General features: G+C 47.9%; 1 protein-coding gene across 1 annotated transcript; it reads right to left on the minus strand.

Moving 5' to 3' along the window:
• Positions 1-29,066: 29,066 nt before the first annotated feature.
• On the minus strand, positions 29,067-107,136 carry LOC119463490 (sodium-coupled monocarboxylate transporter 1-like). The gene is made up of 9 exons (XM_037724332.2): positions 107,018-107,136; positions 86,655-86,743; positions 73,506-73,615; positions 70,193-70,260; positions 60,570-60,656; positions 58,110-58,282; positions 51,153-51,256; positions 48,088-48,185; positions 29,067-29,158 (listed from the first exon to the last, which is right to left on the minus strand). Exons 4-9 carry the CDS (start codon positions 70,238-70,240, stop codon positions 29,120-29,122), a joined length of 549 nt encoding a protein of 182 aa, XP_037580260.2. The 5' UTR covers positions 70,241-70,260; positions 73,506-73,615; positions 86,655-86,743; positions 107,018-107,136; the 3' UTR covers positions 29,067-29,119.
• Between the last annotated feature and the right edge of the window lie 37,043 nt (positions 107,137-144,179).

Below are 144,179 nucleotides of genomic sequence, written 5' to 3' on the forward strand. Positions count from 1 at the left end.
GTGCCTGTGTGGTCAATAGGTAACCCGAGAACGCGCACTGGTTTTTCCGATCGCTGCAGTGTTTCGCCTCCGAGAGTGAGCGTGAGGGCAGCTTCATCTTGCGCTGAGCCTCGGATCACCACGTAAGTTGTCTTCTCTGGAGATGGCCGCATACCAGTTTGTGGAAGGTAGTGGTCGATAACGTCAAGTGCCGCCTTGCTGATTGTGAATCGGTCGTGACGCAGTCCATAACGTGATGTCATATGCGTAAATGGTGAAGCCCAGTTCAGAAATAGCCTCTAGTCGCTGAGCCAGGCCTATCATAGTCAAATTAAAGAGCAGGGGTGACAGTATGGAGCCTTGCGGGACTCCCACCATGTTTGGGTAAACCTTCCCGACGTCTCCGCCTACCCGTACGGAAAAAGTGCGATCTTGAAGAAAAGAGCGTACAAAGTTGAGTGGGCGGCCTGTGATTCCGTGCCTCTCTGCTGCTTCGATGATGGCCTCATGCGTCACAGTGTCAAAAGCTTTCCGGAGGTCCACCGCCACGAGGATGCTCGGATGACGATTTCCTCGACCGACCGTCTTTCGACGCAGTACACCTTCCTTCACAAACAGGAGGCTGTCATGGGTGCCAAGGTTTGGTCGAAACCCTGTCTGTGCTGGATGGAAGCGACCCTCTGTTTCTAGAAAGTGAGATATGCGCGTCAGGGCCATTCGCTCCGCCAGCTTACACGTCGTAAGTGTGAGCGATACTGGGCGCATGTTAGACAGTACATCTGGCTGTTTGGTTTCGCTATGGGTGTGACGATCGAATGCTTCCATTCTGCTGGGATTTCACCGTTGACCCACACTGCATTAATCTCATCGAGAAGTTGCTTCTTTGCGTATTCTTCAAGATTCCGCAGAGCCGCCCACGTCACACCATCATGGCCTGGTGCGCTACGCGCGTTTATAGAAGAAAGTGCCTGTTCGAGCTCGAAGAGCGAGAATGGGGCTGGAGGCCCTCGTCGGTCACTAGCTGCGTTTTCCGGTAAATGTCGGCGTTCGGGGACCTCGACGGTTGGGGAAAGAACGTCTTCGCGGCATCATCTTGGAGCTGGATGACTGACTGGCCAGTTTTGAGCAAGACGTTTGAAATAGCACTGCGTGTTTTGCGCTGACCTGTCATAGCCTTGAACGTGTACCACACCTTATGGAGGCCAGTTCTTTCACTGAATGATGAGCAGTGCTGGCTCCAACATTCCCGATACAGGCGCTTGGCGTATCTTCTAGCGACGGCAGTGCGACGTCGAAGACGCACACGGTCGCGATGTCGTCGGCCATTCTCTACGTACGTCAACTGTGCTCGCTTGCGCGCATCCCAAAGGTTTAGCATGTGTATGTCCGGCGCCGGTGCATCAGCTCTTACCTCTGTCTCAATAGTGGCCATTCGCAGGGCGTGCGACGCCCGCTCTCGTACGGATGCAGTCTTGGGTTGCTGCGCAAATGCTCTTCTGTATGCATCCCACCTGATCGTACGCACAGTGCGGCCGGCCGCACATTTTCGTCCCATGTTCAAAGTAACCCACAGTGGATAGTGGTCGCTGCCCCAAGCGTCTGGGTCGCATCGCCAGTCTTTCACGTAGTCTGGTGTGGACAACGTCAGGTCCGGGGTCGTGTTACGCTGTCCACTATGCAGCGCGGCTCGGGTGGGGTAGTCGGTGTCATTTGCGAGCACTAAGTCAGTTGTCTCCGTGGCATCTACGAGTGCCGTTCCCCGGGGCGTGTGATAATCATAGCTCCATTGCGGATGCTTGGCGTTGAAATCGCCACCTATCAGGAAGTCGTCGTTTGGGTAACATCTGCGCAAAGCGCGAATCCATGTGAACGAACCACGTGTGCGGGAGCTAACTTCCGGGCGCATGTATACCGATACTAGTACTACATTGCGCTTTGCGATCTTGCAACGGACAGCTACCACTTCCTGCACGGCAGTCGAATACTTAGACGTGTCAATCTGTGTTTGCGGAATGTCTGTGCGCACAAATACCGCCGCTTGTCCCCGTATCACAAATTCGTCGGCTGCACCGGCGATACCATTGGGCTGCTGGGTTCGATGTCGTTTCCTGTTTCGATGCTCTATTGACGGTTGGTAATAACCATTGAACTTTCGTAGTGTCTGATCTGTGCCATTGGTCTCTTGAAGTAGAAGCGCAAGAGGGCGGCCGACACAGTCAAACAAGAGGTTCAGTTCCACCGCACAGGTTCCCAGCCCCCGACAGTTCCACTGTAGCACGTGCGGAGTGGGACCGTCGAGAGCTGTACGCGAAGCTGGGTGGCTACTGGCGCGAGGCGAAGAGCTGCTGAAGCAAGCCATATTGTCGCTGGAAGTGCTGCTCCTGCGCTTGGAGGAGAGGATGCAAAATTTGTTGTACCAGCAGAGCCAGATCCGTCTGCTGTGTTATGGTAGTAGAGGCTGGTTTTTGCGTTTTGGTGGGTTCCTGCGGATTACATGGCTGCTGCTGCCGCTTGGAGCGAAGCCGTTCGAGTAGAGCTGCATGCCTTTTTTCATTCTCTTCTAACTTCCGCCGCAGTTCGGCGTTCTGTCGTGCGAGTTCTGCGACCTCAGCTTCAGCACTATCTTTCGATGGGTCGACCAGCTGCGATGGTGAAGGTGGCATCGGGGTGGTATAATGCGAAACGTTCGCCGGCTTGGAAGCACTTGGTCGAGTTTGCTTGAGTGTTGCTGCATAGCTAAGGTTGGAGCCGCTTCCTCTCGCAGTTGGTTGCGCGCAGTTCTTTGAAACAATCTCGTTCACTGCTTCCTTTAAGGTAAGTGGCTGCGTTGAGACGTTCTCGTCCTCAAGTCGGTGCTGCGTCGATTTAACGTCATGGGGCTGGACAGTTGTGCGGAGGCTTCTCGATCGGTGCACGCCATGCCTTTTACGACGAGAGCGGGGCCGTGAGCGGATTTTCTTAGCGAGGTTTGCGTCAGACTTCAGTTTCGCTGGACACTTCGGGTCTGTAGCCGTGTGACCTTCTTCTTCACAGTTGCGGCATTTGGGCGTTGTCTGTTTGCATTCATCGCCAGCACTGCTTCCTTCGTGTGTCTTGCCGCATGTAGGGCATACCGCTTCGTTCGGACAGACATCCTTTTTATCACCAACGCGATGACATCGTTTACACACAATGCTTTTAGGTTCGTAAATTGAAACCCGGGTGATGCGGCCGTAGTAAACGACGGTGTTAGGGGGGTGGCGTCCTTCAAATGTCAGCAAACATGTCCCACGCTTTCCCATTGGGCGCGCGTCAAGGATACGTCGGTGCTCACAGGTCAGTGCTGCCCGGAGTTCAGTCTTCGTTGCATTGCAGTCGACGTTGTATATCACGCCTCGGCACATGTCTCGACCGGGTGCCTGATAGACTTGTACTGGTATCTGCCCGCGGTTCACGTCAAGTTGCGAAAGCTTGAGAAGCCCGTCAGCTTGCCTCTTGTCGTAAACGAGCAATCTTATGGTGTTAGATGCTGGTTGTAACGCGTGCGTCAAAGGTCTGGTGTTGACGGCAGCGGATGTGGCCGTCACGAAGTTGCGGTGGAGGTCCTTGCTTGATACAGTCGTGAGCGCCACATTTACTCGTGGTTTCACGACTAGCACAAAAGCTTCTGGTAGTGTTTCCTTTTCGGGCCGTGTTTGGTTGTGCTTACGCTGTTGCACTTTCCACGCTCCTCCGTCGCCATAATCGTCGAACGCGTCCTGGGAGAAGCCTCCGGCGTCTCTACTGGCCTCCAGCTTCTCAGATGATGATGCGTAAGAAAACAGTTCTTGAGACGCGGGCGGTGCAGTCTCTTTTTGTCGTGGCGTTCTCACATCAGATTGTTGGCTTGAAGACGTCGGTAGTGTTTGCGTTTGCATGTTGTCTTCGTCGCTGGAAAGGGCGGACGCATCTTCGTAGGCCGATGACGTGAAAGAGTCGCGCCGCGTTCGTTTCGATACCGTACTGGCCGTCGTTGACAGGCTTGCAGAGCGGTCTCTCTCACGACGGTGGCGGCTGCGGCTGCGTTCGTTGAGTTCCCGATTGTTCTTTCGTTCCTGGCGTTCGCGTCTATGTTGTTGGTCAGCGGTAGCATGCTCACATCGTTCTTCATGGGCCTCAGCAGAGCGTCCGATGGTAGACGCTCCTGGAACGCCTTCGGGACGCTGCGTAGTCGCTTCGTTGCTCAAATCTTGGGCTGACGCCGTCAAAGGTGATGGTCCCGGTTGTTGTTGTTCATGGTCAACAGATGGTGGTAGCTTCGATGACCCGGTCTCGGCCATCAATGCCGCCGTGGCCATGCATTAGGCTTAGCAAGACCACCCGCCGGTGCGAGAAAGCGGCCGTAAAACGGCCAACAAGCAACACACCTTTCCGAGGCTTGTCTCGACGCGTGGCCGATGCAACAGCGAAGAAGAGGATGTGCGACAGCAGGAGGTGAAAACGCGAACAGCTCGCGTAACAGTCGAAGAGAGTCGGAGCGCCAGGAGCATACGTGCGCTCGCGTCCGAACCGGAAGTTGATCTCTCCCTATAGATAAAATCTTCGCCGCGCGCCGTATGCCCGAGCGGAAGCGTGCGGGGACGCGCGCTATCACGGAGAGCGAACGCACTCAATCTCCCACTCCCACGCGCAAGCAAAGAAGCGGGAAGCCAGCATAAAGGTCAGAGCCGTGTGGAGACAAGCGACGGTGCGAGCGAGCGACGAGCGCGGTTGTTAGCAGAGTAGAAGTGCGCCCCCCCCCCCTCCCTCCGGCGCTGGCTTCCCGCTCCCTCCGGCGCTGGCTTGATGATAAGTGGTTCTTGAGGGAAAGGGAAAGGTTGGCGCAGGAGATAGCGCCAACCTTTCCCTTTCCCTCAAGAACCACTTATCATCAAGCCAGCGCCGCAGGGAGCGGGAAGCCAGCGCCGGAGGGAGGGGGGGGCGCACTTCTACTCTGCTAACAACCGCGCTCGTCGCTCGCTCGCACCGTCGCTTATCTCCACACGGCTCTGACCTTTATGCGCCGTGCATTCGCCGATCAGTTTCCGTTGAAGCGATAGACCACACGTACCTTCGCCCGCTGCGGCGTATGCGCTTGCTGCCAGTGTTTTGATGGTCGTTGTCTGCAGTCATTCAGTGTGATCTATTCATGTTTGTTTGTGCGCTCTCACGCCACGCTTGTTCAATCAGTTAGTAATAGTCGGGCCACATTTTCCAACGCACGCTACACATGCAATGCTGCCCGGGTCGGCAGTGCAGCGCTACAGGTGTGTCCCTTCGCACGCGCTGCCCATGGGAAGCGCTTTTCATCAACACCACCGTTTCACACGCGCCTTCTCGTGGTCATCGAGTCTCTCTTCATGTCGGTCTACTTACGCCGCAGCACACCTCCTTACTGAATCAGCTAATGTTTACTACAATTCATATTGCTACCAAAGCCGCTCACCTTACCTCGTATGACATTGCTGTGTTGCTATCGCATTCATTGCTTCGCCCTTAGGGCGAAACTGTGACATTTTTTATGTTTGTCTTACATCGCTCACAAGCTATGCCAAAATTCAGATTGCAAGTGAAGCGGTTGCACAGTCCGTGACGAATGCGCAGCGATGTCACGATGGCGAAGGCGATGCATGATGCTTGCCAAGGAAAGAATGGTGATGAAAGGTGTATGTGCAGAAAAGTACGGCACCTATCAAGCAACATCTACAAATCATGTACGTCTTGCATCACAGTGCCCAGTGAATAACGGAGCATATTGTAATATGTGTTAATTTCACTATGGCCAAATGCAATATCGTATTTTCTTTCAGTTCCACGTGCGATTACATACAGTTGATAATGTGAAGTGTCCGAAAGCTATTCGGTTTGGGAATAGTTCGCAAATATTCAAAACCATTGAATAATGAATGAAATATTGTGCTACTGCATTCGAGGGCCGCATCAAATAAGCCACTATTCTATAATATTTGATTCTTTAGAATACTGGCAATCTTTTTCCTTTCGTTGCCTCTTCGGCCTACCTTGTAGTTGCAGGCTGTATTGGTTAAACACACGCCCACCACCCACTGCCATACTAAGCACTAAGCGACTTCCCAATTTCCAACTATTTCTACCTCTATGTAACGCTAGCGTCACATAGTTTCGACCTTGATAATGTCACTGCCGTGGGTTCCTTGTTGCGTGCTGCTGGTGCCGTGCTTTCGCGTCGGGAAGCGAGGCATTTGTTCCCATAACGCGAAACGCGCAGCACAGCAGCGTCGATACGCAGTGAAGGATGTCCGCGAAAGCGAGTGCATACTTGCTCGTAAAAGCTATGTGGGACTGCACCGATATGCAGTGATTAGAGAGCAGTGGACTAGAACCTTGTCGTTCACACGTGCAAATAATTACTTCGAGAAGCAATTCGCACAGGACCAGTTGGGTTTGTCGTGCAGTGTGTGAGATAGACGCTGGTTTCGGAGAGCCAGTGCCACCGGATTAGACTGAGTGAGGCATTTCCCGGTAAACATTAGTCCAACATTGTCATGTTCCTCATACGGAGAATGTCAGCTTAGTACAGTGGGCGGCCAGACAAACAAAATGAAAACAGAGAAGTGGGAGCTGCTATGAAATCTATTCACAGGCCACCCACCGATATAAGTGTTATTTGGTATGCACATCGTCACATCATTGCACCACTGGCAGAAATGAGCTACATAAAAACCGTGCATGTCAAACAGCTGTAAAGTTTGTCAAAGCTAAGCTACCATAGTCAGAATGTGAGACCAACTAGCCGACCAGAAATGGTCTTGTATTCCTCTTACACACGAACTTGAAACTCTCTTCGCAGTGCGTGAGATCCACACAATTTCATTTTCAGTTTTTCTTTTCTTTTTTTGCTAGGAGACAAAGCTCATAGTATAGTAGGTAGGTAGCGTTTTGTGCCTTAAACTCGGTTTCACGGTTAAATACAAGATGTCAGACTTCACGGCTAACGAACGAGCTACACGGTATTAAGTGCGCGTCCTCACCTCGACGATAAGAATATATTTTGTGTATCCGATACACCATCTTTCTGACTACAGCTGCAAGCAATTTATGAAACCTTCCTAGCCGCTTTCAAAAATTCTACCGTATCTCATGTCCCCATCTACAACGATTCAACACATACCATCCGGTAACTGAGTTTAACAGGTGAACATTTCCTTCGAAATCACTCAGCAGATGGACGCAGTGCACGACAACTTTCTGGATACAGTCCCAATAGACTGGATTCAGGGTCGCGGCTGAACAAACGTTAACGTATAGTTGAGCATGAGGTTACTATGTAGACAAACCAATCTTAGAACTCGCAAAGTCATGTTCTATCCATGGAAACCTTTACAACGCTCCTGGCCGTGAAGACTACGATGCTGGCAAGCACGGAGCCTTGATACCAGCGGGTACCGTTCGCTTTGTGCCATATTTTTTCCCGGCTGCATCTAGTGCTGATAAGGCGCATACGGGGTCTGAGTGCGCTGTCACTCCGGCAATACTCGTATCCTGGGAACAGGACGGCAACAGAATCGCCCAAGCATGCCCGCATTGCTCGACCACGGCGGACCAGGTGGATGTTAGCCAGCTTATCTATACCTGTGTGTAAATGCTGGAAGATAGTGAGCGTTGTCTTTTCTAGGCGTGGAAGCGGGCAGATCACCTAGAAGCCTACCATACATGGAGGAGGTCGAGCGTTTATGACCGAAGCCTCTTGCATTTCATACATACCGCAGGCTTAAGCGTCTATTTCACATTTTGAGGCTTCTAGGCACATCCTCTTAGGCCTAAAGGACAACAATAACAGAGACAACGAGTATGACAATGACAACCTCATGAACAAGGTGGAGAGAACGCCAGTATATATTTCACAACAAGCCTAGCCGTCATGTACTGGTCGGCCTTGGCCGCACTGAAATGAAAGGTTTATTGCTTATTTCTTCGAAAACAGTACACTTATGTCAATTGCAGAAATTCAAACAAATGTTTCATTTGTGCATGCAGTTTGCGTGCTCCGTTCCATTATAATGGTGATGTGAGTTCTTCTCGAATTGTTGGCAGCAGTCTGGAAAACATGTAATCAAGCAATCATTTTATTGACGTACCCAGGAACAACCTTGTTCTTTTATTACTAGCGAACGTGAAAAATGGCATAACATACAATCACTATATATATATATATATATATATATATATATATATATTTTATTTATTCAATACTGTAAACCTTGTACAGGTCCAAGCAGGGTGAGTAAAAAGGTAAACAAGGCAAATACAACAGAGTTAATAACGTTTCAAAAACATCAAATTGAGGCGAAAGGCAATAAAGAATCATTCCAATCAGTTACAGTGCGAGGAAAAAATGAAAACTTGAATAAATCTGTTCGGGCAAAATAGGGTGTCAGCGAAGTAGCATGATGGTGGCGAGTATGCCTTGATGTAGAAGATGATAGATAGGGTGATGGATTGATTGCTAGGTGCTGATTCCACAGCAAGAAAAGAAATTGTAAACGTAACGCTTTCCTTTTTGTTCGAGACATTGAATTACATTAGCCTGCATTATTTCAGAGGGTGAGTCATACGGGGAAAATTTCGAGTAAATACGCCTTCCTCTGTACCTTTTCGAGGCGGGAAATATTGTTTAGTAAACGGGTCCCAAACAACGCATGCATATTCAAGTTTAGGTCTAATTATTGAATTGTACGCAAGTAATCTTACACTCGTGGGTGAGTTTTTAAGCTTATGTCCTAAAAAATATAATTTACGGAACGCAGAAGAGCAAATGTTATCTATATGTAAATTCCAAGATAAAGTATTAGTAAGCGTAACGCCTAAGTACTTATATTTAGTCTCTTCCCGCAACGGTGCCGTGCCTAGCGTGTACGCAAAAGAGAGCGGAGCTTTTTGCCGAGAGAAGCGAAGAAAGACGGTTTTATCAGTATTAAGTTTCATATCCCATGTTTCACACCATAGATATATACAAACACTATATAAATATAGCTCGCTGTCGTTCTCTCTCTCTCTCTATACATATATATATATATATATATATATAAACGAAAGAAGCGGCGGCATCGGGCTAAAGAGGATGTTCTAAATTCCACCCACCATGGTTCTGAGTGGCGCTGGCTAACGCACCTAGGGCTAAATCTAGTAAACCTAAACACCCAAGTTAGTGGACGAATTGATGGCCGTCGCCGTGGCATAATTGGTAGTGCAACGCACGCGTAATGCGGAGGTTGCGGGTTCGGCTCCGGCTCCCGCATGCAACAAGTTATCTTTTCGTCCACTTTCATTTCCCTTTTGTTCATTATTTTCTACATTCCAATTTAAACTACACTTAATTTCCCCAAATCTTTCCTTGGCTTCATTGCCTGTTGGCTTTATGTGGTTATGATTAACAAAATCGAGCCCCTCGGTTCTCCTTCTGTCGTTTATTCATTGCGAGGGTGTCGAATCTCACAGCCTTGATGAGATTAGGTAGCATACGAGGGTTTATTAGCCACGTTCCTACTCTCCTAAGATCACGTGTTACGTGACGCCATCGGGCTAAACGGGACGTTCCACATTCGCCCACCATGGTTCTGAGTGGCGCTGCCTAACACACGTAGGGCTGGATCTCGTAAACATAAATACCCAAGTTAGTAAACGAATTTATGGCCGTCGCTTTAGCACAATTGGTAGTACAACGCAGGCGTAATGCTGAGGTTGCGGGTACGGCCCCCACTGACGACACGTTACCTTTCCGTCCACTTTAATTTCCCCGATGTTTTCCTTGGGCTTCATTGTCTGTTGGCTTTATGTGGTTACACACACACACACACACACACACACACACACACACACACACACACACACATATATATATATATATATATATATATATATATATATATATATGAACGCAAAGAAAGGGAACCGAGGGGCCCGATTTTTATTAATCATATCATAAGAAGCCAACAAACATTGACACCAAGGACAACATAGGGGAATCACTTGTGCTTACTAATTCAATTAAAGAAAATGATAAATTAACAGAACTGTAAAGTGGATGAAAAAACAACTGTCCGCAGGTGGGGAACGAATCCACGTCTTCGCATTACGCGTGCGATGCTCTCACCACTGAGCTACTGCGGAGCCATTTTCCCATCCACTTTCTGGGGTATTTGTTTTACAAATGAACTCACGCTGGGAGTGTTAGCCAGTGCCACCACTCACAAACCTAGGGGCGGATGTGGAAAACCCTTACTGCCGCAGGCGTCACAAGCACGTGATCTTTTTTGGGTGACGGCAACTGGTCAATTAACCCACATATGCTACCTGAAGGCATCAATGTTGCCGGATTCGAGCCCTCGTTATGTAATGAACACGAAGAAAGGGAACCGAGGGGCCCGAATAAAAAAAAAAGATAAATTAACAGCAATTGAATTACTAAGTACAAGTGATTTCCCCTACGGTGTCCTTGGTGTCAATGTTTGTTGGCTTCTTATGATATTGTTACGCGCGAAGGAGACCGTTTATCACCCTTACGGATGAAGGGGCCGTTTATTGTAGGTCGCGAAGGTGAGCGCAAGAGCGGTCAGCTGGTTGATCAACTCAACGTCGTCCTCTTCTCTTTCAACCCGGGACCGCAAGCACGTTCACCGGTCATCGTTCTTCTCACTCACGCGTGCGTGCAACATTCCTCTCGTCGCAGACGAAGCCCGCCGGGCGAGTCAATCCAGTTGCCTTGACGTGAACAATTTTCTAATCGGTAAAGAAAGCCTAAGTTCCGTGTCCGACGTCATTCGGCATTGCAGAACCTTTGAAACGCTGAAGATGCGTCGGATTACGCCAAAGTTTGGTCGGTTGGCAAACGTTACGACGGTTGCCAGTGTGGACACGAGCCCTTGCCTCGACCTTCCTTCGACCATCCGACAGATTGTCCGCGAGGAACTTTCCCGCCGCGAAGAGATGTCGCGTCCAACAGCTAACCACCATGACATGTACACGTCGCGTGAGGCTATGACTGCGCCACATTCGGCCCCTTGGCAACCAATGGTTAGCGCAGCGGCCGTAGAGTACAGCGCGGCCCCACAGTCTCGGATGACAACACGCTCTCCGACTCCGCGCTATGACCGACGCGCTCAGCACACGCCTTCTCGACGCCCGATGTATCGTCATGACACACGCCATGAACCAGCCCACTCCCACGTATTGATGACGCAATCGACTGCCTTCATTCTGCCTCTTACTTTTCCTCAGTAGACTTACGATCCGGCTATTGGCAAATTCCGATGCACCCTGAAGACAAGGAAAAGACTGCCTTTGTAACCTCTGACGGGCTCTTTGAATTTAATGTGATGCCATTTGGACTGTGCAACGCTCCGGCAAATTTCGAGAGATTTATGGACACTATTCTGCGCGGGTTGAAGTGGAACATCTGCATGTGCTACCTCGACGACGTCGTCATCTTTGGCCGCACCTTCAGCGAACACAACTCGCGTCTGGATATCGTCCTGAACTGCATCAGAAACGCTGGCCTAGTTTTAAACTCAAAGAAATGCCACTTTGGAGACCGCCAAACCCTTGTGCTTGGGCACCTCGTCGATAAGGATGGCATCCGCCCTGATCCCCAGAAGACAGCCGCCGTTGAAGCGTTTAGTGCACCACGCTCTGTCAAGGAGCTCCGCAGTTTTCTGGGGCTTTGTTCCTACTTCCGCCGCTTTATCCCTAAGTTTGCCGACGTCGCGTATCCGCTGACATGTCTACTACGAAAGGACATCCCCTTTGAGTGGACTCCGGAGTGCGATTCTTCTTTTCGTCAGTTGAAGTTTCTGCTGACGTCACGACCTGTTCTTCAACACTTCAGTCCTTCAGCTCCGACGGAACTCCATACGGATGCCAGTGGCATAGGTATTGGCGCCGTCCTAGTTCAACGCCACGGTGACTGCGAAAACGTGATCGCATATGCAAGTCGCTCATTAAGTAGGCCCGAGCGGAATTACACTGTTACAGAACAAGAATGCCTCGCGGTGATATTTGCGGTTCAACGGTTTCGTTCTTACCTGTATGGACGCCCCTTCACAGTTGTCACCGACCACCACTCATTGTGTTGGCTTGTAAATCTTCGTGACCCTTGCGGCCGCCTTGCACGCTGGGCGCTCCGACTACAAGAATATAGCTTCAGCGTCTCTTATAAGAGTGGTCGACGACACGCTGACGCGGACTGCCTCTCGCGTATGCCACTTAGCACTACGGACTGTGACGCCGACGACTTCGATCACCTTGTGGCTTCTGTATCGCCGAGTTTTCCAGACCTCGACTGTTTCAAAGCCGAACAACGAAAAGACGCTAAATTAACACCTCTCTTCACCGCTACGACCGCCTCTACTACAGCAAACAATTTCTGTTTACGTGATGGACTCCTATATAAGAAGAACTTTTCCAGCACTGGCGCAGGTTTTCTTCTAGTGGTGCCGGAGAGTCTTCGCATGGCGATTCTGAGTGCTATGCACGATAACCCTACGTCTGGCCATTTAGGCTCGGCGAGGACGCTCTACCAAATTCAGGAACGTTTTTATTGGCCTGGGATGCGACAGTCTGTTGAGACATATGTGGCCAGCTGCATGCAGTGTCAGCGCCACAAACGTCCATCTAATGCTCCAGCTGGTCTCCTGCAGCCGATCCCACCTCCAAGCACGCCTTTCCAACAAGTGGGCATTGACTTTGTGGGACCTTTTCCGAAATCAGCCAAGGGAAATCGGTGGATAATTGTTTGCGTCGACTACCTCACACGCTACTGCGAGACGGCGGCCGTGCCCTCAGCAACTGCCACTGACGTTGCAACGTTCCTGCTGCAGTATGTCATCCTGCGACATGGTCCGCCTCGCGTAATCATCAGCGACCGTGGACGACAATTCACAGCAGATGTCGTGGAGGAGCTGCTTCGTTTGTGTGAATGCCACTTGCGTCACTCGACACCATACCATCCACAAACGAATGGCCTTACGGAGCGCACCAACCGAACAATTATAAACATGCTCTCTATGTATGTTTCATCCGACCACAAGAACTGGGATGACGTACTGCCTTTTATCACGTACGCGTTCAACACCGCCAAGCACGAGACTACCGGCTATAGCCCTTTCTTCCTGCTGTACGCACGGCCATCCCGGTACACGATCGACACTATTTTCCCTTTCTGTACTCACGAAAATCCCACTGTCGCCGAGACCCTCTGCCTTGCCGAAGAGGCGCACCGTATTGCTCGTTTACGCACTTTGGCATCGCAGGACAGATCAAAAGCACGTTCACCGGTCATCGTTCTTCTCACTCACGCGTGCGTGCAACAATATGATTAATAAAAATCGGGCCCCTCGGTTCCCTTTCTTTGCGTTCATTACATAACGAGGGCTCTAATCCGACAACATTGATGCTTTCAGGTAGCATATGTTGGTGTATTGACCAGTTGCCATCACCCAAAAAAGATCACGTGCTCGTGACGCCTGCGGCAGTAAGGATGTTCCACATCCGCCCCTAGGTTTGTGAGTGGTATCGCTGGCTAACACTCCCAGGGTGAGTTCGAGTTGTAAAACATAAATACCCCAGAAAGTGAATGGGAAAACGGCTGCGCAGTAGCTCAATGGTGACAGAATCGCACGCGTAATGCGTAGACGTGGGTTCGTTCCCCACCACCGGACAGTTGTTTTTTCATCCACTTTAATTTCTGTTGATTTATGATTTTCTTTAATGGAATTAGTAAGCACAAGGGATTTCCCCTATGTTGTCCTTGGTGTCAATGTTGTTGGCTTCTTATAATATATATATATATATATATATATATATATATATATATATTGACGCAAGACAGAAACCACCTTTAAGTAACGCGCGCAGGCGCGTGCGCCCTCCAAGAGGACAACGGCGTATTGGTGCGAACAACACAGACGAAGACATAATGGCACGTGCATTCGCCGCACGCACTCGCCTCATACGTGGCCATTGTCGGGGAACAATAGAAGACGAGGAAGTGAAGCGCCGCTCCAGGAAAAAGAAAAGGCTTCTTGATTGCTAAGCGGCTTCAGCTCTTTCCCTGCGGTCTGTTCTCGAATACGTGGCCAGCAACTAACTCCCATTGGAATTAATCCCAAGACCGGAGGGCAGCTTCATGGTTTTCAAACCACGTTCGTGCAGAGCCTTGCAATGCGAAGAAAACGTTGCGGCGCTTCCGGTCTTCATGCCGTCCATTGTAGTCAGCGACGCGCTCAAAACATTCTAACTGGTCCTCGACGTCTTCAAACGTGTCGCCGTGGAAAGGCTCAGGCGTCATCGGCTGATCAATGATGATGCGGGTTGAGGCGGTCTGGGATGTCATTTCGGTATTGGCTGCTGCTGCTACTCTAGTTGGCTCCGGCCAAATAGGAAACTCGGGTCGCTCACCACGCTGGTGGACAGGCGTGAGCTCGTTGGGTCCTAGTTGGCGTGGCTCCGGGCTGCTTTCTTCAACTCGAATGGGGCTTGAAATCATACCCCGCACCTCCACGGTTCAAGGAATTCCGAGATAACTATTTATTGTGGGCTAACTTGTGCCCGGTGTTATGATCGGCTTGGAACTGCACCTGTGAAATGTGGGAATCAAGCTCGAGCGCCTTTCCCGTGACGAGATAATCCTCTCTCATCCCCGAGAGAGCGTTTGACCTCTACGGAGCAGACGAAAACAGCGAGCTACCAAGAAGGAAGACCCGAGGGAGAGGAGGTCGCCAACTTGACCGCCCGACAGAGGTCTGACACTTCCACAAGTTCCCCGAAGGAGTCATATCGGCAGGTTATGCATGGAATCTGTATCTCTCCAATGTGGGAAGCAAGCCCCAGCGCTTTTCCCGTGACGAGATAATCCCCTTCAGCCCCGAGAGAGCTCTCACCTCTACGGAGCAGACGAAAACTGCGAGCTACCAAGAAGGAGGACCCGAGGGCGAGGAGGTCGGTCAACTTGACCACCGGAGAGAGGACTTCCCCGAAGGAAACGCCGGCCACCACGAGGGGATTTAAGGCCGTCCTGGCCCCCGTGTTAATCAGAACCACTCGAGACTCGGATAGTCAAAACCATGTACCAATGAAGTGAATACAATCTTTTCTGTTTTTCATCATCACGATGCCCGCCTTCATCGTCGTCTCCTGATTCCTGCGGTGACGACCCACCTCACCCGGTCGAGATTATATCAGCTGGTTGGCAGCAATGGGATACTCCACCCTTCGTCCTGGCTTCAGCAAAATGGTGGTTGGCCACCAGCTCCTTCTGCCTTTCGTCGTCCCAGAGCGTAGCTGGGCCGCTCTCTTCGGCTACGTGTCTCTTCTCCCATTGGCCACATAGCTGCGCGTGCACTTTTGCGCTTCTTCTACTTTCATATTGCATTCCTTTTATTTAGCCGCTCTTATTTTCTAACTTCTTTTTTCTTTATTTCTGCCACCAACTCCTCGAATCTTCTTGTTCTCTTCTTATCTTCTGCTTTTTCTTCTTTCTTTCTTCATTTTGTGGCTCATGTCACGACTTTCGGTGGACGACACGGTGGACTTTCGGTGGAAGACAGACAGGGACAAGCCGTACGTTTAAGACGAACATTTATGATCGTAAAAACAAACGGCAAAGACAACAGCACAAAACAAACCATTTACAACACGAGTTAAATCTAGAAAATCCCCAAAGTCATCAGATAATATAATTCCTAAGTCCAAAATATTTACATTAAGTCCATCGAAGAGGCCACGTCACCTCGTCGTCGCGGCTTCCGGCGACACGTCGTTGGGCCCGTCGATGCGTCGTAGACTCGAAGTCGCTGTGTCCGACGTTCGGTCCACGGTTGGCCTGGTTCGGGGGTCAGGACGGTGGGGTGACCGAGGCGCCTGGATCGCCCGATCGACTCCGCTAGCCTGCGGATCGTAGCCGCAGGGAATCCGGGAAGCGGTGCCGTCAGCCTGTAGCTGCGGCTTCCAGTGGGACGTCCACTCAGCTCGCGGGTCGTGGCCGCGGCAGCTGAAGAACAGCTTCCATTGGGTTGCCGCCGTCTCCGTGATCCACCCGTCCTGTCCGGCCACCAGCTCCTTCTGCCTCTCGTCGTCCCAGAGCGTAGCTGGGCCGCTCTCTTCGGCTACGTGTCTCTTCTCCCATTGGCCACGTAGCTGCGCGTGCACTTTTGCGCTTCTTCTACTTTCATATTGCATTCCTTTTATTTAGCCGCTCTTATTTTCTAACTTCTTTTTTCTTTATTTCTGCCACCAACTCCTCGAGTCTTCTTGTTCTCTTCTTATCTTCTGCTTTTTCTTCTTTCTTTCTTCATTTTGTGGCTCATGACATATGCCCACCTTCAAGAGTTTTTCCATATGAAAAACTGCTTTTCATCTTCCTCCTTATATTGATGTTTCTGCCGTCTTCATATCTCGGTCCACCACTAACAGGCCATGTCTTTCACCATTTTCGTCGTTTTCACCAATCTGTACACTCACCGCACCTCACTTCACGTATTCATTTCACTACACACACCAGAGTTCACTATTTAACACGAAACAGTCATTGTCGAACACTACTATATCAAAGCACTATTACACCACTTGTGTATGTAGCACACAGTGGTCCACTGCTTCACACCATCACTTAAAGCGCTTAAACAAACAACTCTTCCACAACACTGAGCAAAGTTTACGAGCAGCCGTCACACGACTCTGCTCAACCACACCTCCCCCAACTGCATAATCTGCACTACTGAACTCTACAAATGGCAAAATACTGTCTGTGGTTTTCGCCCCACAAGTACTTTACAACATGTGCGTTTTCACACATCATTACCTTAAATATATTCTTAGGATATTACCTACCGCACTGATGGCAACATATGAGCACATTTAGGAACACTGTTCTATTACTGATATTTATACATGCCATGGCAACAATTTTCATAACTTTTGTGGAACCATTTCTTAAATTCTTCTGAACAAATATCCTGCTAACAAACATCCGCCCTTAAATGCAAGGTACGCTCTGACTCTTTCCGCATAAACTATTTTACGTCCTAAACGGCAGTGGTATTCCCAATCAGCTTAACTATTCGAACCGCAAAAGAATCCGTATCCTCTCCCTATTGGAATTCCATTTGATACCCTCAATGTTGTCGTAGTGCCTTTCTCTTGCGTCGCTGTCGAGACCGCCTAGGGTGCCTACTTCTCTTCTTAGTTCTTCTCTTTCCTGTGCCTGCACGGTTCCTTCCTGGCTTTGAAAGTCGCCCGTGTAGTTCAAGTTTCGCTTCCTTTTTAATTGATGGACAATGTTTCCTGAACTTATGTTTGTTCATGCGCCATCTCGCTCTCAGCAGTCTCCTCATCTTCCGTCTGTACTTTCGGGATGTCTGCCTTCTTGAGCGATTAGTGGAGCTGCTGGTTTGGTCCTTGAACTTGAAAAAGTCACTTTTGAAAACCTTTTTCTTCTTTTGGGGACATGCTTGGGATCTGCAGTTAAATACACGTCGCTCTTGCTCTGAAACTTTGCAACGTTCTTCGAAGTCATCATCTTCAGATGCTCTGCTACTTCTCACCCCAAATTTAAATCCCCCTCTCATGGTTGCGTTGCAATGAGCAATGCCATAAAGAGTCGCCCATTGGTGCTTTCTTCGTGTCTTCTTCTTGGGTGGTGATTTCGTCTTTTTCTTTTCCTCGAAGCAATTTTTCGATCTGCTCTTTCTCTTATGCTTCTTTCTTTTCTCTTTCTCTGTTTTCTCTACTATCTCTATCTCTCTGTCTGCTGTCATCGCTTCCTCAATGCGCTCTTCTTTCTCGCCACTCTTAAAACTTGTGCACCTGTGGTCGTCTGGGTCAGCAACATCTTGCTTGCAGGTCACTAGCTTGTGTTCACAGGGGTTTCTGCAGTCGAAAGTCTCCATCTCTTCAAAAGCCTTGCCGCAGTCAAGCACTCTCCCTTCCTGCGCGACATCTCCAATTGCTCTGCACTGAACACACACCGTATGCAGAGATGCGCTACTCCCTCTCTCGTCAGTGTCCTTTTGAATCTTCGTCTCTGGGGACCGTTCGCCCTCATGAGCACGACCTTCTGGCACGTACCCTGCACTACCGAAAGCACACTCATCATTCGGGTGTTGTACCCCTTGTAGTCCAGTAGAATAGGACTCGGCCACGCGGTCATCGATAACCTTATCGTGGTAACTATTCTGTCGCAACAGTTCACTTGTGCGAGACTTCTCTTCAGGTATGCTATGACTGCTATGTATTATGTTGACTGCTTCTGGCATCTCTGTATTTTTCTCTTCGAACTGTTTTTTCTTCTCACATGCTTGCCGAAGTGTCTCAAGTTCTAAAGATCGAGCGGCATGGACACGGTTCATTACATCCTCAATTAGTTTAAGGCCCTGCTCCTTGCTGAGCTTCTTCTCGCGAACAGTTGCTAATATGCTGTCCCAATCCATCTCTAGACCACCAAAAATCTGTGACAGGGCCGGAGATGGTGGAATATCCTGGCAAGCTCGCCAAATTGTCACGACTTTCGGTGGACTAAAGACAGACAGGGACAAGCCGTACGTTTAAGACGAACATTTATGATCGTAAAAACAAACGGCAAAGACAACAGCACAAAACAAACCATTTACAAGACGAGTTAAATCTAGAAAATCCCCAAAGTCATCAGATAATATAATTCCTAAGTCCAAAATATTTACATTAAGTCCATCGAAGAGGCCACGTCACCTCGTCGTCGCGGCTTCCGGCGACACGTCGTTGGGCCCGTCGATGCGTCGTAGACTCGAAGTCGCTGTGTCCGACGTTCGGTCCACGGTTGGCCTGGTTCGGGGGTCAGGACGGTGGGGTGACCGAGGCGCCTGGATCGCCCGATCGACTCCGCTAGCCTGCGGATCGAAGCCGCAGGGAATCCGGGAAGCGGTGCCGTCAGCCTGTAGCTGCGGCTTCCAGTGGGACGTCCACTCAGCTCGCGGGTCGTGGCCGCGGCAGCTGAAGAACAGCTTCCATTGGGTTGCCGCCGTATCCGTGATCCACCCGTCCTGTCCGGCCACCAGCTCCTTCTGCCTCTCGTCGTCCCAGAGCGTAGCTGGGCCGCTCTCTTCGGCTACGTGTCTCTTCTCCCATTGGCCACGTAGCTGCGGGTGCACTTTTGCGCTTCTTCTACTTTCATATTGCATTCCTTTTATTTAGCCGCTCTTATTTTCTAACTTCTTTTTTCTTTATTTCTGCCACCAACTCCTCGAGTCTTCTTGTTCTCTTCTTATCTTCTGCTTTTTCTTCTTTCTTTCTTCATTTTGTGGCTCATGACAGAGGAGGTCGGTCAACTTGACCACCGGAGAGAGGACTTCCCCGAAGGAAACGCCGGCCACCACGAGGGGATTTAAGGCCGTCCTGGCCCCCGTGTTAATCAGAACCACTCGAGACTCGGATAGTCAAAACCATGTACCAATGAAGTGAATACAATCTTTTCTGTTTTTCATCATCACGATGCCCGCCTTCATCGTCGTCTCCTGATTCCTGCGGTGACGACCCACCTCACCCGGTCGAGATTATATCAGCTGGTTGGCAGCAATGGGATACTCCACCCTTCGTCCTGGCTTCAGCAAAATGGTGAGCGCTTGACTTTCTTTGAGAATTTGCCAGGTTTTAGCTTGTGTGTTTTCTAAAACGGCGAATTAGTTTCTGTACGTGCAGGCTCCTGTTGAAAGCTTCCTCACGTCACAGCAGAGTAAGAAAGTCCTCGTTCGGGATTGACCATGGATTTGGGCAAACGGAAAAAGCCAGAGTTGTTATTACTTTGTGAAGAGCTGGGAATTGAGGTCGGGAAGAGTAAGAGAAAGCCACAGCTTATTGAGGCGATTGAGAAGTGCGGGGCTCTTGAGGACGAAATTTCAGAAGCATGGGAAGAGATAGAGAAACGAGCTGAGAAAGCTGAGCAAAACGCTGCAGAAGAGAAGGAAAGGCAAAGAGCTGAGAAAGCTGAACAAAACGCTGCAGAGGAGAGGGAAAGGCAAAGAGCTGAGAAAGCTGAACAAAACGCTGCAGAGGAGAGGGAAAGGCAAAGAGCTGAGAAAGCTGAACAAAACGCTGCAGAAGAAAGAGAAAGGCAGAGAGCTGATCAAAAGGAAGCTGCAGAAAGAAAGGAACGCGAGGAACAGAGAGCTCACGAACTAAAGCTAAAAGAACTAGACGTGCAGCGGGATCTGGCCAGGCAATCAGCAAATAACCTCTCAATTGATGAAAGAGGTTCAGGTGAAGTAGGAGTGAAGATAAGGGATCTCATGCCATCGTACAAGGTGAACGATGACATGGGATTGTTTCTCGTTATTTTTGAACGAACCTGCGAGAGAAACGGGTTGGCACTAGAGAGTTGGCCGCAACAGATTCTGACCGTTCTTCCTGGCGAAGCAACCGAAATAATTGCAAGGCTAACGAAGGACGAGTCAGAAGATTATCAGAAAGTAAAAGCTGCGTTGCTAAGGAAATATCGGCTCTCAGCGGAGGCTTTCCGCCGCCGTTTTCGGGAGGCAGCTAGGACACCGGGCGAGTCTTATCAAGATTTCACTTACAAACTGAAAGCCAATTTAATTGAGTGGTTAAAAGGGGAAGATGCGTTCGGTTGTCACGACAAGGTTGTTGAGCTAATCTGCATGGAGCAGTTCTATGGGTCCTATGGGTAAAGATCGAGGGGCCGTTCGGACTATTGATGACTGAAGCCGCGGTATCGCAGAATCTGTCCAAACAATACCCCTACTTATTTTCAAATCGCTCGGAAATGCTGCTTAAGAAAAAGGGTCTGAGTTTTGGCGACTATACGGCCAAAGCTCTCCCGCGTCCCCAGGCTCATGAGATCGCGGCGGAGATAAGGCAAGGCAATGAAGAAAGAAAAAGGCCTTATGACATAGGCACTCAGGAAGCGCAGCACATAGCTAATGAAAGCGGGGAAAAAGGTGCTAGAGAGGAGGCATTCGGCTCAGTGGGCATACCGCAGCAGAGGCTGGTAGAGGAATTAGAAACTAATTTGGAGCCGTCACATTCGGAGGGCTATTTAGACCATTTGAAGGTTGTTAAAGAAGGAATCGCGGCAGAAGAGAGCAATTACGTCGCGAAGGTAGAAGCAGTGGCTATTCCGGAGCACGTTCCTTGCGGAGACAAGGCTTGTTTTAGCAGCCCTAAAAACGTCAAGGAGGCGCTGAAAAACTCCCTTGTACCTCCGCATTTGAGCGGGGTTCCGGAATCGTCCAAAGGAGAGGAGACTGATATGGCGGCCAAACAGAGCAGGACCCGGACGATCGAGGATTGCAGAGGCACATTCGGTGACCACCTGGCGAGGCAAAAATTTTTCAGACAGCGCAAACGAGCGAAGTATTTAGCGCAGCGCAAATTCGAGACAGACACACCGCAGCCCGTAAGCCAAGGGAACAGGCCACCATGCAGAACTTCTAAGGGCTCGTTATGGTGGTTGAGAAAACGGAGACGTCGCCAAAGGCGGCTGACAACAGAACAGGGCGCGTCTCCGCGAGTAGAAATGCGGCTGAAAGGGGCAACCTGGATGAGGTACGCGCGCAAGCACAGGGCCAGTCAAACAGTCAATGAGGGGGAATGCGCCGCGATAGGGAGAGCAAAGGAAGAATGGCGATTCTCCTCGCGTTTATGGCCTCCCTCTCTGATACGTAAAAGAAAGCTGCGGCCACACGAATTGACAGGTGACGGGAGGGGGCAATGTATGTCTGGCACCCTTTATTGCCCATGGCGAGGCCCAATGATTTTCAGATTGCGACCTAGTCGAGTGCGCATTAGGAGGTAGTAATTGTCGAATTGGGCGCCTCCATAAGGTTCCCGTTTGTAAATTTGTAAATAGAGCACGTTGCTTTTTTTTTTCATTTGTTAGTTATTAAGACCTTGTTTCCTTTAATTTCAAAGGTTCCGCGTTAATCTCGGTGATTCGTTGTGATGATTGTTATGCGCCCCAGTTACGCGAATAAAACTGCGAAGCAGGTTTTGCGACGCTGGTGGCTCGTGAACGCGCTATTTTTGTAGATAGGCATTGACATTGGAGGTTCGTAGAAACAAACCATTTTTGGTAATTCAATGCTTACAGGGTAGGTGCGTTTATCGGCTACCATTGCAGATAGAGTATGGCTTTTGGTTTTCTGGCTTTAAATGCCCCTTTATGAATCAGCTTAATTAGGAGTTCAAGCAGTCATCAGAGCGCAGTACATTTTGCCTTAGAAGCGCTGGTACTGGCAGATACTATTGACCCAACGAGTAACTAACTCACTGCGCAGCATTTATCCGTCTGATCATTTTCAATGCACTCTCAGTCTCAATAAATGTGGCTTTCCCGGGCAGGAGAAACAAAAACGTTAGGTATTAGGTTAATTGAAATATGCACTTAAGTCTGGTTTTTCCTTTTGTTAATTTTCGGGAAGCTCGAACGAGGGCTGCAGGTTTAATTCTGATAAGGTTTTGTGTGAAGAATGTGCGAACCTGGCAGTTCTCATGGTTAGTTGGGTGCTCTCGGTTTGTTGTGCCTTGGGCTTGGCGTGGTCTATTTCCAGAGGGTGTCACCTGGCCTGCCTTGGAACGAACGGCGAAACAAAGCAGAGGCACGGGGTCTACGGTCTCTTCGAGGTGCTTGGATGCTGCAACCCCTTCGAGACCTCCTGTGGCGGTGGACGGGCTGTTATGATCGGCTTGGAACTGCACCTGTGAAATGTGGGAATCAAGCTCGAGCGCCTTTCCCGTGACGAGATAATCCTCTTTCATCCCCGAGAGAGCGTTTGACCTCTACGGAGCAGACGAAAACAGCGAGCTACCAAGAAGGAAGACCCGAGGGAGAGGAGGTCGCCAACTTGACCGCCCGACAGAGGTCTGACACTTCCACAAGTTCCCCGAAGGAGTCATATCGGCAGGTTATGCATGGAATCTGTATCTCTCCAATGTGGGAAGCAAGCTCCAGCGCTTTTCCCGTGACGAGATAATCCCCTTCAGCCCCGAGAGAGCTCTCACCTCTACGGAGCAGACGAAAACTGCGAGCTACCAAGAAGGAGGACCCGAGGGCGAGGAGGTCGGTCAACTTGACCACCGGAGAGAGGACTTCCCCGAAGGAAACGCCGGCCACCACGAGGGGATTTAAGGCCGTCCTGGCCCCCGTGTTAATCAGAACCGCTCGAGACTCGGATAGAGTCAAAACCATGTACCAATGAAGTGAATACAATCTTTTCTGTTTTTCATCATCACGATGCCCGCCTTCATCGTCGTCTCCTGATTCCTGCGGTGACGACCCACCTCACCCGGTCGAGATTATATCACCGGCAAGTAAATAAGTAACTGCAGCGTTCCAAGCAAGGGATCAAGAAGCCTTTTCTTTTTCCTCGAACGGTGCTTCACTCTATTGTTCCCCGACAACGGCCACATATGATGTGAGTGTGTGCGGCGAATGCACGAGCCATTACGTCTTCGTTGTTCTCACCAATACGCCATTGTCCTCGTGGATGGCACACGAGCCTGCGCGCGTTATTTAAAGATGGTTCAATATATATATATATATATATATATATATATATATATATATATATATATATAGAACAGGAATAAAAAGTGCACATTTTATGCAAATGCAGTGTACAATATGTATAGGGTGTTCCAAGTAGCTTGAGCCAAATTTTAAAACTATATGCATATGCCGTGTCGCTGGGCAGAACCAAGGTAATTTTTTTTGTCGTCGCATGGCGATATTAAGAATATTTTTTTTTGCATTCCACCTAATTGCATAATTAGATTTAATAATTCAAGTTCTCTAATATTATAATTAGATGAAAAGTTTCAATGAGAAAATTGTAGAGCAACATGAACAGCTCTCGATACGGCTTCCTGTTCCTAAATACGTGCTACATGGTTGTTTTTCGAAGCATGGATGAAAACCGCGAATAAATAAAAAACTGCCGCGCGACTGGTCACTCGAGGCACTTTGCCTGTATTCGCGGGCTTCTCTCATGCTTGAAAAAAAAAAGTCGCTGTTTCGCCCGAAAGGTGGAGCATCGACTGCGATAGCAAATTCGTGGGCAGCTATACAGCTATACAATATGAACAAAGAGAGACGGTAGTGGGTTCAGCGCTATTGGATCAAAACGCTTGTGGGTCGAGCGCTCTTGATCGGCAACGGGTCTCGTGCTTGGAAGCTGTTACTGCGCTGACCATTGACGTTGCGCTGTTCCAAGCTCTGCCGTATAAACACCTTTAGAAAAGTAGTTTTATCGGCAGTATGAACTTGTAAACATAGGCGCACTAACTAAATTAACAAGCATGGTGTCACGCGCGCACACGCAATACATGCATGAACGCATCTCACTCGATGCCCGCGGAAACTCGCTCTCACAACGCTGCAGGGAGTGAGCGTGGCAGCCGCTGCAGCGAGCGTATTGAGCTTCGTGCCGGCGCTCGCATCAACGCGATCTTAGCCGCGAAAACACAGGGAGAGCGGGCTCTGCCCTCGCCGCAGAAGGCTTTCAAGATACAGCCGCGCGAGCACTCGCCCGCGCGGCTGTATCTTTAACAGCACGCAGCCCCTTCCCTACTTTCCCTACGGAGCGTTGTGCGCGGTTGGAAGACTGCATGCTTCCTTCCCGCTTCCCGCCCTTGCGTGCGCGAGCCGCGATAAGGCGTTTCACATGGCGGGATTGGCACGAAAAAAATCGTTCTGTCGCACACGGCGCAGAGCGATTTTCGCTTACAGCTTTCACATGCGTCTGCGACAGTGCCATTTCCGTCGCAGCGACGCCGATGGTTTCCCCCTGTCCACTAAGCATCCAACCCTGCATCGCTAAATAAAACAACGTGGAAACTAGAGAAATATATAATTTTCGTATTATTATTTGAAAATTGAATAAGTAAAGCGTTTTTAACGTTTAAAGCGCTCAGACTTTACGATCGCTTAGTCTGCAACCGTGGTGAGTGAAACACTGCACAACACCGTAAGTATGAGCGTGGGGCTAGGGCGGCGTCGGTGGGGTGGTTTCCTTTAGTACACTTTAGTTTCGTTGTTGCGGTAATATATAGAAACCACAACTCGTCTCCTGGAGGAGTGTTTGCTTCGGCAGAAGAAGCTACCACTGAGTGTACAAGCACCTTGCACAAGTTGTAGCAATGAAGAAGTTCACGACGGTGAGGATCAAGTACCGTATGTTGAAGGCGGCGTCTGCTCCCACCTGGATAGCGTTCAGCGTCACCTTTCATCAAGCTCCTGATCCACAGGCGCTGGTGGGTACGCCCTGTTTTAAAACATAATTGAAACTGGCGTGCGATATCGCTCCGCTCAGCTTCGAACACGCGGTAAAACAGGAAAGAGCCTATTTCGACGGCGCCTGCTGTTACGTCACACGTTGCTCCGCCCACATCGCCCCGATCGCTGCGACTCAGCGACGGCGCGACCAGCATGTTGGAATCCCGTCGCGGAGAGCCCGCGACGAGTGAAAATCGCGCCATGTGAAAGAGCCTATTGCCGGCTCACCGTCGCATGCTTTCACTCGCACATACAGCGCACGGCACGCGGCGACGATTTTATCGCGCGTGGAGTTCATACAGAACCTCATGGCGACGACGACGGCGACGCCGACGGCAGGAATCCGCTTGGAGTGTATATAATTGCTATCGCAATAAAACACTTTTATGTAGCACGTATTTAACAACAGAAAGCTGTATCCGGAGTTTTTCATGTTACTCTACAATGTTTTCATTGCCACTTAATCTAATTACAATATTTGAGGAGCTGATTAATTAATTAGGAATACTTATATAATTAGGCGGAATGCAGAACATAATCTGAGTATCTCCATGCGACGGCAAACAGCAATACCTATGGTTCTGTCCGGTTACGTGGCATTGGCATATTTTAAAAGTTTGGCTCAAGTTACGTGGGACACGTGGTATAACATGCATAATATAAGACAACATATAATAACATAGCATTACATAATGTAACATTAGAAAGTGCAACACATATAACCAAAAAATAAACAACATTGATTGAGATTTCTGGAAGTCTGGACACTAAGCACATAGTAACCGTCACATACAGCAAGGTGGACAACCTACATACAAACAGGAATAAATAGTATAAATGTCATACACCAACGGCGCACCACATACCCAACCCAAAGAATATTCACATTTCTCTAACTAAATTATGAAATGGACTCTAGTGCTACTTGTAAAGGAGGCCAATGTCTGTGGAGCATGTCACTTTTCGTGTGAGTGCTCGTTGCATTTAATTTTGGCAGAAGATGCATACGTCTGCTGCGTCACTGATACGTCACTCTCCTTTAATAATAATAATAATAATAATAATAATAATAATAATAATAATAATAATAATAATAATAATAATAATAATAATAATAATAACGAGAAAATGATAATAATAAACATGCATAACAGAACCGAGATATAGGGATAGCCGGATGTGATGGTTTCCTACTTTCCTATGTTTCTACGTCTAAATAAAAAAGAATAATTATGATGACGACGGTAACTGTACTTTCGCTCCAAGCAATAACATTCTAAAGACACGGAAGAAGCTTGAAATGGCTTTAGCAGTACACGACCTTTTTTATTGCTCTCTTCATTTAATCAGTAAACTAAACAGATTTACCAACAACACGGCTTTTTAGCACTCTCCTGCCCGGGGAAAAATAGCTAAATGTACTAATTTTGTATTTTGCAGACACAGCAAGCGCACTTCATGCTTAAAACTAAAGATAAAGAGGGCGGACTAATTCACATTGGATAAAGACAGTATTACAAAACACAAACTAAAACAATCCATCAGCAAAGCCGTCACAGTGCCAGTATAAAGCAATGTCACAGTTGCATAGTTGTTAGCCCAATCTGCACAGAAATGCTACATAACAGACACTACATACGTAAATATTGCATTGCACTTGTCACCAAACTAAAAGACGATGCGGATCCCAGGTACTGTGGGCATCGGTGTAGGCGAAGCTTACCACGCTGTTTGCTTGGATTGAGGATAGTTAGCGGGGGTGTCGAGGGCAAATGTTTAATTTGTTCAGCGTTTGCTGCAAAATGAGAGTGGTGATTTGATGTTAAACGTTGCCTAGCGTGCACCACTGCTCTTTGTCTGCGTATTACACAGAACACACAGATAGATGTGCTTGCTTGAGACGTTGTTCTGACTAAGCTCCCAAAAAGGTTAGCATTGTCATTGCCTCACGAGGCAACTTCGCATCGTGGCAGAAGTGTTCAACCTTAATTGAATTGTGGGGCTGTACGTGCGAAAAGCACAATCGGGTATAAGACACGCCATGGTGAAGATATGCGTATTAATTTTGACCCCCTGGGGCTCTTTAACGTGCACCTAAGTCTAAGTACACGAGTGTTCTTGTATTTCGCGCCCGTCGAAATGCCGCGGTCGCGACCGAACCCGTGACCTCGAGCAACGCCTAGCCGCATAGCTACCGCGGCGGGCACAGAAGTGTTGATTTGACGTTCGGTCGTTTCTCTACACTCGTATAGATACTACTGTGCTTAAATGCGGCTTTCCGTCTGCACGCCCTGCGTCAATTGTCTGCTTGGCAAATTTGCACAGCGGCTTGCTACTCACGAATAGCAGAAACGTACTGTACCGTACCTTGAAACTGATGTCGCGTCTAGTCGAAACAGTTTCTTGCCTTCTTACGTTGCCTTTTTTCTCTCCCGCCCGCCCCAATATATGCGACCTACGAGCGAAGAGTGGCCATTCGCTCGTTTTGCGAGTGTCGGTTCTACTAAGGTTCTACCCATTCTTTCTGTCCTCTCGATCCCTCCCTTCTCTCTACCATTCTCTGGGCTATTGCACCTTAGTACAACGGTAAGCGCTGCAGTTTCTGGAATGCATTTGAGGGGGGGCATGGATAATTACAGTAGTCAATGCGATATTGTGGCGACCGATGCCCCATGGAGCGCCAGAGGGCATTGTAGCAACGCGATGGAAAGGTCCAAACGAACTTCACGGGTCTCTTTTCCTCTCTGCTACGCCCCTGCCATATATATGCGCGCTCTGAACCACCGATCTTGCCGTGCAAGAGAGCAGCAGCAGAAAAGTCCAACGAAGAGGCAAATCAAGTTTCGCTTTAAACTTAGGGATACGGAGGAAACAAGGTAATTATTTTGAGATGTACAGTTGTGCAATCTTTTTTGCATATCGCTACCGGGTTCACATAACATTCACTTTCATGTCGTAGTCGTCTTATTCAGGGTGCACGTCACCGTAATGATTTGTCAAACTCAAGCGTCCACATATTCTATTATACAAACTCCGTCATTGAGGCGTGACCGTCGCCCGCACATGGCCTTAAATAGAACGTGAATTGAAAATAGTACCTTGGGAAAAATAGAGTAGTCGGCGAGTTGGAACACATTCATGATTTACACTGCAAAAAGACGGACAGAAAAACAGTAGGGACGGCACTAGCGCTGTGTTACAGCTGAAAGTTAGCACACGCAGTATTGGGTGAGCAAGGGTCGATCGCTTTAAATAAGCCGTCTTTTGCTTTTCTACTTAACACTTACCATGCACCTCGCCAATGGGATTGCTGGTTTTGTCACGCCACTTTCGAGGCTCGTCTTTTGTTTTTGTGAAATTATAATTTAACTGGCCTTATTCAGTAAGCCTTCGGCTGATAGAAAGCAATCATGTCGTCTCTACTATTTGCCCAACATTTGGTGCTATAAATCCCAATGTAGTACCTTGGTTACCACCAAGAGGTTTACGTACTGCAACCAGCTACATATCGTTCTTTTTAGTGTTTCTAATGAAATATCTTTGTGATAAACCTTATAATTTTAGTTGGCGGCGGCGCCCTGCTGAAGCAGAGCGATAATAATTCCTAAAAATTTGCGGTGAACTGGAAACATTTTGGCACAAATTACATCTGATCTCGTCCACGAGATTAGCTGGTGTGGAAGCTACACAATACTCAGTGGTTGTGCTATAAAGTATATTTTAGCTTCCGGAAATGTTCGTGCCACAGCGGATTCATTTGGCTGCACATAAATAAAATAACTGTACTTGCGTTTTTTGCAGGAGGCATTAGCCTCAAAACTCGCCAGAGCGGGAATAAGACGTCGGATGTCAAGTTGTGCCTTCCAGCATTGGGATAGTGGGTTCCAGCTGCAAGAGTGATGAGCGGACAGTTTTGAGTGGAGGACGACATTACAAATCTGTGATTCAAAATATAGACGTCGCGGCCAAGGAACGTGTGAGCAGAGCAATAACAGTCTAATTTAACCCGTTGCACTCCAAGAGCGAGGCTTTCCGGCAGACATGCGCTTGAACGCTACTGAGGCCAACGCCAAAGAAGCAGGAAGTAGCACATTGTCGGAGAAAAGATTGACTTCCGTGAATACTCAATCGCTAAGTGAAAGCCCTAGTACTAGAATAGGCTGCTCAGCAAATGTTGTTGAATAAGCATATTTTTATATGAGAAGCGCCAGCATGAATAAGTAAGAAAAGAAGGTCCACACTGGCCAGCACAATCTCTGTCTCATTCTTGTAGCCCTTAGGCACTTTATAAACCGTAATCTTCAACCAACGTGCCCAAGTTCTAATGCTCTTCAGGTTGATTGATGGGAAATAACTGATGGTAAATAAAAGACAATTTGGAAGATCATACATCGTTGTACGGGAGTCAAGCAGTATCCAGGCCCAAAATAGAGTGTACTAGAATGGGGGAGTGGGTCCAGCGGACACCTTAGCAAGCGCCGAGGGTGACGCAAAAAAACGCGGAAAATGTGGCGGCGCTGCCGTCGCCTTATCTCAGGTGAATAAACGTTGGCTCCGGCTGTTTCGGCAGCTTTCATTGGCTGAGGCGAGCTCGCGGGCTGAGTAGATGTCTTCTCGATGCACCGTCGTTGTTGCGTCGCTTGGGTTCTTTCCGCCGCTCTTTTTCCATTTTATTTACAATAGATCTCAGTGTTACCGCCACCGAGTATCCGCCTGTCAAAGCGCCATGTAGCTGCGGTAGGATCTCCGACGCGACTAGCGTCCGGCCGGCGAGCGGGGCCACTCATTCGAGAGAAAGTGACGGTGGCGCCATCTGGATTTTGAATAAGAAATGCCTCAGCGCAGAGCCCTCGTTCGACCCATCCCCCCATTCTGGTACACTCTACCCAAAGTCAGCTACAAGAAAAAAAATTACAACGCTCGCATAACGGCGTGCTTCGTGCACCGAAGAATGGCGATGACAGGTGCATGCACAGAAAGGTAAGAAACGTATCAAAAAATGTTTAGAGATTAGGTTCACCTTGTGTCACAGTGGTCCCTGAACTACGCATGGTGGTCTAATATGTGTTAATTCCACTATGGCTGAAATAAGGATTGCCGTACTTTTACTTCAGTTTCAATCAATCAATCAATCAATCAATTTTATTTGGCACTCATTACAGCATCTGCACATAACGAATGCGAGGACAAGAACAAACGCTGCTAAGTAGCAGCTTGACATGGTTCTTGTCTTGTCAGTTTCATGTCTGATTGCGTGCAGTTGATTACGTTGAGTATCCGTAAGCTATTCAATTGTCAAATAGCTCGCGAAAATTCAAAATTATTGATAAAGAAAAAAAGTTTGGTGTGGTTTAGCTTTGGTTAACCCTGGTTCATAGCGAAATCTTCACTGCCCTGGCTAGGCCAATTGTCGAGCTGTGGCCGAGGTGTGGTTTCACAATGATATACAGACATTTTTGGAATGAATACAGTGTTTATTCATCTTTTTATGCCTGTGAAGACACTGCCGTGATCAGTAAAGTAGTGAGACTTGGTTGTAACTCGCCGCCGGGCCCAACTCGATTCGGCAACGGCGGCAATGTCTCCTATCAGGGCTCCGTAAAGGCCTAAATATAGTCCGATGTAGCGTGAACACGCGTACACGTTATGTCTCGTTGGCGAGAACAACAGCGGCTATAGTTTGACCGATGGTTCGCCTACTGGCGCCGCCAACGTAACCGGACGCGCGGCCAATGCGCTCCGACGTCCCCGGCGTCTTATGGCGCTCGCCCGTACGCACGCACAAGCGCACACGCACGCACACGCACGCACGAACACACAGAAACACAGACACACCGATCACGTCGGACTATAAACGCGCCTTAATGCCCTCTTGTGGTTTGACCTCTAGCTCTCAAGGTGAAAACTGTTGAGTCGCCGACGGCTTCCCGAGGTAGCGTAATGAAGCTTTCGCTTCAATGCTTTGTATGCGATTCGAGGACCTAATCGATTAGGTCAGTATTCTATTCATATTTGAAGGTTTAAAATATTCTTACACCACTGCCCATTTCCTCCATTTGTGTCTGCCGCCTACCTCATTGGTACTGGTGGGACTGCATCAATAAGCATAAGCGCACGAACCGCTACCGCACTACGCACCAAGCCACCTCCAACAACGTAATAGTCCTGCCTCGATGTGACGCTAGTGCCCCATTGATGCGCGAAGACGCTGCCGCGGCTTCCGCTTTGTTGCGACGTGCTGTCCGCGTCATGCACCGCCTTGGGGAGCCATGAGCGCTGCGCGGTGAACATTTCGTCCGACAACGCAATACGGAGCAGTGTCGATAGGGAGTGACAGATGTCTTCGAAAGCAATGTTTTCTTTGGAAAACGTCTTGCTCGTAGTGGGACAGCACAGATAAGCATGCTGTCAAGAGAAAGCAGCAGTCTAGGACCATCTCATTACGCACATTCATACAATTACGTCGAGAAACAATTCGCAAAGAACGAGTTCGGTTCGTTGCGCAGTGTGTGTGATAGATTGGTTTTGAAGGGTCGTGTCTGCACCGTTGGAAGGCCGCAGACTTACGTTGGACGAGGCATTTCCTGGTAACAATTTGTTCATCTTCGTCGTGTTCCTCTTGCTATGTTAGCTTAGAGCAATGTGGCGAACAGACATCGAAACATTAAAACAGACAAGGGTGGCCACTACTATCAACTACTATTCACAGGCCACCCAACAATATATGTATTATTTGGTTCGCATACGCACCATCACGTCATCGCACCGCTGGGTGAAATCTGCGACATAAAATTCGCTCATGTCCAAGAACGGAAAAGTGTGTGAAAGCTAAGGTACCACAGTCAAAATGCCAGACGAACTAGCCCAACCGTCAATCATCCTGTGTTCCTCATACACACGAACAGAAGATTTACTTGAACCGATTTGCGCTGTGCGTCGGATCCGCACAATTTCTTTCTTTTTGTTACAAGATAAGTCTCACAGAATCACAGGAAGATCGGCATTTCGTTTTTATTGCGATAGCAATTATATGGACACTTCAACCGGATTTCTGCCGTAGTCGCCGCCGCCGTGAGGTTCCGTATAAAGTCCAAGGGCGATAAAATCGTCGCTGCGCGCCGTATTCCCCCGCGCGCTATCACGGAGAGCGAACGCACGGCGGAAAGCAAACGCGACCGTCGCGCGAAAGGCCGTGGGAGTATGGGAGGGGGGGAGGCGGGGCGACGCTTTGCTGCTGCACGAAATGCGTATCTTGCAATCGGGTGCAAGGGCAACTGGCCACTCAATATCCCACGCGAAAGCAAGAAAGCGGGAAGGCAGCGCGGGAGGGAGGGGAGGGGGCAGCTACTACTCTGCCAACTGCATTTGTACTTTGCCCGACTGTGGCGGTCGCCCGCACCGTCTCTTATCTCCACACGGCTCTGACCTTTGTATGCGCTGTGCGTTCGCAGCTCAGTTTCCGTTGAAGCGATAGACCGCACGAATCTTCGCCCGCTGCGGCAGCTACGCTTGCTGCCAGCGTTTTGACAGTCGTTCTCTGCGGTCATTCAGTGCTTTCTATTCATGTTTGCTTGTGCGCGCTGACACCACGCTTATTAATTCAGTTAGTAAGCGAATGTGTCCAAGTTTATGCAGCCGATAAAACTACTATCCCTACACCGAATAGCTCTCTACTAATTTGCTATCGCAATTGATGCTTTGCCTTTCGGGTGAAACTGCGACATTTTTTAAAGCTAGTTTCAGCGTTAAATAGGCGATTTCAAACCGTACGCCTAAACGGAGGAGCTATAGCACTTGAAGTCTTGCGCGTAATCACTTCAACGACAAGAACAGATTTCGTGCATGAGATACGTCACCTCTGTTGTCATAGCTGCAAGTAAGTTATGAACCGTATCTCACGCTACCATTGAACACACGTCATCTGGCAACTTAGTTAACTTAGGTTAAAGGTGCCATCACAATCCTACAGCAAATTCTATCACTGCTAAATCAGTTCTCGGATACAGTCATAATCGACTGGACTCAGCGTGATGACTAGAGACCGGATTTTAGGCAAATGCCTTTTTTTTTGTTCCTTGCGCTCCTACCGCCCCACTTTGATATATTAGCATGAATTAGAGGTTAAGAAGGGCTTTTATAGTGTTTTTATAATGCCTATAAATGCCTATTTTGGCGTTTGTGCCTAAATGCCTATAAATGCCTATAAATTCCCATTTTCAATATCGGCGCCTATATGAACACTATTTACCCTCGAGTGTCGCTTTCGAGTGCCGTTAGAGACCGTTATTCATGCTACCGGGCAACATTGAGTGTCCGGAACTCTATGGGGTTTCACCTAGTCCTCTAGTTCAACGAACTCCTGGAAAACAACCACTAGCAGCAGTGAAATTGGAGGCGCCGGCCAGCATATACGCCGCCGCGCTGACATGGCGTGAGCGGTTGGCGAATGCGAAACCGCGGAGAGCCGCCAGGGGAAAGGAGTGAAGAGCAAAATAAGGAAGAAAAATGTGATGAGCATGCGGCTTTTGTTTTGTTTGTAATTTGCTTTTTCAGGTGTTCACCGCCATTGAGCGTTCCTTCTCAGCGTACAAGATCATTCTCAGTGACAAGCGGCATAATTTTGAATCCAAAAATCTGGAGATGGTGGTAATTTGCTATTCTTTCCACAATCTTCACAGTGATTCTTAGACTACGTTCCGCGTGCTCTCTAAACAGATTTCTTCAAACATGTGCACTTCAAATGGGCGGAAGTGTATTTGGCAGTGTTGAGACGTTTTGCCTGTGCAATTCGGATAACGTCATTGTGTATGAGAAAATTGCCAGAGTTGTACCTAACAGTCCTCAAGTAAGAACATGTTATTTCTTAATAAATCGTAGTCTCTCTTGCATTTAATATTTATCTGTTCTGTTGTGTCTTAATTTAATTGCGTCAGGTAGACATAAAGTACCACATTTTTAATCAGTATTCTCAGTATTATTTTTAATGCCTGTTTCACTATATGCAACGCTCGAGTACAGTGGCCGTTGAACATGAATATGAGCAGTGTGCTTCTTGAATTAGGCCAATTGATCGTCAATAGTCCAGCTGTATTATGGGGCAATTGCACGGCTATGTTCAACTGTTGGCGCATTTGTGCAATCATACACAATAACATTTCTAGTGATTTTTTTGTCGTAGGTACAGGTCGCGCACGTCTTCGTTTGAAAGAATTTGCATTTATGTAAAGATTTATTGCGCCTATATTTACGACGTTGGAAGCCTAAAACGTTGTATTGCCTGCCTATTTTTGGCGCCTATAACTCGTTTTTTTAATGCCTAAAGATCCGGCCTCTAGTGATGACTCTGCACAGCATAACACGCGGTAATCTATAAGGTTACTATGCAGGCAAACCAATTTGAGAACTCACAAAGTATTGTTCTTCCCAAGGAAACCCTTACAACAGTCCTGGCCGTGAAGGCTAGGATGTCGGCAAGCACGCGGATTTTGATACCATCGTGTACCATTCAGTTTGCCCCCTAATTTTTCCAGGCCACAGCTAGTGCTGGTGTGGCACATATGGTTTCTGAGTGTGCTGTGACTGCGGAAATCCTCATATCCATCATAGGGGACCCCAACAGAATCTCTCAAGCATGCCCACATTGCTCGACCACAACGGACTAGGTGGATGTTAGGCAGCGCATCTAGACCTGTCTGTAAATGCTGGAATACATTTAAGGGGAAACTGAGACGTCCACCCAAATGTAGCAAATTGAACTATAACATCAAACACTTGCCTTTGCTTCGAGTTGTCGACAAATTCGACTTCGCCCTGCCATCTGCTGGCCGCCTGGTTAGCTCAGATGGTAGAGCGGCTGCCCCGGAAAGGCGGTGGTCCCGGGTTCGAGTCCCGGACCAGGACGAATTTTTCTTCAACTGCGAGGCTTTCTTTCAAGGAACCCGGTTGGGTTTCCTTTGTAGCAAATTGCTACATTTGGGTGGATGTCTCAGTTTCCCTTTAATTACTTATCTCCACCTAGCGGATTTCCGCTGAACTATAACATCAAACACGTGCCTTTGCTTCGAGTTGTCGACAAATTCGACTTCGCCCTGCCATCTGCTAGCCGCCTGGTTAGCTCAGATGGTAGAGCGGCTGCCCCGGAAAGGCGGTGGTCCCGGGTTCGAGTCCCAGACCAGGATGAATTTTTCTTCAACTGCGAGGCTTTCTTTTGAGGAACCCGGTAGGGTTTCCATTGTAGCAAATTGCTACATTTGGGTGGATGTCTCAGTTTCCCTTTAATTACTTATCTCCACCTAGCGGATTTCCACTGAACTATAACATCAAATGCTGGAATACAGCGAGCGTTGTCTTTCCCAGGCGGGGTTGTGGGCAGTAGACCCAGAAGCCTACCGGACATGGGCGAGGTCCACCGCCTGTTCCCGAAGTTTATTGTACTTTATACATTCCACTGGCTTGCCTGCCTCTTCGAGACCCTTCCTACTATAAATAATGGACAACAACGACAACAGAGATGACGACGACAAGCACAACAACCTCAACAGAGAAACACATGATGTCTTTCGTCACAACCCTAGTACTCATGTGGTGGTAGGCCTAGGCAGTAGTGGACAGAATGATCTATCATTGATTTAGTTGATCACACTACGACAGTGTCCATTGAAGAAATCAAAGAAATGTTTCACTTTTCACAGGAACTTGCGCGCTGAGGTCCCTTATATCCATGATGTGATTTCTTTCGGAGTTTTTGGAGGATGCTTGGAAAACATCCGCATAATAATAATAATAATAATAATAATAATAATAATAATAATAATAATAATAATAATAATAATAATAATCAATTATTCAACCAATCGTTCCTTTAACGTACCCAGTTCGGGCATGGCCAGTCCTTTGAGGTTAATATTATTATTAAGAATAATGACGAAGACGACAACATTATATTCTATCAAGGCAATGACATTTGAAAGACAACAAAACGGTCGAAACGGCTTTACCGAGACGTCACTTTTTCTATTTTTCCCTCGTTTAACATATACTGTAGAATGAAACAAATTTGAAAACATGTAGTCTAACCCCCGTATTCACAAACGCACCTCGACTCGACCCTCCGCTCGAAATGCTCCTTGAGGGCGGCTTTTCGTTTCACAAATCGCCCTCCACTCGAAACGCGCCCTGAGTGAAGGAAAGCTCGAGCGTTTTACTCGAGAATCTCAAGGTAGCCTCGCAGCTACCTTAAATCGCTCCTTGAGTGCAGTTAGTGCGCAAACATGGCTGCGTTGTGATCTGTCGCTCGCCTAGTCGGCTTTTTCAGATGAACGCCAGTTGCCTCCGCAGCTTTTCTTTCGTTAACGATGCTGCGCATCTTCAAGAGCATCGTTTTACGGACCGGTGCATTCCTCTGGAGCGCTTCGTCAACGGAGTAATTCTACTGTGGCACCGAGACAGACCGGCCGTCCTGTCAAGAAGACTGCCAGCTAGAGCAGTGACGTGTCGTCTTAATCCGTGCACGAGCCAGTTGATGACCTGCATACGTGTATTCTTCGTACGAGTGCTCCGAAACTACTATCGGCGCCAGCGCATTGACGTGTTTCTCGTGGGTGATCGCACAAAGCAGCATCATTTGAAGCGCAGCACGATACATAACTGCGGCGGACTTCGAACTTATGAAAAGAAACAACTGCGAAGATTCCTGCCATTTAGCGGGTGTGTTGACAGTGTGCTTGATTGCTGGATGCGGGTCTGGCTGCGCGAGCGCCGGAATTCTCCCCGCCTGAGCGGTTTGTACTCGGGTGCATCAGTTACTACGCTATTCCAAAGACGGCGAAGCCCACTACAGCAAGGCGAGCAGCTCTATAAACGACCAGGTGTGTTCACTTTTCTATTTCGTTATAATTTCATGCAGTAAATTGCTCTAAGAAAAACAAAAAGTATGCTGTAATTTTGCGTAGGACGTGTGCCGTAGCTGCTATTTAAAGTCGTTAGCAATAATTACGCGAGCCTTGCTTCAAAATATTCAGTTTAATTAGCTTATCATGCTTATGAACATCCAAGCCCAACGAAGAAGTGAGCAACCATGAAATGGTTTTCATAATTATGCCTGCATGTATACGGAGGGAATGTAATGTTTTATTTCAATACAAAACATTGAATAACAATACAAGAGATGATAGTTTTTGTAGATCACATTATCTTTATTGTGATAAAGAACAAGCTGTAGCAGTTGACCAAGCTCCTAATACAGAAAATGCTAGCAAGTGGTAGCATATATATGCCACATATATTTGTTGCGCACATTCAGCTATTAGTGAGTGCATTATGTAAGTGTTAGATTGCTGTATGGGTCTGGCTGTGCAAACGCCAGACCAGCTTAAAACTATCTTTGCAAACATAAATGAAAACAGCCTGAGCTCATCAATGTAAAAAAAATCGGTTTCCTGAACACAATGAAAATTCTTAACTAATGTATTTACTATGAAAATGAAACTAGTTAGTTAAAAGCTAGTTTTTATGTGCGTTAACATCATTGTATGTTTATGACCAACCCCTTCTCTTATGCAGGAACCAGGCTGCCAACGCAACCACGCAGAGCAACTGCCTTTTCAAGGGCGCTGCGCTTGCGTTGGTGTGCCAGCGTAGAAGAGTGGAGCTCCAGTTAATGTGTCCTGCTGCACTGTAGTTGTCGCACTATTTTGGCTAAAACCTCAATCTCCTTTCTGACATCCTAACAGCTCAAACATCACCACTAAAGGCATTTTGCATACATCTGCCTTCATAGGCACCTTGCTGCCTAAGTCTGTATTTTTCACCCAGGTTTCTTTTCTTAACCCATATTTAATAAAGCAGTCTGTATCACTGAAAAGACGAGGATAATTTTAATTTATTGTTTCAGAGATTGACACTTGGATTTCTGGTCAATCCAAGTGTCAATCTCTGAAACAATAAATTAAAATTATCCTCGTCTTTTTGTGTTCTGATAGGATCGCAAAAAGAGCGTGGACTGTGATCCTACAAACACAAGCAGTAGTACTACTGACAAAGCTATTCTAGAATAAAACACCATCCGTGTTCTGGACAGTAGACTAGCAGTGTTCTAGACAGTAGCATACCGTCGGGTGTGGCCACCGGACGGTATACAGGGGTAAATCCTTACAGAATATACGCTGTTTCAGCTCCGGTTCTAACTTCAGCTTAAGATGAATTATGAAGACCGGAACCATGAATTTGTTACATTCGATGCGGATAAGAGTTGGCTTCCATGGGGCTTGCAGAAGTTCAGTAATTGACCCAGGAAACAAAGCGAGTCTTGTGGGATCCAACAGGCCAAATGGAGATGCAGATAGTCACAATGGCGTTGCTGAAAAATACAATATAGAGCGCATTACTACCATGAGTTCAACAAAGCTGAGATCAACCATTACAATTATGGTATATTTCTTGATGTACACTTGCTCATGCAAACGTAGCTTCAACATTCCACTAAATACTAAAGTGCTGCATTACAAATTGTGGGCAGTAACAAAGCTCACGTCTCAACCGTAACACATTACGAGCAACTCATGACTTCGCACATCATAATAATAACTATGCTCTTCAAAACAATAATACATGACTGTTGAAGAGGAATGAAATATGAGTTTGATTTCATTATGGGATAGCTGTTTCATGTTTGCGGTTTTAAATAACACGGCGTGCATTTCACCATTTTATCAATGTGGTCTGACAAAACATCAATATTATTAGTGATAAGTATGAAAAATAACCACAGACTAACTACCGGGCAGATCAGTCAAGTACTTCCGCAGCACCTAGGTTCTTTAGGGGAAGCGAGATGGTGCATTTCCAACAGGCAGACACCGTATCTATCGATGCTTTAACGTCAGTCACATTCCTTACCGTGCAACACAGACGTTGATTTTTTTCCCATCAGCTGGTCTTTCCAAGGCCCACATCCTGCAGCAGAATGTCAAAAATGATATGTATATAGGGTGTTCGCACGCTAAGTTCAGTGCAGCTAAGCAACTGAAATGAAGAGACATAGCTCAACTAAAAAAAAAAAAAAAAAAACTTAGCATTTGCGTGAATTTGCAAGCACTGTTTATGGAACGTGCAGGAGATGCTACGACATGGCACCTTGAAAAAAGGTAAGACGAAAAAAAAAAACACTAATGCTGGCAATGAACTACTGACAAGTGAATTTTCGGACGAATAAATGATTGCGTACCGTATATTTGAAGTGAAGCAGCACTAGGAAATACAGGCACCAGTGCTGGTTCATTGACGATATGTGCTACAATTTGAACAAACCGACTAACCACCACTGCTTCTAAAATAAAGTACAGGACTGAAAAACATTTGTTTCCTTAAAACTGCCGGAGCTACGCACTCAACCATATGCATTCTGCCACATGTATACTACAACTGCTTCTTGTCTACTGAAAGATTTCTTACGCGATAGTGGAATGATTATCGGACACAGTCGTGGAGCGGTGCCTTCTGCATTTATGTTTAAACAGCTGAACCGATAACAGATTGTCGCGCCGAATATCCCACAAGCTCCAAAGCAAAAAAGAAAAAAAGGAACGTCTCGCGCAATTTTATGCTGCCTCGAATAGTATGCTTCGGGTGCTAATGCCCGCAGCATGAGCAACTGGAGCCAGTCATGCTTGGATACATTGGACACGTTTTATTGATAGCGCGGCGGCAACTTCGCCAAACCCGCAACAGCGTAATGTGGTTCCGTGCATAAACTGCTCACTCACCCTTATTTTTGTCCCTGTTGCTGCTTTCAGAAAGCTTTCAGCAGCACTTGGTCTTGAAGGTAAACAAAGCTGCCCATCGGCCGTTCCATGCGTTGCCTCCTTCGAAGTCAATCCGGCTCGGTCACAGTAAACAATATCATCCATACTAACCACGATTAACAACTGCAACGTGAACCCCAAATTAAGCACAAGGAAAGAATGAGCTGCAGACAAATGCGGCCGCAAATTTTCTTGTTTCTCAGCCATGCGCTCTGCTCAGCTGCTGGGGGTGCGATCGTTGCCAGACCTCAAATACACCTCTCGCTTGATCTATCAGTCTAACGCTAAGAGTGGCAGGCGCTGCCGAGCTAAATTTGTGCATTGCGCCGTGTTGTCATTTGATAACGAAGCCAAATTAAGGAAACACATATGCTGTCTTAAATAATTGGGCGTTTGCTAAGCGCATTTAAGAATAGCCTCGATATCAGGCACTTTTCTCGGTCGGTGCACTTCACTCGAGTCAAGGGCGCATTTTCAAGGCGTTCCTTGGCGGAGGAAATGTGAAGTAGCGTTCATGAAACGCAACGGCGCCTTGAGTGTAGAACGCTCGTCGCCTCGACTTGGCTGAGTCGAGGAGAAGCGTTGAGTGAAGGTGTGTTTAAGAATACGGGGGTTAGACTTGAAACACTGAAACAAGAAAACCTATGCGAAAAAACATTAATAAATGTTTTATTAGAATGCTGCCATATAAAGTAATGGTTCCGTTTCAAAATCATTACTTTAGGACAAACAAAATAATTCTTTTTTTCTATTTCAAAACGTGTTAGTTGAGTATTTGTGACCCCGACCTACTAGTGCTTCTTGTGTAAAAGATAGTCGGCCTGTGCGAGCCTCTGCAGAGGCGTTGCATCGTGCTGAGTGGCGTTGCTCACATGAGCAAGGTCGTTTCTTCAGATGTATTTTTATTTCGTTGCTTGTGTGTTCACGGCACGGCGTGCTCTTCACTTCAAATTTCGCCTGTTCGAGCACATAGCATTTAATGGCAAAATGTGTGAGTGCAGAATATTTGTTATCGTGCATGTTCATGCTACTTCATCCGAAGGTCTGTGTCCGGCTATGACGATGAATGTGGAGCGCTACGCGAAGAAACGTCGTGCAATGTTCATTCTCCTGTAACGCAGACGCGGGGCACCCGGCAGGCAGTTGGGCGCTTGAAAGGCTTGAAATGCCTTTTAAGGGCAAATTTGGTGAATGCTGTCTGGTCTGATAACAGTTGAATGTGAAACATGGCACCACTCAATATTGTTGAGTGCTTCAAGGATTCTAGTCAAAAGTTTCGCAAATATTGTTTTATTGTGTCGATGTGTTCGGGATACTACTTTTCATGTATTGAAACACATTTTTGTTAGGGCATGTATATTATATTGTCACGTAGTAGTGACACTGAAGTAAACAGTAGTAAAACTGTGTATGACGAAACTGGTTGTTTATTGGGCGAACCTGTGCCCACAAAAGCAAGCTACACTCGAAGCACAACGAAAGCGGCGAACACAGTCGGCGGTCGTCGAAATCTGATCAGCGGCGAGACGCGTCAGCTTTTATACCTGAGTCATCGAAGGTTCCAGATTAATCCCTGATGCCCGCGTGTCTTCCAGAAAGTTCTAGACAATTCGCGTCGGTCATACAATCAGATAACATAAGCGTCAGGTGAAAACAGGCAACGAAAAGAAGCATCGATAACGTTTAACATTTGTTAGCCGGTGGAAAGCGGCCACCAGTGAAAGATAAACATGTATACGTGTCAATACCCTCCCCTTAAAAAGCATCGTCCCGATGCTACAAACACGAAAGCGAAAACAAAACCACGCGTACAGAAAGGGACAATAATAACAAAGCAACAAAGGACCTAAGTTCGTCAGCGGGCGTAGAAAGGCTTAAGACGCACCACGTCGATGACTTCAGGTCGTGCGCGGCGCTGCTGTGATTGCGAAATACCGTCTGGCACGACCTCATAGTCCAGTGCGCCAACACGTCGGATGATCTTATATGGTCCGAAATAGCGACGTAAGAGTTTCTCGCTAAGTCCTCGTCGGCGTATCGGAGTCCAGACCCAAACACGGTCTCCGGGCTGGTACTCGACGTAGCGTCGTCGAAGATTGTAGTGTCGGCTGTCGGTTCTCTGCTGGTTCTTGACGCGCAGGCGGGCGAGCTGTCCACCTTCTTCGGCACGCTGCAAATAGGTGGCAACGTCGAGATTTTCTTCGTCGGAGACATCCGGTAGCATGGCGTCAAGCGTCGTTGCCGGTTTCCTTCCGTAGACCAGGTTTAACGGCGCCATGTGCGTCGTTTCTTGCATGGCCGTGTTGTATGTGAAGGTCACGTACGGAAGGATGGCATCCAACGTCTTGTGTTCGACGTCGACGTACATTGCCAGCATGTCGGCGATGGTCTTATTTAGGCGCTCGGTGAGGCCATACGTCTGCGAGTGGTAGGCAGTGGTCCGGCGATGGCTTGTCTGGCTGTAGCACAGGATGGCTTGAGTTAGTTCAGCCGTGAAGGCCGTACCTCTGTCGGTGATGAGGACTTCTGGGGCACCGTGACGCAGGAGGATGTTCTCAACGAAGAATTGGGCTACCTCGGCGGCACTGCCTTTGGGCAAGGCTTTTGTTTCGGCGTAGCGGGTGAGGTAGTCCGTAGCTACGACGATCAATTTATTCCCGGACGTCGTAGTCGGAAAAGGCCCCAGTAAGTCCATCCCGATCTGCTGGAACGGTCGGCGAGGTGGCTCGATCAGCTGTAGAAGTCCGGCTGGCCTTGTCGGCGGTGTTTTGAGTCGCTGACAGTCTCGGCATGTCCTTACGTAATGGGCGACGTCGGCCTAGAGGCGAGGCCAGTAGTATTTTTCTTGTATCCGCGCGAGCGTGCGGGGAAAACCAAGGTGTCCAGCCGTTGGGTCGTCATGAAGAGCTTGCAGAACCTCTGGACGCAATGCTGAGGGTACCACGAGGAGGTAGTTGGCTCGGAGAGGCGAGAAGTTCTTCTTTAGGAGAATGTCGACCGTTTTGCAAGAAAAACGACGTCAATCCTCGCCTGAACACCTTCGGCACTATGACGGTCTTGCCTTCCAGGTAGTCTACAAGGCTCCTTAGTTCGGGGTCGGCTCGCTGTTGTTCGGCGAATTCGTCGGCACTGATGGGTCCCAAGAAAGTGTCGTCATCCTGGTCGTCTTGTGGCGGCGGTTCGACGGGCGCGCGAGACAAGCAGTCGGCGTCAGATTGCTTTCGCCCGGACTTGTAAACGACGGTGATGTCGAATGCTTGAAGTCTAAGACTCCATCGTGCGAGGCGACTTGAAGGATCCTTCAAGTTAGCTAGCCAACACAAGGCGTGGTGGTCGCTCACAACTTTAAAGGGCCTGCCATAGAGGTAGGGACGAAACTTTGATGTAGCCCAGATGATGGCGAGGCACTCCTTTTCTGTTGTGGAATAATTTGCTTCCGCCTTCGATAGCGACCGGCTAGCGTAACTTACAACCCTTTCTAGTCCGTCAGTCCGCTGCACAAGAACGGCGCCGAGTCCTACGCTGCTTGCGTCGGTGTGGACTTCGGTATCGGCGTTTTCGTCGAAATGCGCAAGTATTGGCGGCGATTGCCCCAGGCGTCGCTTCATTTCTTCAAATGCTTCGACTTGCGGCGTCTCCCACTTGAACTCGACGTCGGCCTTCGTGAGGTACGTCAGTGGCTCGGCGATCCGTGAAAAGTCCTTAACGAAGCGCCTGTAATAGGCGCACAGTCCAAGAAATCTACGCACTGCTTTCTTGTCGGCCGGCGGAGGAAAGTTGGAGATGGCTGCAGTTTTCTGAGGGTCGGGGCGCACTCCAGACTTGTTGACGACGTGGCCCAAGAACAAGAGCTCCTCATATGCGAAGCGGCACTTTTCTGGCTTTAACGTGAGTCCGGAGGTTTTGATTGCTTGAAGAACTGTTTCAAGGCGCCGCAGGTGTTCTTCGAAGCTTGAGGCAAACACAACGACGTCGTCCAAATAGACGAGGCAAGTGTGCCACTTAAAGCCTGCCAGTACTGTATCCATGACGCGTTGGAAAGTCGCAGGTGCCGAGCAAAGACCAAACGGCATGACCTTGAACTCGAACAGTCCGTCTGGTGTTATAAAGGCAGTCTTCTCCCGGTCCCTCTCGTCGACTTCGATTTGCTAGTAGCCGGTTTTGAGGTCCATCGACGAAAAATACTTTGCGTTGTAGAGTCGATCCAAGGCGTCGTCAATCCGTGGGAGGGGGTATACGTCCTTCTTCGTGATCTTGTTGAGGCGACGATAATCGACGCAGAAACGTAGGGTTCCATCCTTCTTATTCACTAACACCACGGGGTCGCCCACGGACTCTTGGACGGCTGGATGATGTCGTCGCGTAGCATTTCGTCGACTTGTTGCCTTATGGCTTCGTGTTCGCGCGCCGAAACTCGGTACGGGCTCTGACGGAGTGGGCGGACATTTTCGTCGGTTATGATGCGGTGCTTGGCGACAGGGGTTTGTCGAACTTTTGATGACGACGAGAAGCAGTCCTTGTATTGCAGGAGCAGAGCTTTTAGTTGTTTTTTCGTATGCCTGGGAAGGTTCTGATTGACTTCGAAAGTTGGTTCAGGTATTATAGTCGTCGTTGCAGGTGCACTGGAATCCGTGAAGGCGAAAGCACTGCTGGCTTGTACTATTTCGTCGATGTAGGCAACCGTGGTGCCTTTGTTAATGTGCTTGTATTCGGGGCTGAAGTTCGTGAGCATCACCCTTGTTTTCCCTGCACGTAGCTCAGTTATGCCTCTAGCGACGCCAATTTCAGGGTCGAGCAGTAAGTGATGATCGCCCTCGATGATGCCCTCCATGTCTGCAGGCACTTCGGTACCGACGGAAATCATTATGCTGGAGCGAGGCGGAACGGTGACTTGTTCTTCAAGCACATTCAAGGCATGGTAACTTATGCTTGTATCCGGTGGTATCGCGTTGTACGTTGAAAGCGTTATCGACTTGGACCCTAAGTCGATGACTGCACCGTGTTGGTTTAGAAAGTCCATGCCTAGGATGACATCCCTGGAGCAGTGCTGCAGGATTACGAAGCTCGCCGGGTAAGTGCGGTTGTGTACCGTGACTCGCGCTGTGCAGATTCCAGCCGGCGTTATTAGGTGGCCTCCCTGGGTTGTTGCATCACGATTGCAGATGTTGGCGCAGGGGCTGTCATGGTAGCTGCTGCCGAGGTCGTGACTTTTGTCCTCTTGGTCGCTGTGGTCTTCTCGGGAAGAAGTCCGTACTCCGGCAGAAGTCCTTGCTGCCTACGGCTAGATCGCTGGTCCTTGGCGACGTTGGCGCTGTCCTCCGGTTTCGGGCTTGGATCACGGCTTTGCGGGGGCGTTCGCTGCATGAACGCACTAGCACCTCCACCAGATGTCACGTAGTAGTGACACTGAAGTAAACAGTAGTAAAACTGTGTATGACGAAACTGGTTGTTTATTGGGCGAACCTCTGCCCACAAACGCAAGCTACACTCAAAGCACAACGATAGCGGCGAACACAGCGGCGGTCGTCGAAATCTGATCAGCGGCGATGACGCGTCAGCTTTTATACCTGAGTCATCAAAGTTCCAGATTAATCCCTGATGCCCGCGTGTCTTCCAGAAAGTTCTAGACAATTCGCGTCGGTCACACAATCAGATAACATAAGCGTCGGTGAAAACAGGCAACGAAAAGAAGCATCGATAACGTTTAACACTTGTTAGCCGGTGGAAAGCGGCCACCGGTGAAAGATAAACATGTATACGTGTCAATATGCACAGTTCTAGGTGAATAAAAGTTGAAGTGGCTTTTGAAACCTCTCTGGCACTGTCATTCATTCCCACCATATTCCCTCACACTCCTAAAGAACGCAGAAAATCAAGTGCCGTCAATAACGGCGTAATTAAGCTGAAGCTTAAACCGAAGGCGACTCCTATAGTTTGATGACACGCTTTCGCTTCAGCTGAGGCTAATTGCAAGCTCTGAAAAGAAAAATAACTGCTTGTGTAGATCTCAAAATACCGGTTCCTAAAAAATCTTAAGCTTTTCGCCAAGCAGCATAAGATCTCGACGTCATTTTCGGGTGTTACGTCATATATTAACTATTTTTTACAGAAGTTGCCCCACTACCCAACTAAGCACCGTTGGCGACATTTGCCACACGCTGCCGCTTTATAGATATGTAGCCTTTTAGGAGGCTTCGCTGCCTGGTTTGCGGTATGTATGTATGTATGTATGTATGTATGTATGTATGTATGTATGTATGTATGTATGTATGTATGTATGTATGTATGTATGTATGTATGTATGTATGTATGTATGTATGTATGTATGTATGTATTTCGGCGTCTACTATGGAACTTAGTATGAGCTACAATGCGCGAGCGCTTGGCAGAGCCCTCACCTGAATTGGATAGTTGCGTTGATGAGCGCTGTCCTCGCGAGTTAGAGGAAGATGGTCCTGCTTCGAACATTGCCCCCTTATGCCTTGTTTCGCCCTCTCCTCAACCTTTTGCGCAATATTTTGGTCCCAAGAAAACGATAAGGACAGATGATGGCCACCTTCAGTACCAGCTATGCGTAAACCATTGTTCTAGGCACTTCAGCTGGTGAAATATTGTAGATAAGAGACAGCAGGTTCGCAGATACAATAACATTTCGATTGCACGCAGACACAAAGAAAGGGAAAGCGCAGGCGTTGAGCGCTATTGTAGAAAACAGTGTTACGACGCACCGGGGTGCGTTAAATTAAGCATACAATTCCGAGGGGAGGGCAGATTTCATTTCCAGAAGTATCAATGCCACTCACATGCGCAACAGGTGGCCACAGCTTTGGTCAAGTTCTTTTCGAGAAACTGACATTTCTGCTTTAAGCTTGGGCGAGAGCGTGAAAGCAGGAATATAGGGGTGACGTCCGAAAAAATAACAGCGGAACCCTCTCCCTTCAACACAGAAACACTGCGCCAGTCGGCGCCGCTATCCAATTTGAGAAAGCGCTTGGCCACGTTCTCGCGCGTTGCCGGTCATACTGAGCGCGATAGTATGTATGCATGTATGTATGTATGTATCTGCCCTTCCCAGGTATGTATGTATGTGTGTATGTATATATGTATGTAGGTATGTATGTATGCAGGTACGCACGCACGCACGTACGTATGCATGTATGTCCGCGCCTAAACTCTTTCACGCCAAAGTGGGTCACATCAGTATGCGTCGATTTTCAATCAACCTCTGACGCCAACTTGTCTTCTTCTTTCTTGGGTTTTACGTGCCAAAACCAGTTCTGATTATGAGGCACGCCGTAGTGGAGGGCTCCGGGTTAATTTTGACCACCTGGGGTTCTTTAACGTGCACTACAACGCAAGCACACGGGCGTATTTGCATTTCGCCTCCATCGAAATGCGGCCGCCGCGGCCGGGATTCGATCCCGCGACCTCGTGCTCAGCAGCGCAACGCCTTAGCTGACTGAGCCACCCCGGCGGGTGACGCCAACTTGTACCACAGGGCATGTGTCACTTGGTACATGCCGCTTATCATGATAATCATCATACACAACAAATAATCAATTACGCCCATCATACGAAAGATTTCTAACCGCATTGAAGTCGTCAATCATCTCAAAAGAATGGGTGTACCTCCAACTTTTTCTTTGTTTCCGCTTTCTTGCGCTGTAATTCATAAAATAATACCTTTGTCATCAGAAAGAGCTCTACATAAGACAACCGGCTACATACCGTGGTGTTTAAGTATTCTAATGTGTACAGGTGTGGCAAATGGTATACTATTTAGCTGGCTGCAGCCCCAGGCTGAAGCAAAAACGATTATATTTCTTAAAATTCGCATAGAACTAACAATGTCTTGCCTCGTATTATATTTCACCGTGTTCTAGAAACGGTTTGTGATGGAGACTACACACTATGCGCTGGGCTTGCTTTGAGGTATACCGTACGTGTTGGTCGCCGCACTCGCTCGCATTACTGGGTAATTATTGGGCTGTGCATTAATGAAGTGATCATGCTTACTTTTTCTGCAGGAGGCATCAGCCTAAAAAGACGCCACAGTGGGAATAGGAGATTGGACGTCAATTTGCGCATTTCAACGTCGGACAAATTGGTGCCACCTGCAGAAGCGAGGAAGGGTCAGTTTTCAGTAGGTGATATACAAGGCCTGTCGGAAAAGTGGATGACCTTATTTAATTAGGTGAAAGAAATTATGCAGATCTAACATACTTTTTGGAATTTATGTAAAGCGAAGTTTTCGTGAAGCGTTTGCCGCTTTGATCATGGCACATATAGATACCTCCAAAATATGCTTATTTTCTACCTAAATGTGCAAAACACATAGAGAACAATCATAAGCAACTAAAAGAAAAATATATTTTGCATAACCTTCTTCTTGGGGAATAGTACTTCAGAGCTTCTTCAAGCTCCCTACTCCTCAGACATAAGTCTGCGCGATGTTTGACTGTTTACAAAATCGAAAGTCGCCGGGAGAAAAGCGTATTTTCACACCGGAGTCAACATAAGTGCAACGCAATGGCTGCCCGAGCATCACTACCGCAGGGTACATTCTAGGTCTATTTCTAGAAGTGGAAAGACCGTTCCACTCAGTATGAGGAAGCGGGAGGGTGCAACTTTGAAGGAGGTTAGCGCGTCAAAAACACCAGTCGACGATTCTATTTTTGTGAGCGCACGGTCGAGAACTCCTCCGACAGGCCTTTTAAAACATAGATTGGATATAAAATATCCACATCCGTTGCCAAACACAATATATTCAATACATGAACAGAGAAATTATATTTTTACACGAGCTCTTTTTAAACAAGTTAAATAAGTTCTTGTGTTTACGTGGAAATAAAGAAACAAAAATCAAATAAATTCTGGGGTTTTACGTGCCGACACCATTATGAGACACGCCGTAGTGCGAGTCTCCGGATTAACTTCGACCACGTGCAGTTCTTTATAACGTGCACCCAATGCACGCAAGGCAGGCGTTTTTGAATTTCACCACCATCGAAATGCGGCCACCGCGGCTGGGATTTGATCCCTCGGCTTCGTGCTTAGCAGCTAGATATTGGTTTCAACAGTATTGGAGCGGACACCTAAGAAGAACTAAGTGACGTATTCTCGGAAAAAAATGACTTCAATGAATGCAAAGGGGTTCACTGTAAGCCCTGCAGCAAGAATAGACTGCTGGCTAACGTGCGGAGAATTAGGGGTATTCTGATATAAAAGAACGCCAACATGAGCGAAAACGGAAATAATGTACCTACTGGCTAGCACAGTTTCGGCCTTATTTGTCTTGAATTTGTTCTGTGTGGCGCAGTTTATATAAGTTAATCTTCGCCCACAATTCCCAAGTTCTAAGGCTTTTAACGCTGATTGATATGAAATGAGTAGAGGGTTTTCAAAGCAAAAAGAAAGTTGGCGAACCAATCGCCCTTCTAGAAAAGTAAAGGGGTGTCCAGGAGCATATTCCGCTTCGAAAAAATGCGAGTTATATGAAGCAACATTATTTTGAGGATACTTTAACATTTTTTTAATGTCCAGTACAGAGCAACGTGCCCTAAAAATGCATCAAGGCGCAACAAACAACATATTGACAAAATCTCAGTGTCTCCATGCCAGGTCGACAGTTTGCAGATAATTTATTTTATTTTGAAAACATGTCGACTCATGATTCCTGATGATCTTTTCTTCCTGCTTTCTGAGGCACCTCGAAATGCAACAGGTAAGAAATAACGTGGAACGAATTCGAAATTCTACTGTATCATTTTTGAAGGTAGTTTTAACTGTGTTTGGAGATACTAAGTCGACCAGTGGAAGCCATGTCCAGAAATTTTGGACGTTGCCCCTTCGGTAATCAGTAAAGTTTCACCGCAGTACACCAACAGGACTCAATGGGCAGCATTTTTCAAGACTTATGTTTCGAAATATCATCCGAGTTTGAAGAAGTTCCAAGTAGCAATACCAAGAGGATACTTTGTTCGATTAATGTACGCCTTTACGGCACTAAGCCGGTATTATTGCTGCGTTATAGCAGTGTTTTGGTCCTGACCAAAAGCCACGCTCTAATTAGGACTAGACTATGAGGACCAAAAAAGTCCACGGCGGCTGTTGCAGAATGATAAACAGACGTTCGCTTTGAGTGACTGTTTTGCCGCTTCCTCTCTTGACCACCTGGTGGCGGCATTGGATATGCCAACGTCCTATGGCCGACGGACTGAAGCCAGAAGTTAACGTAAATTTCTTCAGGAATGGCACAAATCCATCGAAGCAGCCGCCGCCTCCAAATCATTTCACCGCAGTAAGGTCCAGTGGCAAACTCCGCGCGAGAAATGTTAGGAACAACGGCAAGACAAAGCGAGCAGATTCCCACTGCTTCTGTGCAGTGGATTCTGAACGCGCCTCGCACGCCTAAACCATTCAACTGCGGCGCTTTCAAAGATGTAGAAGATTAGCTAGACACTTCGATCGGCTCGCTACTTCCAAAGACTGGGATAACTGCCGTAAGCTCAGGAATGTTTATTTCCTCCTTGAACATCCGGCATGAATGCGGTACAAAAAACTACAAACTTCTTCGTCCTAGTCCTCTAGCCCCAAATAGAGCGTGACTATATAACATACCCGACATGTCCGTTGCCGTCATGCCGAGGAAGCATTCACTTCGTCATGCTGCTAAATGTAGTAGTTTTTGGTGAATGCTCTTATCCTTTGAGGTACAGTAAAAAATAAAGGTATTGAATACTGAATATGAAAGCGAAAATCAACAACGAGGTCTTAAGCATAGCGCCAAAGAAAACACATCATAGTTACAGGTGTGCTGTAACTACGATGTGTTTTCTGCGCCGATATGTTACACTACATCGATATGTTACGATGTGTTAGGATACCATAGCCTAGTTACAGCACACCTGTAGTGTATACGTATGAACGCGGCGACCAGAACAAAGCTACTAAATTGGCTTCTTCAAAGCAATATGAAAGAACCCGCGTGATGAGGGCAAGCACGCTGGCGGTAATTTTCACAATCTTGCGCAGATTTATTATATCCAGAAAAAATGTATAACAAGAAATAGCATATTTACCAAAACAAACACTTATGGCAAGTCCTCCGACGTATGTTGCAACTGTGCTGAACAGGCTACTCCAATAAGTAGAAAGACGGAAAAGTGGAAACGTGCTCACGGATCTGTGAAAGGAAAGCAAAAATGGAAGGTTCACATTGCGTGACACATAATGTTCCCTAAAGCTGTGTATAGATGTTAGCAATTTATCGGCTTCTAACGCACCTTACTTATGGTGCTGGGCAGTGACAGAAATCGGTTTACCCTATTTATGGAGCTATCTTCCATCCTATAAAAATGAATTTAACCGTATTTCTGTATTTCTGTACTGATCTAAAGATATCTAAAGTCTGTTAATCAGAGAAAAACATTGGAGACAATACATATAATGCTACTGGATTTGACATTTGTGCTTAACACAATGACAGGGACATATTGCGTGGATGACACTGCGTGAAGTGCAGTGCACAAGGGGGGGGGGGGGGTTTGTCCTGAGAGACCACCCCAGTTTTACTCGTAATATTGGAGCGCGCGCGCGCGCGCACGCACGCACGCACGCGCACGCACACACACACACACACACACACACACACACACACACACACACACACACACACACACACACACACACACACACACACACACACACACACACACACACGCACAGCACGCACGCACACACGCACAGCACGCACGCACGCACGCACGCACGCACGCACACACACACACACACACACACACACACACACACACACACACACACACACACACACGCTTTCTTTATCATGATTCATTGCGAAAAAAGCCCGGGAAAGCAACCGAAAGTTGCTCAACAGCCTCGTGACGGCTTTCCTGCGCCTTGACTTGGCATTTATTACCATTCCCTCAGTTTATATCATGCTAATTTACATAACGTTTCACAGTATACAACAGTCACAGGTACATAGTTATCTGTAAACGTATACGCATACAAAACATTTCCTTGCTTCTCTCTCATCCTTTCTAAACGTACAAACATTTCGCTCATGTATAACAACAAGTTCATAAAGGCTATTTCATTTTCCAATAATAGATATATTCAAACTTCCACTTTACATGGACTGCAAGAATGCAGAAAATGCTGCAGTTTTTATAAGCAAAACTATATTATAACATATTGTTAAATTTAGTAAACATGAGGACGTGGGGCTTTGTTTTCGTATTACATAAGCACTCTAGTGCTTAAAGACTTCGCCTTTCAGCCTTAATAATATGCAACCAAACAGTTCTCATACACCAATCCACTTTGACTCTCTAAATATCTGATGCCAAATACCAAACTGCTGTGAACTGAATATTTAAATAAAACGCATTGACTGCCTATGAAAAAGCGACAAATTTACCCTCGTAGGAATTATTTCTCCACCCCCTTTGCAGTCAGACCAAACACCGGCACAGGCCGATAATTTCTCCTCTCCTATGAATCGCCAGGTCTGAATAATGCAGTTTATTTGTATTTTTTTCAGGAACTACACAAGTTTATGACGACAAAGTGCCGTTATATAGGTTTTTCTCGTGCAAGGCCGAGGAATGGCGAACGAGAACCATGGCTAATTATTGAATTAACTTTGACCACCAGGACATCTGTAACGTGCCCTTAATGCACGGAACGCAGGCGTTTTTCATTTCGCCCCCATCCAAATGCGGAACACTACAGCCGCTGGTCGATACTTTAGCCGTTGTGTATGTTTTTGGTGGAGAACTGTGCCACAAGTTAAAAAAAAAAAGCTAATGATTCCGCTTTCCGACGTCTCCCTGCGTACCGCAACCGCGCACCACATTCAACCTTCAGTGGCATGCCCAGCTCGCCTTGTCATTTAGGACATTTTGTACGGAGTCGAATTTGTCGTTTTTTCCCCATGTTCGCACGACGTTATTTTGGGCTGGGACTTTCTTGCTACTAACCATGCCGTTGTTGACTGTACGCGCGCCGAACTTGAGTTGTCGCCGACGTGTGACGCTGCATCTGACAAGCCACCTTGTGCTACTAGCGTGCGACTACTTGCGTGCTACTACTAGCGTGCTATTAGCGTGCTACTACTATTACCACTACATCTTGTGCTACAAGCCACATTGTGCTACTAGCGGACAATAAAAAAGGTTTACAGATACTTACGAATATCTGTGGAAATGCAGCGACAAATCTAGGTCTTAAGTTTAGCGCAGAGAAATCAGGAATTATGATCTTTAATGAACACACGAGTAACTTCGTGGTGTCAATTCAACAGCAAGTAATACCCATAGTGAAGCAATATAGGTACCTCGGCGTACACATAAACGAAGGAAACAATTACTCAAGCAACCACCAAGATAATCTGAAAATAAAAGGGAAGCGTAATGCAGCAATAATGAAACACAGAGCACCGTGGGGCCACAATAAGTATGAGGTGGTGCGTGGAATCTGGAAAGGAGTAATGGTGCCAGCGCTAACATTCGCAAATGCCATTATATGCTTAAAATCGGATATATTGGCGGGTTTGGAAGTTAACCAAATATCAGTAGGCCGGTTGGCTTTGGGAGCCCACAGTAATACCACAAATGAGGCAGTGCAGAGTGACATGGGTTGGGCCTCTTTTGAAGTCAGAGAAGCAGACAGCAAAATTAGTTTTGAAGAAACGCTCAGGAACATCGATGAAAATGAATGGGCGGCTAAAGTACACAAGTATCTCTACATGAAAAGCGTGGACACAGAATGGAGGAAGAGGTCAAGGAAGTTGACAACCAAGTACAGGATAATCGAAACGGTAAATAGACAACCAGGAGTTATCAGAAAAGAGTGAGAGAAATAGAGACCGTGAATTGGATGCAAAGAATGGAAACAAAAAGGGCAATGGAGATTTACAAGAATGAGAAGAAACAAATTAGAAGGGAAACTCTGTACGATAACACAAAGGGCAGTGCCTTGCTATTTGAGGCTCGAGCCGGTTGCCTCAGGACGAAAACATATCGCAACAAATATTCGGAACTAGATGAGACATGTGTATGCTGCAGTAAAGATCCAGAAACCACTCAGCACATCCTGATGGAATGCGACGGGATCCACCCAGCGAGAACCGTAGGTAACGTGCAACTCCCTGAAGCGCTTGGGTTTAAAGTGGAAGGAAACATAAGCAGATCAGCCGTAGAGATCAGCAAGAGACGATTAGACTACTGGTGGAAAAAAAAAAACAGGGAAAAGATGGATACGACCTGATCTCTTAAAATCATAGGCAGCGGTACAAGGTAAATTTTTGAAAAACAAAAATAATGAGAGGTATACAAAAATGCTAGATAAAGAACATGTATAGTATCCGGATTAAATCGAGCAGGCTAGGTGACTATTTGTCGCCGCCCCGTTTCAAAGGGGATACCAATAAATCATCATCATCATCACCTTCTTCTCGAGTGGTCATCACCGCGGACTCTGAAATCCCTTGTTTGTCTTCTGTTTTTCTGCCACTTTCTTGCTGCTATGCTCCCTCTTCCACCACCCTGTTCGCACCTTCCGAAGCCTTCACCTCTCGCAAAAACTTCCTTCTCCCTTTTGCAGTTCTCACAGTCGAAAACTCTTGCAGCGCCACATATGTCACGAATCGGTTCTCTTCCACAGCCACCTTATTTCGTGGTGAATGTATGGTCTGCTTGAGGATATTGATTCCGCACGCTCTACGATACGATATGTCTTCTTGTCGGCAGCATTACTCCTGCTACAACCACCTGATTCGTCCTCCTTAGAGGCATTCCTTCCGTCAATTGATTCCAAACTCCCGCCTGGCCAGCGTACCCAGTTCTTGGAGCGGCTCGCCCGCTTTCGGATGTCGTTCGATCATAAGCAGTCTTCCTTGGGTCGCACATCCGCCGTCGTTCACCACATTGACACCGGCACCCATGCGCCCCGGCGCCAGCGTCCATACCGAGTTTCTCACGCTGAACGCCGTGTCATTGGCGAACAAGTTAACGACATGCTTCATCGTGGCGTCATACAGCCTACACACAGCCCTTGGGCCTCCCTAGTAGTGCTGGTGAAGAAAAATGACGGTAGCATTAGATTTTGCGTTGATTATAGGCGCCTTAACAAGATCACATGAAAAAATGTTTATCCGCTGCCCAGAATCGACGACGCTCTCGACTGCTTGCAAGGAGCAGAGTTCTTCTCCTCTTTGGACCTTCGATCTGAGTACTGGCAGGTCCCTATGAATGAAACTGACCGTCCAAAGACTGCGTTTGTAACCCCAGACAGTTTATTTGAGTTTAACGTGATGCCGTTTGGCCTTTGTAATGCGCCATACCACCTTCGAACGCCTCATGGACAACGTTCTTAGAGACCTAAAATGGCACACGTGTCTTTGCTACCTGGACGACGTCGTAGTCTTTTCGAAGAACTTTGCCTCCCATCTGAACCGCCTCGCGAGCGTCCTGAATTGCCTTTGAGGCGCTGGACTGCAGCTTAATTTGAAGAAGTGCCACTGTGCCGCCCGCCGACTTACCATCTTAGGCCATGTTGTCAGCAAGGACGGTATCCTTCCCGACTCTGCAAACATTCGCGCCGTCGCCGAGTTCGCCAAGCCGGCTACGCTGAAAGAACTCCGTAGCTTAAATGGCCTGTGCTAGTACTTCCGCCGATTCGTGCGTAATCTTGCGTCCTTAATCGCCCCCTTAACGCAGCTGCTTGCCAACGGCCAAGGCGTGGTCTACAGCTTGCGAGGACGCGTTCGTCACATTACACCATCTTTTGATATCCCCACCTATTTTACGCCACTTTGACCCGGCCGCTCCAACAGCAATCCCCACGGACGCTAGTGGAATACGCCTCAAGGCTACGCTAGTGTAAGTCTGACCTTGATGAGTACGTCGTCTCATACGACTGCCGCACTCTCACGAAAGCGGAAACGAACTATTCGGTCACTGAAAAAAAAATGTCTTGCAATCGTTTAGGCAATCACCAAATTTGGACCTTACGTATATGGCCGTCCATTTTACGTCGTGACTGATCGCCATGCCCTGTGCTGGTTGTCGTCCTTAAAGGACCCCTCTGGTCACCTAGCTCGTTTGGCACTTCGTCTACAGGACTATGACATCCATGTTGTCTACCGGTGAGGCCGTAAGCATTCGGATGCCGAAGCTCTTTCGCACTCGTCACTGCCCGATGAGTATGGCGCTGCGTCTGTCTCCAGCTACGATTCTTCGTCTATTACATACGCCGACATGCCAACTGAGCAACGCCGGGATCCTTGGCTTGCCTCTCTTCTGGAGTATTTATCTCAGCCGTCACCCCGCACCACTGACCACTCGCTTAGGCGCACTGCTCGTCACTTTGGCATTCGCGATGGGCTTCTGTACCGCCGCAAGTCCCTATCTGATGGTCGTAAATGGTGCGCGTGATTCCTCGCCATCGACGTTCAGACATGTGGGCCTCTATTCATGCGGATCCGCAATGCGCCCATGCCGGTGTACTAAAGACGTATGCATGCCTACGGCTTCGATACTACTGGCGCGAAATGTACCGCTTCGTTCGGCAGTGCGTCCATTCGTGCTCCAAGTGCCAACGCCACAAGTACCCACCTCACAAGATTACAGGTCCGCTCCAACCATTGCCACGTCCCTCCCGGCCTTTCCACCGTATCGGCATTGATTTGTACGGCCCTCTACCGTACACCCCAGATGGCAAGCGCTGGGTTATCGTCGCCGTGGACCACCTCACGCGATAAGCCAAAATTTCAGCGCTTCCGGCGGCCACAGAGCGTGAAGTCGGCTTGTTCATCCTTCGCAACCTTGTTCTTCGACACGGTGCGCCTCGCGAGCTACTGAGTGACCGTGGTCGTTAATTCCTCTCCGAAGCTGTAGAAACCCTCCTCCACGAATGCAACATTGCCCATAGAACTACAAGCGCATATCATCCGCAAACCAATTGTATGACTCAACGATTTAATCGCACGCTCGGCGACATGCTCACCATGTACGGTTCCGCTGACCACGCTAACTGGGACAAAATCTTTCCCTTTGTTAAGTATGCTTACAATAGCGCCGCTAAGTATACCACGAGATTCTCTCCTTTCTTTCTTCTTTATGGTCGCGAACCTTCCTCGTTTATGGTCACGATTCTTTCGTATCGCCCTGACGCTTCAGAATCTACTACTCTATCCGAAGCCGCCACTTATGCCGAAGAATGTCGTCAGATCGCCCGCTCACTTACCGCGCAAGATCAGGCCAGCCAGAAACATAGTCGTGACGCAATCGTCTCTTTGTATTCATATTCACCTGGAACGCTGGTATGGCTCCACGTTCCCTCCTCTACTCCCGGCCTTTCCACAAAGTTCAGCTCAAAGTATGACGGTCCTTACCGGGTTCTACGACAGACGTCCCCGGTCAACTACGTCACTGAGCCTATTCACCCATTTACAGACCAACGGCGGCGCGGACGCGAAACTGTTCATGTCGACCGACTGAAGCCGCACTACCACCCACCAGTGCTGCCTGTTCCATAGGTGGCCAGGATGGCTCCTTTTTCGCCGGGGAGTGATTGTAGTGACAAATACGGGCGCCAGCAGAAGACGAAGAAGACGTTTGTTGTTGTTGGTGCTAGCGCTCGCTGCGTTAGGCCGTTGCCTGTTTCTATGCATTCATATAAACGTCGAGCACATCTACCTTTAAACACGTACTATCAATACATACATACATACATACATACATACATACATACATACATACATACATACATACATACATACATACATACATACATACATACATGCATACATGCATACATGCATACATGCATACATGCATACATACATACATACATACATACATACATACATACATACATACATACATACATACATACATACATACATACATACATACATACATAGAGAAACACGAACTCGTCATCTGCGTGCGCAGTACTTGTAAATGCACGTTCTTCAGGCTGCTAGCGACAATGAAGTTGTTGTCACTTACGTTACCGAATATGTTGTTAAAGTAAAGTTCAGGCTTCCCGATGTGGTCGTGACGTTGTCTCCGCAGAACTCCAAGCTTACTGGCATCCGCTGTTCCCGAGCGCCAGAATTTATCCGCAGAGACATGTGAACCAATTGGTAGACGACCATGAGCAGAGTAGTGGCACCAGCACCCTACGCAAGATGTGAAAGATGCCTTTAGGCAGTGAAACGGTGAGTCTTGACGTCACCGTGTGGCTTTAAACTTGCAAAGTCCTTGCGGCAGCTAAAGTGGAATTGCCCGATACAGAGCGTTCATCGGAGGCCGAGTTTATCGGTGAGATTTTTTTCGTTCCTGGCCACATGGACAGTGACAGAAGCCGCAATCATTGGGGATCCGGAATAATTAAACATGCAACTAAAGCAGCATACACGAATACCACATTTGCATTTTGTCGCTACACTACTACGGCCGTTTAGTGGTCGGGGTGTTTAGGCACAAACACCTATATCTAATATAGGTGTCGCGGTGTCGCGACCGCGGCGGCCGCGTTTCAATAGGAGGGAAATGCAAATACGCGTGTGTACTTCGGTTTAGATGGACAGTAAGAAGCCCGAGGTGGTCAAAATTACTCCGGAAAACACAACTACAGTGCTCCTCATAATCAATGATCATGATTTTGACAGTTAAAGCCCCAGCATTCATTTAAATAGTTCGATTAAGCCCCACCGGAATGCAGCCATCACCGACCGGCTGCGAATAAAACCCGTACTATGTGTTCAATGGCGCAGTGCCGCTGGGCCGAATCGCAAGGGGGTAATGTGAAGTCCTTACGATCTTTAGCGCCAAGACAGCTTGCTAATAAAAGTATGCTTGTAATCAGTACCTTCGTACCCCCTTTCATCAAGAACTTCCATTTTTCCATGTTGGGAATTATGATTGCACGTGTTTCAGTGAATTTTAACTTACTGTTCGCTTTAAGAAAATGTCTGTTAAGATACGTTACTCACCTAGGCACGAGTGATATTGGGCTGCAATTATTACTAAGGATAACCAGAGCTGCAGCAATGCCGGCCACCAGTAGCGCCGTAGCATGCAGTCTAGCAAGCATAGTTTCTGATCAATAGCAAATGGTACGATTTCGCGTTAGCAAGGTCAGCGTTTATTTTGAGGCACGTGTGTCCTGCCTCTCACGTGATCGCGTACTACCGTGCTAGAACGTCAGAGCGTATAGCCTCCTCGCAGCGCACATGACCGTCAGTTGCCTGGACGCATCGGGCTAGACGAAATAGTATCACAGGTGCTAGTTTCTTGTCGTTCAAGATTCTCTCGCCAAGAAAGTGGCTCCCTGCGGGATGGTATCAGCATATTTTATTTGCACGCGATGATGATGTTAATTGGTGTCTGCTTTCAAACGAGGCAGCAACATATAGTCACCTAGCCTGCCTGATTAATTAGGATTGACTGCATCTGTTGCTATCAAGGCTTTTGTCTATGCGATCTCAGCGTTAAACTTCGTATTTAAAACCTCTATAAATCTTTGTAACACTACCTGCGCTTGCAATGACTCCGATTCTATCAATCTCTTCTCTGCTTTATTTCCACCTGTGCTCTAATCGACTTACTTATCTCGAATGATCCACCTTCTTTGAATCCAAATGCTTCTGAAGGTGTACACTCTTTATTGGTCTCGCTGGGTGAATATCTACGATCTGCCGATTCGCTTCCAGGCTGCTTTTTCCGTCCCTCACATGCCTCATCCTATGGTGCTTATTTACTCCAGCATGTTTTTTGTACTCAGGCAGCCAGCTCAGACCTAAAACGGCAATGCACGACCAATTAATTGCGTTATCAACGTTAAAACTCTCAAACTCACGCTCAACCGATGTAGCGCCTCCTGGCGAGGGGCTTGTTCCTTAGTGCATGTACTGATTTAATTTTTTAATTTTTGTCAGCTTCGGCAAACGCGCACGCAGCAAGGATCAGTGCCGATAAATGCGTAACCTTATATCTTTGAGGGTGAAAACAGTAATTTTGCTAGCACCAGCTAGGTTAGAAAGATTGCCTAGCACGATTTTTTTTAACGGGAAATATTGTTGAATGGCTAGCTTTAACGAAAACTTCAGTAATAGAACTGGTCATTTTCATAGCTCTTTGATGGGAATATTGCAAATAAGTCGTGTTTTATTGCTTATGTAAAGCAAACAGGACATGTGTTGGTCTTCCGCAATGCCACGTTAAGATCGAAAATTCCCTGCGATATTCTAACAAAACCGCAAGTCCCGAGTATGACCGGTAATCATTGATTTATAGGGACTCATTTGCGTACTTTTCTAAAGATAGTGTATTTTTGCTGCCGAAAATTTTCAATCTGTCGTGAACAAGCAGCCATACAGATTTAGGGTAAGAAAACATGCCCCCTTTTAGGCTCCACGCAAAGCAATGATGTTCGCCCAAATCACGTTCCCGAGGACAGCGTACCTTGCTGTTTGCGAAGGGCGCAGTTAGCCCGAGTACGACAAGGCCTACGAAGGGGCCAGTGATTGCTGAGTTCACCGCCATGAACATCTGCAAGAGAACGAAAAGGCAGGCCGCTCATTTGCAATTTTCCGTCTTTAAGCAATGAAAAAGAACGTTTACTGCTGATGAACTAGATAAATTAAAAAGGTTGGAAGGCGATTCAACTTCTAGTCGACAGCCGCTCATTTTCTGTTTTCACAATGACAAATACACCAAAAGGAACGCTTACTGGTGATAGACTAAATCAATTAAAAAGTTAGAAGGCGACTCAACTTCTAGTCGACACTAATGAAAGACAACGATTTCATGGGTGAGTTCTGGGTGAGAATGGGGAGTATGAACCATAAAATTTATTCTGAGGCCCACGGCCTTTTAAACGGCAACGTCTGAGCACTCGACAAATGTGCTGGGTACCAACGATAGCGTCTCAAAACGCTAGCTGTCACGAGGGAAGAATGCAAGAAGGCTCTACGTACCACCGGTACCACTGGTACTGATATCAGCGATACGACGCGGTTGTACGGCAGGGTTACCACCGGTACCACCGTGCCGGTAGCAGGTCTATAATCTGGATCTACCCACATTTTTAGACTGCACAATCTTCCGGATAGGCGCATGAATCACATTAGAAGAAACTAATGTGATACTAAATATCGGGGGAACTCGCTAAGCAATTAAAATTTGTCGTCTGTAAAAAGCGTCCCTATCGAAAAATGAAATGTTATCCAGACCACGAAGTGCTCCTAGAATGAAGCACCAACTTTTAACTTATAGCAGCCACGTGCGTTTCCGACTAATGACAACATCTGACCATTGGGACTGGAAAAAACAAAACTAGAACATGTTTAATTTAAGCATAGGCCTTTCTGATGCCACAGACGTTAACTTTGCAGACCAGGCTACTTTTGTATGAAAAAAAAGAACGGCGTTCCATAATGCATTGTACAGGTAACATAGTTCAGTAAGCTACAGTCTCCCGCATAATCTCGGGTAGAAAGCACGGAAAGCCATCACCTTGCACTCAATTTGCTCTCAGTTTAAATCTGCAAGTTCAAGCAGTGTATTACAAAGAAATCCTGGAGAAAAGTTCTTGCTTGAACACATCTTTTGAAAACCCGAGAGTGACAGCTATGATTGCTCAATTATTCCTTAGTGAACTGGTCACTAATGCAGTAAAAGCAAAGTTGATTGTAGCATTTGGCGATATCATTTAAATATTGAGCTGAATAGGGACACGCCACTGCATCCGTGATCATTGCAAACATACCTCATTCAGCCTTCATGCAAATGCATTAAAACGAAACCTGGCGATGACGGGATATTCTTCGGACGGAGGCCAAGTTTCGAAGATAAGCGAGATGCCAGCAACAAACGGACAAAGAGGAAAAGGTGCCACGTTCGGTACAGCATGAAAGATATAGCGCAGTTACCTGAATACTGTAGACGTTGGTTCTGTTTTCGCCTACTCATAATTATCGGACATGTTTCATACAAGTATGTCAAATACATGTAGTAAAATTACACTATTACTGCGTTAGCGTACTTAGGGTAGTTCACGTACTTTCCGGGCTATGTGTGTGTGTATGTATGTATGTATTTATGTATGCATGTATGTAACCGCTTCCCCGCCTACCTGGGTCAATAGGTAGTCAATGGTGGAATAGGTAGCGCATCTGGCTATTGTGCTGACGGAAGAGCGTACGCAACCAACCATCGCAGAAACTAGAGTCGCTGTGTATGTGCCGATTTTCAACGAACCGTTTTGACGCCGACATGGCTCACTGTAGACGCGCGACTGGATAGGCAGCGCTGTTTAGTGAAACTCTTTGACTTCGACTGGGAGCACTGAGTATGTGCCACATGGCCTCTGCCAGTCTGCAATGAACATATTCGACGCCAAATCAGGTCACTCGGTAGGTGCCATTAGCTGTGTACCGCTCTTGAATGAACGTGTTTGATGCCAACTTGGTTAACTAAGCAAGTGCCACTGGAAATGTGCCACTCTAGAATGACAAAAAAGATCCTTTAATGTTACTCGATGCTGGACGGAATCTAACCCACATCCCACGGATTCCTCGCGGACAGCAATCCAAAGCTACATTTAGCAGGCTGCGCCACAAATGCACTGGGTAACTGCTGCTATTCAATGAATGTCTTTATCACCAACGCTTTGGCGAGCTCCGCCAAGAATGCCCTTAGTATGCGCGGCTCTTCAATGAACCTCTCACCAACTTGGGTACTTGAGTAGGTGCCACTGGGTGAGCGGAAATCGAGGGAACAATTCTCAGCGTTCGCACTCACCGGTGAGCCACGCTTCTCGTCTCGGAAGCCACGCGCAGACATCTCGGCAGCACCACTAGATATCGAAACGTGCCCGGAAAGAACGCGAGAGAGCAGCCCGGCTGCGGCGTGAGGCGTTTCTCAGCGTTCGCATGCACGGGCGTGCCATGCATTACAGAGGCCAGGCCCAGGCTTCCCGGCTGCGCCGCTAGATTGCACCGAGTGTTCTTGGGGAAGCCCGAAAGTGGAGTCCTACTGCAGTTACACACCTCATACTTCACTCGTTTGGATGGTGGTAATACGTTGAGTCGCTATGTTTAATCGATGCTAAACGCATTGCCCTCGACAGTCATCGTGAGATGGGTTCTGCCGTCGGGCGCGTCTGAAGCGGGCGCGTCTACGCTTCTACTGCGGTCGTGGCTGCACATGGCGCGGCTGAGCGCGGCCGCGCTCAGCCGCGCTCAGCCGCGCTCAGCTGGTAATCTTGGAGGCAATCTGCGGTTTGTTTGAAAGCCAGCCGACCGGAGATAGCTGATTGCTTCGTGTGCGCTGTATTCTCGCTAGCCTAAATTGCGCTAAAGCGAGAGTCAGCACGAAGGTGAATTCTCTTTCTGCTGCTGTTACTCTTCATCATACCAGCGTTCTGACAGCGAGTGTCAGAATTCATTGAGTGAGATGTGTTTCTCCGTATCACGCACGGACGTGCGTGCGTGATACGGAGTTTGTTTATTTAGTTAATAAGCGATTGTTTGCATCAGTTTATACAGCTGATAAAACTGCTAACCATATGGTGTATCGCTTTCTAATTGCTCTCGCAATCGATGCTGCGCCTTTCGGACATAACTGCGACTTTTTAATATCACCCGAGGCACATAAATCCAAGACTGATACTTTAAGTTAGGCAGCTCGAGTGGTTGCTTGTTTATACAACTAAATAAATGAGCACCGTAATTCGCTCCTGAATGCTAAAAAGTGTGTTACGTATTTCATATTGTCGTAATCATATTATTACGATAGCATCGAAAGATGTTGAAGAGACGAGCCGCCGCGCAAAAGACGATGAAGTGTATCTGTGCTTTGGTGCGAGCGAGTGTGGGCCTGGCTGTCTGGCTTCAGTGTAAATAGCCTGTAAATAGCCTCTTTCGTCTGTGTCCTTCCACACGTAACATTCTGGTGGAGGTTAGCGATCCCCGTCCTCACCACGGAACTCCGAAGTGGTCGGTACATCGAGCTTGTCACCATGCCCCCCGGTGACGAGACCGCCTCTGCAACGGCTTCGGCTCGCCCGACTACGCCTATCGTCACGGTTGCCCAACATCGCGACCCTGGTGTGTTCTCTGGCCTGGAGGGACAGGATGTTGACGAGTGGATCAAGCTCTATGAACACGCCAGTGCTAATAACAGGTGGGACCCAACGATTATGCTCGCCAATGTCATCTTTTATCTCGGCGGCACCCCACGCGTGTGGCACCAAACGCATGACGACGAGTTCACCAATTGGGACACTTTCAAAGAACAGCTTCGGGAACTGTTCGGCGACCCTCTTGGGCGCAAGGTTGCCGCGAGGAAGGCTCTTGCGTCTCGTGTGCAGACCTCTACATAGCCGTATGTTTCATACATCCTCGACGTCTTGGCTCTATGCCGCAAAGCCGACGATACTATGTCCGAAGCAGATAAAGTGGCTCATGTGCTAAAAGGAATTGCCGACGACGCTTTCAATTTGCTTGTTTTCGGCAACGTCTCGACTGTCGACGCTATCATAAAAGAATGCCATCGCTTTGAACACGCTAAGAGCCGCCGTATCACACCCCACATCACGCGGCTACCCAACACTGCTGCTACGTCGACATGTGAGGGTCGACCGCGTCAGGCCACCACCTGTGACGACGTAACCCGTATTGTTCGTCGCGAGCTCGAGGCTGCCTGTTCCTCAGCTTTCTCCGCGACGCCTCCTGATCCGCCAGCTACCACAATTGCGATGATTCAGGCCGTCGTCAGACAGGAATTTGAAAACATGGGTCTGAACTCCGTGTGTTCAACGTTTCAACCTAGCGTTCCCCAGTTCTCTAGTGGCCCTCCTCGCCCTCGGCAGTCCCTTTCTGCCTCATCTCGCCGCAACCCGTCCGAATGGCGTACCCCTGATGACAGGCCGATCTGCTTCCACTGCTGTCGCATCGGCCACGTCGCTCATCACTGCCGCAACCGATGGCCACCTCCTCCTCGGACATACGCCGCCGCTTATCCCCGCACCTTCGGACCTTCTGTTCCCTATGCCTCCCGCCATGAACACACTGTCGCTGATGCCCCTGCTCCGAACCTTCGCTACAGCCGGTCGCCCTCACCTCGCCGCCACCAGTCTCGTTCGCCCCAACCCCGTCGATTTTCGTCGCCGCCTATCGCCTCCCGGATGCCGCCGGAAAACTAGACACTGCAGCTTCTGGAGGTGAAGCTGCGTTGTCGACCCTGCCCTCAAATCCTCTGCTCACGTTGCCTACGAACCAAAACTTTCTTGACGTTGACGTCGACGGCTATCCTGTCACTGCACTGATCGATACAGGGGCCCATATTTCAATTATGAATGCTGCCTTCCGACGACGACTCAGAAAGCTCCTCACCCCAGCGTCGGCACGCGTCGTCCGCGTCGCGGATGGCGGTACTGTCTCTATCGTCGGCATGTGTACGGCACGTGTCAGCATCGCCGGCCGCCACACTCCTGTCCTCTTCACCGTGCTTGCTCATTGCCCCCACGACCTAATTCTCGGACTCGATTTTCTTTCTGCACATTCTGCTCTTATTGACTGCTCTGCCAGCACCCTTCGCCTTGAGTTGCCGATTCTCGCAGAACCTGCTGATGAACGCCAGTGCCGCTTACGCCCCAAAGGCTTTATTCGCCTACCACCAAAGTCAATAGCCTATATTGAACTGTTGTCTTCCCCACCTGTTCCTGATGGCGAGTACCTCGTCACTCCTCTGCCCGACATACTGTGAGGTACTCCACCGTGCGTCACAGTATTCTTACCATTACTAATAACTGCACTCGCATGCCTATCTTCAACTTTGGATTGGCAAAACAAATTCTCCCGCAGGGTATTTGCCTTGGCAACGTTGACTGCCTAGGCGACCATCAAGTGGCAGCTTTATCAACCGATGGTCCTTCCGGGCTTGGTGTGCCCCTCGCGCCAGCCTCGGGCGCCGATTCCAACATAAAGAAAATGGTTGCGGCCGACCTGTCCTCTACTCAGGCTGAAGACCTTTCCAAAGTGTTATCGGCCTACAGAGATATTTTCGACTTCGACGATCGCCGTTTAGGCCAGACGCTCGCGGTCAAGCATCGGATTCCTACTGGAGATGCTACGCCTATTCACCGACGACCATATCGCGTTTCTGCGTCGGAACGCCGGGTAATTCAAAATGAAGTAACCAAAATGCTAGATAAAGACATCATTGAGCCTTCTTCGAGTCCCTGGGCGTCACTTGTGGTGTTGGTTAAGAAGAAGGACGGCACGTGGCGCTTCTGCGTAGACTACCGTCATTTGAACAAAATTACTAAGAAGGACGTCTACCCGCTCCCACGAATCGACGACGCCCTTGACTGCCTTCACGGTTCCAGCTATTTCTCTTCTATTGATCTTCGCTCTGGATAGTGGCAGATTGCTGTCGACGACATGGACAGAGAAAAAACCGCGTTCGTAACACCTGATGGCCTGTACCAATTTAAAGTAATGCCGTTTGGGTTATGCAATGCCCCGGCCACCTTTGAGCGTATGATGGACTCCTTGCTCCAAGGTTTTAAATGGTCCACGTGTCTCTGTTACCTCGACGACGTCATCGTCTTCTCGCCAACGTTCGACTCTCACCTTGAGCGTCTAACAGCTATACTTGATGTATTTCGAAAGGCGAAGCTGCAACTCAACTCGTCCAAATGTCGTTTTGGCCGCCGCCACATTACTGTTCTGGGCCATCTCGTCGACGCTTCCGGAGTGCAGCCTGATCCCGACAAAACTCGCGCCGTCCGAGACTTTCCGGTTCCGAAGACAGCTGCAGACGTTCGCAGTTTTGTTGGGCTATGCTCGTACTTTCGTCGTTTTGTTCAGGATTTCGCGGCAATTGCTAGACCCCTCACTAATCTTCTGAAGAAAGGCGTACAATTTTCGTGGGGTACTTCAGAAGCCACCGCCTTCTCTCGTCTCGTCACTCTTCTCACCTCACCGCCTATTCTCGCCCACTTCGACCCTGATGCCCCTACAGAATTGCGTACCGATGCCAGCGGTCATGGTGTAGGTGCCGTCTTAGCCCAGCGTCAACGTGGCCAGGATCGCGTTATTGCTTACGCAAGCCGCCTCCTATCACCATCGGAGCGCAACTATTCCATTACGGAAAGAGAATGTCTTGCTGTTGTCTGGGCAGTTGCGAAGTTCCGCCCTTACCTTTACGGTCGCCCTTTCTCTGTGGTCACTGACCATCATGCTCTCTGCTGGCTCTCATCGCTAAAAGATCCTACAGGCCGGCTTGGTCGATGGGATTTGAGGCTACAAGAATTTTCATATTCCGTGGTGTACAAGTCTGGCCGCCTGCACCAAGACGCTGACAGCTTGTCGCGTTACCCTGTTGACGACTCTGACTCCTCCAATACTGACAGTGCTGCTTCCGTTTTCTCAGTATCCCAGCTCCTTCATTTCGCCGACGAGCAACGTCGTGATGCCTACACCAGAGCACTCATCGACCGTTTGGAACACTCTCCGGCCGATACTACTCTATGCCTCTTCGTACTCCGCGACGGTACTCTATACCGTCGTAACCTTCATCCGGACGGCTCCGAGTTCCTACTTCTAGTCCCTAACACCTCCGCTCAACCGTTCTAGAAGAGCTTCACGACTCCCCAACGGCAGGACACCTCGGCGTCTCTCGAACCTATGACCGAGTACGTCGCCGTTTTTTCTGGCCGGGTCTTGCCCGTTCCGTACGGCGTTACGTCGCCGCTTGTGAACTTTGCCAACGACGCAAGAAGCCTTCCCAGCTCCCCGCTGGTTTCCTGCAGCCGCTCGACATCCCTGCCGAGCCTTTTCATCGTGTTGGCTTAGACCTTCTCGGCCCCTTTCCGGAATCTACATCAGGAAACAAGTGGATTGCCGTCGCTGCGGACTACGCGACCCGCTACGCCGTAACACGCGCTCTTCCGACCAGTTGCGCTACTGACGTCGCGGACTTCCTCCTACACGATATCATTTTGATGCATGGTGCTCCGCGTCAAATGCTCACCGACCGTGGCCGTACGTTCTTGTCCAAAGTCATTGACGACATCATGCGTGCCTGCTCAATACAGCACAAAATTACCACCTCCTACCACCCACAATCGAACGGCCTCACTGAGCGTTTGAACCGCACGCTTACGGACATGCTATCGAAGTACGTTTCCGCCGACCACCGTGACTGGGACCTGGCTCTACCTTACATTACCTTTGCATACAACTCTTCCCGTCTCGAAACTGCTGGCTTTTCCCCGTTTTACCTCTTGTATGGCCGAGAACCGACGCTACCACTAGACACTGTGCTTCCGTCCCCCAAAGCTTCAACTAGCGATTATGCCCGTGAAGCAATCGCCCTTGCTGACCATGCTCGCCAACTTGCGCGTGCTCGTCTGCAAGTGTCTCAAGAAAAACAGAAAGAGCGCTACGACCTCCGTCACCGTGATGTGCATTTTGCGCCCGGCACCCTCGTGTTGCTTTGGTCACCATCGCGTAAAGTTGGCCTTTGTGAAAAACTGCTCTCCTGTTACACAGGCCCATATCGCGTGCTCCGCCAAGTGACCGATGTCACCTACGAAATCTTTCTAGCCACGCCCACTACGTCCTCCGCTGTGACAACCAGTGGTATTGTCCACGTCGCCCGGCTCAAACTCTAGACCTCTCCAAGCACCTTGGATATTTAACAGCACCGTGACGGCGCTTTTGCCGCCGGGGGGGGGGGGGGGGGGTAGTATTACGATAGCATCGAAAGATGTTGAAGAGACGAGCCGCCGCGCGAAAGACGATGAAGTGTGTCTGTGCTTTGGTGCGAGCGAGTGTGGGCCTGGCTGTCTGGCTTCAGTGTAAATAGCTTGTAAATAGCCTCTTTCGTCTGTGTCCTTCCACACGTAACAATATTGTTACATTAAAGGGCTTGGTTCTCTTAAAGATATATGGAACGGGTTAGTTGGTGATCCTTATTGAAGCAACTACAGAGCAGGTCCCCAGCTATTCATAATCTGTGTTGCAATTAGCATTCTTTAAGAATTTCACGCACTTTTCTGTGTGTGCGTATCTAACTCCTTTGTGACATAAGGTATGTAAAGATTGGTGGCGAATCCTCCGGAATGAGTATGTGCCACTTGGTAGATGCCCATATATAGACCAGCAGAACAAGAGGCAAGAACTGAAGGAGTCAGCTACAAGTAAAGTGAAGAAGTAGGACCAGAGAACGCTTTGCGCGTAGAGCGTAGAGCTACAGAGAAGTGCAAGATGTCGGTAACAGAACATTGAAGAAGTCGGCTGACAGAATGAAGAATTTAGCAATAGGCGTGTCCCTACGTTGTTTCAATCCTAGTCGCATTAACGCCGACATGCATCATGAGATGGGCCCTGTCATAATTTTTACACGCACAGTAAACCGCGGTAAGTAAGAGACTCTATGCCCTTGCAAAGAGGTAGGAGACACACCAGCCCAGTGAATATAGACTAACGTCAACAAATTCTTGAATGCGAGCGGAGCTGTAAAGAAAAGAACTTAAAGTAAAAGAAGCCAATATAAAACACAAAGTTCTACAGAATGGGGTTATACTGCAGTTTTTCATTTTCTTTTCTTCGTCAGAAAAGGAATTTCCTTCGCACACAATCAGTGTAGGAATTCAACAGCATTGTATTATCGTACATGTGCCCGACAGATTATTCAACCTTCATTATAGTCCTAAGTGGCTCCCACCTTGGGCATCGGTGCAGTCAACAAACGTGGACTTAAAGAACGATAAAGCTGTCATGTCAATTGAATATCTACATACCGACGTAGTTAAAATTGTGGGGTTTTACGTGCCAAAACCACGATCTGATTATGAGGCACGCCGTAGTGGGGGACTCCGGAAATTTGGACCACCTGGGGTTCTTTAACGTGCACCCAAATCTAAGTACACGGGTGTTTTCGCATTTCGCCCCCATCGAAATGCGGCCGCCGTGGCCGGGATTCGATCCCGCGAACTCGTGCTCAGCAGCCCAACACCATAGCCACTGAGCAAGCCACGGCGGGTAACCGACGTAGTTCAGTAGGCAACTTACCGCTGTGACAGAGCCCATGTATGGAACCACCACGCTACACCCTGTCATGACACCGCCAACTGCAAAAGCTGTTCAGACACCACTGTGAGAATTACGTAAGTAAAGAAAAAAATAGAAAAAAAAACAAAGATCCTAAATGCCCTCCATAATGGCATCACCGAAGTTCAGTGTTGCCTAATGCGATGAAGCATAGGCTGCGGTGAAAGGAAGTGAGAATTTCCGCATAGGTAAAGCGGAACTAACGCGTGTATCTTTAATATACTCTGGTGGCACTTCTAGGGCACCAAAGGGGCAACGGGTGTTGCTAAAGCGTAAAACTATTCCAATCTGTTTGTATTCGATTTCCTTCGCCAGCCCTCCACGATTCCGCCAACATTGTGGGCGCGATGCCTAATTTGCTTGTCGGTCACGAGATGTCAAGATAATCGCAATAACTCGTCGTCGCAAGATGACGTACAAACGCTGATTATGCACGATTAAGGCGAACAAAAGAAAAAAATCAGTACCATTCCACTCTGAAGGTGGACGACCAGCGAACCTGTGTATGTGGTGATTGACCATTGCTCCGGTGAAACGTTCCAAGTTTGTGGGATGAATGCCACATGCACGGTTCGCATTTCTTTCCGCCTCAAGTTCCTGGCGTGGCGGAGCGCGCGCACTAGCGCTAACGCGCTCACGTGGCCGCCAGGGTGAGCTACGTCACGTAATGAAGAAGCAAAGATAAGTTCCTGCGAAAATCGCATTATCTTAGCTCACGGTATCTCATCATTACCTTTTGTTTGACTCCTGTCAGCCAACCAAACAACTTTAATTCACCATCAATTCACTCTGAATTCACCTCATTCACCTCTTTGCATACTCATTGTCACTTCATAAAGTTCACTTGCTGAGTCATTCTTGCGCCCTTAATCGGGGTTTTGTGCGCATTATCGGCTCTTATCATAAAAGAGCGATTTCGTGTCGGCGACGCGGTTTTGAAAGGGCCTTGAAACGGAGACCTTACCATGAGACATATAAGGCTTTCGCCTTAATAACTTTACGTTATAGTGTCCGGGGACACCAAAGCTGGAAAAGAAGAGTCGACGCTCGGAGTAGATGTATGCAAAACCAGCTGTCCGCTGTCCTGGACAGTCAATTTTCTAATGCGAACACTTATCCAGATGCTCCGAACTCGGTGGCCCCAGCCCACGTGCAACCAAGGTTTCAGTTTTGATTATCCGAATGCCCCGTAGGCGGTCTGGATATCCTGCGCCGTTTGCTTAATTATGATGTCAAGTGCTTTCTTGAGCCACCGATTTACCAATACTCTTAAATTCGCTTTCTTGATGGTCTAACCGCAATACATGCCTCTATATCGGCGAAGATTACTAAAGCATATCCGTCATTACCGAACGCATGTAAAAAAACCTTGCCAGCAGAATATTTTCAGATTACAGCGTGCATATTCATAAAGCGAATTCCATAGAAAATAAGGCCACTTTAAACACAAAGCTTCCCCTCCTGGCAGTTTGATGATAAACATGGAATATGGTAGTACACTTTCAGAACACTGTTCAGTTGAAGAAACGCGAAAAGTGACACAGACCAAAAGAACTGAAAATTTAATTACGAGACGGCTCCCCATACGTGATATGTATTTCCCCAGCCAGACGGGTTGCGGTCAAACATGAGATTTCAAACTGTTTAGTTCTGCATCACAAATAAAATTTACAACTGTCGTGTAACTACGACATTCATGGCAATGTTCTGAAGCAAGTTCATGCGAACAACTATTTAGTCACCGGAAATGCCTCCCGCCAAAACGGTCTAAGCATATAAACAATGTCCGTTCAAATGCCAGAAACAAGCTGGGCTCCTGAAACACAAATTGGCCAGTTCCTCCAACGCATTACGTCGAAAAGCCTACCAATCTATGTTTAGACCTTCACTTGAACATTCCACCGTCATATGGGACCCGTACATAGCAGCCAATATAAGCTAACTTGAAAAAGTGCAACATCTATCCGCTCCCTCAATATGTTGTTCTAAAACGTCGCAATTCTCCGTTCATATACTAGCATTAGCAAAATTTGACAAATTCATGAAGTGAACGAAAGCGCCAGGCTAAAAGTTTTCACTCTCTTTTTCTTCAGTTTAGGCATTCACCGTGAAGATTTTATTGCGATAGCAATTATATGGACACTCCAAGCGGATTTCTGCCGTCGGAGTCGCCGTAAGGTTTCGTATAAAGTCCAAGGGCAATAAAATCGTCGCTGCGTTCCGTATGTGCGAGTGAAAGCAGGCGAGAGACGCGCGCTTTCACAGCGAGCGAACGCACTGCGGAGAGCAAACGCGTCCGTCGCGCGAGAGGCCGTGGGGGGAATGGTAGGAATGGAGGGGGGGCAACATCGTGCTGTGGCACCAACGGCGCAAGGGGAACTGACGACGCAGTCTCGCCCGCGAAAGGAAAAAAGCGGGAAGGTAACGCGAGAGGGAGGTGGTGCGTCTTCTATTCTGCCCGCAACTGCGCACTTGTACTTTGAGCGGCTACGGCCGGTCGCCTGCACCGTACCTTGAAAGCGATCTGCAGACGGCCCATATAGCTTTGTATGCGCTGTGCTTTCGCAGCTCAGTTGCCCTTGAAGCGATAGACCCCATGAACCTTCGCTCGCTGCTGCCGCTGCGCTTGCTCACGCCAGCATTTTGACAGCGGTTGTCTGCGCTCGGCGAGTGGGATCGTCGAGTGTTTGCTTGTGCGCGCTGACACCATGCTTGTTAATTCAGTTAGTAAGCGAATGTGTCCAAGTTTATAAAGTCAATAAAACTACTATCCTTAATCCGTATAGCTCTCTACTAATTTGCTATCGCAATTGATGCTTCGCCTTTCGGGCGAAACTGCGACTTTCTTTAGTTGGAAACACAACTGGACTTTACCGTCATAAATACAATCTGAGCGTTAACCTTGTATTTACACACCCACGCGGGTACAAAGATTCATTTTTCCCTAGAACAAAAGCTGAGTGGAATTCCTTGCCACACAATTCATCCTTTCTCAGTTCTGTCATCAACATTGTTTAATGTCTATCCGTATGATGTTATTCCGTTTATTGTGTGTCCTTATCTGAAATTATTAACTTAATTGAATTTATAATGTGAAGCACTCCTCGGTTTGATGTGTCACTTTAATTTATAGCTTTTACGTGCGACTCTACCTAAATGTGCTCCTGCAATTATGTGTGTGCCCCTCCGCTTCGGCCCCCAAGGTTATCAGTATAAATAACTAAATAAATAAATCAAGTTCGTAAATAGTGGGACAAAAATGTGCATTTATTACCTAGCGCTTTGACGATGATGTCCACATTATGGCCGCCAACCTTGCAGAAGGGTGTTAGGACATCGAAGTACCACACGGCGGCTTGAGAATTCACCAGTGACGACACTGTGCTGTGGGCCGAATTAAGAGCGGTGTTAAAAGGGTAGCTGGAGAACTTGATCAGAAATCATAAATAGAATCATAACATCAGGTAGCATGATTACGTCGAGTAAATGTTGATATGTGGCTTTGTTGGTTATCATGTCAAGATGAGTTGCTTAGCTAAAAAAACGGCAAGAAAACAACGAGGCACACATGATGCTACACTCAGCAGCATACATCACTTCTATCACCAAGCTGAACATCACAAACTACGTGCACATACTTAAACCTAAAGAACACAGCAAAACCCCTTCGCAGGTGTATGCCAGTCTGAGATAGCGATATGCACGTCATAGACAGGGAAGCTCTATAACGGAGTTTCAAGTACTAACGGTCTGTCTATTGGTTGTGTAATAGCTATAGTTATTTGACGCCCCGGTCGTATGGCCGTTGCGGCGCCCCACTACACAGGCTGTGCTGCTGGCCACAGCTGTACCGCAGCTGCGGCCGGAGCTGTACGCAGCTCACGCACTATAAGCACTGTACAGCGGAGAAGCTTACTAAAGCATATCCGTCATTACCCAACGCATGTAAGAACCTTGCCAGCAGATTATTTTCAGATGATTCTGATTATTCATAAAGTGAATTCCATAAAAATAGGACCACTTTAAACACAAAGCTTCACCATCTGGCAGTTTGATGCTAAACATGGGATATGGTAGTACACTTTCAGAAAACTGCTTAGTGATGGCTTCTAACGTGGAACCGAGAAAACACGACCCCAGAAACAAATATTACGGATTACTGGCTACCTAATGCGTTCAGAAGGCGTTGTCTGTTTCTTTGAGGCGTACGCAAAGTAACTTTTACTTCATAATAATTGAGAAGTAAGATTCAAATCAAAACGAAATGATGCTCCGACGTAAGTAGCATTGCTGATTAATATTGACCACGTTGACACAGGCTGGCCATCGACACCGAAAATTGGCTCCGAAAGTCCATTTACCAGCTTTGCTGCAAAAAATTCGTAGTCCCTTCCACTTCGTGAAGACGGTTAAACAGCGAAGCTGAAACGTGCGGCCCAGTGTTTATCACTGGGTTAATCACGAGGGGTCAATAAGTATTTCGGAATTATGAGGTTAAACACACGTTCGGCTGCGACGGAGAGAACGACGTCACTGACGGTATGCCCGTAGTCGGCCATTGTCGCTTGCGTTCGATGTGTCGAGTTTGCTCGGCAGCGTGGTTAGCAGCATTCGCCGGCGACTACCACTTGCCATTCTTCAAAGTTATATTGCTTCAAAATTAAATCTGTCCGTTACGTGAGATAATGAATGGCTCATACCCCCTTGAGCAATGGCTCATACCCTCGCCAACGCGGCCTCCCCATTACTACGACAGAAGAGAGGCGGGTGCTGAGCACCAGCACGAGCCAACTGCGGAAGAAGACGACGACGCTCGAGCCAATGCTGATGATAATAATTTTGTGTACACAGGCGGTTTCAGCTATCCATATACGATTTCGCCTAGACATATAAAGCTTCGCTTTAAAAAACAATCGCAGTTTCACCCGAAAGGCGAAGCACCAATTGCGATAGCAAAATAGTAGAGAGCTATACGGAGTAAGGACAGTAGTTTTATCGGCAATTTAAACTTGGACATATTCGCTTACTAACTGAATTAACAAGCATTGTGTCAGCGCGCCCAAGCAAACATGAATAGATCACACCCGATGATCGCACACAACGCCGTCAACACGCTGGCGTGAGCAAGCGCGCCAGTAGCAGCGTGCGAAGGTTCGTGCGGTCTATCGCTTCAACGGAAACTGAGCGGCGAAAGCACAGCGCATACAAAGGTAGGAGCCGTGTTGCAGATTGTTTCAAGATACAATGCGCGCGACCGGCCGCCGCCGCTCAAAGTACGCAATTGCTCGCAGAGCAGAAGCCCCTCCCGTGCTGCCGTCCCGCTTTCCTCCTTTCGCCTGCGAGATTCCAGTTCCACTTGCGCCCGGTCACAAGATACGCATTTGGCGCCCCAGCACCAATCTCGCCCCCTTCCCTTCCTTCCATCTCCCCACGGCCTTTCGCTCAAAGAAGGCGCGTTTGCCCTCCGCCGTACGTTCGCTCCCCGTGAAAGCGTGCGTCCCTCACATGCGCGCGGCAACAATTTTATCGCCCTCGTACTTTATGCAGAACCTCACGGCGACGGCGACGACGGCAAGAATCCGCTTGGAGTGTCCATGTCATTGCTATCGCAATAAAAGATACGGCCTGTGTGTCAGGCCGGCTGCAATCAGAGCGAGCATCCTAGCCGTAGCGGCCGCTTGGCTGCCCGAAGGGCGTTAGTTGTGGGGGACAGGACGCATCGGCGTCCACGGGCGACGGCGTTCCTAGCGCGTTCCCAAGGCATTTAAGTGCGAAGCACTTTAGGGGCCCGGGCTGTCGGCGTGTAATGTGATCTCATGTCGTCGTGTTTACGCCCAAAACAGCGTAAAAACAAGAGTTGAATGGATCAAAAGCGGTTCAAAACAAACTAACATGATTCATAATAATGTAAAAGATAAGAATATTCAAGCACATTAATTAGCAGAAACTCGTGAAAATCTTGTAATGTGATCTCATGTGGTCACGCGCCAGAACAAGTTCTCAAAACAGGGTCAAAACAAGTGCAGAATTGATCAAAACCAGTTCAAAATCAGCTGACATGATTCAGAATAATTTTAAAGACAGGAATAACGAAGCATTAAGCGTATTATTTAGCAGAAACTCGTGAAAATCATTTCCCAAACGCCAGTATGGTACTATCATCAGCAAAGGCTTTGACTCCATGTGAGTGGTGGTTTGGCTCCATGTCCGTGGCAGTTTCCCACCAGTTGTGACTTAGCACAGGTATCAAAGCGGATGATGGATTGCTTAACACAAGATAAACACAGGATAAAACAAGATAAACACAAAGGAAACACAAGGGAAACACCGGCGAATCACTGTTCCGCACTTCCCCAACTTTCACGTTGAGTGGAACTGCATTACCACTGAGTTTGCCACTGCATTTTTTATTGCGATAGCAATTATATGGACACTTCAACGGGATTTATTTCTGCCGTCGCCGTGAGGTTCTGTATAGATTCCAAGGGCGATAAAATCGTCGTCACGCGCCGTATGCGCGAGTTAAAGCGCGCGGGGGACGCGCGCTATCTCGGAGAGCCAACGCACGGCGGAAAGCAAACGCGATTGTCGCGCGAAAGGCCGGGGGGGTATGGGGGGGGGAGGGAGGCGGGGCGACGCTGTGCTACGACACCAAATGCTTATCTTGCAACCCAGCGCAAGGGGAATTGGCAACCCAATCTTCCACGCGAAAGCAAAAAAACAAAAAAAAAGCGGGAAGGCAGCGCGGGAGGGAGGGGGGGGGAGCAGCTTCTACTCTGCCAACAAATACGCTTGCACTGGCTGTGGTGGCCGTCGCCCGCACCGTCTCTTATCTCCACACGGCTCTGACCTTTGTATGCGCTGTGCATTCGCTGCTCAGTTTCCGTTGAAGCGATAGACCGCACGCTTCTACGCCCACTGGCTGCAGCGGCTGCGCTTGCTGCCAGCGTTTTGACAGTCCTTGTCTGCGGTAATTCAGTGTGATCTATTCATGTTTGCTTGTGCGCGATGACACCACGCTTGTCAATTCAGTTAGAAAGCGAATGTGTCCAAGTTTATGCGGCCGATAAAACTACTCTACTATCCCTACTCTGAATAGCTCTCTACCAATTTGCTATCGCAATTGATGCTTATCGCCTTTCGGGCGAAACTGCGACATTTTTTTTCTACGACGTTCTCAGACAAGAATCCTTGACGAAAGCTCCGTATATAGTGTACAACCAACGCAAACGCGAATTCCTCTCACAACCCACTCCTCCGTTGGCCTACTTTTTTCGTACACCACCATTGGTTGGCGCGCCTCACATTCTCCCCTCCAACGCGAGTATTGGACGGCGCTACTTACGTCAACCCCGCTCCCCGTTGTCCTTTTCATCTGCACCCTCTCACAGCATTCTCACAGGGCGAAAGGGGTCACTCCAAACCCTTTTACCTGTTGAGCTCTTCTTTGCCTCTCCTCTCCCGCTAGGTCACGTGGCCCCTTTTCAGCGAAGTCCGACAACGACGGCACAGGGTGCACATAAACAGTTGCGCTGTGAAAAAAAGGCGCAGTTTCGCCCGAAAGGCGAAGTATTGATTGCGATAGGAAATTGGCGGACAAAGTATAATAGTGTTATCGGCCGTATAAACTTGTAAACATACGCACGCCAGCTAAATTGACCAACATGGTGTCACGCGTGCACAAGCAAACATGAACGTATCTCACTCGATGACCGCTGAAAGTCGATGTGAAAACGCTGGAGTGAGTCAGCGTAGCAGCAGCAGTGAACGAATTGCGCTACGTGCGGCAGCTTGCATCACCGCGATCTTAGCCGCGAGAACACAGGGGGGAGGGGGGGGGTGGACTCTGCTCCCGCCGCCGATGGCTTTCAAGATAGAGCCGCGCGGGTGGCGTTCGCGGCGCCGAACGCGCTCCCCCCCCCTCCCCCCCCCCCCCTCCGTTGGGGAGCGGGGGTGCGTTCCGGAGCCTCCCACTACGGCGTGCCTCATAACCATAACGAGGGTTTAGCACGTAAAAGACAATAATTCATTGTTATTTCATCATTTCTTGTCTTTCTGGAATTGTTTGACCTCATGGATTGTTATACTGTCTTCTGCGTTTATTTCGCGTTTTGATCGCATGCTATAGCAGTACCGCTTTGTTATCGCTTTTATCATATGCACTCAACGACGCGCTAAGAGATGACGCCTGTGTCTTGAACGCTGTCGCCCATTCTTGAGCACAGTCGGGCGACCCGTCAAATAAGCTCACATGGATGTTCCGAGACAATCCGCTTTTGCATGTCCCGAGTGCGCATGCTCTGTACCCTAGCGGCGAGCGCCGAAAACGTTTTGTACGGCGTCGGCGGTTCGTGCAGCTGACGACGCACGCGTATGCAGCATAGTCGTCGAGGACGCGAACTCTTTATTGTAGGCGCTTTGCCGGTCGACGACGCGGTATTTGCGCTGCGTTTCAGTAGAAACTTCAGCTGTTCATAGCGATATTCGGTTAACGTCCGGTACATCACAATTAACGTTACTAGATTACCTCTTTCAGTTTGCAAACTCCGGCGCCGCGGATGTCATCCTTCCCTGTACCGCCGAGCGGGGGCACGCACGTCGCCGTTTGACCGGTTTGACGGAGATAACGGAGCTGTCGGCCGGTGTCGGCGGTGCCTACACGGCTTCTTGGCCGTCACGCTGGCGTAGTCAACGCAGCCGTGGTCTTGTGCCGGGTGTTTTTTTTTTTTTTTGCCTTCAACAAATCTAGCAACGTTGAGTTAAACTTTGTTGCGTAGTGATCACAATCCCTGTGAGTCCCAGCGAGATCTATCGACGCAGCTCGTGCAGCATGTGCTCCCGCTGCAACTTGTGAAAAGAATGCACTTTTTCTCCCGCGATTTTAACCATCGATTAGAAAGCAAGGAAAACATGGCTGTAGCAAATAAAAACGCGCGTCTGTGGTAACTTTGGCTTTTGGAATGTGATTCGCAATTGATGTTTGTTGCATTGTTCAAAAAGTTGACAGCCACTTTAGCATACGCTAAAGAGAATGAATGCGAAAGCCTGCGCACTCACGAGAAATTCATTATAGACGGTTTCATCCAGTGCCACCACGCTCTGGCAACGCTGTGCGCCGGCATCCGGCGCCCCTAGGAAACTTCCGGTAGCCGTTCCTTTTGCTCGTTTTTGCTGGTATTTTTTTGCTGGCGCGCTCGTCCTGCGCATATTCTGTGTTATTTTTCGGGTATATCGATATAAGTGCGACTTGTGGCATTCACTGTGTTGCGTGACGGCGAGTAGCTAGTTGGAGCATCGACTGTTTTCATTACGTTTACTCGTCAACGGTGTTTTTCAAATCTGGGAGCCTACCAAGAGCTCCGAGGTTTGCTCCGCTCACTTCATCCAAGGTACGTTACTACATGGAGTAGCCGGACTGCTATAATGCTGAATAATAAAAGTGCTACTCCACGATTGTTCTGGCCGTATGTCATGCAACTCACGCGAGAGCAGCTCGACTCTCGCCTCGAGTTTGTCCGCTCGTCCAGTTTCTTGCCTCGGCGTGGATCGCCATGCTACGAACATGAGTTAAAATTATTGTTTAGCGGGTGCCATGCTGCCGCCGTTTTCTTTTAATGTTTTTCGTATCTGGTGCACAAGTGCACTTCTGCAGCTTTACTACCTAGGTACATGTGCGCATTGGTTTATCATGTTTAACGTCCCAAAGCGACTCGTGCTATGACGGACGCCGCAGTGGAGGGCTCCGGGTAATTTCGACCACCTGTGGCTCTTTAACGTGCACTGACATCGCACAGTACGCGGGACCTCTAGCATTTCGCCTCGATCGAAATACGACGACCGGGGCCCAAACGGCGTCTTTCAGGTCAGCAACCGGGCACCGTAACCGCTGAGCCACCGCGACGGCATGTGAGCATTCGTATCGGTATCGCAGAGCAGAATCTCAGAAAAGTTAGCGATTTCCGTGCATGCTTGTAGGAAGTTTCGGCCACATTCTAAAAGCCTTTACGAATTAACGGAGGCCAATCATGGATTGCAATCTCGTGCCCAACACTACAGGTTTCATTTTGTTAGAAGTGTGCTAAATTCGTGAGCATTTAAGTTAGTCCCATTTCAGTCGACCTAGGCTTCTTGCACTAAATGATGTTTGAGAATGTACTGTTATTTGTGAATGCATATTGAAAAGCAGAAACAAGGCATATGACACAGAAAACATGTGCATGTACACATGCACAGCTTACCACTTCATCCTCCATCTTGCAGCAATAAAAGTGCCATTGCGAAATGCAAAAACGCCCATGTGCTTGTGTTGTAGGGCACGTTAAAAACCCCAGGTGGTTAAAATTAATCCGGAACCCTCCACTACGGCGAGCCTCATACTTAGAACTGGTTTTGGCACGTAAAACCCCAGAAAGAAGAAAAAAGTGCCATTAAAGTTTGTCTAGTTTTCGGCAGTCCCATTACCTGCCTTGAAGACAACAGTCTGCGTTCATTGCATGTCCTCACTAAGATGCTCCGCTTGTTGCTCCGGGGTTGTAACTGAGGGAAGGTGTTTGGAACCTGGCGAAAACGAAAATCGCACGACATCATCGTCCAGCGGATCGGGCTGCTCTCTGCCTCTAAACATCAGCTTTTGGCGATACCCATCTTTTGCTTCGGTGCTAAGCGCCTTAAAGTAGTCGCTCGTCATCTCGACAATATTCCCGACGTAGAATCAGCTCATCACAGATTACACCAAGCAGTGCAAACATCGACACCCCAGCCTCACGTCGCGCATGCCTTCAAACAACATAGCCGGAAGTGCTTCTAGCTCTCCTGCCGGAAGTTCCGATGGGGCAACCAATCTGCGGCAAGCGAGGTTTGTTTGTAAACACTGAAACCGTCTATATTACTTGACATTCTCGTTCGAATGCGGTGTGAGATTTAAAAATCAAATTAAATTTTGGTGTTTCATATGTTCCCAAACCACGATATGATTACGAGGCACGCCGTAGTGGGGGACTCCGGGTTAATTTTGACCACCTTTAACGTGCAATTACTTCATATTACTTGTTCTTTCCCACCAAAGGTCGTGGGTTCGAGTACCTTAATTAACTATATCTTGATTAAATGCGCCTTAATTAACTTCGCCTTAATTAACACCAATGGTTGAGGATTCGACTCCCACCAACGGTCGTGTGTTCGCGTACCATGATTAACTATATCTTAATTGACTGTGTCTTAATTAACTTTGCCTTAAGTAACAGCAAAGGTCATGGGTTCGAGTGCCTTAATGAACTCTATGTTAATTAAGGTACAGTTAAGTAAGGCACTCGAAACCACGACCTTTGTTGATGGCACCATGAATTTAGATGCCGTAACACCGAACGTCTGATTTTTCGACCCATGAGCCATCTACGGTTTTCGCCTTAATTGTTTTCAATTTGACTTGTGTTGTTATCGTCGTCTTTCGCGTTTTATAGCCTTAAAAACCGCGAGCTTTCACTGAAGTACTTCGGTATCTTGCTTTTAAAAAACGAGTATCCTGGCATTGAACAAACGAGTGGTTCTAGGTTTCAATATTTTCGGCGGCATCATATACTTATGTTCCGTGACCCACAGTAAATACGTGATTTTATATAGAACTGAATTAAAAAGAACTAATGGCTTATATTGTAATTTACAAATTGTAGCCGTGGAGTTCGCAAGGTGGATCCACTTGTAACGAATTCTCAGGATGACACCAGTTTCGAGATATTAATTCCCGAAGTTTGCGGAGAAATGCATTGGCGTTCCAGTTAGCTCCTTTACAAAACGTCGCTTTATGCATTGAAGCACAAAATTAACTGGAACGCCAATGCATTTCTCCGCAAAGTTCGGGAAATAATTCTCAGGATGACAGCAGTTTCGAAATATTATTTCCAAGTGGATCCGCCTTGCGAACTTCCCGGCTACAATTCTTAAATTGCAATATGGGCCATCAAGTAAATAGTTAAAAACTTAATTAGTGAATTTTTGTTTATTCGTCGATTATGCATTTCAATTTATTGTGCAAGTAATGTCCGCCTCTTCGAGTAGACCAGCTAATTCACTAGAATTGGGCTATCTGCCACAGACAACCTTAAATAAATTTTGAAAGTGTTCGCTGAAACACCCTGTATATATACGTTACGGCTGACCTCCGCTGCGCGGAATCGACCCCAGCCTAAACTTGATGTGGGCTGCTGCGAGTGCTCACGGTTCCTGCATTTCAACTTCCAAATCACGTTTGGACTCATATTCGGTACGAATAAATATGCATAACAGGAATACAAGCGTAGGCGCTGTGTCAATCGCGTTAGGGTGCGATGTATTCGTTCAGAGGCACATCGCACGGTCACTGGTTTTGTTGGCGTAGCTGCACGAAATCCCGTCATCATATTTCGACGACTTGCGGTTGTAAGTCGCACCAGAGTCATTGCCGGCCTAGGCATCCTGTCGAACAAGCGGCCCCTCACACAAAACGAAAATTACGACTGACAAATGCACAGACCCATTTCAGCTCGCTTCTTGCAGCGCGTCTCTGCGCCCCGCGGTGCCCCGACGCCGTACATATTGTTTCTCGCGGAGCCCGCTAAGGTGGCGCCACAGCGCAACGCAAAAGGCGGATTGTAGCACTTCCTAGTAAATACGTGGTCGCCAGCACTGCATCGCCAAAGTTCGCCGACGGATGTATAAATAAGCAAACGAGCTCATTCGATGGACGAACTCCAACTGCGCTTGCTCTCATCTTCGCCGCCAAGTTATACTTCACTTTGACTTGGCTTGTATATCTGCCTGAACACCGTCACCACTACGCGAAATCTGGTGGACGTGCGGAGGTCGCAGTGTTTGTCGAGGAAATTCGGGGGCTGTTCTACACACGGACCCAAATATTGAGGGAAAAAACTGTGGCTCTAATCCACGCTGTGAAGGTTGTTGTTGGACAACGAAGCTGTAAACGACACCCACAACCATTACCCACTGTGACGTCACTTGAATTAACACACGTGGCTCTACAAAGAGTGAAACCAGAGAGAAGTGAAATGTACTTAACCACACCCTTTATTATGTCACAACGACATTATATTCACGCTGTTCTTCTGGCGTCTTTGCTTCCCGTGGTCTACTCATGTTAACCTGGAATGAACTCAATGAGTTGCTAGAGCATGGTGACGCCACTACGTGATTTCTATGCTGTTGGGTACTTTTCCGCTCGGAGTAGCTTACGCAACCGTAATATTTACCGCGAACCACACGCAGGAGAAGGAACGTGCTTCGCATTATTCGCAGACGTCATTAGCATACACTATACGGTTTGCACTTCACACGAGGGTTTTGAATGACGTAAACCTCTTTCGAAGCTGCTGCAAACCTAATGTTTACCGCAACACGTCGGAGGGTGTTCGCATTCTTCACACGCGCCTTATTATCCAGCATGTGGTTTTGACGATTGTTTTGTGGTTTTTCTTTGGAAAACGTGTGCTGAGCTGTATGCTCTGAAAACATGATTTTTTTTCTTTAACTCCCTCAGCAATTTGGTCATTATGGATGCGTTTCTTACTGTTTTAGTTTTATTAGTTTTTGAGTTAGCACGAGTTGAGTCGTAGGCTCGGTTTGAGCGGTGAATTAAAAGTTATCCGTAAGTGTGAAATGACCAATTGGGCGAAATGCAGCTCCACTAACGTGAAACCTGGGGAGGTGCGAAGCATGCAGTGATGCACCGCTAATGGGCTCATACTGCCTTAAGCAATGGCTCATAAACCCGTAAACGCGGCCTCCCCATTACGGCAACAGAAAAGTGAAATTCTACGCTGGAATGATGAGCGGCAACGCAGCCAGCTGTGGAAGACGACAACGAACGCGGCAGCACACGGCAAGAGCGCGTGCCAAGCGCGTGCACGGCCGCTTGCTTACCGTGACGTTTTTTTTTTTTTTTTGCTTACGTCAAGGACACGAAAATTTCCTTGGCTGGTAGAGGTATCCAGCTTCGCTGTATAAAGCTCGGGCACCTGATGCGGGCTTTCAATAAACAACTATTTGTAGGACTCATCTGCAACCCCCCGAAGACGGTCACGGAATTCATTACGCCAGAATCAACCACAGAGAACATACAAGCGGGACCTGTGGGTGCTCAAGCCAATCTTCGGGGACATCAACCCAGAAGCCATCCAAGAAATTGTCCGTGAAAATCTACTCAAGGTGCTCCTAGCGATACAAGCACAGCTGAACAGCATCATGGGCATAATTCGTAAAAAGCTGCAGAATACACAGAGGGAACCCAGCGCTCCGCACACAATCATTTGTTGCCTCAAGGCCCTTCATGTGGCTTCCGCGGCAGTTCGGTCTGCGGTCGCGCCAGGTACGTTCCGTAAGCGATGAAATGCAACACTTCTCTGCATTTCTTTAGGTGCACGTTTAAGAGCACCAGATGGTCCAAATGATTCTGGACCTTCAGCACTACCGCGTCTATCATAACCCACTGTGCAGACAGAAGGCGCTAAACCCCACATTTTACTAAATTGTACTAAATATGCTGTACGCATGCACACTTGAGTAAATATGCGGCCTAGTTAATGGATTGTTTCATTTTCGCATACATTTCCGTACTAAAAGCTTACCGTGACATTTTTTTTTTTTTGCTTACGCCAACAACTCGAAAATTTCCTTGGCTGGTAGAGGTATACAGCTTCGCTGCAAAAAGCTCGGGCACATGATGCGCGCTGTAAATGAATAACTATTTGTCGGGCTCATCTGCAACTCCCCGAAGACGGTCACGGAATTCATTACTCCAGAATCAACCACAGAGAACACTACAAGCGGGACCTGTGGGTGCATGCTCAACATCAACGCAGAACCATCCGAGAAATTGTCCGTGAAGATCTACTGAAGGTGCTCCTAGCGATACAAGCACAGCTGAACAGCCTCACTGGCATAAGTACCCCTCGGTGATGGCTTTCATTTAATTCTCCTTTGCTTTCACCACTGTCTTATTTCGTCCTTGTTTCTTTGCGCCATAGCCCCGGCATAAAATGTCGAACCACCATATGACTCAACGTAAGCCTTTTCTGAGGGAAAACAAGTTCGGTTCATTTTTTATCAAAGGCAAAGTTCCCAGAAAAATATGATGGCTATATATCACCACCAATTTATTAGACGCTCACTCGCGCTCGTAAATATTATTTTCTATGGTTTCCACTAATGTCTGGCTTCATTCACTGAAGCTCACTCACACTCACAATCACGTATTGTGTATGAATACGCTCCTTAGATACTATGTGGACCAATATGTATTTAAAATACTTACCTAAAATGTGTTACGAAAGAATCTTAGACACAGGTCTTTTCATCACGATCCACAACGTAAATGTGTGACGAACGATGTTGCGTATTTTCTGTAAGCTAGTAGCTACTAGCTAGCTTCAAAGCATCGATGTTTTACGGTCTACGTTTGGCATAAAGAAATTTAGCGCAATTGACACGCTTATGAGTCGTTACGCCGAAAATAATGTAATGAAGTCGAACCAAAATACGTTACCAAGCCAAGAACACGACCACCTGTGGCCTCCAAGCCATTGGCAGTCAATAATGAACAAATCATGCGGGAATGACAGTAATCCTGGTTTATACTACCGTACATACTACAGTATTCATTGGAAAACTCTTTCTAGCCAGGCCATTCAGTTCGCACGATAGATATCCTCAGACAGATCGATTTGTGACGTTTACATGTCTTCTGAAGTGTTAATAAGTTTCGGGCGTTGACGTAGTCACTGTCGGAAAAAACGCCGAAACAGTGGCTTGCTGCGCCGCACCGGTTTGTTCGCTGCCGTTGCAAACAAAGGCCGATGAGGCAAGCTGAGGCAATGGAAGTTACACCACGCGATGAAGCAAGAACTGCCCACGAGAGCGCTGTTAAAAAGGTCTATTAACAACGCCCGCAATTTACTAATGCACCGCAAGCTAGTAGTCAAATGAATTATTTGTATGCTTAGAGCTCTTAAACTGCACCAGCAGACAGCTGCCGGAGAGACAGCTTCCGAACAGCGAATATCTACACCTGTCTCACAATTACTAAAGCACCAATTCATCCACCACTTAATGTCGTAAACTCGAATGCTACGTACTCATTCAGCACCAGAATACTAATTTGCGCACATGACAACCACCACTGTTCGTTATGTCGCTCCCCTTGTTTTTAAGCAGACAAGCGGCATTTTGAAATGCATGAGCCACAGCTAACGACGCTGGCAAACTCGTTAGGGAGGCATGCACATCAGGTAAACAAGCTCCCTGTCTGTGTGTGAGATCCTTATAGTTCTACGAAATTCCACGTTTTGAATTTCGCCAGTACAGTGCCGTTCAAAATTTCATTGTTGGTAGTTTCTGTGTCACCGTTTGTATAAATAATAATAGCTGAGTACGATACCTTATGGAAGCGCTCACGACACCTGCAAGGAAGACTCCGGAAAGCCCAGGAAATGCACTCAAGTCTTCAAGAAGGTAAAATGGGAGCAACTGCAAGTGCATAAAGACAAGAGCATAAAAAACCATTTTAGGCTCTTCGTATAAATGTGTCACTGAATTGACCAGCAAGTTGGGGTCTCTGTTGAAAACTGTACGTGCTGATAAATCACTATTTTAGCAAAATGCTTGACTACCAACATTAGTTAGGCCACCACGTTTGCTGCAGTGCGGTATTAAAAGTCGGCGATGGGCAGGAGGCGTTACGGTTGGGTGAGACAACAAATAAAATATGCTTATCTCGTGGCTACCACAGTGAGGGGAAAGGAAAACGTGGTCGTGATAACTGACTCGCAAGCAGCGTGTAGGCACTACCAACTTGGAAGGATAAGTGCTCCAGCATCAGACATACTGAGAAAGACCAAGTACCTCCCGGACATGCATAGTCTGCACTCCGGGGCACGAGTCCCTGGCGGGGAACGTGGCGGCACACGCCGCAGCCCGAGACCACGCTCTCCGGGCTGCAACACTACATTTGCTAGTAGGTACAGCGTTTGACCGCTGGCGCCACACTGCGCCGCTCGCACGTACCGCGTTTCTAGGCGGTTCCATTCACCGAGGGCGCTCGAACGCAATGATATGGTTTGCACGAATGCAACCCATGGAAGCGTGGCCGTTTTAATCTCACGCTTTTCCCTTTTTTTTCTCTCACTGTTTGCCAGCGCGGTCGCTTCAACCCCGGCGCCACGGCGGCAGCCGTGCCGGGCGGCAACACTACATTTGCTAGTAGGTACAGCGTTTGACCGCTGGCGCCACACTGCGCCGCTCGCACGTACCGCGTTTCCTCCGGGCTGACCCGTCGGGGGTCCGCCCCGGGAGGGACCCGGACGAAGGCGTACCCAGACGATATACCGACATCGTGGCGCATTACAGACTCGGCAGACGACGGTATCCTCCACCGCACCGCAAATTGACGAGAGAGGGCGACGTTGTATAGAGAACGCTACAGACAAACACATTTCTACACGGGAAATTGTTCCACGCGATGTATCCCACATGCTATGACTACGCCTGCAAGAAATGCTTAGTTCCGTGCACTCTCTACCATGTGGTAGGGGAGTGTGCGCACAACAAAGCACTGCCCCCGATCCCCCAACCTCCTACTACGGAGCAGTGGGAGAACCTGCTGACCAGCTCGTGCCCTGAGGACCAGCTTCGACTACTGGAGAGAGGACGACGGGCAGCGAGGAACTACGGCGTCGTGGACTGAGGATGCCACCCAAATGGGGATGACCATCATCGTCTGCTCTTCAAAGAAATTATATATGTCGCGGCATGTGCTGCTGATAGCTGTTTCCGCCGCTTTCTAGGCTCGTTTACGCAAGAACTCAGCCAATGACGAACGCTGCCGTAGAAATTTTTGTGCGCACCCTTGCGTCTTTCTCCGCTTTAACAGCGAAGTTGTTCTTAGTCGACCCTTCGCCGTCTGTCCGGCGTCGCGCAAGTCACGGGACAAGAGAGCCGCGCCGGAGGAGGGCAGGTCACGTGACCAGCAGGAGGAGGCGACGAATGAGAGGGCGTGCGCATGGGGGTAGAGGCGACCAATGAGAGGCCGCACTGGCCGCGAGGAGGAGAGGCGATAAGAGAATGTGGTTCTGTGCGGCGCTCCCTTTCGGATAATGCGCAGAGCTGCTGCCGACGCCGTCCGCGTTTCCCCGCGTTCGCGTTGGATGCACGCGATGTCCGCGACTGCAGTAGATGCCTCTGGCGGCGGCTCGGCAGGTTTCGACCAGAGAACTGGATACTCGTGTAGTAGCGTCGGAAGTAGCTGCCTCTTCTCGCCTCGCAACGTTTTAATATAATATAACTTCCTGTTGCAGATCTGTGTTTACTTGTGTTTACGCAATTGCATCACGTGCAACACATGCACATGTAACACTCGGTGTAACTATCACAGCTTCGCTGTTCGAACATCTTCACTGAGTGGAAGGGGCGGTGATTTTTGTTTGTTTGTTTGTATTCTGATAACTAGACATATGACAGGGCAGAAGCTTCAGCCAAGATGTCAAGCACCAGTGAAAATATTAAAGGGACCCTCAATAGGAATTGTTGGAATTAGTTATAGACAAAACTTCGATGGAGCCGTGCATAGAGCGTTCTTCAGGGAGAATAAAAAAATGGCTCTAGTAACCACGCGCGCTGGGGGACTGTGTTACTCAGCTCTGCCCTTGAACATCAACTCTGTGCGGTCCAGCGGGCTGAGGAAGCCGTCAGGACTCAAGAACTCCTGCCTGTCATCTAGGCGGAACCTTTTGCTCGTCCCACAAAATCACGATTGAATTTTATACAAAACCTCACGGCGACGGCAGAAATGTCCTTGTAGTGTCCACATAATTGCTATCGCAATAATAAATTGAGAGGGAACACGGACATTATCTGTGCTACACGCAGCGCTCGATCACTCCAGTTTCCTCGATGATCACTCGCAAACGACATTCCTTTCGGTGAAGCCATTGCGTCACAAATAAATTGAAGACAATGAACACGAGACCGAACACCACGCTGGTACCTTTGCCTTAGCCAGCAGCGCTCATGATGTCCGCTAATGTGTTCTTTGCGTACGATTTATCTATGCTATTATCGCTTGACCAAGCATCAACGAACAAGGAGGATTTATTTTAGAATACATTTCCCTCCGGAACTCTCGCATATCGTAGCTGAGTACCCACATAATTTCATGTCAAGCGCCCCAGTGGTTATCGCTTCCGTTTTACTTTGTCCTCCAACATTTCTACCTGTTGACCCATTCGAAGAGGTGGTTTTCCGCGCTCTGCGTATGAGCGGAATGTTTAGATTGTTCGCGCTGCTGGCAGTATCCTCGATGCAGATGCATTGCGAGTGACGTGGTAGTACCATGCGCGTGACGCCCCCTCATGGATGGGCCTATAGAGTTTGTCACAAAGTGCGCGCCCGCGTCCCTCTCAAGATGGCCGCCATTCCTTTGGCTGCACTGGCGCCGTTTTCACGGCGGTAGGGAGAGTGCGAATATGTATATCCCAATCTTTGACACGTTTCTTCTCAAAAGAAAGGCGTACGAGCCTTTGCTACAACTTCAGGGGGTTTTGTGGCGTACATCTGGTGTGATACTTCACAATTTGCACACACAACCTTCGCTGCACTATGTACGCACTGCTTTTTTAGGTTGTTACCCAAACCTGTAGAAGATCAGCTTACGCAGAACTTGCCAGCACAACAAAGAATCCAAAAGATTTTTGGCTCTAGTCCTAAGCAAAGTTGCAAATGTTCAATCCAAAGCAAACGCGCGTCCTGATCTCGAAATTATGTGGCGCAACACGTTTTAGTGAATACTCCGCGCCGTTGCTTAGTTAAAAATAATCAGCAATGATTCATGGAAACGAATTTGATTGAACAGTTGGCTTCAGTTTGACTCAACATTGCTTAAGAGTGCCATTCTTTCAGGTTCCTCGTACTGTGTACATGCAAATAATTTGCGACTCACTGAGCAATGCTGCTACCTAGTACATGGAATGTTTTCAAAGCCAATCAAGGAGTTTAACCATACAAGGTAGCCAAATGTTTTCAACAGATCCTATACCTGTAATTGTATATGAGCTGCATTTACCGAGGGCTACGACTTGTATTGATTTTTTTTCTAGTTTGTCATGGCATCAGCCTGGGGTTAGTAAGTCGACAGGTTGGAAGCAACGGCTGCTTCATTCCACGTTACGCGGGAAAAAGCCTTAGCACACATCAACGTTGAACTTTGTAGAAACAAAATTTCTATGTAGTTTATGAACCAATAAAGGAAAGAAACTTAGTTAAATGGAGATGTTAGGACTAAATTAAAATTGTGACAGAAACCATTGACGATGATTGGCAATTTCTATGCAAACGCTTCTCGCACTCTCCTCTCCTCACCCAATGCGTGGAATCATCCGCACGCACGCGCCGACCGATCAGATGCTTTGCTGCCCTGGGAGATTGGCCAAGTATGGGCCCATGACAACTGATATATACAGTGCCGAAGTTGTCTGTTCAATCACATACCTAATGCCAAACCAAGCAAGTTGTATAGACGGGAGCATACCCAGTGGCCCATGTTGTGTGCTCAGCAACACAGCAGCCGGCCTATACCTAGTGGTCGAAGTTGATTCTAAACGTGGTTTTTATTGCGCGAGATCCGCCGACGTCGGTTAAACGTGGAAGATATGACTAAAGAAAGCTATCGCTGTCATGTTCATAAGTCATGTATCATAAGTCATGTTATCCTTTCCTGTAAGCGCATGGAGAGAAACATAGAATAAGTTCTTGAACGCAAGCCCTCGTGAATGAATTATTTCGCCGCACCTGGAATCCCCCGTTGAAGCCGCAAAATAAGCCATGGTCTGAATTTCGGCAACACGGTCAATGGGTAGTTCCCCATTAGCCTAGATACGCTCTGCTTCCGCTGTTCTTGCAAACCAAGATATTTCGTACATAAATAATGAGATGACAAGCGGTGCCTTTCAGATCATTTGAACATCTGTAGCACTTATATTCTCGCTGATAAAATTTACTAAACGTGATGCACCTGATCTATGTAACTGAAGGAGCATCAACATCAGCCTATGTTTATGTCCACTGCTGGAGGAAGGCCTCTCTCTGCGATCGCCAATTACCCCTGTCTTGCGCGAGCTGATTCGAGCTTGCGCTTGCAAATTTCCTAACTTTATCACACCACCTAATTTTCCTCCGTCCTCGACTGCACTTCCCTTATCTTGGTACCCATTCCTTAACCCTAATGGTCCACCGGTTATCCATCCTACGCCATGGCCTGGCCAGCTCTATTTTTTCTCTTAATGTCAATTAGAATATCGCCTATCTTCGTTTGCCATCTGATCCACAGCACTCTCTTCCTGTTTCTTAAAGTTAGGCCTAACATGTTTCGTTTCATCGCTCTTTGTGTGGTCTTTAACTTGTTCTCGAGCTTCTTTGGTAACTTGCAAGTTTCTGCCCCATATGTTAGCACCGGTAGAATGCAATGATTTTACACTTGTCTTTTTAACGACAGTGGTAAACTCCCAGTCTGGATTTGGCAATGCCTGCCGTATGCACTCCAACCAAATTTTATTCTGTAAATTTCCTTCGCATAATCAGGAGCATACTCTGCAAGAAATAATGCTGTGCACTTTCCTCAAACAAAGCCTGCTAGTTGCAATCGCTGCGGAGTGCACTAAGGATTAGGTGTGCTCACATTCATGTCTTGTGCAACCGTTGCCCAAATAATGATCCATGCTCAAGCTACACAGGACATAAAGCACAAACACGAGAAAGATAGCTTAGCAAGAAAGAAAATTACCAAAAGAAAGATAACGGCAAATTATGTTGTAGTGCTTCTGTAGATGACCCGGCAAGCCATATTGAAGCTCCTTTCAGGAAAACGGACCTATACTTCCACTTGAGAGGAAGGTTTTGTTCCGGAAAAGCTCTGATGCTGCCTTTTCAAGTGCACTTAAAGCTCAGAAACGCTTCTAGCACATAACCATTGGGCCGACTTTAATTAAATTTGCTGCATTGAGAGAAAAAATTTAGGTTGTAGCGATTGTTGGAAACAGAATTTTGATATATAGCCAGCATGTTCTAAGAGTAATTCTCCCGAACTAAAGCTTCCTCTAACAGGGAAGATTTAGCTCGATGGCTCCTATTAAATTAATTGGAAAAGGACAAATCGCTTTTTCTTGTGAACCACTACACCACAGTTGATGACATCTGTTGCTTTTTAAAGGAAAATGTTACAATCTAGTAACAGTTAGCAGGATATTTTTTATTTAGGCCATCAATTTTTCAATAACAATTGTTGAGAATTGCAAATTCCCAGAAAACAACGCTGCCAAGTTTGGGACACTGTAATTAAGCAATCATAAATGATACCTCATTTCTTAAAATTACATCTAATAGTAGACCTAAAGCGGACAAAATTGATGTATTATACATGACTCTCAAATAGACCACTAATATGCGAGTGGAACTTTTGCGCAACCTTTATAGCCAATGTAACCAATTCACGTACGATATAAATTCATTCATCAAATCAAAAACATCAAATTTCCGTTTTGAATGCTGTAACGGATGCTGTTTACAGAACTGCGATATCTGTTCTTGGCGCATAGATATATATTTGTGAACTTCGTGCTTCTATTTTTTTAAACTTTCCAATTATTGAAACTTTTTAAAACTTCAAACCTAAAATAAATATTTTGCTTCCTACAGTCACTATAATTTAACCTTCTCTGTCAAATGCAACATATTTAATCAAAATCGGGCCAGTTGTTACCTCAGAGAAGTGTTTCTGCAATTTGGATATATTTGAATAGGTGGCATTGGATTTCGGCCCGAGCTAAAGCTTCCTCTTAAAACCAGTTCTGCAGAGCCAATTCTTTCATTGTTCAACTGGAAGTCCGAAAAGCCGTTTCAAGAAGAGCTTGACAATGGAGCAAGCGTGTCGCGCACTCTAAAGGAATTTGAACTTAATTCGGGGGTTTTAGGTCCCAAAACCACGATCTGATTGTGAGGCACGCCATAGTGGGGGACTCCGGATTAATTTTGACCACCAGGAGATCTTTAACTTGCCCCCAATGCACGGGAAGGTTTTGTGTTGTCAGCGAAGAATTGCACTATTACAACCTCTGATTTGGTCGCAAGTGGAAATGCATCATTACAACTACGACTTAACTTCATAGAAGCACTGAACATGCCATCGAAGTCTGACTTTTATGCATGATCCAACTATTTTTAATAAATGAAGCCGCGCTCCCTATAGAGAAGTTCACATTGCTTTCTGTTACGCTAGAAACCTCTTGAGACACTGCTCTAAGCTATCCAAGAGGGAGAAAAGCCACATTTCTTCAAGGTCGGATCTGATCTGTTTGCGTTGCTAGATGCAATGACCGAAGAAGTGCTAACACTGCAGAGAGAGGAGATCACGCATACTGTAGACTCATCTGTACAGGACAGCATATTCTTCTAATCATCCAGAAATATGAGGCGCTATAAAGTAAATTCATTACAAACTTTTTATATTCCAATTCTGCAACCAGCCCTCCACGATTGGCCAAAACATTTTCGGGCCACCCCCAACTTCGCCTGCCTGTCACGCAACGTCACGAAAACCGCGATAGCACCCCATCTGATATGACGCGTACACACTGATTATGCATGATTAGACCAAGCGCAAGAAAAATAGTTATTCCTGATTTGACGCCTTTTCACCATTAGCCCTCTGCTGTTAATGAAACGTTTTCGGGCTGCGCCCACTCCACCTGTCTGTCGCGCGATGTCACAAAACCGCGAAAACTCACCACGACAAAGTGACGTGTACGCGAAAAAAATGCATTAATATATAACTGAAAATTTTTCTGAATAGCCACAGACGCCCCGTTCCGAAAGGAATAGAAGATGGCTGCCCGCCGATCGCTCAGGCCCTCGCTACTCGCACCTGCCGGTGAGCATGTATTTATTTGCGCATGATAAACATTTTTGAGTGGCAGTAAAACGCTATCGACCCCGTTCTGCATGCATACAATATCGCTCTGCCAACTATTCCATGCTGATCCCGTTTTAACAGCATTCTTAACCTTCCGTTGCACGCTGCGGCGATTTCAGACCAGCCACCGCAAGCTAAGCAAGGGGAAGCGGACTAATCGGACACGCCGCCACCACCGTCTTCATCCGGTGGTGCGCTCTCCGGTTGAGCGTGCTCCTCGGCTCTTGTAAGCCAATTCGACACGAAAAATCGCTCAGTGTAGGCGATGTTATTCATTTTAAAAGCGAATAAACGTTACCTCCTATAAACGAGGAGAGCGTTTGATTGGGCTGTCCAGAAAACGCTGCGGGTCACCGCCCGACGCTTGCGTTAGCGGTAACATAGATTTGATGTCAAGAGATTGGAATAAAAGCAGATTGAAATAGCTTTACGTTATATGGCGTCATGGTTGCATGTGCATATTTAAGTGGATACTGTAACGTTGTAAAGTGTCAGTATGGTCAAGCATACCAAGATGGATCTTAATGACGCTGATTCTCTAGCATGCATGGAGGAATGATCTAAGCGCCGAAAGCTCTCTTGAATTGGCTTTGGTTTGCTATTTCGTTTGAACCATCCTTCTTGCAGCGGTGGACGCAGACCATCCCTCAATGTCTACGGCATGTTGCGGCCCAATTCGACGATATCCTAGTGACGGGCATTGACGCCAAGGGCTATTTGAATAATCGTTCAAACCAGTTCCAGAGAGCTTGAAACGCGACTTCTGTAGTCGGTGGTCGTCTCGAGGTTTCTTTTCTCGAGGACAATAAACACCCTTGTGGCGTTGTGGGCTGCAAATCTAACGATTGGCTACATGTCTAGATGTGACATTATCCCTCCGCAAGGCAACAGGCGAGCGGAATGGCTGCAGCGCACAAGCTATCAGTATCCGATAGGCGCCAAGATAAACGTCTTTACGGCCGTCACTTGCCGCTAGAGGCTTGCTTCAACAGTAGAACGTTTAAGCGCGTCTGGTATTTCGGTAAATGCAGGCGGACTGGGCGTTTTGCCGGATGGGTGAAGGCCCAAACGTGAAAGGCCTGCACGGTGCAGCCACCTGGTGGTGCAGTGTTCAACCAGACAAACACAGTGGTAATATAGCATTAACCAAGTGTATTCTATTTTGCTGCTGGTAGAAGTTTTCGGAAGTAGGGTAATCGTGAACACGCTGTCGTCTTATATGTTTAAGATGTTCACACTTGACTACAGCATTGTTAGCTGTGTTTGGCTGATGGAGCACCTGCTGCGTGGATAGCTTACGCTGGGAATTGACGGCCAGGTAGCTAGTGGAAGAGGTTGGAGACGCGTAACGCGCTGCCTCCGAAACACCGCCAGGAGACGATACGACGTCACATCATGACGCGGAGCCAGGGAAGGCGGTGCTTGGCCCAGATTGTTCGGCGAACGAGTTGACGAGGAAGTGCATAACTTTCGAATCGTCCGTAGATCTCTTAATCAGAGACGCTTAACTTAAATGCGTGAATGTTTTACTGCGGCTGTACGCTAGCTACATGTGTAAAAATTTGCCCAAACCATTTCAGGGACCCCTTACGCAAATTTAACTGTCAAGACATATTTTTTCCCATTGCAGATATCACTCATCAGGGAGTGAAGAATAATTTCCCCCATTTTGCGTTGCGCATTTTTGTGAAACACCCAAGCCACTATGTTTAAAGTTTCGGTGTTGCATATTGACGCGCGTGTTCTAGGCAGACGACAACGACGATGGGGGCATTAAAGGACTCCGTCTAGTGGGTCAGTGGGATTCTTAGAGAACGAAGAAGACGTATCTCTGTTCTGTTTTGTTTGAACAGGTTGTCCTGCTGTTGTATCGTGCATGATACTGAAAGGAGACATTACAGACATTACTCAGTCCCTGACTGTTTATTCCATCCTCATCTTGCCCTTCAGGCCGGCTCCAAGCACGCGCCATCTAATGGCACTGCAGTCCGCAGCGATGCCTTATACAAGATATCCCCTCGTGGAAAAAAAACAAAAACAAAACACGAAGAGAAAAAAAAGAAAAGAAAAAGAAAACGGTTGTTTGTCCATTATTGCCTAAGGTAGTCCTGCAGCTTCTTCGGCGTCTTCTTGTTACGGGCGCTTCTTCTCACGCGTGCTTCGCATCCCGGCAGATTAAATGAAGCTTGTTGCGTGCGCTCTGCAGCAGGTGGTTCATGGTTAAAGGGTTCATTCTCATAGTTATCCGCGCTTGACGTGCTAGGTTGTGAGGGGTGATTTACAGCTGCAGTAGCGGAATAATCGGATGCCGGTGACCAGTTCATGACAGCAGAGGTACCGAACTTCATTTTGCTGATAGCTTCGCGGTGAACGGCCGCTAACTTGGAAGCATTCCAGACACGCCCATCTTCCAAGAGGTAAGAGGCGGGTCCACGCTTCTCAATAATTTTCTTGGGCGCAGAAAACTGCGGAGATAGCTTCCCATGAACTGCAGGTAATTTAACCCGCACGTAGTCACCAACGACGAAGTTGGGTTCCTTGGCACCGCGCTTTTCATCGGTGTAACGCTTAGACTTGATTTGCTTGTTCTTGATGCGCTCTCGCGACTCCTGCAGTGCCTTTGAAGGGTCCGTGCTGAAACATTTGTCAGGGAATCCCACAATGTCGAGTATGGTTCGAGGTTGTCGTCCATGAAGAAGAACAGCGGGTGAAACACCAGTAGTCGCATGAGGCGTACAGCGATATGTTTGCAGGTAATCAAGCATCGCTATTCTCATATCACGCCGTTCTAACAGGGCCAATTGAACATATGGCTTTAATACCCTATTAAATCTTTCAACCAAACCATTGGCTTGCGGGTAATACACAGAAGAGTTGTAATGCGTGATTCCGCGCTCTGTGAGAAATTCTTCAAAATTCGCTGAAGAAAATTGTGTTCCATGATCGGATACGATACCGCGTGGATATCCTTCTCTTGCGAAAAGTTCAAGTTGAAATTTCTTCACTGTATACGTTGTCGCATCTCGTACGAAAGCCACCTCTGGCCACTTGCTGTAATAGTCAATAACTGTAACGGCAAAACGGCAGTCGGCTGAAGCTTGCGTGAAAGGTCCCACAATGTCGGTGGCGACTTTTTCACAGGCTTTCTTGGGAAGAGTGACGGGCTGCATTGGAGCTGCAGATGTACGCGCGGATTTGTCGCATGACTGGCAAGTTACACATGTGCGCACAAGCTCTTCAATGTTCATCCATGCATGTTCACAAGTTCACAAGTTCATCCATGCATGACCACCAATATGACTCTCTAAGACGAGCTTTGGTGCGACTAATTCCTGGGTGTGACTCATGGGCCAGATCCATAAGACGGCGTGTCAAAGTTGTAGGCACGACAATCCTGTCACCCCGGCACAGAACGTCGCTAACAACAGAGAGTTCAGATCGCACGTGAAAGTACGGTAGCAGCTCTTTTGACAAGGATTTCTTGTCAGGCCAAAAAGTAGTGATAAACTGCTTCACTTGAGAGATAACCTGATCGGCGGCACATGCTTCTTGAAGCTCTTGCATGGTAACTACTGGAGACTGAAGACATATAAATTCTTCTTCGGGTGCATCGGGGATGAAACTCTCTAGGGGCAGCCGGGAGAGTGCGTCAGCCACGACGTTTTCGCTACCCTTCCTGTACGCCATGATGTAGTTGCAGCACAGCAACCGTGATGACCAGCGCGCAATCCTTAACGGACGGTGACCTGTGCCTTTCGTTGAAAGGAGCGTAACCAAAGCAGCGTGGTCTGTCCGCAAAATGAAGGGTCGGCCCCACAGGTAAACGTGCCAGTGCTCGCAGGCCCAGACGCAGGCAAGGGCCTCGCGTTCACCGACCGAGTACTTCCGTTCATGCGGTTGCAGAGTACGTGAGGCGAACGCGATAGTTTGCAGTGATGTTCCGTTATCCTGCTGCAGTACAGCACCTAATCCATATCCTGAGGCATCAGTTGTAACGTACACAGGTAACTGAGGATCAAAAAGGTGAAGAACTTCGCAAGACGTTATCAGAGTTTTCAGCTGCTCCAAGCCGCTTTGTGCTGCTGCAGTCCAAGTGAAAGGCGCATTTCCTCGAAGCAAAGCACGCATTGGCTCCACAACATCAGAAAAATGCGCGATGAACTTGGAGTAGAAGCCTGCAAGTCCGAGCAGCGAGCGAAGTTCATTCATATTTGTAGGTGATGGTGCCTTGGTTATCGCCTCAATAGATGACGTCAGTGGGAATAACCCTTTGGCGCTGACAACATGGCCAAAGAAAGTCAACTCTGCAACGTCAAAAACGCATTTATGATTGAGCCTGAGACCAGCATCACAGAGCCGTTTCAAAACCGCGCGAAAATTGACCAAGTGATTCTCTCGGTAGCGTCCGTACAGGATTATGTCGTCAATGTAAAATAACACGCATTTGCATTCTTTGAGGATCATATGCATCATCTTCTGAAACGCTGACGGTGCCGATGCCAGTCCGAAGCAAACCCTCTTGAAGCGGAATAGGCCGTCGTGTGTTATAAACGTCGTAAGATCACGACTTTCTGGACTTAGTGGCAACTGGTGATATGCCGAAGCTAAATCCAGCTTGGAGAATCGCTGTGCTCCCGCCAAGCTGTTCAAAAGTTCCTCAGTTTGTGGCAGGGGAAAACTGTCCACCACTATAGCCTTGTTTGGCTCTCGTAAATCCAAGCACATGCGAATCGAGCCATCCTTTTTTCTGGCTACAACAATTGGTGAGACCCACTCTGAAGAGTCGACGCGCTCAATGATGTCCTGAGCTTCTAATTTTTGTACTTCTGCCGAGACTTGCTCACGAATTACGAGTGGTAGTCGTCTCAGCTTGCTGGCCACTGGTTGAACAGACGCTCGAACTCTGACCTTGTGAGTGAAACCCTTGACAGTTCCTAGCTGTTTTTCAAACCAGTGCTCGAACTCGAAACGTAATTCAGGAGGCAGCACAGGAGTTTCTTGTGTCATTAGCAGACACCTGAGCGGCGATCCTTGAATCTTCATATCCAGAGCCGCGATACCATCTAAACCAAGTATGGTTGTTCCTCCAGGCACAACGTACAGAAGAACAGAAGTGCATCGGCCGTGAAATGTAGCTGGAGCAATGAAACATCCTTTTATAGGAATTGCTGACTTAGAATAATCGAGGAGCTGGACGGATGTTGATGTCAGAGGAAATGCAGTAGCAAAATGGCGTTGGTAAAGTTCTTCGGCTAGGATTGAAACCGATGATCCAGTGTCACTCAGGAACGATACGGTAATTCCTTCAATTTCCAACACGGCATAAATTCCCTTCTTACGGATCCAGATGTGACAGACACTTAAGTGATCGTCCGGGTCAGCTGTATCTTTGTCGCCTTCCGCGACATGCTGAACTTTTTTCTCATACTTTCGGAGAGACTTGCAGACCTTTTCCAAATGGCCAATCTTTCCACATTTACGACACTTATGTGTCCTAGCTTTGCAGAGAGGGCTATTCGCAAGATGGTCCAAAGAACCACAACGGTAACACTCTTGCTCTTCCAAGGCTCGACGACTTATAGTTTGCTTCTTATAGCATGTGCACGTGCCACAGTGCTTCTCTTTCATCTTTGAAATGTTTTCGTCATTACCGTGATGCACTTGTGCTTCGTGTCGTGCAAGTTCTTTCGCTTCTCTTGTCGCTTGATCATGCTGTCTCGCAATGGTAAGAGCCCGAGAAAGCGTAAGACACTCTTCCAGTAGAAGACGTTCGCGCAAATATTCACTGGTAGCTTTTTCTATGAGCTGGTCGCGTATCATATCGTCCGCCAAGTCACCGAAATTGCATGCTCCAACGAGACCTCGTAGCACGGTGACGTAATCGATCGCAGTCTCACCTGGACCTTGTGCACGTCGACGGAAACGGTGACGCGCTGCAGTGACGTTGACAGAGCTCTTGTAGTGGTCTTCAAGGATCACAAAGGCGCGGTCGAACTCATCTGGGCCAGGTGACGTCAACGTCTCTCCAGCGGTGCTCGAAGCCAAAAGGCGCGGGTCGTCCTCCGACGTCAGAGTCTGGAAGATTCGTTGTCCTTCCAAGCCCAAGCAGTTGAGCAGAATCGCCTTCCGACGCATGGCAGGTAGGTCGGAGGCGCCCGACGCCACCATGCAGTTCTTGAACGCTTGAAGCCATTGCTCCCATAGAATGACCAGGTGTCCAGGTGAGGAAAGGAAAGGGGGTGGCGGTTGTAGCCCCGAAATACTCATCGTATAGGATGATAGGTAGCAATCGAAGGCACAGATGAAGGGCAAGCCGGTAGCACATGGGCTGTTAAATCCTCGTCGTCAAATATGTTGTATCGTGCATGATACTGAAAGGAGACATTACAGACATTACGCAGTCCCTGACTGTTTATTCCATTCTCATCTTCCTCTTCAGGCCGGCTCCAAGCACGCGCCATCTAATGGCACTGCAGTCGGCAGCGATGCCTTATACAACACTGCCCTTCTTGAATAACGTCTCCCTGTCTTCTGTTCGCGTTGTACCGTGACACTGGTGGAGGCGCTGGGTATTGACCGCGCCTGATGCCCCGGACTCCTTCTGGGAGTCGTTCGTCTAGCCCGGACGCATTGTCACCAGTTGCGACACCCGTGCACCGCTTCAGTCGTCGACTGCTAGGCCTTGCCCCGGAGTTCTCCCCTCTTCAACAACCTTCCAGGAGATCCACACATCTGGCAATGGCCGAAACCAGCCCACCAAAAGCACCCCAATGCAGCCGGTCTCCCAGTCAACAACAGGTAACCGTTCTTAATCCGCTGGTTCCCGATCGCTATCGCGGTGCAGCCTTTGAAAACATTGAAGACTGGCTTGACAAGTTCGAGCGCGTCGCACAGATTAACCAGTGGACAGAGCAGCAGAAGCTCTCTCACGTCTATTTCGCCCTTGACGACAGTGGCCCTACTTGGTACGAGAACCGCGAAGCTGGCCTAACGACATGGAATGACTTTCGGTAGAAAATCACAGATACTTTTGCAAGTGCCGACCGACGCGACCGCGACCAGCAGTTCATGGAGCTACGGGTCCAACAACCCAATGAGTCGGTCACAACGTTCGCCGAAGACATGGCCCATCTCTTTCGTAGAGCCGACCCCAACATGACCGAGGATAGGAAGCTGCGCTACCTTATGCGAGGTGTAAGGAGCAGTTGTTCGCGGGGCTTGTACGAAATAGTCCAGTCACCGTCGCTGATTTTGTCAAAGAGGCTGCCGTTATTGAGCAGGCTCTTCATCAACGGTGCAGGCAGTACGATCGACTGTCCACAAGAACCGCAATCAATGCCGCCGCATTGACTCCACAGTATCAGAGCTCCTTGCGTGAAATGATCACAGAGCTCGTCAGAGAAGAAATTCACACAATTATGACACCGACAGTCGATACACCCACCGCGTCAATCGCCTAAGTGGCGCGCGACGAAATCAGGCAGGCGTTCCCGGCTGCTGATATTCAAGACCGACAGCGTCCCATGAGTTACGCCGCCGCCTTCCGATGTCCCCCACCCGTTACAACCACACCGTCGTACCACCAGCCTCCAATAGCCGCTCCTTGGTCGCCGCCACAAGAGGAGGCTTTGAGGCGCGCACACGGGATGCCGATGCAGTCATACCGCCAGCCGCCATTCGCTGCTCCTTGGTCCACGCCGCAAAACGACCCTACGAGACGGCCGCACTTTCGGAGAACCGACGCGTGGCGCACCGTCGATAACCGCCCTCTCTGTCTTAACTGCGGAGGTGTCGGCCATATTTCGCGCCATTGCTGGCATCGCGACTCATCATTTGGACCTCTTCGTCCGTGTCTGATGTTCGGCGTGTAAATGACGACTCCATGCTACGCAGCGACGACGCTGGTTTTCAGGAACCTCCCATAGTGCACCCGAATCATGCATCCACGCCCAATGATAGAAACGATTTCGGCCGTCGGTCGCGCTCTCCAACCCCTCCACGCCAGTTGCCTGCTGGACGCACTTTTGCTGACCTTCAAGGACGAAGGTTTGCCAGCCCCCGCCGGGGAAACTGAAGGCGGCGACCTCTGGGGGTAAGGTTGCAGGCCCGCCGCAAGACCATAAAAAGCCCCCAACTCTTCCGCTGCAGAACGCTGACCCCGAAGAAATTGTGAGCGCCGACCTTGATGTTTCCGTGGATGGACAGCCGGTGACAGCGTTACTCGACACTGGTGCCGACTTCTCTATATTAAGTCAGGAACTCGCCCTCCGCCTGAAGAAAGTAAGGAGGCCATGGACGGGACCTCACATAAGGACGGCAGGTGGACAGTTACTGATGCCTACTGAAACATGTACTGGTAGAAGAATTAACATTGGAGATTCTTTCGTGGCCGCTTTCATCGTTCTTCCCGCGTGCTGTAAAGATTTGATAATTGCAATGGATTTTCTGAGAGAATATGACGCCGTAATTAACATCCCAGACCGCATGGTGACGTTTATAAGAGCCCTGGTTTAGTCCATTGCTTATCGCCGCAACACAACTCCTTTCGTCTAAAGCCCCAACCAGACGTACGCGTTGGAACGCGTCCGCAGGCGCCGTGCGCCTGAGAGAGATTGTGGTTGTGAGGAGGAAGTGGCGCTATTTTCTGCCTCTTCCTCTTCACAACCACAATCTCTCTCAGGCGCACGGCGCCTGCGGACGCGTTCCAACGCGTACGTCTGGTTGGGGCTTAACAGAATACGACGTCGTAATCCCACCACGGTCATGTATCCTTGTTTCCGTGGCATGTGACGTACCGTTTCATTGCGAAGGAGTTGCCAACCAAATAACCAGTTTGTTTATTACTCACGGTATCTCTGTCGCACGATGAATTGTAAATGTCACCGACGGGCGCACGAATCTATGGCTAAAAAACTTTAGCACAGAGCGACGACACCTTCTAAAAGGCATGGCTGTGGCTTATTTTGACGGTGTTGCGGATTTTGGCGGCTGCTGTTCACTACTCGAAGAAGCGCCTACACAAGACCCAGCTTCTGCACTTGACGTCAGCACTGTTTTGCCGCAGCACGAACGCGAACGGCTTCTTACGCTACCAGCCAAGTTCAACGACTGCTTTGCGTCGACGTCAAGAGTCGGTCGGACGCCTCTAACAAAGCACCGAATAATTACAGAGGATACGGCAAGACCAATTCACCAAAATCCTTATCGTGTGGCTCCCAGAGAACGTGAAGCCGTACAACAACAGGTGACAAAAGTGCTTGAAGACGACGTGATTCAACCATCGACGAGTCCCTGGGCATCCCCTGTACTTCTAGTCAAGAAAAAAGACGGCAGCTTGCGTTTCTGTGTGAACTACCGAAAACTAAATCAGGTAACGAAGAAAGACGTGTACCCGCTTCCCCGTATCGACGATTCCCTCGACAGGCTTCGACACGCACGTTACTTCTCTTCAATGGACTTAAAAAGCAGATATTGGCAAATTGAGGTAGACCGGAGGGGCCGTGAAAAAACTGCTTTTGTGACGCCAGACGGCCTATACGAATTTCAGATTTGCCTTTCGGCTTGTGCTCTGCCCCTGCTACGTTCCAACGCCTCATGGATACTGTGCTTCCGGGTCTTAAGTGAAAAACCTGCTTAGTGTACCTCGACGACCTCATCGTGTTTTCCGCAACGTTTGAAGAACATCTTGCGCGGCTTGAAGCGGTTCTGCAGTCCATACGATCCGCCGGCGTCACCGTGAAGCCGGAGAAGTGCCACTTTGACTTTGCGGAACTACACTTTCTTGGTCACGTCGTCAGCCATGCCGGTGTCCGCCCGGATCCTGAAAAAATTGCCGCCGTCGCAGTTTTCCGTACCATCCGATAAAAAGGCTGTCAGGCGCTTCCTCGGTCTCTGCGCCTATTACCGGCGGTTTATTGCAGATTTTGCTCACATTGCGTCGCCGTTAACCCACCTCACGAGAGACGACGTTGCTTTTGTATGGGGAGACGAAGCGCAAAGTGCATTTAACGTCTTGCGGCAACGTCTCCAGACACCTCCAGTGCTGGCCCACTTTGATGAGACCGCTCCTACATTGCTCCACACTGATGCCAGCAATGTTGGCTTGGGAGCTCTTCTTGTGCAACGGCAGGAGGACACGGAAAGAGTGATTGCCTACGCAAGCAGAACGCTCTCACGCACAGAGGCAAATTCTTCAAAGACTGAGAAAGAATGCCTCGCCGTGGTATGGGTGGTTATGAAATTTCGCCCATATTTGTATGGCCGCCCGTTCAAAGTTCTCAGCGACCACCACTCACTGCGTTGGTTGACGAACCTTAAAGATCCTTCTGGACGATTGGCGATTGGCGCTACTCAAATCGCAATTCCTTTTTTATAGCTTTTTTTGCAATTATCGTCTACTGGTGCCTACTACAGCTCTGGCCTTCCTAGTGTGTTCCAAAAGTTAAAATGAAGAAAAAAACATGTAGATCCGGAGAAAAACGCCCAGGTACTACAGTATTGGCCACACTCATCTTTGTAGTTATCAGTACCACACTGAATACTATTGACTAAGTCGCCATGCGTCGCTCTTGCACGGTGTGCAAATGATATCAAAATTTCTTGTAATAAGCCAAATTCCAAGGTGAAACTTTTGTAATAGCCTATGACAATTCCCAATATTCGTGGATACATGCGTTAAAATTACGCATTTTAGTGTTTATAGGGTAACGTATATTCTTCTGCACCAACTCGGTCGCCATCACGCAAAATTGAAGACATCTTCCACTGATTTATCTATTGGTTGCCCAATATTTATATAGAACTATCTGAAGTACCTCGCCCCGCGAATTCTGTAGATAGCAGCCTAAAGAGTAATCGGAGAATAAATTCTTAATTCGAAGCATTCTTTGCAGTTTCAGGCAAGTAGGGAGGCAGGTAGGTTCTTGTCTTGCCTTTTTAACACGAAAGTGTTTTATGCCGGGGTCCACCAAGACTTCACTGACGTATTTCCGTCACGGAAATATCTCATGTTCTATGACGTATTTCCGTCACGGAAATACGTCATAGAACATAATACAAAGAAAGAATCCAGAAGAAAAAGTTCCACAAACATGCAAAATTTGAAAATCGAACCCACGACCTCTCGGTCCGCGACGATAGATCGCCGAGCGTTTAACCCATTGCGCCACAAACGCATGGGCAGAGAGCTACACAGACGCGCCTTATATATCTAACACTCCTCCGTGTAGCCGTGCTCTTGCTCGGGGCGGTGCCGCCGCCTACGAGCAGAAAAGAGAAGTACTGCATTATGACACTAACGCGCACCGACAGTGAACGCTTCGGCGGTCTCAGCACTACGACGCCTCGATGCCAGCATTCGAAGGGACGCTGGCATCAAGAAGCACTACCAACGCCACCTAGGTGGCGTTCACCGTACTCAGCACAGCGGAGCGTGGCCTCCGCAATTAGCTCTGAAAATGTTTCTGAAGTTGATCGCGGAGGCTGCAATTACGACGCGCTGTACGCGCTGATTTGACTCGGTGACGATTCAGTTACGTGCTTTGTCTTGCGCGTTGTATTAGTGTGTCAGTTACGTGCTTCGTCTTTCGCGTTGTGCTAGCGTGTGCAGCGTAGTGCAGCTTCCATATGCACGACGGTTGCTCATGGTCATCGACGTTGGTAGTCGTGATGGAGGAGACGTGCCACCAGGCGTCAGCGTGGGTGCATCAACGCCTAAGGGCGCTTTAGCCACAAAACACCAATAGACATTATATATCAATGTGCAATAAACATTACACTACTTCTGTGAAGACACGTTTCACTTTCGTGTTCTAGTACCGATTCCTATATAAGAGGGATCAACCACATTTTTTTAATTAAAATAAGAAACCGGTAACCAATGGTGGAACTGAATCTCTGCGGTAGAGCACAGAAGCGCGACGCTCTAACCACTATGCCACAATTTTTTTATTTATTTTTTTTCTTTAATGCCAGCTTTGGCAGTACGAGTCAGCCTATCTTTGCTGACACCAACATCATTCAAATTTATTCAAAACAGCCATTAGCTTGCATTGTGCAACAAACTTTACATATCGGCTCTGCCATTCAGCGTAAATTTAAAGCACTCGTGAGTGACGTAATCCTCTAATACGGACCAGAGCTACTACATTTTTAAGGCGAAAGCCTCAGATCTCTGTTTCAAGATCGCGTTGTGAGGTACTGATAGTCATGTGACCCAGGAAGGGCAGAAGCGAACCAAAGCCTGTCGAGCTATGTATAAGAGATGATTAATGACTAGCACAGTTAATTAATGATTGATTAGTGATGGGATTAAGGTAGATTAGGGTCGATTAAGGTCGATTAAGGTTCATTAAGGAGGATTAGGCTGCAGTAAGGTGGATTAAGGTTGATTAAAGTGAATGAAGGAGTAATGTGGTGGATTACGGCGGATTGAGGTGTATTAAGAGGATTAGGATGGATTAAGGTAGATTAGTGTGAATTAAGGTAGATAAAGGAGGATTAAGGTGGATTAAGGCGAATTGCAGTAGGCTTTACAAGGCTTTCGCATTCGCGTCTCTTCGGTGATAGCTAAGGCCACCTGGAAATTTTTATTGGTGAGACCCGTTGCATTTTTAGCGAAGCCCAAATTCAATATTATCTTGTGCGACCTATATCTAAATAAAATTGTGTTGTAAACGAGAATAGAACCTCTCAGATCCTTAGTTGAACACTTCTGGCCAGCTACAGACGACACAGCATTTAGCTCCATTTTAGGCATTAGAACATGGGGGTCACAGTTGTATCACCTGGTCAAATCTTTTGATGGATCCAGAAAGAACTGGATCACAGCCTCGGTACCTGCATATGAGGGCTGCACCAGCTCCGGTAAGGAGGGCATAGAAGGCACACGTCAGTATTGTGCCCACGATGACAGTCCTGAAATGCGGGAGAGTCACATTTAATAACTAGCTGCCATCCCGCGTAAAAAGCGCATTTGAGCTTCTTGTGTTCTTATCTATTCTTACCCTTGTTTTTCATGCGACACAGCGTACATGTGTGCATTTCTTTTGTAGTCGTCTCTTTCGCATAAAAACCTACTGGTATGATACTAAATTAAATGTTATACTACGACGAAACATACATCGGCAGACATTTAAATAGGTTTCATTATTAATGTTTTTCATTTAGTACTAACAATTACTAACACAAAAAATGTTGCAGGAAAACGCGGCAGGTTCTTGATATAAACAAAAAGCTACCGAGGTGAAGGCCCTGTTTCTGCCGTTTCAAGTCACGTGATGGTGCACATGTGCCATAAAACCCTTGTTATTGTGCCACGAAGTTAAAAAAAAATTACCCACTTTGCTATCGAAGGGTAGCACGTAAAAAAGAAATAACACTGGTAATTGCAGGTTTCAGCGCGCAAAGTGAATATATGCGGAAATACTTTGATGTGACGGTGAGGTCCATTACGCGGTTTTAGCGCACCAAATGAACCGACCCGGCCGGTCAGATGCAAACGTAGGCAATCAGCAACATGATATTGCCTTATTACTCACCATTTTGCTTCTTTTTCAGTTCTGGATGCGAAGTACCTCTGCGCGGTACCCTGGTCCAAACAGATTCGGTTGATGAATGTCGGTGCCGTTGCAATCAATACTGCCCAAACAGTTTCATCCGTGGTAAAGTCAATACCAAAACTGAAAGGCATATTAAATTGCTCTTATTTATGAAACCCACCTCAAAATAAAGAAAGGGAAGGCTGATATGCAGGAAACAAATAGCTACACTTGTCGCGCCCGAAGACGTCCTCATAAAAGTTGGAAACAAGGTAACGTAGTAAAGCTAGATAAAGGCCAATTCAGTTGACGAATCATGAATGCATATGGAAAGGAATCAGGAAAGCAAAATGAATAATTGGAACTTGCGAGGAACGACCAATGGCCATGCGTTATTTTGTATTTTATCACCATCCCCTTCGCCATGTAAGTGTGCTGAGGTATGCCTACGCATGAAGGGAAAACTACAGACTTACAAAAAGGAACGCTTTAAGGTGTAAATAAGTAAATACTTTAGGACGTGTAGGTGAATTCTAATTAAAAATGATGTTCTAATCTCTACGCTATGGCCGTGCTCTGAATTTTAGGGTTGGGAGCGCGTAAAACACACAAATATATCTCTGTTTATGAACCTGATTGTACGCAAATGTGGTTTTGGTCAATACGAAATTATTCTCTCCTGACTGGCTAGGAAAATAATTGCAATGCATGCAGACGAGGACGCAAGAAGGCGCATCAAAGACAGACATGGGGCTGGCGCCCTTCTTACATCCTCGTCGGTATGTGATACAATAGTTTTCCAAGATGCCATGCCAAAAGGCTCGCATTGCAATAGTTCTGACATACGTCACCCGACACTTCAGTCCAGAGACCGCGCCAATGTGCATGCACTTCTGTGGTATGAACCACCTTCCTCCACCGCGTTCGTTGCCGCCTGTTGGACATGCATCATGTCAGCGAGGCCCAGATGGCACGACTTCCTGTGGTTGCGGCGAGCCCTCGAAGACATAAGAAGCAGAGAAGGTCCGCAATCTACAGTCGACACCACTGGATTAGTCCGGCCGTTCAAGCTTGCGTCCGGCGCACGTTAATTTCACTCAGGCGCTCTGTGTGCGATACCAGACTGTAAGACCGCTACCAGTTATCACCCGTCCTACACTTATTCCTTCTCCCTCTCTCTGGGTCAGTGAGCCATTCCTTCAATTAAAGCTTTAGTTACTCCACCACCTCCACCCATCGGTTAGTGGCCGGTGTGTAAAGCAGCGTTTCAGGCCCACCAATGTCGAAATGTCAAAATAAATTATAATTTAGTCTTGATGGTTGTCTATATAGAATTTCAAGCAGCTCAGTGCAGAGCGATGGTGGAAGAAAATAAAGCGCACAGCGCTGTGTGAGACCTTTCACGCGCCCTCGTCGCACGGGGCGTTGTTGAAAATTGAAAGGGCTTTATGTTCCATAGCATGCAAATCATCATCATCATTAGCCCATTTTCATGCACACTGCAGGACGAAGGCCTTTACCAGCGATCTCCAATTAACTTTGTCTTGCACTAACTCATTCGAACTCGTGCCTGCAAAATACATGGTTTCATCCCGTCACCTAATTTTGTGTCGTTCTCGACTGCGCTTCCCTTCTCTTGGCCCATTGTATAACTCTAATGGTTCACCGTTATCTGCTCTACAGGTTACATTGCCTGCCCAGCCGCATTTTTTCTCTTAATGAAAACTAGAATACCGGCTCTGTCTGCTTGTTCGCTGATGTACACCACACTCTTCCCGTCTTTTAACGTCACGCCTAACACGTTTTACAGCGAAGTTGTTAAGGGCTAGGTCCCCGAGGATCGTGTCCGCGTGTAGAAAAAAACTATCATCATCAGCATTGGCTCGGGCGCTATCGTCTTTATGAGCGCACGGCCCCTCCTCCCTCCCACCGGCTGAGCCCCCCCCCCCCCCCCCCACTGTTTTCCTTCTCTTGCGCCAGTCCGCCTTATTTTATGCCGCGTTCCCCCTGAGTAGAGCTGGGCCCGGCTGCGAGGCTAGCACGGCAAGCCTGCTGGAAGCTGCGCCCGACTAGACTTGAGCACTGCTGGGAGGCTAGCGAGGCTAGGCCGGCGGCGCGGTGACTTTGCGTCCCTCCGCCTCGGCTGCTGACGCGCGCTCCTCCCTCGCGCCTCCGGCTGCTTCGCGTGCGTCTATTGACGGGGTCGCTGATAAATGGAAGGAAGGCGAGGAGTGCGCGGCGCGGCGTCCCGATGGCGCGGTGGAAATAGGCGGCAGCCACGCATGACTGTGCATGTGTGTGCCCGCTCTCCAACTGCGGCGCATGCGCGCAGCCCTGCCGGCCTCAGCCGCTTGTGCCAGCGGCTCTCTCCGGGCTCCCGTCTGTCTACGAAAAAAGTAGTTCAACGGAGGAGCGGGGTGTGAGAGGAGATCGTATTAGCGCTGGTTGTATATACGGAGCTTTAGGGGGGGGGGGAGGGCATTATTCTGTAAGAGGCCACCTAGTGGAATGTCCACTTCGGCAGTCGTGATTAGCTCCAGCAGCACGGGCGAGAAGGCACCAGTCAGTCCCCTGCTCTCTCGGGCAGCTGGAGTCAATCTCGACAGCCGAGATGGACAGTCCACTAGCTGGACTCTTTCAGAATACCCCTGTTGGTCAAGGACTCTTGTCTAGGAACGTCGTGAGGAACGCGCTAGGAACGCCATCACCTCTGGACGCCGAGGCAGTTCGTTCAGAGCCGGGCATTGTATAGCTATTGTCTAAGTGTTAAGAAAATACCCCAATGTGCTACTCGGAGCCGGCACCAAAGCCTCTTCCTCGAGTGCGTAGCGAAGGGGTCGGTTTACCATTTTGTAGCCAAATTCAACATAGCAAGTCCCCAATACAGCTAAACCTCAACATAGCAAATCCCCCCAGAGCACCACCTTCTCTAGACTTCCCTCTTCAGAGGGTGGAAGGGCTCTGACGTTTTTTGTTCGATTGGAAATTTACACTTGTTATCGAGCTTCTTGGTAAACCTCCGAGTTTCTCTCGCATATGTTACTACCGGTAGAGTGCAATGATTGTACACATTTCTCTTCAACGACAGTGGAACACTCAAAGCCGGTATTTGGTAATGGAGGCCGTTATTCATTCCAATTCATTTTTATTATTCTCTAAATTTCCTTCTCATAATCAGCAGCATGTTAGTAATTGGTCTAGATAAACGTACCCATGCACAGATTTTTCTTCTGCCTATTAATCTCCAAGCCTACTCTTGCATTTTCTCAGTTAAGATCCTCAGTTATTTGTTGCATTCTTCCTGCTCTCTGGTAAGCTTGAAGTCGGGGGGCATTGAGTATAAAGCGTGGCAACCTTTTCAAGCATAATATCTCCTCCATCTTTGAGTAATTTGACTGTTATTCCATCTTCTGCCATTTTCCCCCAGGACATGCCTTGCAAGGCCGTTTTAACTTCATCGCCATTTATAGAAGCAGCACGTGTATCTTGTTAATCACTGCTTTTATTGAAGAACTCTAGGTACTGTACAGCGCAGTATAGAATTATTCTGCTGCTTTTACTATAATATCGAAACTGCCGATGACATTACCCAACTTATCATTCTTTCACTGCACGCATGCTGTCTTGTCCTATGACAAGTTTTCATATAATTGATTTCAAGCTCCGGCCGTATTTTTCTGATTCTTCGATCTTTCTGACGTTATGATTTCGAATATTATTTCCTTTCATCTTGTTTACCAGTTTTGACAATTAGGCGAATGCTATCTGATCTGCTTGAGTTAGACACTTTCATGCTTTGTCGTTTCTTTATTAGGTCTTTAGTTACTTGAGAGTGTTTATTTAGCCGTGGTGCGTTACCTCCAATTTTACTGCTTCTGAAATCAGTCTAGCTACGATTTTATTCCATACATTTATGGTATTTTCATCTTCACGTTCTATACCTGCATATTTGTTTGCAAGAACCAGCCTGAATTCGTCTGCGTTTATTCTTACTGCTTCTAAGTTGTCCTGTTTCTTGTATGATTAATTTGGCTTTTTCTTTCTTCAAACTGAGAGCTTCCTGGAGCTCACTAATCTGTGATTTCTGCCTTCTGCCCTACCTAACCCTTCTACATCCTGCATTATGCCGGGATTGGCGGCGAGTATAAAATCTATTTAATTTCTTAGTACTTCAATACGGCTTTTGCAGGTCCACGTCCTGTCACTGCACTTCCTGAAGAAGGTATTCATTATTCGGAGTCTATTCCTTTGCACAAATTCTACCGACATCTCTCCTCTACTATTCCTAGAAACGATGCCGTAGTGGCGAATTGCTTGTTCCCCAGCATGATATTTCTCCACTTCAGCATTGAACTCGCCCCTTGACCGCACTATACTGAGTTTGCACCTTTCCATTCTTAGCTCAACATCTTCATAAAACTGTTATACTTCATCATCAGGACCTAGGTTGGAGTGTAGGCTTGTACTACTTTTTATATACATCTCTTTCTCCTGTTTACGTTCATTAGAACGTCTGCTACTACCTCATTATAGCTGTAAAATTCATTATTGTTTCCCGCTATGTCCTTAAGAATTAGGGATCTTACTACGTTTTCTCTCTTATCTGGAAGAGCACTGTAGCAGAGGACGATGCCGTTAGTCCGAAGTGTATAAGCCTCACCAGTTTTTCTAACATCACTACGGCCAATAATATTCCAGGCAAAGCATGGCAATTCCTCAAAGAGCCTGCTAATCTAACCTCACTCGAGAGGGTTCTCATGTTAAGCGTTGTCAGGTCCTGTTTCTAGTGGCTTCCTGTCCAGATCTAGAGATTCTTGGCACCCTCTGGCGCGTGGCAGGTCTGACCGACGCCCTGGTCAGGTGCCTCCACAGCCGCTGAGAACTGAGCGCCATGGGTTAATTAGAAGAGTCATGAAGAAGGTAGTGGCCAGGGAGGTCAATTCCTGTTCTGGTGAGGGAGTGTCCTTGACGAATCTTAGCGGGCCTTCCTAATTTGGTTGCACATGGGTTAGTATAAAGCGCCTGGCTTTAGGCATTCTTTATTTTTTTGCCGGTGCCAGCATGTAAATATGAGCGTAAATATTTAATACAAAATACTGCTATTGCTTTATGGTGTTCAGAAAAGAAGCACGATCTCATCTCTCAGTGGTCTCCGATCATAGACTGGCTCTAGTGGGCAGTCTAAGAACTGGTAAAGCCTGGTAAACTACCAGACTGACGAAGTCTGGCAGACTGGTGAAGCTAACATGTATGCCGGTAAAGTAACCCACACAGTTCTAGTTAGTACACAGCGGTGCGTGTTTTCACGACAACTCTCTACGCTATACTCGTTCGTAAGAGGAAATTCCAGCTAATGCTGATGCTTGACATACCATGAGGGAAGGCGGCCTACAAAGGGCGAAAAGCTGTTACGAACAATATTGTTTGTAAATATGGGCCCAGATTTTTAAAGCCCGACGCAGGACACCGAAGGAACAATAACTGCAAAGGGCTAACTAACAACCAGGTGCTTTGTTTTTAGAGGGGGAATATAACTGCACATGGAAAGCAAACACACAACAGCAAAATTAATGAGCATAAAATATATGAATTTGCCAATGGTGACATGAACCAGGACCGAATATATGTGACTCCATGTGTCAAAATACAGAAACCTTCAAATGTCCCATAAGCAAACTGCTGGCAGTACCAGTCATATCACCCACCTACTTTCAGAGGTGAGTCAGCACTCCAGCCTTTAAAAACTAATAAATTTCGAAAGTACTCAACAAGCGCACCCGCAGTACATAGAAGTGTGCGATATCTTGACAAGTGGAGATTCAGGCGTTAGCTGCCCGTCGCTGCCTCGTTGTGCCGCCGCATTTCCGCTGAGTCATCACTAGCGCTTCCCCGTATTCCTCATGAAAGATAATTAGTGCTCGCATAAATGACTTTCACCCGCGTACGACGAGAGGAGGAAACATCCACAGCGCCCAGCGCGAATAACTTGGTATGGTATCTTCAAGCAATTCAAGCATACCTTGCATAAAAAAAAGAGATGGGACCCGGCTGACGTCACCACCCACTGCGACTTTCTAAACTCGAATCGAGACCGGCGAGCCTGCATCCGCAATGACATTTAAAGCTCGAAAGGTCAGTTTTTAGAAGAAGCAGACGCCACCAACCGATCCAGCTGGTAGGGTTGGCTGTGACAGCTATTTACCAGCTATACGTAAACTATTTGTGAGCTATTTTTCAACTATCCGCTACTTGTAAATATTACATAAGTGTGTGTATAATTTTTGTATTCTCCTTCGCCAACTCCGACGCTCTGTCTTTCTCTAAAAACGCCAACGATGGTCCTTGCTCTGGTATCCCGGCCAAGGCGGCCGCATTTTGATGGGAGCGAAATGAGGAAACGCCTGTGTGCCGTCCATTGGGTGCACGTTAAAAAGAAATGTCGCAGTTTCGCCCGAAAGGCGAAGCATCAATTGCGATAGCAAATTGGTAGAGAGCTATTCGGAGTAGGGATAGTAGAGTAGTTTTATCGGCCGCATAAACTTGGACACATTGGCTTTCTAACTGAATTGACAAGCGTGGTGTCATCGCGCACAATCAAACATGAATAGATCACACTGAATGACCGCAGACGACTGTCAAAACGCTGGCGCGGCCGCTGCAGCGGGCGAAGAATCGTGCGGTCTATCGCTTCAACGGAAACTGAGCGGCGAATGGACAGCGGATAAAGGTCAGAGCCGTGTGGAGACACGGCCGGGCTCGACTGGCGCGCGCGCGCGCTCGCTTCTTAAGAAGCGAGTGCCGCGCCAGTCGAGCCCGGCCGTGGTGGAGATAAAGAGACGGTGCGGGCGACGGCACCACAGCCAGTGCAAGCGTATTTGTTGGCAGAGTAGAAGCTGCACCCCCCGTCCCTCCCTCGCTGCCTCCCCGCTTTTTTTTTTTTTTTTTGCTTTCGCGTGGGAGATTGCGTTGCCAGTTCTCCTTGCGCTGGGTTGCAAGATAAGCATTTGGTGCCGTAGCACAGCGTCGCCCCGCCTCCCTCCCCCCCATACCCCCCCCCCCCCGGCCTTTTGGGCGACAATCGCGTTTGCTTTCCGCCGTGCGTTGGCTCTCCGTGATAGCGCGCGTCCCCCGCGCGCTTTTACTCGTACGGCGCGCGGCGACGATTTTATCGCCCTTGGAATCTATACGGAACCTGACGGCGACGACGATGCCGACGGCAAAAATCCCGTTGAAGTGTCCATATAATTGCTATCGCAATTCCCAGGCGGTGAGAATCATTCGCGAGTCCCCATTACGGTGTGTCTCAATCAGATCGTAGTATTGGCACGTAAAACCTCAAAATTTTATTTTTCTGAACATTTTGTGAGACAAAATAGCTGAGACCATGGCCCCTCCACTAAGTGGGGCAGACAAGAATTCAAATGCACTAACCCGAGTATCCACTGCGCTCGGGCAGTTCATCTTCGTGTATGACATCAATGTTCACTTGCCTTCTTTTCGTTTGCTATCTTTTTTATTTCGACTGGTAAGTTATCAGAAAGCACATTGGTATGACTGATCTGAATACATTTCGTATTGTTTGTTTCTCTCGTCTTGGCTAGTGAACTAAGAGACGTTTTCTAAAGCATTACAAAACGTGCACAAATGGTCACATGTGGATGCATGGTTGCGATTGTTGTGAGCTGAAATTTCCCATAACTACTATAAGCAGATAAGCTGAGTGTCTTGTACATGACAATATCGACGCTGCAGAGATAGCCACAAGAATACATCTGTGCGTCATTTTTCCGTTTATTAGTCGATTAATAGCAATTGACTCTACATTAATGGGTCCTCTAATATTAAGCTTAGTGCCCTTACTGCGATTACGCATTTTTAATGTAATGTGGGCACTTCCTTCCGTCCTATTACAGCCATTCGTGGCTAAGACAATATTGACAAGTTGCTAATAATAGTGTCTTTATTCCAGATAAAGGGCTGTACATAATGGGAAGTCTTTCTAGTTTTGTTTTTCTGTTTGTTGCTTGATTTCCTAAACGCGAACTTGCAGGCTGTTCTCTTTCAGGCTTCCAGGGAGCTTTACTTCCACACATGACATACCGATATAAAATAGGGCTCAAGTATTGTAAATGCAACCACCTATGAAGACCTACTCTCCACAAAAGACGGTCCCTCGCCAAAGAGGACATTGAACACCATGTCCTAGAGATGCGCCAATTTCTCGAGCATCATTGAGAAAATGAATTCCTCGCCCTGTGTGCCAAACAAATTGAACATCTGGATGAAAACGGTCAGACCTCTTGCGTAGCAGATGGTAGTAAAACTTTCATCATCCGGACAGGCTGCTACTATAAACTGATCGTCGCAACGTTAAAAACTACAACCGTGTCGTTCGGTAACAGAATGGGTGCTTGAGGACAGTAATATAGCCAGTAACTTTAGAGGATTACGGGAGTTCACGAGCAAAGCAAACTTGCAAAGCATAGGATGCAGCCAATTCAAGCAAGATAAAGACAAGCACAAGTTGATGGAGCTTTGCGCCTCATAACACTGGGTATTATTCATTATCAAACCGTTGGTACAAGCCTTCATTCTGCAGGGAAGATATTATGCTAATGATATTGCATTATTGTACCGGGGAGCCTGAGGCCAACACCTCAAATGGTGTACAGTTTCACATTAGTCTTCCTAGGTATTTATGTGTGGTATTGACGCGCATGCTCTAGGCTGACGACAACGACGATGGCGGGCATTAACGGACTCCGTCTAGTGGGTCGGTGGGATTTTGCCGACGACGAAGAAGACGTGTCTCTCATCTGAAGCTGGATTCCTGCTCGATTCCTGCTCCGATTCCTGCGCTGATCAGCTCCTGGCGGTTTGTGCAGAGTGTTCGGCTCTGGGGGTGGCGGCCAAGGATTGAGTAGTTGCTGACTTTTTTTATTGTTAACTGTTTTAGTAGACTATTTGTTGTATAATAAGTGCATTTTTGCCAATCAGGCCAGACAGATGTCATTTTCGTCACCAGGGCCTGGGGCTTTCCTCTGGTCCTGCCTCTATTCCCTCGCAGGATTTACCTGTGGATTTGTTTCTGCGCAATGGCGTCAGATCAGTTCCCGTGGCTATCGTCCCAATCAATGATGGCTTCACACGGATGAAGAATACGAAAGCGATTCAGGCGGAACTGCGATCGGCGACAGCCCATTTCCTGAATATCACAGAGGTCCGCCAGTTTGGCAGAGGAGGTATTCTATGCTTTTCCCCAGACCAGCCCTGCGTACAAGACCTTCTTAAGTGTTCCACGTTTGCTTCGAATCCGGTAAGTGCATTCATTCCACCTCACTTGGCGTGTGTGAAAGGGCTGGTGCGTGGCGTTGATGTTAACATGACACCAACAGAAATATTAGAGATGTTTTCACCAGCAGGTGCAATTTCAGTTCATCGATGCGGACGTGTGGTAGATAAGAGCAAAATTCCTACTGAATCGGTCATTGTAACGTTTGCAGGGACAGATAGACCAACAGAAATTAAGGCATGGCTCCTAATCTATCGAGTGGAACCTCTATCCCCTCGTCCTCTCCAATGTGTAAAGTGTTGGCGCTACGGACACACTATGAGAGGATGTAGGTCTGCTCCTAGGTGCCGAGTCTGTGGGGAGGAACACAATTCCAGCGAGTGCACCAGCAAGGAAGAAAAGTGCTGCCTCTGCAATGAAGGCCACTGTGCTGATGATTTGAATTGCTCGGCAAGGGCACGAGAAATACAAGTTCTAGAAATCATTGGACGAAGACGTTGTTCTCGTCAAGAAGCCATATCTGAAATGCAGGCTAGAACACAGGGATACGCAGCTGTCACAGCCCGTCATACAATCGCCACGGAAGCGTCTCTTTCAATTGCTATTGCTGATGCAGTTGAAAGGGCAATGGAGAAGGCCATGGAGCGACTAGCTGGAAACCTTTGTGAGTCCTTGTCACAAATACTAACTAACCAGATGGCACAGATATTCGGCACAACAGCAGCAATTAGCACGACTTCGCAAACTGCTGAGTGTCCACGACAATCAAATGAAGAGGTAGCGCCTAAAATGACGTCCCAAGATTATCAAATTGCTGGTCCATCTGTTGATGTAAGCAACAACCACAGTGAAGGCATCAATGCGGATGCAGAAAGCTCAGATGAAATGGACATGGACACCCGATCGCTAAAGCGATCTAGATCCCCGTTGTCGAAAACAGCCACTCCACTTATTCACTCAAAGACGAAAAAATACCTCAAGGACAACCTTACAAAGAACGATTTCTTAAAAGACAGCATTTTAAGTAAAGCAGTTACTGAGTCCATCCTTCCGCAACCATAGTATGCCTCAAAATTCTTCATTGGAATTGCCGATTCATTCACTCTGCCCTAACAGATTTATTGTATTTGGCATCGAAATTCTCCCCGGATATTATTGCACTGCAAGAAACATGGCTTTCAACACATCAATCTTTTCATATAAATAACTTCCGATCTTTCCTATTAGACCGTCCTTCGAAAGGCGGAGGCTTAGCATTTTTCATTAGTAATAGGGTTAGTCTTAAAGTGAAGATTTCATATAAACATATGTCCCCTGAAAGTGAAATTTTTGCCTTAGATGTAACCTTACCGGGCTGCCTACCATTCTCTTTAGTAAATGTATACTTTCCTGCGGGTGTGCAAGACACTTGATGTTTGGATTCCGCGGTGTCGTCATGGTGCAAGGATAAAATCCTTGTGGGAGATTTCAACTCCCATCACACGTGTTGGGGTTTTCGCATAGATCAATGTGGCAAACGTTTGTGGGATTGGTCAATAGATAACCATATGACTTGTCTCAACACTAGAATTCCTACATTTATTTTCAATCGGTCGCGCTCAGCCTTAGATTTAAGTTTCATAAGTTCATCTTTCACTAGTTCATCTTGGGCAGCCTTGGACTGTGCCACTAACAGTGATCACTGTCCAATCATATTTGAAATTGCTTGCCCGTTAATACCATCGTGCTCTCAGATCCGAGTATTCGTAAACTACAATAAATTTAGAGATGATTTAAAAGCACATTTGGTTCACCATTCTGAAGAGCGCGAAGAAACAAAACCTATGAAAATTTGTGCTGTAATCAAACGATCATACAAAGAAGCTGAATTTATTGAGTCTGCCAAGAGAGCCTCTCATAGTCCTTGGTGGAATCCAGACTGTACACGAGACTACAGACGAAAAAAAGCAGCTTCGCAGAAACTACTTTATAACCAGTCCCCCAAAAATTGGGCTGATTACAAATTTTACGCTGCTGTATTTAAACGCACAGTAGCTAAATCTAAAGATTATGATAGGAAACACTATGATTTCCTTTCAAATCCCAAAAACAAAAAGGCGCTGTTTAGATATATTCGAAATCGAAAAATTCTGCCACCACCAATTAATATTGATTATGTAACTCTATCATCTGATGAAATGATAAAATCACTAGAACAGATTGCAAAGGCCTTGAGCGTAGATCCATGTCGTCTATGCCACATAAGCTTGCAAAAACCAGCCCTAACGTCAGACTTTAACGAAGTTACTGTGCCTGAATTAGCTCAAGTAATTCGAAACTTACCCTTGTCAGCTCCAGGTCCTGATGGAATTACAGTGCATATGATAAAAATTTTATTCGAACTATCTCCTTGTGACCTCCTAAGCACTATAAACTATTCTCTAAACAACGCCTGGATACCATACGATTGGAAACTAGCTAAAGTAATCCCGATACCTAAAAAAACAAGGATTAGGTTACACCATAGAAAACATCAGACCTATCTCTCTTACTTCTAATATGGTCAAACTCATAGAGAGGATTCTACATTACAGAATTACTGTCTGGATGTCGGATAATTTAATATTGAATCCAAATCAAATAGGCTTCAGAGCTGAATGCTCTATATGGTGTGCCCATGCTGATTTAGAGAGCCGCATACAACTCGCTAGAAAAAGAAGACAATATTCCACTTTAGTGACAATAGACATAGCTAAAGCATATGACTCCGTGGAACATACAGTTTTACTGAATCTACTACGGAATCATAATATCCCAAAATATATTATTGCGTGGATGGCAGAATTTTTGAGATCAAGAGAATTTTATTGCATTAAGGACGGCTGCTCTTCCTCTAAATTCAAACAGACTCGTGGTGTCCCCCAAGGAGCAGTCTTATCTCCAATATTATTTAACATATTAATGAGCTCCATTCCAGCCAATCAGGACGTGCAAGTTTACATTTATGCAGATGATATTGCATTCTTCGCGGCCGATAACGACATATATTCTTTATACCAAAAATTGCAGAGATACTTGAGTATGGTTCAAGTATGGCTTCAATCGATTTGCATGACATTAAATGTAAGTAAAAGCGCAATATTGGTGTTCCCACTAACGGATCCGGTTTCAGTCTCTATAGTTTACAATCAAGAACCAATTCCCCAGGTTGAGTCTCTTAAATATTTAGGTAACATTTATGATGGACAACTCAACTGGAGTCCACATATAGAAAATGTAGCATCTAAGGCACAGCGTGCTTTAGGTTTACGACGTAGACTGATCAACCGAAAGTATGGGTTACGCAGGGACGCTCTCATAATGATATACAAAATGTACATGCGTCCAATATTGGAATTCGGCTGTGTATTATTCTCAGGAAGCCCTGCTTATAAAACTAAGCCTCTGGTTCTTTTGGGGCGTGAAGCCTTGCGCCTGTGCCTGTGGCTCCCTAGGTCTGTAGCAAACAATGTTCTTTATCAGGAAGCGCGCCTACCAACATTGCCCTGCAGATTCCGCATCTTAACGATACAAACATTTCTAAAATTTTACAGTTTTCCAATTAGACGATCCGAGTATGTATTTATAAACGATCCAAACTCCTTCTTTCTAGCTCATTGGCCACGTTTTCACACCCCACAGATTATTTTTGTACAAAAACAATTAGACAGTCAAATGTAAAAATACGAGACGTTATTCCATCATATGACTCAAGTCAAAATTTAAAGATTGAATTCGATGAAATATTCCCACAGAACCCTAAGTTTCATTCAGTCAGGTTATTAAATAATATATTGCAAGATTACCTTGCGCAAGTACACACAATTAACATAATAGCCACTGACGCTGCTGTGAACGACGATAAGGCGGGCGTAGGCATTTTCTCGATGTCGCTTGGCTGGTCATTCTCCTTGAGACTGCCAGATTTTACTCCCGTATTTGAAGCTGAGCTCGTAGCAATGATTCTTGCACTGCGTAAACTCCCTTCAAATGAATCCAGCGCGGTTATTATAACAGATTCTCTTTCTGTCTGTACTGCGCTTACAGCTTCAACTAATTCATCAGCTCTAAAGATGTTTCTAACATTAGTTCCCCCCCAGCTGAATCTTGTAACATTATTATGGGTACGAGGACACTGCGGATTACATTTAAATGAAATGGCCGATTCATTAGCGCGAGCATCCATGAATGGACCAATAATATCGGTCCTTCCAGTGGTGGCACAAATAACCGCGATCCGATATCGGAATTTTTCGATTCGTAGAGATATAATTGAAACAATAACATCATGGACTGAATTTCAGCACCTAAAATTTCCATGGAATGTACATTGGTGTCCATCAAGACAATCGGAAGTAATAATCACAAAATTACGCTGCCGTGTCCCACCATTAAACCTATATTTACACAGGGCTGGTCTGGCGATATCGCCACTGTGTCCATTCTGTCTAGAAATAGAAACCGTAGAACACTACTTTTTAATATGTCGCCGGTATAAATTACAATGAAAAAGACTTCTTGAATTTCCGCTTGCTAAATTAGGGGTAAATTTAACATCAGAAATAGTACTCTCTTTCGGTACCTCGGTATTCGGCTTTAGCCACAGGGACGTGTTTGATGCCGTTTGTGGTTTCATTCAATCAACAAAACGAATAAAATTTTAAATCCATACTTTTACAATTAGAGATAAAGCATGACATTTATATTATAAAAAGTGCAGTTAGGAAAATTATTCTGTCTGTTCTGATTACTAAATTGCACTGTAACAGTAGTTTCAAAAACCGTATATAATTAGTTCAGGTGCCCAATTCTTGGCCAATCCCCCGCAGTGGGTACGATCCATGTGCTGAGGTTATCATCATAATCATTTCATCTGTTTTGCTTGAACTGGTTGACTCGTTGTTCCTGAAGAACGTCTCCGAGTCTTCTCTTTGCGTTGTACCGCGGCGCTGGTGGAGGTGCTGGGTATTGACCACGCCTGATGCCCCGGACTCCTTCCGGGAGTCGTTCATCTAGCCCGGGCGCATTGGCACCAGTTACGACACCCGTGCATCGCTTCAGTCGTCGACTACTAGGCCTTGCCTCGGAGTTCTCCCCTCTTCAACCACCTCTTTCTCGGAGCTCCACACATCTGGCAATGGCCGAAACCAGCCCACCGCAAGCACCCCAATGCAGCCGGTCTCCCAGTCAACAACAGGTAACCGTTCTTAATCCGCTGGTTCCCGATCGCTATCGCGGTGCAGCCTTTGAAAACATTGAAGACTAGCTTGACAAGTTCGAGCGCGTTGCACATATCAACCAGTGGACCAAACAGCAAAAGCTCTCCCACGTCTATTTCGCCCTTGATGACAGTGGCCGTACTTGGTACGAGAACCGCGAAGCTGGCCTAACGACATGGAATGACTTTCGGCAGAAAATCACAGATACTTTTGCAAGTGCCGACCGACGCGACCGCGACCAGCAGTTGATGGAGCTACGCCTGAAACTACGAGTGCTCGACTTGATGTTAAAAATGACCAACTGAAGGAAGATTTAAAGGCAATAATTGAAGTAGAGATACAACCGATAAAACAGTCGATTGAGCATAAGCATGCTGCACTAAAGAAAGAGCTGCCTAAGCTAATTGAAAAAGAGCTAAAACCCCTCAAAGAAGCAATGGAATTCATTAATAAGCAATTTGAGGAATTTAAATCGGAAATCGGTGACTTGAAAAGTGAAATTGCAATCGTCAGAACAGAAAACAGGGCAATCAAGAACGACTTCAGCAGGCTCACGGCTGAGCTAAAGGAAACAAGAAAAGAGCTAACAGAGCTACAACAGTATAGCCGCCGTAACAATGTGGAAATTAAAGGTGTCCCCGTCCAAGAAAGGGAGAACCTTGTAGCAGTGATCAAGAGCATATCAACCTATTTGAAAGTGGATATAAATGAATCTGATCTCGAGGTTGTACATCGGGTTCCAACCAGGGAAAAGTCACAATCGAACATCATTACAAAGTTCATCTCCCGCATCCCCAGAGATAAATTCATGAATGCCACGAAGAAGCAAAGATTGACCACTTCAATCATAGGCTTTGAAGGTTCTACTCCGCTCTATATTAATGATCACCTATGTCCAGCTAACAAGGTACTGCTGGGCAAGGCATTAAAGGCGAAGCGCGAAAATAACTGGAAATTCACTTGGGTATCCAGCGGAAAAATTCTCATGAGAAAGACAGAAAATTCGCGAGTATTGCACATAACATGCGCAGAAGATCTATCCCAAATTTCTTGAGCAATGATGTTTGATTTTTCAAGTATCGACCAAGCTTGGCATGAGTACGAAAACTTATCTGTTGTTCATTGCAACATTCGAAGTGCGCGAAGAAACTTGGACCAATTCTGCGCTCATTTGTCGCGTCATTCATTTGTATACGATGTTATCGCTCTTACTGAAACCTGGTTGAAAGAAGGAGAATCTGCGCATATTCCAGGATACACATTATTATCGCTACCTAGGAAGAGCACTTCGCGAGGTGGGGGCGTTGCTCTGTTCCTAAAAAAAAGCAACGATTACCAGTGCATGCCTAACCATTCTACTAGCCAACCTGAATGTGAAGCCTTGTTTGTGCATTTGAAATGTGGCGTTATACTCGGAGCTGTTTATTGTCCACCTAGCTCGCCTGTAGCAACATTCATTTCTACTATGGAAACTGTCTTAGACCCTTTGATAGCCTACAACCGCCCACTGGTTATATGTGGTGATTTTAACGTCGATCTACTTAAAGATGAATACCCTGACTATGTATTGATGCTCCAGTCGTATAATTTAATTAACGTAATTAATGCCCCTACACGAATAAGTGATAACTGTTCCTCACTTATTGATCATATTATTTGTGGAACTGATATGAGTGTTTTCGCCGGAGTGTATGACGTTACTATTGCAGATCACTGCCCAACTTTTATGTTTATGCCTAATGGAAATTTAGGACCTCCATGTCATAATAACTCAAAACGAGTTAAGCGGACAAACTACGCTGTAGTCGCAAATTACTTGAGCGTACGGATTTTGAAGCCTTGTACCACAGAAATGTTCACACTGAATGGGAAAATTTTATTTGCCATATAATGGATGCAATTAGCCAATCAACCCAAGAATACACAGGCCGAACACACAAGGAAGCAATATGTCCTTGGGTGATGCGGGACATACTGAATGTTATAAAGAAAAAAGATACATACTTCACTAGATGGAAACAAAACAAAACAAATGAATACTATGAAAAGCAGTTTAAACACTTCAGAAACAAATCAGTCGGGATGCTAAGGAAAGCCAAGAAGCAGTATTACAGTGCTAAAATAGTCCAACAGAGCGGCGACATCAAGCAGGTATGGAAGCTAGTGCGTGAAGTTACGGGAATAGGCGTGAAAAAGCGCATTGCTCCGCATAATCCTACAACAAATACCGCGGATAACTTCATTAATTTTTTACCAATGTTGGTAACAACTTTCCTGCTCAATCTCAAGCAGTTCCTCTACATTCTTGCCAAAACAAAATATTTGAGGAAGACTTTCAGCTTGCAAGCGTAACCACTGAGGAAATTAGGTCAGAAATACTAAAACTCCCATGCAATAAAGTCGTTGGTCATGATGGCATTACTACAAAAGTACTGAAGGCAAATGTAGACCTTCTTTCGGAGCCTCTTTCCCGCATCATGAATAACAGCCTGCAAAATGGAACTTACCCCAACATCCTAAAGATAGCGAGAGTAGTACCTATTTACAAATCCGGGGATCGAGAAAATCCGAGCAGTTACCGTCCCATCTCGGTGCTCAGCATTGTTAACACGCTTTTTGAAAAGGTAATTAGGTCCCGTCTCTGCCGATTTCTGGGCTCAAACGACATAATCTGCCCTGAACAACATGGTTTCATCACAAATAGGTCAACCACCACAGCTGCTTTTACTCTGGCACAGTTCGTCAACTCAGTACTTCATGATAACGAAATTGCCGTCAGCGTTTTCTTGGATATAAAAAAAGCATTCGATACTGTTTCGCATTCCATACTATTAAAGAAATTAGAATCTTATTATGGCTTCACCGAGAAGACACTTCAGCTATTTTCTAGTTATCTGGCAGAAAGAAAACAATGCGTTGTGTTTGATCGTATATCTTCAGGATTTAGAAAAATAACATGTGGAATACCCCAGGGAACCGTTTTAGGTCCTATGTTGTTTTCACTATACATAAATGACCTACCATCGGCTCTTTCACGCAAAACCATAATGTACGCTGATGACACCGCTTTGCTTTTTCGACGTAACTCTCTGTGCACGCTAAATAAAGAAATCACGGCAGAGTTAGCACAGATTTCCGCATGGTTCGCCCGCAACAAGCTCGCATTAAATGTAGCCAAAACTAAATATATTATATTTCATTCTAGAAGAAAGAACCTAGATTAGGTCAATTACATATCCAGAAAGCTTGCTTTCGCATGCTTCACGCTCATTAAAGCCAAATGTTACTTTCCATATAACGTGCTTCGATCATTATACTTCTCTATATTTCACACTCAACTCAGTTATTGTAGCGAGATATGGGGCTTTACTTATCTAACGTATACAGAACCGATCAAACGATTGCAAAAACGCGCCTTAACAATTATTACGGCATCGTCCTCTTCTTGCCCAAGCTCAGATTTGTTTTCATCTACTCGGATACTGCCTTTCACGTCTCAGCGAAATTATAAAACCGCGGTGTTGATAAATTCTATCATTAACACCAACTTTCCACTACCTGTGAGTACGTTTTCAACACCGACCCGTAACACAAGGCATGCAGGCAATGGCAACTTCAACCTTCCTACTTGTAGGAATGTATATGGCGAACGGTTAATACAATTCACTGGCGCTAAAATCTGGAACACAATTCCACTTGAAATTAAACTTGCCCGCAACTTTAAATTCACTTGTAAAATGCATTTTGTAAGTCTTTCATGTTCTTAACCAAAGTTAAGCTCACGTCCACACTTTTTTACGACTCATCTGGCATAATTATTTTTTTGCTAATTATATTAATTATTATTAATTATTAAATTGTGCTAATTATTTCGTGGTATCACTATCTTCTGTATTGTTACATTGTATGCCTTTAGTTCTTTATTACTTGAGTACTTAAAATATTTGCAGCAATTTAGCTTTTATTGTCATGTGTATTTAATTAGATAAAATATACGTTAAAAGCCACCCTTTCATTGAATTTGTGTATAGATTCATAATCATATTAACTGCACCTCTGCTCCTGACATGTAAAAAAAAATAAACATGTAATAGATTGGACCACTAACTAGCCACACAGGCTAATGGTCCAAATACTTTTGTAACCATGTTTTTGTATTAAGTTGACTGAATAAGCTGAAAAACTGAAAGAAAACTGAAACTGAAAACCCAATGAGTCGGTCGCAATGTTTGCCGAAGACATGGCTCGTCTCTTTCGTAGAGCCGACCCGAATATGACCGAGGATAGGAAGTTGCGTTACCTCATGCGAGGTGTAAAAGAGCAGTTGTTCACGGGGCTTGTGCGGAGTCCACCAGTCACTGTCGCTGATTTTATGAAAGAGGCTACGGCTATTGTGCGGGCCCTTGATCAACGATGCAGGCAGTACGATCGACTGTCTCCCAGCACCGCAATCAATGCCACCGCATTGACTCCAGAGTATCAGAGCCCCTTCAGTGAATTGATCAGAGAGCTCGTCAGAGAAGAAATTCACAAGATTCTGACACAGACACTGGATAGCCCCGTTGCTTCAATCGCCGAAGTGGTACGTGACGAAATCAGGCAGGCGTTACCGGCAGCCGATCGTCTAGACCACCAGCGTCCCATGAGTTACGCCGCCGCTAACCGATGTCCGCCACCCGTTACAAGCACACCCCCGTACCACCAGCCTCCGACAGCCGCTCCTCGGTCGCCGCCGCAAGAGGAGGCCTTGAGGCGCGCACCCGTGATACTGCCGATGCAGTCATACCGCCAGCCATCATTCGCCGCGCCTTGGTTCACGCCGCAAAACGACCCTACGAGACGGCCCCAATTTCGGAGATCCGACGCGTGGCGCACCGCCGATAACCGCCCTCTCTGTTTTAACTGCGGGGGTGCTGGCCATATTTCGCGCCATTGCTGGCATCGTGACACATCATTTCGACCTCTTCGTCCGTGGTCTGAAGGTCGACGTGCAAATGGCGACTCCTTGCTACGTCGCAACGACGCTGCTTTTCAGGGACTTCCCATAGCGCACCCGCATGACGAATCCGTGCCCAATGATCGGACCGATTTCGGCCGACGGTCGCGCTCTCCAACCGCTACACGCCAGATTCCTGCAGGACGTACTTTTTCTGACATTCATGGACGAAAGTCACCCAGCCCCCGCCGGGGAAACTGAAGGCGGCGACCTCTGGGGGTAAGGTTGCAGGCCCGCCGCAAGACAATAAAAAGCCCCCAACTCGCCCGCTGCAGAACGCCGCGAAGCCGATAACTGACCCCGAAGAAATTGTGAGTGCCGACCTTGATGTTTTCCTGGATGGGCAGATAGTGACAGCGTTAGTCGACACTGCTGCTGACTTCTCTATAAGTCAGGAACTCGCCCTCCGACTGAAGAAAGTAAAGACGCCATGGACGGGACCTCACATAAGAACGGCTGGCGGCCAATTACTGATGCCTAATGGAAGTTGTACTGCAAGAATTAGCATTGGAGATTCTTCTTTCGTGGCCGCTTTCATCGCTCTTCCTCCGTGCTGTAAACATTTAATTATTGTAATGGATTTCCTCGGGGAATATGGCGCCGTAATTAACATCCCAGACCGCATGGTGACGTTTTATAAGAGCCCTGGTTTAGTCCATTGCTTATTGCCGCAACACACCTCCTTTCGTCTAACAGAAGACGACGTCGTAATCCCACCTCGATCGTGTATCCTTGCTTCGGTGGCCTGTGACGTACCGTTTCAGTGCAAAGGAGTTGCCGACCAAATAACCATTTTGTTGCTTACTCACGGTATCTCGGTCGCACGAGGAATTGTAAATGTCACCGACGCGCGCACGAACCTATTGCTAACAAATTTTAGCACAGAGAGACGACACCTTCCAAAAGGCACGGCTGTGGCTTATTTTGACGGTGTTGCGGATGTTGGCGGCTGCTGTTCACTACTCGAAGAAGCGCCTGCACAAGACCCAGCTCCTGCACTTGACGTCAGCACTGTTTTGCCGCAGCACGAACGCGAACGGCTTTTTACGCTACTAGCCAAGTTCAACGACTGCTTTGCGTCGACGTCAAGAGTCGGTCGGACGCCTCTAACAAAGCACCGAATAATTACAGAGGATACGGCAAGACCAATTCACCAAAATCCTTATCGTGTGTCTCCCAGAGAACGTGAAGCCATACAACAACAGGTGACAAAAGTGCTTGAAGACGACGTGATTCAGCCATCAACGATTCCCTGGGCATCCCCAGTAGTTGCAGTCAAGAAAAAAGACGGCAGCTTGCGTTTCTGCGTGGACTACCGAAAACTAAATCAGGTGACGAAGAAATACGTGTACCCGCTTCCCCGTATCGACGATTCCCTCGACAGGCTCCGACACGCAGGGTCCTTCTCTTCAATGGACTTAAAGAGCGGCTATTGGCAAATCGAGGTAGACCCCAGAGACTGTGAAAAACTGCTTTTGTGACGCCAGACGGCCTAAACGAATTTAAGATTTTACGTTTCGGCTTGTGCTCTGCCCCTGCTACGTTCCAACGTCTCATGGATACTGTGCTTTCGGGTCTTAAGTGGAAAACCTGCTTAGTGTACCTCGACGACGTCATCGTGTTCTCCGCAACGTTTCAAGAACACCTCGAACGGCTTGAAGCGGTTTTGCAGTCCATACGATCCGCCGGCCTCACCCTGAATCCGGAGAAGTGCCACTTTGGCTTTGCGGAATTACAGTTTCTTGGTCACGTCTACAGCCACGCCGGTGTCCGCCCGGATCCTGAAAAAAATTACCGCCGTCGTACAGTTTCCCGTACCGCCCGATAAAAAGGCTGTCCGGCGGTTTCTCGGCCTCTGCGCCTATTACCGGCGGTTTATTGCAGACTTTGCTCATATTGCGTCGCCGTTAACTCGCCTCACGAGAGACGACGCTGCTTTTGTATGGGGCGACGAAGAGCAAGGGGCCTTTAACGTCTTGCGGCAACGTCTCCAGACACCTCCAGTGCTTGCCCACTTTGATGAGACCGCTCCCACATTGCTCCATACGGATGCCAGCAACGTTGGATTGGGAGGTGTTCTTGTGCAATGGCAGGAGAACACGGAAAGAGTGATTGCCTATGCAAGCAGAACGCTCTCACGCACCGAGGCAAATTATTCCACAACTGAGAAAGAATGCCTCGCCGTAGTATGGGCGGTTATGAAATTTCGCCCATATTTGTATGGCCGCCCTTTCAAAGTTCTCAGCGACCACCATTCATTGTGTTGGTTGACTAACCTTAAAGATTCGTCTGGACGATTGGCACGTTGGGGCCTAAGGCTGCAAGAGTTTGACATGACGGTCACGTACAAGTCAGGGAAGCGACATACGGATGCTGACTGCCTGTCTCGGTCACCGATAGAGTCGGCTTCTCCACTCGAAGAAGAAAATACAGCATTTCTTTGTGTTCTGGACACATCCGCCATCGCTCAACATCAACGGGACGACCCTGAGTTCCTTGCACTCATCGATTACTTAGAAGGAAGATCTGCGAAAGCACCTAGAGTTTTCGCAAGAGAATTGTCATCGTTTTGTTTACGGGCCAAAGTCCTTTACAAAAGAAACTTTTCTCGTACATCCGCACCTCACCAACCTCAACGAGGTCGCTCACTCCGTAGTACGAGGCCCTGTCAACCGTGCCGGAGACAGCGCAGGTGCACCCGCGGAACGCGATCGCCTCACCAGCTACAACGACCTTACGAAATCATTCTATCTCGAAAGAAGAACCTTCCCCATCCCTCATCAGAAGCTAAACAGAGCACAGGCAACCACCCTTCGCCTGTTACAGACAAACACGTACCCCTCACTAACACGTTACCACAGGATCTACCCAGACACCTACCCTAGTAACATTTTCAAGATCTGTAAGACTCAGGAAGCATCGCTTCCCCACATGCTATGGGAATGTAAATACCAATATCCGACAAATAATACCGTGACTCTCGTCGAGATGGCACGCAGCCCTGCGCAGCTCCCACCTCGACGACCAACTCTGGGCTACACAGCAAGCCTGCGAGGCGGCGAAGAGGCAAGACCTCGATTTCTCCACGTGGGAGGCCTAGGCCTGGCCAACTAAACTGCTGGTTTAAATAAAAGTTTGTTCCTCCTCCTCCTTCGACGGGGTCCCCCTACCTGCTCGGCATTCCTGCAGCTCTTCGTACGGAAGTACTTCAAGCCTGTCACAGCGAGGTGACTTCTGGTCACTTAGGCTACACGCGAACATTGGGCAGAGAGCGGCAAAGCTACTACTGGCCGACACTTACCACAGCCGTGAAACATCACGTTTGCACTTGTCTCGACTGCGAGAGGTGCAAGACGCCTCTGACGAAACCAGCCGGCCTCCTACAACCTGTCCAGGTTCCTCGAACGCCATTCGATCAAATTGGTATGGATATTTTGGGCCCACTTCCTACTTCTACTGCAGGGAATCGCTTTCTTCTCGTCGCAACCGACTATCTGACGCGGTACGCTGAAACAAAGCCCATCCAGACAGGCACATCAGCCGAGGTGGCGCGCTTTTTCATTGAGAATGTTGTGTTGCGACACGGCGCAACCAGCGTCGTAATCACGGACCGAGGAACCGAGGATTCACGGCTGCACTTTTAGATCACGTCTTGCTGCTAAGTGGAACGGCTCATCGGAAGTCAACCGCCTACCATCCACAAACCAACGGACTGACAGAGCGCCTAAACAAAACAATTGAAGACATGCTTTCAATGTACGTGCATGTCGAACATAAAAATTGGGATGACATCCTCCCTTATATCACGTTTGCGTACAACACGGCGAAACAAGAGACGACGCGCATGACTCCGTTCAGCCTTGTTTATGACCGCGATGTACGAAAGATGTTGGATGCAGTGCTTCCGCATGAATTTGACGACACTGATACGGACGCCGATATGTTTACGCAACGCGCCGAAGAGGCTCGGGAGCTCGCGCGCTTGCGGATCTGCCAGCAGCAAGACTACGACGCAGGCCCCTATGATGCTCACCATAGAACCGTAACCTATGAAGTGGGCGACAGAGTGTGGGTTTGGACACCCATACGGAAACGAGGCCTGTCCGAGAAGCTGTTAAGGCGATACTGCGGCCCATATCGAGTATTGCGGCGACTCAGTGATGTAGCATACGAGGTCGTCCCATATAGTCCAAACTGTACGCGGCGTCGCCCGCATCGTCCTGAACTTATGCATGATGATGATGATGATTGTTGGAGTTTAGTGGCGCAAGGGCCAGGTATGACCAAAGAGCGCCATGACAGTATTAGTTCGCAGTGAAGTGATGAATTGAGAGAAGTAGATGTGACATGGCTGTAAAGGGGCCTAAAATAATCGCTGTAAAGTGCGTAAAATCTACACGGAATAAGATAATGGCAATGACTAGTGACGTGTACTATGAACGTAAAAGATGCATTGCTAAACAATGATATGATATACAAGATATGTCAGATATAAAAATTGTCAAAAAACACTGCTACCTAAACAGAGCCCTTGAAACACAAGGGCCTGGAGGCATGTGCTTATACAAAACTATCACAGCGGCATCCTCTTGAGAGAGGATGCGCTACGAATTTGCTGGGCTTATAACATGCAGGACCACTTCGTTTAAGAAACCGAGGACTGCTCTGGTGTTAAACAGCGGTTCTTCACCAATAAACATCATAGGATGAAGAGGGATATGATAGTGGTATGCTACAGGGAAATGTTTCCTTCTCTCTACTTCGGCTTCCCGACACTCCAGGAGGACATGGAGGACGGTCAGCCTCTCACCACATCTGCCACAGGTTGGTGGTTCATCACCTGTCAACAAAAAACTGTGGGTTCCGTACGTGTGTCCTATTCTCAGCCGACTGAATAGGACGTCAGTTCGCCGTGTTTTCGCTACGGGGGGCCAGAAACTTAACTGTGGTTTAATCAAGTGAAGCTTATTACTTGTTTCAGCATCCCACAAGCGTTGCCAGTGGCTTCGCAGTTTCTTTCGCAAGAAAGGTTTCAGATCTGTTACAGGGACAGCAGCTGTAGGGTTAATAGCGTGTGATGTTATTGACGTAGCCATTCGGTCAGCTAGCACATTACCCTCAATGCTTCTATGGCCAGGAACCCAGCAGATAATGACATGCTGGTTGCATAAATACGCTTGACAGAGGACGGAATAGAGCTCAGTAAGTACAGGATTTTTGTGTTTACCGAGTGACATCAATGCTTTTACGACGCTTAGGGAGTCTGTAAATATAATTGCCTTTTGAAGTTTTGATTTCATTATATGCTTCGCAGCCGACAACAGTGCATGGGCCTCAGCCGTAAAAATACTCGTTTCCGGGTGGAGTACACCGGATTCCGAGAAGGATGGGCCAACGGCTGCATAAGACACCCCGGCATGTGACTTGGAAGCGTCAGTGTAAAGCTCTGTACACGAGTACTTGTATTGAAGCTCTAAGAAATGCATTTTAATGTGTGCCTCTGGCGCGTGTTTAGTGACCTCTACAAACGATGTATCGCAATCTATGAGTTGCCACTGCCACGGCGGTAACAGTTTCACTGGAGCCATAGGACGATGATCAAGCAGCGGAACACCCATTTCCTCACTGAGGTTCCTCACACGCAAGGAGAATGGCTTTCTCGCTGCAGGTCGATTAAGGAAGAGTGTGGCAGCGGTAACGTCATTTATGGTTGAATAAGAAGGATGTTCATTGTTTGCTTGTACTTTCAGAAAATATGTGAAACTGCTATATGAACGCTGCAGATGGAGTGACCACTGGTTAGACTCTACATAGAGGCTTTGGATCGGACTTGTTCGGAAAGCACCGGTCGCGAGGCGGATACCCAGATGGTGAACGGGGTCTAGTATTTTTAATGCACTTGGCGTTGCAGAATTATAAATTATAGACCCGTAATCAAGCCTTGAGAGAACAAGACTGCTATACAAGTTAAGCAAACACTTTCGATCACTGCCCCATGTTGTGCGGGACAGAAGTTTTAGAACGTTCATTGTCTTCAGGCATTTTGCCTTCAGATACTTAATATGAGGAATAAATGTAAGCTTGGAATCTAAAATGATTCCTAGAAACTTATGCTCGCTGCTCACAGAGAGCGCATCTCCTTTGATTTGTATATTTGAGACAGGCGTTACGCCTCTCTTGTTTGTAAAGAGTACGCAAGTGCTTTTCTGAGCGTTAACTTTAAAACCATTCTCCTCCGCCCATTTGGACAATCTGTTCATTCCCAGCTGTACCAGTCGTTCGCAGATGGCAATATTACATGACTTAAAGGCTATCTGCACATCGTCGACATAAACCGAATAAAACATTGTGCGTGGGGTGACTGTACGCAGGGAATTCATTTTTACAATAAATAGTGTGCAGCTTAGCACACCGCCCTGCGGCACACCAGTTTCTTGTGTGAACGACCTAGACAAAGCTCTGCCCACCCTTACGCGAAATGTGAGATTAGTTAGGTAACTTTCGATTGTGTTAAGCATATTGCCACGAACACCCATCGCCGAAAAATCTCGGAGAATTCCAAAGCGCCATGTGGTGTCGTAAGCTTTCTCTAGGTCTAGAAATACAGACAGACAGAACTGCTTATGTATGAAAGCATCTCTAATATATGCCTCAATGCGGACAAGGTGGTCTGTTGTAGACATACCTTCTCGAAAACCACACTGGAAGGTGTCCAGAATTTTGTTATTTTCTAGGAAGCATATTAGGCGCCGGTTTATCATTTTTTCATACAGCTTGCACAGGCAGCTTGTTAGAGCTATTGGCCTGTAGCTGCTGGCCAAGGACGGGTCTTTGCCTTGTTTAAGTATGGGGATGACTATGGCTTCTTTCCATGAAGACGGAATACAGCCAGCCGCCCACATGGCATTAAAAAGAGACAAGAGTGTTTTCAGTGTTTCGGGGTGTAAGTACCTAATCATTTCGTACATGATACGATCCCCACCTGGCGCTGAGTTGTTGCAACAAGCGAGAGATGCTTTAAGCTCAGCTAAAGTAAATGGGGAATTGTAGGCCTCACTCGATGAGCCTTTACGATTTAGGGGTCGCCACTCTTCGCGTTCTTTGATTCTCAGGAATGTTTCGGTATAGTGCGATGCACTTGACACATACTCAAAATGTTCGCCTAGACAATCCGCCTGATCTTCCAGGCTATCACCTTGTGTACTTACTAAGGGTAGGGGATGCGACTCCCGACCTGTTAGTCTATTTACCCGATTCCAGACTTTTCTTTCATCGGTGTACGAATTTATACTGGTGATGTACCTATCCCAACTTTCCCTCTTTGCACGTCGACGTGTTCTCCTACCTTGTGATTTGATCTGTTTGAAATTAATGAGGTTTTCAGCAGTTGGAGAATTGCGAAGCAATCTCCAAGCTTTGTTTTGATTTTTGCGCGCTTTCCGACATTCGTCGTTCCACCATGGGATGCGACGCTTATTAACTAATCCGCTAGTTTGCTTAATACATTTAGCTGCAGCGCTAATAATGAAATCTGTTAGGTATGCAACAGCGTCCTCTACATCGAAAACAGCAAGTTCATCTCCACCTAAATACGTAAGCTCTCGGAATATTTACCAGTTGGCCGAGTCCATGTTCCATCGAGGAAAAAGTGGCAAGCATGTATCTTGTTTTGTTAAGTTTAGCATAACTGGGAAATGGTCGCTCCCAAAGGGGTTCCTGAGAACAGACCACTCCAGATACGGAATTAGAGTACTCGATACTATACTTAATTCAATGGCTGAGTATGTGTTATGTGTAACGCTGTAATAAGTTGGCTCTTTCTTGTTAAGTATAGATGCACCTGAAGAAAACAGAAAATTTTCTATAAGGCGTCCTCCCGCATCTAAACGAGAGTCGCCCCATAAGGGGCTATGAGCGTTCACATCACCGACAACTATGTATGGCGGAGGAAGTTCATCAATGAAGCTTTGAAACTGTGTCTTGGAAAGTTGATAACAAGGAGGGACGTAAATCGAACTAATTGTGACTAGCTTACCGAACAGTATTGCCCGGACAGCAACTGCCTCAAGGGAAGTTCGGAGGTTCAATTGCCGACAGGCAACACCTTTATCTACTATTATAGCGACACCGCCCGACGAGGCGGTAGTATCGTCGCGGTCCTTGCGAAAAATGGCATAGTGCCTTAAATAGTTTGTGTTCTCTGCTTTGAGATGCGTCTCCTGGACACACAGCACTCTCGGACTATATTTAAGAAGGAGCTCTTTGACATCATCAAGGTTACAAAGGAGACCCCTAACGTTCCATTGTAATATTTGCGCGTTCATAATGAAAGAGGAGTTTCTGCTGTGTGTTCAGAAGATGAAGACTAGCTCACGGTGCCCTTTCCAGGCGCCGTGACGCGAGGTTTCTCTTTTCTGGAGCGGTCGAGAGATTCCCTGCCGCTCCTTAGGCGCTGGCGGCGCCGTCTGGCCGGTTGTTGTGTCCATCGCCTCTTGCGAGGCGCTGGACACGCGCTCTTGCGAGCGGTTGGTGTGTCGTGACGGCCTCGTCTCGTGAGACGAGACCCTTGAGGCCACCAGCCCGGAGGTCGATGGCCCCTTGTTCTGAGATGGCGGAGCAGCACTAGCTGCAGCCGCCGAGGGGGCGGATGGCGTCACCGCCGGCTCACTGTGTGTGGGCCTGACAGCCGCCAGAGGCCGTTGTGGCGCTGCCCCCTGACGCGCCACTTCGGCAAAGCTATTCTTCGGCAGGTAGGACACCCGCCTTCGCGCTTCTCTGAATGATATGTTCTCTTTGACTGATCGTTACTATTTCTTTCTCCTTCTTCCAAGATGGACAGGAACGCGAATACGCGGCGTGCTCCCCATCACAATTCACACAGTGTGGCGCGTTCTCACAAGATTCAGATGGATGTTCATCGGCACATTTGGCACAGGTTATTCGGCCTCGGCAGTTCTGAGATTGTGGCCAAACCTCTGGCATTTGAAGCAGCGGAGGGGATTCGGGATATAGGGCCTGACTCGGATCTTTACATAGCCTGTCTCGATAATCTCGGGAAGTACACTTGAGCCGAATGTTAGGATTAGATGCTTAGTTTGAATCTCTTTACCATCACGCCTCATCTTAATTCTTTTCACATTGATGACATTCTGGTCACTCCATCCCTCCAAAAGTTCAGTCTCAGTTAGCTCCATTAGATCATCATCGGAGATGACTCCACGAATGGTGTTCATAGAACGGTGTGGGGTGACACTCACTGGAATGGCCCCGAAAGACACAAGATTGGGTAGCTTTTCGTATTGCAATTTATCACGGAGTTCAAGAAGTAGATCACCGCTTGCCAACTTGGAAACTTTGTAGCCTGGGCCAAAAGCCTCCATCAGTGATTTCGCAACCAGAAAAGGTGAGACGATTCTTGCTGACTTTTCTGCTTTCTCGGAATGTATAACATGAAATCTTGGGAAATTATCAACTTGGCGGCCAAAAAACTTAAAAACTTCTTCGGTGCGCCCTCGTTTATGAGGGCGATCAGGGAGTCGGGGGAATGACGAAAAAGCCATAAAGGTAACGATGATTTCGGCAGCTATGCCAGCCACCCACCACCGAGCCCAACAAGGGGACGCTACGAGACCCGAAGGAGACGCAGACGCCAGCTGTACATAGCCACTATAACCTAATATAATAGACCCAAGGTTGGATAGATTACACCAGGTTAACCCTTGCTGCCTGGAAAATTGGAAGTAAAACGAAGCGAAGAGAAGACAGGAGAGATGGAAAGTGAGAGAGAAAGGCGAAGGTTGGAGGGAGAGAGACAGGAAAGGGCAACTACCGATTTCCCCCGGGTGGGTCAGCCCGGGGGTGCCGTCTACGTGAAGCCGAGGCCAAAGGGGTGTGTTGCCTCCGCCGAGGGGCCATAAAGGTCCAAGCACTCAGCATTGGCTCAACCCCCCGGATCCCCTTTTCCCCGGACACGGCTAAGCCACGCACGGTTAAGCGTGGGAGGGTCCGACCCCCATGTGCTCGGGTCCGTGGTGTCGCAACCCACCAAACGCCTGCTTACGCAGGCGCCCCTGCGGGGAACTTATGCATGTTGTACGCATGAAGCCGTATGTAAGCGAATGACTCTGCGCGAGACCCTCACTTCCGCAAGTGACATTTCTGGTCTAGCATCGGGACGATGCTCTTCTAGGGAGGGACAAATGACGCGTGTGCTCTAGGCAGACGACAACGACGATGGCGGGCATTAACGGACTCCGTCTAGTGGGTCGGTGGGACTTTGCCGACGACGAAGAAGACGTGTCTCTCATCTGTTTTGCTTGAACTGGTTGTCTCGTTGTTACTGAAGAACGTCTCCGAGTTTTCTCTTGGCGTTGTACCGCGACAGTATGCATGTGAAAAATGTGTGAAAGCTTCAGGCAGAGAGAGAGAGAGTAAACATTTTATTGCAAAAAGAAAAGGTAGTAAGAGTGTGGGAGGGACCCCTAGTCCGGGGTCCCTAGAACGATCTCAGCGACAGCACGGGCCCGTTGAACTAGGGCCCGGCGGACCTCGGGAGACCCGTCGCGGAGGGCATCCTCCCACAGCTCTTTGGTGCGGAAGGGTTGCAAGATGACTGGCAGGGGAGGGAATAATTTTGCGGTGCACTCCACGGTGACATGGAACGCCGTGGGGGAGCTTCTACAGCCCGGGCAAGAGTCTGCGTAGCGGTCAGGGTAAAATTTATGTAGGGAGAGGAGATTGGGAAACGTGTTTGTTTGGAGTTGGCGGAGCGCCACCTCTTCCTCTCGCGAGAACGACAGCGGCGGCGGACCCATGGTGTGTCTAGCTCGTGTATAGTATTTTAATACGTCTCTGTATGTGAGTGGGGAGCCCGCCTGATCTGGACTCCGGTCCTCGTCATGCCGGGAAGCTCGGAGGGTAATTTCTCGAGCGACCGCGTGTGCGCGGTCATTACCCGGCAGTGAGGCATGGCCAGGAGTCCAGAGCAAGTGGATGTGCTGTGGGGCAGATGTGTCTGTGTTTGGGGACTGGTGTAGGATGTGGAGAGCCGCCTTGGAAAAGCCGCGTCCCGTCAAAAAGGCGCGTCATGCCTGCTGGAAATCGGTTAGGATATACACCTCCCCAGGAATCTGGAGAGCGTGTCGCACAGCAAGCGCTACTCCAAGGACTTCTCCGTGTCCAGGTGTAGAATTCCGTAAGGAGGCGGCCGTAATAAACGTTTCAGCGCCATCCAGCACTACCGCGGAATACCCGTTGTGGCACCGAGCAGCATCCGTGTATAGGGTATTTGTCTCAGGGATGTCACCGAGCATGCGCACCAGGTACCGTACACGGGCGCGCCGGCGTCCCGCGTCATGCTCAGGATGCATGTTTCGTGGTAGTGGGTGCACCTTTAAGGCTGTACAGACCCAAGCCGGAATAGTGATGGTGATGTCTTCATCATAATTGTGCAACACTGGATGTCCCAATCTCGAGAGCAAGTGCCGCCCACTGGGTGTGAGCAAAAGACGTTGTCTTTGACTGGCCGACGGAGCTTCCAATAACTCACTGAGGGTGTTATGCGTCCCTAGGGCTAGCAGATGTTTCGTGGCGGTGTAGTGTGGGAGGCCGTGGGCGAGTTTGGTCGCCTTTCGCAGTATTGTGTCGACCCGTATCTGCTCCGACTGCGTAAGTCTGTGGAAGGGAAGGTGGTAAGTAATGCGACTGATCACACAGGCCTCCACCAGGCGCAGTAGGTCCCGTTCCCGTACACCTGAGCGCCTGTTGGAGACCCGCCGAATCATGGCCAAAGTCTGTTCGGTCTGCCGGGACAAGAGAGATATAGTGTAGTTCGCCTTCCCATTCGCCTGAACGTGTAGTCCAAGAATGCGAGCACGGTCTACCTGGGGGACAGGAACGCCATCCACGTGCACCGTGATTTCGGGTGGAGGGGTAATGCTACGTGCGCGGATGAGAACAAGCTCGGACTTTTGTGGGGCACAGGACAAGCTGCCCTGTCGTGCGTAAGCGGTGACGATGTCGACGGCCTGCTGCAGTCGATCCTGAATGGTCCCGTCTGACCCTCGCGTCGTCCAAATCGTGATGTCGTCTGCGTAAATCGCATGTGCAACATCGGGGATCTGGTCGAGCTGCTGAGGTAGTCTTGCGAGGGCCATGTTAAATAGAGTGGGCGACAGAACTGATCCCTGAGGGGTGCCGCGACCTGTGAGGCGAATCGTATCTGTCCGATGTGGTCTTATTCCAATGGTGGCTGTTTGGTCCCGCAGAAAAGAGCGAATGTAGTTATACATACGGCTGCCGCAATGTGATTCTGCGATATTTCGAAGAATCAAATCGTGTGCCACGTTATCAAATGCTCCTTTTAGATCAAGGGCGAGGATGGCCCTCGTCTGGGCACGGGACGGGGGGCCGATAACCTCTTCCTTGAGCTGTAGAAGCACGTCCTGCGTGGAGAGATGTGCCCGGAATCCGAACTGTGGGAGAAGAATGACTGTCGTTCGAGAAAAGGTTGCAGTCGCCGCAAAAGCACGTGCTCCATTAACTTTCCGATGCATGAAGTAAGGGATATTGGCCGTAAATTTGCTATGTCTACGGGCTTTCCTGGTTTGGGTATTAGCGAAATGTCAGCATGACGCCATGCCTGTGGGAGCGTGCCCTGACGCCAGTGATCATTGAATAGCTTTGTCAGATGATGGAGGTCTGAATCACTGAGGTTACGAAGGGTGGAAAATCTTATACGATCTGCGCCTGGGGCCGTGTTTCGACGGAGATCTTGAAGTACCACGCGAACCTCATCGATTGTAATGTCCGCGTCGAGTTCCTCATTAGATTGTTCTGCGTGCGGGTAATTCAGATACTGTGGAGGTGTGCCGGTAGGGATGAATCGTTTTTCTAGCTCTTTGAGAAGAGCAGCCGGATCGTCTCGGTACTTATGTATTAAGCTGAGTAGGCGATGAAATGTTTGCGTCCTTGTAGTGGAGGGATCTATGAGTGCGCGAAGTATCGACCATGTTTTCGCGGTGCCTAGGGTGCCTGACAGACGCTCGCAAAAACCTCGCCAGTTGTTTCGGACGAGTGTCTCAGCATATTCTTGTGCCTCCTGCGAAATTTGGGCGATACGCCGGCGAAGCTTGCGATTGAGGCGTTGGCGTTTCCAACGCCGCGTGAGGCCCCTACGTGCCTCCCACACATGCAGTAGGTGCGGGTCCACGTCCGGGGTCGCAGTTGTGGTAACCAGTGTGCGCGTACACGCATCTAGGTCAGAAGAAAGGGACTCGATCCATTGCTCGTATCCTAGACCTTCAGGAGGATTCTGTCGGCGCTTCCTGAACCGCGTCCAATCCGTGATGCGCACTTTCCGCTCGGGACAGTGTGCACTCTGCAGTGGTAGGGTAGTGGCCACGATATAATGGTCACTGCCTAGATGTTCATCGAGAGGACCATGTGCAATCACTGGTCCTGTATTTTTGGAAAAAGTAAGGTCTGGGCACGTGTCACGTGTGACGCTGTTACCCAAGCGTGTTGGGTGCCCTGGGTTTGTATGTAAGGTGTATCTCAAGTTACATATGTCATCCCAGAGTCGAGTTCCTTTGGCTTCAGATTTGCGGTACCCCCAAACTGTATTCGGAGCGTTGAAGTCACCGCACACGAGAAGGGTGCGCCCAAGGCGTCCGAACTCTAAGAAGACGATGAAACGAGTGTGTGCGTGAGCGGGGAGAACTGTACACGTTAAGTATGAAGAGCCTGCAACTGTTCTTGCCCTGTGTAATGATTTCAAGAATTTGGTGTGGGATATCGATGTTTATAGTGTGGGAGTTGCACGTTAAGTGTTTTGATACTAGGGCTCCCACGAGTGGAGAGGTACCCGTAAAAGTGGTGAAGCCGGATAGGGAAGGGGAGCAGTTTGGTTCCTGTAGAAGGATAATATCAGGAGGATGTGTGGACATAGCAGCGTACTGTTGCAGGGATGCCCTTTTCCGACGGTATCCTCTGCAGTTCCACTGCCAGACCACGAGCTGCTGCTTGCTAAGGGTCGCCATCATCCTCGAGAGAGGAAGCCGCCGGGCGTGAGTATGGGTGCGATCTTCTTGCACCTGTAAGGGGTGGCTGGGGACGCGCGGATTTGGAAGCCGGCAGGGGTGCGCTTATAGAATCCAAACGGGAGACTAACTCTGCGAATAGGGCGTGTGTCCGCTCTTCTGATGCGTGTATGACGCTTATGATCTCCTGCCGGAGCGCTAGAGACTCCTGCCGCGCGCTCTCTATAGCTGCCTGTATTCTGGCGTTTGTGCGCTCTATTGCAGCTTCCAGCTGCGCATGCATGTGAGCGTGGCGCGCTTCCATGTCACGGCGTAGCCGCGCGATTTCGGGGAAAGGATCACTGTGGGTGTTCGGTAGGGGAGTAGAGGGGGACGTGTTGTGGGGTGAAGGTTGGGGGGGGGGGAGCGAGCTGTGGGGGATCCCGCGGGCAACTTACCTCCCTAGGTGCCCCCTTGGCATTGGTGTTCTCCGGGGCCCGGGCCTGCTGACGGTCCGGGGTAGCTGCTGAAGTTGCCAGCTTGTTTAGTAGTGCATTCTTGTAGGGCTGCGGGGATGCCTGAGACGCCGGGGTAGTCTGACGCTTCACCTGGTTGCGGGCGGAGGACGACTGGGAGCGGGATCGGGAACGGGATTTGGAGTTTACCCGAGCCTTGGGGCGAGATCTGGACGGCGTCTTCGAACGAGACCAGCCAGCTTTCTTGAATGATATTCCAGAAGCAGGGGTTGTCGCTGATGGAGGATACGCATTGGTGGAGGCCTTCAGTTGTCGCTGTTCATCTTCGATGGCTTTTTTCACCCAGGCTCTGTTGAAGGGTTGTCGCTGGCGTTGCGGGCACTTCGGTTCAGTTGTAGGATGGTCCCCTCCACATGATTTGCACCGGGGAGAGCATGGGTGTGATGGGATGGGATTATCGATGCCGCACTGTTCGCAAATAGTGACGTCTGGTGTGGGGCAGTGGTCGGCTGGGTGTCCCAATTTGAGGCACGTTTTGCAGACTGGCTGGCGGGGACGGTGTGGGTAGCAGCGGAGCTCTGCCCCAAGAAATCGGACGAAGCGTGGCACACGTAGGCCCTCGAAGGTGACCAGTGCAATATTCGTCTGACCCATCATTCGAGCCTGTAGTATCTGGATTCCAGATGCTTGCATCTCTTCTACCAGCATATGTGAGGGGGTGCCTGGTTCCAGTCCCGGAACGATACCCTTGCACGAATCATCAGGGGTGGCTAGATATGCAGACACCGGGTAGGTGCGTTGGCTGATCGACAGTTCCTGGATATTCAGCAGGGCGTCTGCGACGTGCGATGATGGGGTGCTTATTATTGCCAGGTTTTGTTCTGGCCGGGTCCTTAGGATGAGGTCTCTCCTGTCATTTGGGCTCACTCCGGCCGCTGTCCAAAGCGCGGTGGCCAACGTTGGTCTGGGCCATTTATCCAATCTGAGGCCTCCGAGAGGCCGGAGGATAACTTTTTCATCTCGGAGAGGAAGAGGAGGCAGGCGCTTTGGCCCGCTCTGCTTGGGCTCGGCGGAAGGGTGTTCAGAGGCGTTCTGACGGAGCGACGCCGTTTCGTGGGCTGCAGCGTTGCGGGCGCGTCGCTTATTGCGGACCACCTTCCAACAGGCTCCGTTGTAGGCTTCGTCTTCTATGGTGTCCGTGTCGATGGCTAAAGGTGGGGTATCCTCGTCCATGTCCTCCCCCGGTGGCGAGTCATTCGTTTGTTCTGTGATGGGAACGCGGTCGCTCAATGCTCCGATAGTTGCTGGCTTGTCGTCGGTTGTGAGCGTCTCTTCGGCGTTGCTAAGCATTGTTGGCACCGTTTGCTCGTTAGCGCACTCCGAAACAGTGCATAATAGCGGTAATGATGTTAGACGCTGCCTTGCTGCAGGGCCGTGGTTGGCAATGTCGTCAGTAAGAGCACGAGGTGGAGCGGTGCCCGCCGTGAGCGACATGCATCGATGCAGCCGTGCCTAAGTTGGGCAGACGCCTGTTCCGTTAGGCTTATTGGGGCGTTCCCCGCGTCGAAGTCTTTAAGGCTTGTGAGATGATGGAAAATGGACTCACAGTGACCGCAGTGGTATCGGGTAGCTCCGGTCCACTAGGTGAGTCGTATGGTGTGGATGATTCGGGCACGGGAGTCGATGAAAATCCCAGCTTCAGGCAGACAGAGGGTTTCTATCTGCGTATGTAATTACATGTGCCGGAGTTTATGCAAAACAAATAGTTTTTTCAGGCATCAGCGTTAGTGGCGACCGTTTTATTGCGATAGCAATTATATGGACACTCAAAAGCAGATTTCTGCCGTCGGCGTCGCCGTCGCCGTGAGGTTCCGTATGACGTCATTTGGAGAAGAAATCGTCGCCGCGCGCCGAACGCTGTATGTGCGAGTGAAAGGGCGCGAGGGGCGCGTCTTTCACGGGGAGTGAACGCACGGCGGAGAACAAACGCGCGTTCTGCGCCGTGCTCGCTTAAGGGCTGCAGATTTTCATCACCCTCCCGATCTGTCTTGGTAATTTGCATTGTCCGTCATAGCTTTCCCGCATTATTTTTATTTGACCTAAGTATTCCCTGTGACGATAACACAGCATTTACGACATGCTGACGTGGAGCCTTTCTTCCTATCTGAAGAGCTATTTCTAGGGTCATTACACACGAATGTGCGTTAGAAAGAGGGTTTGAACAGAGTGTTTGTCCTAACTTGACGCTTCACAAGATAAAATACATGCAAAAAAGAGCCTCGAAGAAAAAACAATTGTATATATGCGTGCTGAAAGAAATGCAACTGACTTAGGAAACGTAGCGATTTTTAGTCCTTTTGAGCATCGGTATGTTTAGCGCAGTTCTAACA

This window comes from Dermacentor silvarum, chromosome 9 (genome assembly GCF_013339745.2).
Source record: "Dermacentor silvarum isolate Dsil-2018 chromosome 9, BIME_Dsil_1.4, whole genome shotgun sequence".
NCBI classification, from domain to species: domain Eukaryota; kingdom Metazoa; phylum Arthropoda; class Arachnida; order Ixodida; family Ixodidae; genus Dermacentor; species Dermacentor silvarum.

What these genes read in the sequence shown, in the direction of transcription:
- LOC119463490 (XM_037724332.2), bottom strand. Translation starts at nt 70,240, where the DNA reads ATGACAGGGTGTAGCGTGGTGGTTCCATACATGGGCTCTGTCACAGCG. An exon ending in TGCCATAAGTGTTTGTTTTG is followed by an intron (nt 48,186 to 51,152) that starts GTAAATATGCTA and finishes TCGCTTCTGCAG; the next exon opens with GTGGCACCAATTTGTCCGAC. An exon ending in TGATGCCTCCTGCAGAAAAA is followed by an intron (nt 29,159 to 48,087) that starts GTAAGCATGATC and finishes TCACTCTTGCAG; the next exon opens with CTGGAACCCACTATCCCAAT.